The following is a 144,179-nucleotide window of genomic DNA, read 5'->3' on the forward strand; positions in this document are numbered from 1 at the left end:
TGCCCTTCAGTCTTTGAGCTCCTTTCAAACCAAACAAAATATGGGCCCTAACTTGTCTCTCCCAAACAATGCACTCCCATAAGTGCATTGAATAAGAGTAAAAGACCCTAATGCATTTTCAGTTTACAAAGCAACTTTCCCTATATTTAGGTCATTCAATTTATAGGATTCCAAAAATTCAAGATCTGATATCATTCCTTCCTCGCACAATTTTGTTTTTCAAAGAAATTTGTTCTCAAAAATTCTTACCCATGTTACAGAAATAAGCTCCTTAGTTGGGATATTTCCAACCACGTTAATATTTCTTTCTTTTTATACTTGCAAACTAATCCATTTTGTGCATGGTTTTTCTTTTCAAGGGGTCTATCTAGGCTACATGCAACAAAATCAACCATGCTGTTGCCTAATATTCAAAAAATGATCATTCATGCTTATGATAATCTTTTCAGGCACTTAAAATTCAAAATCATGCCTGTAATCCCTCCAAGACTATCAGATCTGATTTTATGATTATCTATTTGGTCTGATTTGATTTAATAATCCTCTGGTATGTGGGTAAGTCATTTGTCCTCAATACACTTCAATATGATTTTTCTTTTCCTTTTTAGGTAGACAATCACATAAGGATAGGGGCAGATCAGGGCCAGAAAATATGAAAAGGCTTATAAAATATTTTGAAATAAATACACAGCATCAGAGGGAGATATGATGCTTAAGAGCAAGGTTGAGGTAAAGCGATAATCAGCCTTTTTTTTTAAAGTAAGTTTTCTTTCTTTACTTTGGTGGCTAGAAGTAACTCAAGGGCTAAGCACCACAGATTTTTTTTTCAAGTGGATAACCTGTATTTCTGAATTCAAGTTTGGACTGTACTGAGGCTTTCAGACAATTTCCACCATGGAAACCATAGCCATTTCTAAGGTCCTACCAAAACGCAGTCCTTTGTTTCCTAATAACTAACTTGACTGGAAATCTAACATATAAAAATATGAAAAGGCAGATTTTTGCATGGAATGGAAAATTGTCTCAAAAATCAAGGAACAATCATATTTTTTTCCTTCTGGTCACCACTGCACCTCAAAATTCTTCATGCTGTGTTGAAGTCTTGGTAGAAAGAGAATCTGAAGATATCAGAGCATACTAGGGCCCTTCCTGGCCAGTCCCTTGAAGCATAATTAATAAAGGAAGCTGGGAAGGGAGGCATCAACTTGAACAAGGAAGTCCTGCTGAGCTACATCACTGAAAGCAGAGGGGTATGCCATACTTAAAGTCTTGACGGATGGAGGGAGAATAGAAGCTCAGAGACTGGAAGAAGAAAGAGTTTGAACACAACTGAGGTAGGAGGTGAACCCAGGTATTCTTGACTCAAAATGTTGAGCTCCTTTTCTGATGTCATAATGTCTTTCTGTATTTTGTGATTAAATTGCATGGTAGAGAGCACATGAAGGTAGTCTAACCCATTCAAGCCAAATTAAAGGGAAATGGCTTTCCAGATAGTCTTAGAAGCCTAAACAATATTCGCCCACCAAATAGACTAACAAACCAAGTGCTGATCAAGAAAGTGAGCATCAAGTGGAGAGAAGAAAAAGAGTAAACAGATTTGGGAACTGAAGATCTAGCTTCAGAAGAGACTACTACAGGGTACCAGTAGACATCCTAAGACATTGGCTTAAATTTTTAGAGACTTACAGAAGCAAGCAAGTGTCTCATGTCCAAATGCCCACTATTATTACTATTTACTCCCTCCCATCCTTCCTGTTATGACCTGAAGAATGAGTTCATAGTTGTCACCACAGGCCCATGGGACATGATTGATGGAAAAACACCAATAGGTACAGTTAAAGGATACAAAAATATTTTGTGGACTAGCCTATGAAATACACTGTCAGATACACTGACAGATGACCGACCATATAGCATGTTCCCAGACAGAGGGGTAAGCTCTCCACCTCTACAAATCTCCTGTGTAAGCGCAAGTACAGCACCACACACAGTGTCAACATCTTACCAAGTGCAAGCATCTCACATGGTATTGGTATGGGGAGTGGTGGGGAAAGGGAGATTGTATACCCCCCTGTCAATCCCCCTTCCTCTTTCCATATTCCTCATCTGGAGATTCTTGCTCAGTCTGCCTATTCACCACATATATAGAATTGCTACGAAACCACCCCAGTAGGTCTTTGGGGGAATCCAAACATATAACAGGTCTTAAGAGGTTCAAGTATCAGGCTTGTTTTAGGTCTATTCTTGCAGAGGATATAATGTACATGTATAATCTAAATAGCTGAAGTTGGGGTTTCCAATCCTGGCTGGTCTAGAAATGGTGACTTCTAGGAAATGTTCTGTTCGAAGATATCATTAAGTCTCATCCAATCTTCACTTTGATTGCTTTCAGGCCTTAGCTGATTTCTAATGTCCCCAGCTGATCTAAGTAAGCTGGCAAGTGAAGGCCTAATTACAGCATCTACTTTTGACCATTAGAAAGGATGCAGCAGCTGCCAGAGCTAATAGAGGGACACTAGACCATGGCTCCCACTCTGTTCAGGTTATGAAGAACCTTATTTAATACTTAAAGAAACTCTGCAGGCTGCTAATGAAGAAAATACATAAAGAAAACACTATTGTAAATTCAAATGAATTTATTGAGCTAAAAAGCATTCCCGTACATACTGATAAATATTGCATGTACAAGAATATTTATTAAATCTATAGTAATCCTTAGAGTATATATGTATTTCTGGGGTCTGTGGCTAAAGTTTAGGAATCATAATTAGGAGTAAAGGGAAGCGTGGAAGGCTCAGTCTGTTAAGCGTCTGACTCTTGATTTCGGTTCAGGTCATGATCTCAGGATTGTGAAATCAAGCCCCACATCCGGCTCCATACTGGGTGTAGACACTGCTTAAGATTCTTTCTCTCTCCCTCTCTCTGCCCCTTACTCCCTCAGCCCCCCACCCCAGCTCAGGGACTCTATTTTGGGGAAAAAAAAATAAGAGTATGAAGATCCAGGTTCTAGTCCCTGAACCAACACTACTAGCAGAGAAGTAAGTTTACATCTCTGGAGTGACTTATCTTTCTTCATCTAAAAATAAAATAAGGGAGTTAAGACTACATTAATGTTTATCCAACTTTTTTCCTGAAGTTTCTCACCTGCCTCACCTGGGGTGCTTATTGAAAAGCAGAACTTTCTGGATGCAACCCAAATTTGAGTTTGAAACCTCTGGGGAAGAGAATCAGAATACCTCACCTGTAGCAAGTTTCCCCAGTGATACTGAAGCATAGAAACATTTGAGAACCACTTGTTCCAGAAAGTTTGAGATCCCTTCTATCTTGGACTTCTTATGAAAACAAGAACAGAGCAACAAATCTCCCATTACAACTGACTCTACAAACAAGGTAAATTCAACAGAATGAGTAGATCACCTTCATCATACTTTGTACCAGGCAACTGAATTATAAAACAGAGAAAAAAATGACATCGGTGAAGGGGCTCAACACTTGCCCAGAAGGCTGGCACTGAAATCCTGCCTCAGTTATGTTCCAACTTTCTTCTTTCCTCAAGCCCTGAGCTCCCATTTCTCCACCTGTCAAGTGTGTATGATGATAACAATGCTTGTATCTTAAGCAGGATTACAAATGTTTCTATAAAGAGATTGGAGGTAAGGCAATCTGGTAGATTCAGGGTGGGGGAGTGGGAAAGGGGATTGATCTGGAAACTTCATTTGCCTGGCAAGATCCATCTAAAGTGGCTTTAGCAAAAATGGGGGGTGGAAACAGATGGAGACTACTACTGCTACTCATATGATTATTATGAGGATTAATAAGAAAATATGGATTTTATATAGCAGAGTGCCTGACATATTAAAAAAAAATCAATGCACAACTATTCTCATTATTAAGTTGAATAATATGATATTGCTGCTATTCTATTCTTTTTGACTTTCAAAAATGGCAATTCCATTCAGTTCGACGTGATGTAATTTAATATTGAAATCCCAGTATGACACAATCAGTCCATTTCTCCCAAATTATTCAGATCCTTTTTAGCAAGAAAAAGTGAGAGCGGTATTACTGACAATATAATGATTTTTTTCTTTCATACTGATTTTTTTCTTTTAATGAAAATTCAAAAGGCTTCACCTCAAGTCACACTACAATCATTTTTCTGAGTAATGATATGATAAAAAGTGAGGCAGCAGGTGGGAGTTTTGATAGAAAACACCCAGGAGGAAGTCAGATGAGGGATTTTTATGCCTTGTTCTAACTATTATTATAACAGGCTGTCCTTCTTGTAGAGCACACCCTGTTTCAGTGACTTTAATTATGACCCAAAACTCTCCTGATCAGATGTTAATGTGGCTCATAGACTCCATTCGGTGCTTAAAAAGTCACAGAATCTCTGCCTGTTGGTAATGGATAGCTCTGTATTTCCTTCCCTTAGAGGCCATCTTATAAACAAGAACTAGTCATATGGGGCGTAAAAATAATTAATGGACTTAACTGAGCTATTAATACTATGTTACTAACCAGATGAGATATCAATCTATTTTAATTTGCTAATTTTACATTCATGTTTTATCTAATAGCTAAAATGATGAATAAATCATTTTGATCCTCATATGTTTATATTTTACATTTTTAAATTTTGCGAGTGTGTATGTCTTGATTGAAATTTATTTTCTATAAGTTCTCATAGAATACCTGGAAAGCTTTCTAAATGGGATAATATAAAGATAAGATTTTTCCAAATGATAACCACTGACATCAAATGTCTCACCCAGCAAAAATAACATGTACCACTACCTGAGTCCACGTACTTGGGATATCACATAAGAATATGAGAACCACAGCAAAGAAGTAGAAGGCTAAATATTGTATTCGAGCCCTAGAATCCCAAAGAATTCAGGTTTGGCCAAGTGCATCCACAACAATTACCACGGGTTGATAATGACCCACTAATTCAAGCATTCTATCTCTCAGGTGACACAGGAAAGCACTGAAGTATCATTTTAAAAGGAGATTTGGTGAGGGTTTCCTTGTCTTTCATAACCATTTTGTTGGTTTTATTTAATTGAAAGATGAGAAGAGAGATTTTTTTTTTTACCTGAATTTTTCTGTACTTCTATCCCTAACTTGATCCGGGGGTCAGACCTGGGGAACCCCTATGAGATTCTATTTCTAGGTCTCAGTGAATAATGTTAAGTCAGGTAAGAATGTTGAGCTTAGAACTAGGAAAATGGACTTGAGACCATGATTGGAGCTCTTCAATTTCCTTTGATCTGATTCAGTTTAACATATCTAAGCAACATGATATGGTCAAAGATAGAGAACAGGAACAAAAAACACTAAATTCAACCACATGCGTTTGGGTTGTTTGGGGGTTTTGTTGTTTCAGTTCTACTGACATATTACTGACAAAATCTTAAGGTGTTTAAACTGCAACGTCGTGATTTGATATAGGTATACATTGCAAAAGAATTCCCACCACCGGGTTAATTAACACATCCATCACCAAACACATTTACCTTTTTTTACCAGAACACTTAAGTTTTACTCTCTTAGCAAACTTCAGTTATTCAATACAGATTCATCAACTATAGTCACCATGTTATGCATTAGATCCTCAGACTTTAGTTGTAAAGGTAAGTTTGTAGTCGCTCACCTGCCTCTCCTCAAATTGGTACATGGCAGCTTTAAGCAGCACAGGAACTTTCGAGGCTTGCCTTGCACAGCTGCAAACATACTGCAAAATTGGCCTTCCTGCCGATTTTTAAAGTTTATATAGAGGCCTTACTTAGGTTCAGTCATATAGCTGTCCAGAGACCCTCAACGCCACATCACTGTCTCAAAGCCCTGTCCTCTGAGCAGCCCCTGGGCCTGAGGAAGACAAGCCAAACTCACTTCCTCGGAACAGAGGAAGGGGAGGGGCTCCTAATTTCTGCTCTGGGGTCAATGGGCGGTGCTCGACCTCTCCAAGACCTCTCGGTCCACACTCCACTGGCCCTGACCTGCTTTTACCATCTCATGCCCGGCCCCCTCCCGCAGCTAACCCTGGGTGGCCAGCAAGGGGTTTTACTAGCATGGAGGTGGCTCCTTTGGCCACTATCTGGCTGCCCTGTAGGCAGATGCAAGAGAAAACACAGGTTAAAACAATGATCCCCAAAATCAGTGACAATGTTTTCCACTAGGAGTTCTCCAAAATAAAATGGCCTTGGACATTATTGCCACCTTGCAAGGAAGCAACCTGTGCTATTAGCCAAACACATGTTGTGTATTTATACTTGATGAATCTGCTGATGTTTCATCTTTACTAAGAGCATTAATTCGTTAAATGTTTCACCTGTGTCCTCAAGTGATTTAAGTGTTTAGTGGAATCCATCATTGAATCCACTGGTTCTGAAATTGTCTTTGTTGGAAGGCTTTTGATTACTGATTCAATCTTTCTGTAGGTAATTGGTCTGTTCCAGTTTTCTATGTCTTCATGATTTCATCTTGTTGAATTGTGTGTTTCTAGGAATTTGTTCATCTCTTTTAGGCTATCTAATTGATTGATTTATAATTGTTCCTAGTAGTTTCTTATGATGCTTAGTATTTCTGTTATCAGTTCTAATGACTCCTCATTCATTTCTGATTTTATGTGAGTCTTCTTTGTTTTTTAGTCTAGCCAAAGGTTTGTCGATTTTGTTGATCTTTTTGAAAAAGCAGCTTTTAGGGGGCGCCTGGGTGGCTCGGTGGGTTAAGGTCTAACTCTTAATTTCTGCTCAGGTCATGATCTCAGGGTCCTGAAGTTGAGCCAGGACCTGCTTAAGATACTCTTTTTCCCTCTCCCTGTGCCCTAGCCTCTTCCTGTGCACACTCATGCATGTGTGCTCTCTCTTTCTCAAGACAAAACAAAAAACTCTTAGTTTTACCAATTCCTTTTCTATTGTCCTTTTATTCTCTATGACATTTATTTCCACTCTGATCCTTATTATTTCCATTTTCCAGTGGACTTAGTTTACTCTTTTTCTAGCTCCTTGATGTAGAAACTTGGGTTGGTTATTTGAGACTATTTTTCCTTGTAAAGTGTGCATTCAGACAGCTTTTTGGGCAAGATTGGAAAATGGGCATTTTTGTCTGTTCTCCCTGTCCATACTGAGCTTTGGGGTATCTATAGTGAGTAGCCAAGTGCCCATTAAGAACTGCTTCATTTGCTGTAGTTTTGTGGGTCTTGAGCATGCATGCTACATTGGTTTTCAGAGTAGAGTATTTTGGGTGCCCATCCCTCAGGTGGCAATCTGAAAGTTAGGGCACTAGATGTAAGGTCCAAATCCTTCAATTCGCTCCCTGGGAAGTATCTGGGAATTAGGTGTTCCCTCCTGACTACATGGTGCTGTTCTGGGGGTGAGGTTTATGGTGAGAGTGTTCTCAGCCTTCCCCTATACATGTTGATGGTGTGGGTATTTTCTCATTTGTCAGATGTATAAGAATCACTCATCTAGTTTCTGGATTTCTATCAGAGGTAACTGTTGCATGAGTAGCTGTACATTCAGTGCATCCATGAAAAGAAGGAAGTTCAGGGGCCTCTGGGTCACCTTCTGGGCCCCTCCCCACACACCCATTTGTTTTCATGACATCTTTGGCTGCTTGCATGCAACAATAGAAGAATTGAATAAAGTAGCTGCACCAGAGAATGTATGGCACACAAAGCTGAAAATACTTATTGTCTGACCCTTTACAGGGAAAGCATACTGATCTCTGAACTACAATAATTCATGAAGAAAGGAAGAATATCATAATGAAAGCAGGAAATTATGAATAATAATAATACATGAGAAGACAAAGAGAAGACCGTCTGCTCTAAGCAAAATAGAGTTGGGGGAAAGGGGTGTGTCAGGTTGAAAGTCCAGATTATAATTACAGTCTCTTGATTATCAAAGAATATTCACTTTTTTCCCATAGGTGGGGAGGGGGGGAAGCCATTAGAAGGGTCTTTTACTAGTATTATGAAGGTGTTATTTTAACTTAGTAGCTGGATATGAGATGAACTAAAAACTGGAAATCTCCAGGAAAATTACCTTCAGGATGCATCATAGAGAAAAATAGAAATTAACCAATCAGGTAAAACCTAGGATTCCCTGATACCCCATTCCAGTTCAGAGATTGCTGCTTCTCCATAAAAGTGAACCATTTAGATTTTCTTAGTCCAAGCATTTTTCCTTTCATGCCTTGTTTTTTCTGTTTTTTTCCTTCTTGACTTATTGAGCATAGCTCTGCCAGTTGGGATCAATTCTTAAAGCTTGAGAAGGAGACATCTGTTGCTAACACTGGATTCACTGCTCAGCAAGCAGCCTGTAAGTTAATAACGGGACCCTATCACTGAATAATAACTGTTACTTTCCTCCTAATGTCCCTGAAGCATTATTAAATGTGGCACTTACAGCCCCTTATATGCAATTTACCTCTGTAAAAGGTCATCTGCAAGTACAGTACTTAAAAATATGCCATGAGGAGCTGTGAGATTACGTGTTGAACCATTCATTTCCCATCACAAGACCTACATCAAACAAATCCCATTTTTAAATTAAGTCACTTTCTCTTAAAAATGACAGTAGAATCTTCTTTGGCACATACAGCAGAAAAAATCCTGTCTCTTTGTTTTCTGAATGTTTGGAAAATTGCCTGGGTTAAGGAGGAATGCCACCAAATTAAATGTTGAAGCAGGTGAGGTTTGCCTTCAGTGAGTCCCACTGCTCTTTTCTAGGACCTGAAAGATACCAAGGGACACCATGCTTCCCTCAGGCTATCCAGAACCCCCATCCCTAATCACACTCTAGCTTTCTGCTCTCAACAGTATCTTATCCTCTGGACCTTACCCAATTCTTGCTCCTCCCCAAAATCAACATATTGAGGAAGTTGCAGGTTAAGACAATGGATTAAAAACATACATCTTAATATTATAACCTCTGTATTAGTCATGTTGGGCTGTTATAACAAATACCATAGGCTATGATGAGTATCATTGACTATGTGAAACCACAGAGTAGTTTCAGAGTAGAAAGTTATTTCTCACAGTTCTGGAGACTGGGAAGTCCAAGATCAAGGTTCTGGCAGATTCTGTTCTCAGTGATGATTTTCTTTCTGGCTGAAGTCAGCAAACTTCTCACTATATCCTCACAAGATGGAGAGAAAGGAAGACTCTGGTCTTTCTTCTTTGAGTAAGGATACTAATTCCATCATAAGGCACCACCTTAATGTACTCCTCTAAACCCAGATATTTCCCAAGGCCTCATCTTCAAATACCATCATAATGAGAATTAGAGCTTCAACATATTAATTTAATGACACTAGCATTTGGCCCATAACATTCTGTCCTTGGCCCTGAAATTCATGTCCTCTCATGCAAAATGCATTAATTCCATCCCAACAGCCCAACTTCTTACTTAACGCCAATTCTAAAGTCTAAGTCTCCTCTAATTAAACTAGATACAAGTGAGACTCAAGGTACAATTCACTCTGAGACCTCCACCTGTGAACCTGTGAAACCATACACGTTATGTACATCCCAAATACAATGTTGGGAAAGGTGAAAGATAGACATTATCACTTTAAAAGTGAAAAATTTGGAAGGCAGAAGGGGATGATGGGTACCAAGTAAATCTGAAATCTATCAAGAAAAATATCATTAGCTCTTAAGGGCTGCAAATATTCCTGTTTGGTTCAATGATCTGCCTTTCAGACCCAATGGGGTCATAGCCCCACATCTATGGCACTGCTGAGTGGGAATTGCACCCCCAAGGCTCCAGAAGACCTCTGCCTATTTTGTTGAAACCAAGGCAATTGCCTCCCATTTTGAAACCAAGGAGGCATTTCTGATGATCTCTGAAATGCTTTTGGGGTCATTCTTCCTCCCTACTCCCTATCTTGAAGAATTGGCATGTTCATGGCCAAACAGCTCTAGGCTCTGGTCCTATACAATCTCTTAAGTCTGACAGCCTTTCCTCATTTTGTCCCATCCCCATCCCTTTCAGTCCAAACCAGCAGTGTTTCTGCTATGATGGCTGATTAGATCCATGGTTCATACCACAATAACCTTAGGAGGTTTTAACCACAATAACCTTAAACGGTTTTTCAGTCACTGTTACACCTTTAGTGTTCTCTCCAGATCAAGTTTCTCAAGTGTTACAATATGGAGAAGCTGAGAAGTTTTTAAATCTTTAATTTCTGATTTTTTTTCATTTAACAAGTCCTTCTTCAATTCATTTCTTTCTTCTTGAATTTCACTGTGCAGTCAGGAGGAACCAAGGCATTCCTTCAACCCTTTGCTTAGATCTCAAGAACCAATTTCATCATTCATTTTATGTTCCACAAAGCACTACAATACAGTTCAGCCAAGCTATTGGCCACTTTATGACACGAATCTCTTTCATTTTCCAATAACAGGTTCTTTACCTCTGAGTCTTCAGCAGAATTACCTTTCATGTTTATAGTTCTAGCATGCACCTCAAGTTCCTCCAGCCTCTACCCATTACTCAGTTCTAAAGCTGCATCTACATATTTAGGTCTTTGTTACAGCAACACCCCACTTCTCAGTACCAAAGTCAATTTGTGCTGCTGTAATAAAATATCGTAGACTGAGTGGCTTAAGCAGAAAGAATAAATTCATTTCTCATATTTCTGGAGGCTGAGAAGGCCAAGATCAAGGTTAGGGCAGACTTGGTTCCAGATGAGAATCCTCCTAGTTTTCTGTTGTCCACACATAGCAAAGAAAGTCCAGAATTTACAGCTTAGAATCCCCTTCCCTGCTGCCTTGTCTGCAGTCTTGATACTTTTGTGTGGGAACTTTTAGTTTATCCTCATCTTTTTCATTAGTGAAATCTACTTTTTTTCCATGACAGTTTTGGGTTTTATCTGTTCACTTTCATGCCTTTTGTTCTATGACTTAGATTCTGCACTTTGTGCTTATTGCTCATACACTATAGCAGCATGATAATGGGGTGGGCAGACAGCATGGATTGTGGAAGATAGAGTGAGAAAGAGAAAGAAGGTAAAGATCTAATTGTGTATGTGTGTTTAGTTCTGTGTGAAAAGACCAAAGAGGGTTCTGAGCAAAGGCGATAATTCTTTGTCAGCATTTCAAGAGATACCACTTAAAAGCCAGAATAACATTTTTGTGGTTAGATATAATCTATATAACCTGACCCTCATCCTCATTCTTCTTAACTCCATGAAGAATGTATCAAGGTAGCATTTTCTTCCCACCCTAGATTCACCCAGCAGCCCTGGCCATCCTAGTTTCCTCACACACTCCAGACATGCTCTTCTTCAGGACCTTTGCTCGTGCTGCTTTCTCTACTTTGAATGCCTTTCTCCTAGTAGCTCACCCCATCACCTCCTTCTGCTCAACCATCTCCTCAGTGATAACCACTCAACTTAAAATTGCAACTCCCCATCACTTTCCTCCCTATCTGTCTTGCCTCTATTCTTGTCCTCTGTACTTACCATGATTTGATAGGTTAAATGTTTTATTTGTGTACTCTCTGTCTTCCCACTAGAATGTGAATTTCACAAGACAAGGGCTCTTTGCTGATTGTTCACTCCCTGTACCTAGACCATTTCCTGGCCCATAGTAGATGTTCAATATTTACCAAATAAAATGAAATAAATGAATACAGTTTAGGAAACGTTGAGTTAGACAAGGTTAACCAGATGTTTTAGCTGCAGGAGAAAGAGCTTTTAGTATTCTAATGTTTATTTTCATTTACCAAGAATAGAATCTAGCATGCATAGTTTCCCAAACTTATGTGGACATATAACCTTTTTTTCATGGAATAAGTTACAGGGAATTGTGCTTAAATGGAAATGAAGTGGGAAGAGCAGGTTTTGATGAGAAAGAAAATGGAAAGGACACCAAAATCCAATGTGTCTTAGGTGAAGTGGGAGAGAGCAATTTCACTCACTCATTCATTCATTCATTCATTCATTCAGAAAATATCTATCAAGTGTATATGATGGGCCACAAACTCTTCCAGCCATATGACAAGGCAGAGACCAAAAAGAATGGAGGCCCCAGGTCTCATCCTCTACTGACGTCTCTGGTTTCGCTGACAACTTTTAATCCTATAAAATGCAGAGAAAAAATAATGTTCCAAGCCTGTGTCACTGTTGTTTTAAGACTTTTCTTTCTGATTAGAAAGATACTGAAATATAATTAACCCCTTGTTGAAGAAGCCACATGCAAATTTACGAAGCAACATAAACTGTGGATTTCCCACCTGCTCTGATTTCATCCCTTCGAGACCTACACTATAATCAATATCCTGCCAGCCAGAAGGTATGACTGAGGAATCCCAGATGACTACCACCAACAGAATTGAACTCTTTTATCATATCCTCCTTTGTAGCAAGGGAGATGATCATAATGCAGAAGAAAGGGGTCTGGCTAGAATACTAATTGGCAAGAGATTGCTTTATCATCTCCAGGAGCCAATAAAAATAAATAAATAAAGAAAGAATTTTATCTTTAAAATGCTCCTGTCTTCCTGATAAACAGAACAGGACATCAACATACTGTTCGATGAGTTATTGTGGGTAAAATCTCACTCTGAAAATTACTTGTCATGGCAACAAGCAAGCGTCACCCTAAAGCCAGCAGCCTGAAGCAGATAGATTGTTTCAATTATCTAATTTTCACAATGAATGAACCCTGCTTATAGGAAATCCATAGGTGGCTGGCAGTGGTAAATGGTGGCTGTGACATGTTGGAAGCTGGTAGATTTACATTTGCTCTCAAAATACAGAACAGGATTGTAATTTTCTGTAAATATTCACAGAAGTAAAAGAGGAAGAATAAGAGGAAGAGTAGGAGGACCTTATAAAACTTTGTCTTAGCTCTGGGATATGGCTGTTCTTTCCAAATTGTCCTCTCATCTGTCTAGTTGGATGATATTGCACATAGGTGTGGGCCCTTCTGAGGCCTCACTGTCTAACTGCACCTCCCTCTCCCCACTCCCCTCACAGTGCTTTGGAGGTATTGTGCATAGAGCCAGCAGATGTCCCCCAGAACTCCTTGGCCTCAGTGGAAAGTGCTATCACACAAAGTAAATTTCTCATCAAATGTATGGTAAAATTGTGTATATAGCTCTCTGCTAAATCCAATTCAGTTACCCTACATTTGAATTACCCTTCCTCTCTTTGTCTTTTCCCAAAATTTTCAGGCCAGTTGTCCAGAGCATTTCTAGGGGAGCCAAAAAGATAGTATTAATTCCCTGCCTCACCCAGATAAAATGTCCTTGGTTTTGATAAAACCAGGAAGGTGGGCCTTGTGATTCGTGCATTTCCATCCTTCAATTCTCCCCTCAGAAGTGTGTGCCTCACCATCATGGTCCTTCTTCACTCCTTCCCACCTCTACTATGGCTCCAGTTTTATCTCCCCCATTCCCACTCCAGTTCCCATCCCCTACTCTCACCAACCCCTACATATTGTTTGTGATTTTTCTAGGAAGGAATATAGCAAAAAATTTTCATTTCCTGCACTGTTTTTTTTTCTCCTAATAATAAAATCTCCCTTTCTATGCAAACTGAAGAACGAAGAAGAAGAGAAGGAAGAGAAGGAGAGAAGGAGGAGGAGAGGAAAGGAGAAAGAGGCAGATAATTTTATTTTATTATAATCTCTTTTGGTGGTGCTGACATTCATTGAGTTGAGTTGTTTTCTGAGTAATGCTTGCTGAATCCCTAAAAGGAACAGGGACTTAGGCATTCAGTTGCTTCAGTTCTATATACTTTTTGGCAAAGTTCAGTTTACAAAGCAAAACTCAGAATTGATTTTCTTTTTAATAAAAGAAAACAAGAAAGGTTTTCTAAAGTCTGCTGGGTGGTATATACTGCATGCATCTTCAGAAAAATCTAGAGCCATATTTTTCCCTGAAAGACTCTGGTGACAGGTAAGAGAAGTTATAATCATCAGTGTTTTAAGTTCTGGCCTTGGGAGAATTTCTGATCACTCTTCTCTTTTCAATCTTTGTTCAAAGAACATCTGTCTTCAGTTCAATCGTTTAGACCCTAATGACCAAATCAGTAAATGTGTATTTTGTAAATTGGCAAAAGGGAAGGCAGAAAGAAACTCAACCTTTCACTAACATTTTGTTTGCAGTGATAGAAAATGCCATCAGATGAATTTGAGCCAGAGAACTCTTTCTAACAGGAGCGTAACATTTATTGATAAGAAGTTGAGGATTAAAAAGAAAAAGAAAGAAAGAAGTTGAGGGTTATTTTGTTTAAAAAAAAAAAATGTATCAAGGTAGCATTTTTCAATGTTCTGTACCATTGCCCTTTGGCTCATAATGATGCATTAAGGTGATGATGAATTCTTTGCGACAGAATCAGCATATTTAGCCTTGTAAGTATTAAACACACTGCTGTGCTTGCACAATACTTCAGAATGTATGTAATTGGGCTCTTCTAGAGGGTCAGCTTTAGTTAGAGAATGGAAAATTAAAGGTAAATCAATTTAAGTTTTCATAAAATTTAGAATCAGGACTACAGGTTCTAGAATCAGGCCTAGATTCTCCCATTCTAATGTGGAATTTTTTGTTTTGTTTTGTTTTCTCAACACATGCAAGCAATTTCCAACACCAGCTGGGTGTCCTATAATTCAGCTCAATTCTGACACTATCTACCCAGGGATAGCAGCATATTCCACAGCTAAGGGTTCAGTGCCATAAGACTGCCTTCCATTTCTGATGCCAACCACAGACCCAGGTTGTTATCTGTGTTTCTGGCCAATTGGCTATAAATCAGAGGTTCCCACCACTCTTTCCTTGAGTTCAATTACTTTGCTAGAGTAGCACACAGAACTCAGAGAAATATTGTATTTATTCACTAAATTATCAATTTATTACAAAGGATATTTTAAAAGACATATGAATCAACAGCCAGATGAAGAGATACAGACAGAGGACAAAGTCCGGAGCAAAAGAGCTTCTGTCCTCTTGGAGTATGGGGTCTTGCATGGTGGCACTGAAAACATTCCATTTCCCCAATGTGGAAGCTCTCCAAGCCCACTCTTTTGGGATTTTATGGAGGTTTCATTACATAAGCATGAGTGATTAAATCATTGGCAATTGGTGATTGATTCAACCTCCAGCCCTTCTCCCAGGAAATTGGGGAGTGGAACTGAAATTCTACCCCTCTATTCTTGGTTGGTTCCCTTCGCAACCAGCACCCTTCCTTAAGTGCCTTCCAAAAGTCACCTCATTAACACCTCATTAACATTAACACCTCACCTCCTTGGAAAGGAGCCAGTGGTGAATAACAACACACCCATTTTACCTTTATCATTTTAAAGCTATTTCAGGAAGTGAAGATAAGAAACTAAATATTAACAAAAGATGCTCCCATTCCTTTTATAATTCCAAGGTTTTGGGGACAGTGAGCCAGGAACCATGGATGAAACCAAATTTACATGATATATATTTTGGTCATCTTAATGACCCAATATGTGTTTATTATAAGTCACAATATCATAATGACTTTGTGGAAAAGCGATTTCTTATGATTGCTAGTACCAGCAGTGGTAAGAGGAATGTTAGATAAATATACAGTTGGTACATCCATCATGCTTCTATTATACTTTTATCCCAAAGTTTATCCTTTATATTCTTAAGTTTCATGATGTTGGGGAATCCCCAAACCTGACTTCTTATAAATTGCAACAACCATAATATTTTCAATAATATTTAATTTCCAAATATTTCTACTTGGACTTCCTACTTGTATATACCAAGAGAAGAAGTTGAGTGAGGTGCAGCTTGACTCTCAAGTAAGAATTATATTTTTAATTATATATTAAGAATTATAGCTATTCCTCAGAGAAGTCTATTGGAACACTACAACTTTATAAAGATTTTGAAGAGTTTCATTTAAACAGGCTTTGAGTGAGGGCTCAAATCACCAGGTAAGGGCAGTCAGATATCCGATTTTGAACACGCAGTATGAGGTCAGATTCCAAGGGTTCAGCTTGGATCAAGACAGGACGCAGCTGCCCAACAGGGACGGTCCAGGCAACATGCCTACCAAGACCAGCTCAGAGGAAGCAACCACATAAGGACACACAATAAGGCTGTGCCCACTGATCCAAGGGCTGAAACCAAACACCCCATGAAGTGGTTTTAAAAATGAGGGTAGATATACTTGACAGATGGCATGAGAAGACAGCTTTTTATTCATTCAATAAATATTTATAGCACCTCTTATGTGTCAGGCACTCTGTTAGGTGCTAAGGATATAGTGAGGAATAAAGCAGATATGGTTCCTGCCTAACTGAGTTTATAAACCAGTGGGAAGGCAGACTTTTTTTAATCATCACATATGTAAAATATACACTAAAAAAGTAGCCATAGTCTTAAGTGCTGTGAAGGGAAAATACAAGAAACAGTATGAGGATATATTTTTATTTTGGATTCTGGGAAGACTATGTGAGGAAGCAACTTTTAACTGAGAAATGGAGGATTGGTAGATGTCAGGCAGACAAAAGAAGGGAGAAAGAGAGTTAACGTAGAGGTAAGAACGCATGTGCAGGGGCTGTGATGATGGAAGAGCTCACTGGATCCAGGGATGTAATAGAAGTCCAGAGCACAGAAAGGAGGGGAGAGCAAGGTGTCAAGAGGCCAGACACCTTCAGGGCATTGAAAACCATGGTAGGATTTGGGATTTTATGCCAAAGGAAATGGAAAGCCATTGTAAGATTGTTAAGTTTGTAAGATTGTTAAAACCGGCACTTGTTTAAAAAGCTCATCGTGGCTTCCTAAATTGTAGCAGGGACAAAGTAGAAGCTAAGAGAGTAGTCAGGAGGTTTCTACAGTGTCAGATGAGAGCTGATGGTGGCTTGGGCTGAGGTTGGTCAGCCGGGATAGAGAGAAACTAAAGGGAATTTTTCAACTGCACTCTGCTCTAGCAGAGAAAGAGAGTGCACCCAACCACCACTTTCAATCCCCACTGGGGCATCCATCCCAATTGCTATCACCCAGTTCCATTCGATGGAGAAAAGACCTCAAGACCACCTCAACAGTTACCTGGATTAGTAATCCCCAAAAAGCTTTTCATATCCAAGATTCACTTGAAAACTATTTTGTTCGATAGAAAGACTGCTTAAGGTGAGCAAAAGTATGCCATTGCATGCTAATTCTTTTGCATCTGTTTGGCAGGAGATGTCTGAAATACTAGAGCCAAACAGGCTAGAACTGACCTAACCACAGGAAAAGCAATGTTGCTTAGTTGAAAATCTGCAAGAAACTCGTCATTTATTATTAATGTCACCATGGCACAGAAGGCTTTGATATGGATGCTGGAGATACCTGCCTGCTTTCAACCAGGCGCAACAACCTCACACTCTCTTTTCCCCTGCCCCAGAGCATTTAATTCGCGGGGAAGAAGCTTTCTCAGTGGTTTGCCCTCCAGACCATTGGCACAAAAGTAGAAGTTTTGAGTGCAGAAATCAAACCATTTCAAAGGGGATGTGGGATTTGCTCTCAATACAATTTGGAAAACCACAGATTTAGTAGAAATAGGGCCGGAAAAAGAAATGAGGGCTTCTGAACAGGACTGCCTGCCGGACACAGCCCACGTCATTTAAATGTGACACCCAGGCTTATCACCTGGCTCTAAAGTTCCCAACTCTTCCCCTCACCTCTAGGTACCCCAAGGCAGAAAACACTTAGGAAGGACCTTGATTCCTGTGCCCACTTCTTGGACAGACATAAAAGGATGTACAATTGGCTCACATGAAGTATCTCAGCTGAATGCTGTGAACTCCCAGAGGCACAATGGGAAAGCAGATACATGGCACCCTCTCATCTTGCCAGCCATTCCTGCCAGTAACTTGGTTTAATACGCTCCCCTTCCCAGACTGCTAAGTTTTCCCCTCAGCCACAGGGAATATTGATTCCTATAAATCAGAGAGAAGATGAGCTCCTTTCATCAATTCCTTATATTGGCTCTGTAGCCTTCATTCATAATTGATTCAACAAATGTTTGAATGCCAGACACTGAGCATCTTGGACAACTTGCTTGACCTCTCTGAGTGCCAGAGGTGTCACTTGTACACTGGGGATCATAAGCCCATTGCAAGGTGACCTTGACAATGAAATGAGATCATAATTGTAAAGTACCAAGCACAATGTCTGGCAATCAGTAGCTGCTCCGTTTCCCTTTCTCTGGCCTTACATCTGCCCTTGTCACTTTTTCAGCAAGGTCTTTCTTGTGAAACTTGTGCCCGCTCAGAGAGCAAAGTAGCTGCTGCATGGTCCTAAGAGTAGCCAGGAGGAAGTTCTACCATGAATATTCTAGAGCTATCTCTGTGCTCACAGGACAATAAATAAGAAACCCTTGTAGTTCTTTGTAGTCCCAGGACATGTACCTGTATTGGCCTGGTATCCTCTCTCTGTGATCGTGAGATGCATTTGCTTCCCTTTCTCTCTGCTGATGCTGTGGATTTCCAATGTGTGGCCTTTGAGAAGTCAGGCGAATCTTGTTCGCACTCTGTGGGCCCCCAAATTGGGCATTTTCTATGCTCTTAGAGGGAAGAGCTTCTTTGACTGACCTCTGGATTTCCTATGAAGGCACAAAGCTCTGCTTTGCTGCAGCAGAGGGTCTGAAAGGTCTCAGGAACATCTTGTTATTTGAAAAGGTACCATAAAATACCAAGCAAGGCTGACCACACAGCAATTGAGAAAAATAAAATATTCATCAGAGGACATTACTGGGAAGAAAACAGCATAGTTAATTTCACGAAAACTCCATTGTAATAGAGGAGCAAAATTAATCACGCGATAGCATTACGACTTCTGAGCCTCAAAGCCAACATAAAATAATTGAAGAAAAAAATGAAAATAAAACAAATCTATGGCATCTGTGTAGAGTGCGTGATTAGAAGTTGATGGAAAAATAATAAGGTTCAAGGAAAGCGAATGCTGGCTGGAGTCCTCTCATTTACTCAGGAAAGCAAAACTTTCATTTTGGTAATGTTAATGCTAATGGTTATATCTTGTTTGCATATATTTGGTGAGCATTGGTGAAGTAGCAAGAAGTGAAACCTAAGAGCACAAGGCTGACAAAATAAGAATGGGGTTGGTTTTGCCAGCCTCAACTGCAACATTTTGCGTGCTCCATAGTGTACATTTTCCCACATAAAGTGCCTAACTAGTCCATTTTTTAAAATTCTGTCTCACTGCAGGGATCATTGAGAAAATTCCTCCCTGTGAGGGTCTGCATTCCAGGTAGTGGAGCTTAAAAGAGAGTGGCTAAACTAAAGGAGCAGCTAGCACTACTGAGCACCTATTCTCTGCTATGACAGGTAGCTGAAATATATATATATATCCTGCTTTGAGTCACCTCTCTGAATAAAATCGAGGACCAGCAATATAGGCAGACGAAGAGACTGCCAAGGGGTCAGGAACCATGGATTCTAATTCTACATCTGTGAAAATTGCCGCATTATTAGGCAAGTCACGTACTTGGTGCCTCATCTTCCCCATCTACTAAATGGGAGTAAAAATCTTTGCTGTGCCTACCTCAGATGGTTTCTGAGAGGACCAGAGAAGATAATAAAGGTTATAAAACAAATGGCACAAATGCCTAGAGTTTTTAGTTTTGTTTAGTTTTGCTTGGCTTTTGGAATCCTCTGAACTTAGAATACTGATTGAAGGAATAATGAATTCTCTAAACATGTCAAGACATGGCCTAAGCCAATTGCTACAGGTTTTTGCAGAGGGTAGGGGATTGAATTTCTCCTCTTTTATGATTGATGTGACCTCGCAGAGTTCCTCATTATTCACACCTTGCTCTAATTATGGAGATCCTGAAATGAAGGAAAGGTTAAGCAAGTGATTTTGTTATTCTCCTGCCCCAGGAATCTTGGAGTGTCTCCAGATGTTTAAAGATATTGGATTTGTGGAGTAAACCTACCATTTATTTCTCAAGCCGAAGCAACACCCAAGCAGTCTCACATCTTTATATTTCAGAAATTGATAGTAGCCAAACTATCTTGCTTCTGCATTTTCCCTTTTCAGTGACATCCATGTCCACTTTCACCTCTCATTTCAAGCACTCTCTAGAAGTACATCTGTGTACTTCTACAGGTCCTTGTCAAATACAGGTGTGACACACAGGCCTTAAATAATCTGACGTCACTGAGTAATGCAGAGTAGATGACATAGATGACATCGTTCCCACCTTTTCATAGACCCTGAGCATTTTGGATTCCCAATGAACCTTCCTAATTACCCAATTTGACACAGTGCATGAGTAGGTGAAGAAAACTTGGTCCAAGGAGGCTCAAAACTTGCCTAATATCTGGACCTGGAAAGTGTTTCACTTACAATGGCTCTCTTTTCCTCTCCAGATTCTTCCCCTGGGTAATGAGCATAGCAAGGGGAGGTGCCTCACTGTGGGTTACCGAGAGAAGTGATAGAAGATCCTGGAAAACCCAATGGTAGAAATCCAGAGACATGAAATCCACTGGGTATGAAGGAGTCTGTCCATGTTCCCCAAACAGATTCTATGAGAAACAGAAAATGAGATGTTATATGACCATAATGACAAAGTTATATACTTAAGCTAACATAACTGAAAGCATAAAGTATGAGGCATGTGATCTAGAACCCAGGGAATCAGAGAGTATTAGGTAAATAAGCCACAGTGTATCAAGAGGCCCCAAGAAAGATGTTATTTAAATACAGAACCAAAATAGAGATTTAGGCATTATTCCTTATTTAATTTCCATTATATAACTTAATGTAATGTTTAAAAGCTGAAATTTCTGATAATAGAAGTATTTCAAAAAATGCAAAGAATTTTGTACACACACAAAACTATAAGTAACTCATTTACTTGGTTACAAAATCAAATAATACAGAAAGACATAGGATAAAAAACAAGTCCTATCTGACCTCTCTCTTTTCTCTACCTGAAGTATCCATTTTTGCCTTTCTTAATGGTTTTTTGTTATTCTTAGCAATTTTCATATCACTAATAGGCTCAGGCTGAGACTTTTTGATTCATCAATTAACTAATCATTTTTGTACCTGGCCATATTTTGGGTTTTTATTGTCATCAAGTGAACAACTAAACATTTAGTTACATTAAATTAAGCATGCTTCCTATCTATAGAGCTTCTTATGACTTATGAGACTACTAAAGTATGAAAAGTTCTATAAGTACTATTATCTCTAGGTAGAAGGTAATGGGCATATTTATCTATTTATCTCTGTGCATTAATGTTTTTTCCAAGTATCTTGTGTAGACTTTTTCTTTTTACTCCTCAACTCTAGAAAAAAAAAAACAAAACATGACTAGTAAAGCTTAAACAGGAAGACATCTAGTTAGACACAGTGAAATAAATATACATCTACCAACAAGCAAAACCATGCAATGAGCAAGAAAGAGAGCGAGATAGATGGGGGAGAGGAGGCAAGCCCCATCCTCACTGAAGTTAGAAAATATCCACAACGCATATGTTACCTTTTCATCAAATATGTGAAATACCCAAAACTATGGCATGTACTTTTTATCCTCACCTGACAGAAATTTTTCCATGTGATGTAGCAAGGCCTTGAAGAGCCCAAAGTACAATTGTCTTACTTAGAACAGCAAGGTAAGGGGGTTAAGAGGGCTATTGATGTTCCTCTGAGGGTTAAGAGAACAAAGGAGGAAATCAGAGGCATGCTATCTTCTCAAGGAACGAGGTTCTGATGTGGCTAGATGGGTTTTCTGCTTTTGCAGCTGCTCTTTACAGTCAGATAAAAAAAAGAATTTAAAAATACTTAAAACACTCAGGAGAGAGAGATCAATGAGAACAATGTCTAGGCATGAAAATTATGCAAAATAAATAAGTAGAGATTTATTGCTTTCTCAGATTAGGATCTTTCAGACGGATTGAAGAATTACTCATCATTTAATATAATATAGAATAAAGTAATAGAAAGCCAATGTAGGTCCATGCATGGTATAGCAGATTATATTATTGCTGACAAATATCTATTCTTCCCCATCCTCCACCCATGTAGTGTACTGTCCCTTTTCATTAATGCAAAATTTGACCACATGACTTTCTTTGCTCAGTGCAATGTTAGCAAAATTGTCATAATCTGGGGTTCCAGTGATTATGCCACTGGAATAATAATAATAATACAGATTGGGTATGTTCTCTCTAGGCTCTGCCATTGCTATTAGAAAAGTAACAGGTAACTGTATCATCCATCATGTATCCCCAGAAGTAAAAACAAAATGGGTGCTTAATGACTAAGAAGATAAGCCACAGACTAGGAGAAAATATTTGCAAAACACTTCTCTGATACAAGGTTTGTATTCAAACTACAGAAAGAACTCTTAATGCTCAATAATAAGTAAATAAACAACCCAATTTTAAAATAAGCTAAAATTTGAACAAATACCTCAGGAAGATACACAGATGGCAAATAAGCACATAAAAAGACTCTCAACGTCATTTGTCATTAGGATATTGAAAATTAAAATGCAATACCTCCATACACTTATTAGAATCACTAAAACGCAAAAAAAAAAAATTGAAATGTTGGCAAAGATGCGGAGTACTAGGAGCTCTCATTAATTGCTGGAGGGGATGTAAACTGCTAAAGTCACTTTGGAAGCAAGTATGGCACTTTCTTACAAAGATAATTATAGTCTTGCCATATAATTTTGCAGTTGTGCTCCTAGTTGATTACCCAAATGAGTTGAAAACATGTCTACAGAAAAACCTAAACAAAAAAGTTTATAGCAGTTTTATTCATAACCACGCAAAACTGGAAACAGCCAAGATATCTTTCAACAGGTGAATATATAAACAAACTGGTACATCATATGGTGAAATACTATTCAATGATAAAAATAAACAAACTGTCCAACTACAAAGACATGGAGGGGACCTAACCGCATATTGCTAGGGGAAAGAGGCCAGTCAGAAAAGGCTACATACTATATGATTCCAATTATATGATATTCTAGAAAAGGAAAAATTAATATAAGGACAGTAAAGTGTTCAATTGTTGCTAGGTGTTTGAAAAAGGGAGCAAAGGATGAATCAGTGAAACGCAGAGCATTTTTAGGGTGGTGAAACTGTTCTGTATAATACTGTAATGACAGCACATGACATTATGCATTTATCAAAATCCATAAAACTCTATAACACAATAAATGAACCTTAATTAATGAAAATTTTAACAATTCACTTAGGAGGGTGGGGATTCCAAGAAACAGTGCAGACTGTGACAAGAGAACCTAATTGCATTAAAAATACATGAAACAAACCTACTGAAAAGGTTTAGGGCAAAATGTGTTCACCAAAGTACACCTGGAAATGAGTAGAGTCTGTGAGACTAAAGACAAAAGGAACTGTACATAAACACTATAGTGATTAAAATTGTGTCCCATGAGGTATGGGTTATTAAATCTGAAGTGCTGTGCACATCCACTGGAAATGAACATCAAAGAGATAGTGGACAATGGGAACCAGGTTTCTTACTTTCGTAGTGGGGGGTCACCTCCCAGCCAGGGTAACTAGCTAGCCTAACCCATGTGGTAATGGAGTAGAGCTAGAAACCTCAGTAAAAACTCAGGTTTCACTTAAGATATATGTATATATATTTATACATATATGAATAAATACTGGTTAGTATATACACATGTATTTTTGCTCTAACAGATAAAAGGAACTACAAGAAATGGCACCACAGTAGAAATAAACACACTTAATACCCAGATCTTGGTTTCTAATATCATTTTCCAAGAAGGGACTGGGGTGTACTGGAGAAATGGCAGATTCGAGGACTAAGACAGGAAATATATAAGGTAAACCTGGAGCATCTTACAACCCAGAAGGTAAGGAAGTGGTCAAAGGAAAAAAAAAAAAAAGAACACGCAAGCACACTGATGGGGATATATCAAAGGGGACAACAATCAAGTGAAAGAGCTCCCAACAGGCAAAGTTGGAACAATTCAAGCAATAGTGAAAATGCCACTTTGTTTCTGTGAGTTCCTTCCCCCAAATCAATAACCTCAAACTAATCATAAAAAAAAAAACAGAAAGATTCCAGGAGAAGTGCATCCTATAATATACCTGACCAGAACTCCTTAAAATTGTCAAGGTCACTGAAGATAAGGGCAGTTAAGAAACTGTCACAGCCACAAGCCTAGAGACAGGACAACGAAAAGTAACATGGTATCCCAGATAGGACTCTGGAAGAGATAGTGGATCCTGGGTGAAAATTAAGGAAACATGGATAAACTATGGATTTCAGTTAATAACAATGTACCAGTATTATTTCATTAATTGTAACAAAGGTACTATACTAATATAGGATATTAGAAATGGGAGGAATTGTGTAAGGAGTGCTGTATGGGTCCTCAGACCTATCTCTGTAAATCTAAATCACTCTAAAAAATAAAGCCTATTGATAGAAAAACTTAAAAACATGCTACAGATCTGACCCTGAATCTAATGAGGAACCAGCTCCAGCCAGACCCACTGCAGGAGGCAGAGCTTCCACTCAGGCTAAATGACCCGACTCACAGATGGAAAGGAAATTCTGGAAATTATTGGAATTTCTAAAATAGAGGACATGCAACCTCAACTTTGCTACATATTGCCAAATTGCTCCCCAAAATGGTCCTGCTACTTAAATTCCCACCAAATGCATGATTTTTTTTATCTGCTCCCTTTATTGCTACCACTTGGCAACACAAATGGTTTAATTTCTGCTAATGTAACCAGTGAAGTGTTTTACTTCCCTGAACTTGTATGTGGCTGATTTCTAATAAAGATGGACGACATCTTTTATCAATAAAGACTTCAGTCAGCATTCCAGCAGATAAGGATTAAACATATATATATTTATATATATATATTTTTTACATATAAAGGATTAAATACATATATATATTATATATATATACATTATATATATATATATATGACTCCAATAATACTATCATAAAGTTAACAATACAGCTTTCCTAGGCTATTGGAATGTAGATACTGATGAAAAATTTTGTAAACCAAAGGGTTTAGGTAAAACAAAGAAGCAATCACTGTTAATTTATATGGAATTTTTTGACTGTTCTCAAACCCCAAAAATAATCTCTTAGGTTTTTCTGATACCTTAAGGACACATCTTACTAATGGATGCACAAAATAAATCAAGATAAGCACAGATGCTCACGCAGTTCAAAACTCTGGCAGCTTGATGCTGAGATCCCGTAGTTCCCAGGAAAGGAGCTGGGCAGGGCCACTCTCACTGCTTCTGGTGTACACTATCCCCACAGCAGCTCACTGCAAAACAAATATTTTTTTTTTATTGGTGTTCAATTTACTAACATACAGAATAACCCCCAGTGCCCGTCACCCATTCACTCCCACCCCCCGCCCTCCTCCCCTTCCAACACCCGCAAAACAAATATTGACGGCTACTTTTGCTCCTCACCTTTTTTGTAAAAGTAAAGATGTTTTCTGGATTTCTTTCGATTAGCAAAAACAGGTACTAATGTAGGTCTTTGGTAAACGCAAAGCAGTTTAATGCAAACTTTTGAAGAGTGGGAATACCTATAATTTCTTTGTAACATCTTAATAACTAATCCAAATTCAATGTCCCCTTATTATTTAAAATATCTTTTAAAAGTTAATTTTCTTGCATCAGGATCCAAACAAGGTCTGTACATTTAGATTATAGGTATCATAAATCTCTCTTAATATATAATAATTTTCCCTCCCCCTTGTGCTATTTATTTTTTGAAAAAGCTAAGTTTTTTGTCTTAAAGAATAGCTGGATTTGGCTGATTAAATTCTTGTGATATCATTTAACATGGTCTACATTTCCCATTCCTCTGATCTAGAGGCCAGGTCAGATATGGGTTTTTTCTTTCATCAATAGTTTACAGTGTTTCTGTCCACTTCCTATTGCCTTGCACCAAAAGAAAAGTAATGACCTGTTTGCCCCTCTTTTAGTGACGCAAAGATTTAATTAGTGCATTCGGGTCATGACTGCTTGATCCATCTGTTATAAAGTTTCCCCTATAATGTTTCTTACCTAATGGTTTTAGCAACTATTGATGACCTTCGTCTAGATCCATTATGGTTTGTAAATGTGGTTTTCTGTTTCTATCATTTCTTCTCATCTTTTTACGTATGATTCTTTAAAAAAAATAGAACAAAACAAAAACTTCACTTTGCTAATTACTTTCCTGCTCTGAAATACAATTCATGTGAGAAAGGCAACTGACTTTCTCCTTTGGAATACAAACTAAGAATCTGGGAGACATTGCAACTTTCCTCTGCCTGTGGATGAGGGAAGCTGACTCAGGAAGTATAGCATGGGGATTTCTTCAGCATGCAATTTCTTTTCCAATGTAATTAGTTGAGCACTGAATGCCTCATGCCAACCACCCTCATATTCACCATCTGAGTCATCCTACTGAGAGCCTTTGCCAGGGCTTAATCTGGAGAATACCAAGGCACTATCTGTGCCAAGAAGGCTGTGTAGAAACCAGTGTAGTAGGAAGAGGACAGTGACATTGCAGTCTCCATTGGTATTACTGGTCAGGTTTGATTGTCTTCGAGGCAGCTTTATGATATAAGAGACTAGAAGCAACATGTGTTAGCCCACCTGGCACCTTTTCACTTAGCATGATTTCTTTCTCTAGCACTCTTAGGGTACATGTCAGAATGGATAAAATAGACATGCAACAATCTTTAAAAATCATGCCAAAGCTTATATTGCTACCTTCTTTATCCTTAAGATACTTGCTTCTGTACAATAGCAAGAATAAGACCACTACAGAAATCTTTCCAAGTCTAGAAAAGGCGTAACAAATTTCCTCCACCACCTTTAATAGTAACTGTTTTTTGTCAGTCCCTTGCTATATACTATTACTATGCCAAGTGCTTTAAAATGCATCATTTAATTTTGACTCTACAAACGCTGAAAGAGTGTTTTATAAATAAGTACAATGCCAATGATTGTTCAGAGTATTAAGTGGTAAAACTGATACTATAACCTAGATCAGCACTTTCTGAGGTCTGCATTCATTCTTTAATCCCACACCACCATAAATAGTTATTGAATACCTTTGATGGCCAAGGTACTGTCCAAGGTTCTGAATAAACATAGCAATATGATGGCCCCTACCCTCTACAACTTTGCTACTTGTTCCCCAAATGTGGTCTGAGGTCTAGCAGCAAAGACATCACCTGGAAACTTGTTAGCTATGAAGTATCTAGGATTTCATCCCAAACTTACTGAATCAGAATCTGTATTTTAAGAAATCTAGGTGTTTCGTACATACATTAACATTTTTGAGATACGTAATGAAGAACTTTCAATCTAATGGTGAAAATACCACACAAACACTTAAAAATAAAACTAACCACACCAATAAGCCATAGATAAGTGGACTTTGAGTGCTGCAAGAAGTCAGCACTATGGGAATAATAGAAAGTGGGTAGCACAGATCCTGGGAAGACTGTTTGGAGGAGGTAGAGCTCAAACTGAGTCATGCAGAATTCTTTGACTCGTAACATGGAGAGATTATTCTGACTAGAAAGACTCTGACAAGGAAGCCATCAAGGTGAAGACATTCATAGAATGTATGGGAACCAGTTGACTGCTCACAATGGCCTCTCACCAGACTCTCCAGGAAAGGGCACAGGTTCTGGTTTCATCTGCTCACCTCGGATCTTCCCACAACCTAGTACTTTGTTCATATTCAATAAATATTTGTTGAATGAAAGGCACTTCTTAAACCGTACACTTCTTACCAAAATATTTTATATGTTTTTAACTTTCCTAATAGTTATTGACATTTTCCTAATGAGTATGCTGTGGATGTTGTTACCTTGAAGAGAGATGTTCAGCCATTGCTGTCCAGAACCTTGCTTGAAAAAAGTGGATTAATCTCTTTAAGTGCTATGCAGAGATCAGGAAACTACATAACTATCTTATTTCATGGATGGATATATTATAGCCAGTATTTAGGGATATTTCCTTAGAATAGGGCCATAAATTGGAACTACTTAATGAAAGATATATAAACATTTTAAAGCTTCAGATCACACTGCCAAATTGACTTTCAAAAATTATATTCCCTTCAGCACTACTCTAATCTGGAAGAACTGCTTAGGAAAAAGAAGGTATAAAGAAGTGGGTTAACAATTTGATGAATAACAGATAATTGCTTCTGTGTTGAGTTATAATCATTTTCCAGGAAATTTAAGAGCTACTTTACATATTATATGTTTAATTCTCAGCACAGTCTTTCAAAGATGTATTATTACTGCCATCTCACAGATAAGGAAACGAAGGCTGAGAAGTACTTAATAGTTGTCCCCAAAGTAACAAAGCTATTAAATGTTGAAGTCATTATTTGAAACCAGATCTCTAAGTCCCCAAGATCTATACTCATCCACTATCCCAAAATTTCTGTTCTGGCCATCTATTGTTGCAAACAAGATACCCCCAAATCCAATGGCTCAAAAGAGCCATTATTTCATTATATCTCCCAATTTTGTGGCTAGGCAATTATTTTAATCCACATAGCATTAGCTGGGGTAATTCATGTGGAGGTAAAGCATCCATGTCCAAGGTAGCTCATTCACACAATTGCAAGTTAATGCTAGCTGTTGTCATCTAGGGAAGTTCATCTAGGGCCATCCTTTAAGGGCCTTACTTCTTTTGTACATGGGCCTCTGCACTGGGATGATTGTGTTTTCTCACAGCATGAAAACTGGGTTTCAAGATAAGTATGCCAAGAGACAGGAAATAGCAGCTTATAATCTCTTTTGACCTGGGCCCTAGAACTGAAACAGAATCATTTCTACTATTTTTAATTATTCAGAGCAGTCACAAAGCCCACCCAGATTTAAAAGGAAGATATATACATATAGACCCCTATACAAATGTCAGTCATCTTTAATTTATCACATTCTCCAAAATAGAATGCCAAAATTGCATACATTAAAGTTATCTATTATATATAATTATTCCAGAATAGTCACAGATGCTAATACCTCAAAGATAAATGTTGTTTCCTATTATAAGCCCTTCCACTACATTCTATTTTCTGTAACCATGTACATGAATTATTTTGAGATGAAATAAGGACACTTTTTTTCAGATTTTGCCATAAAGTTTCTGTTTATGTCAGAAACAAGAAGTGGTCAGAGAGAATGCTGAATCATGGAATGTGTGCTTTGCGCTTTTAGTTTTCTCTCTCCTTTGCTATATGACCTGACTGGCTAAGTCACCAGCAGGAAGTTGCAATTTGAGAAGTGACAACTCTCTAGATGCAAGACGTAGTTTTCAGGTTGCTAGCAGTTAGACAAAAGCTGCTGTTTCTTCAATAAAGCACTACAAAGTAGTGTGCTTCATCCGTAACTGCTGAAGAGAGTCCCAGTTTTCCCAATTTACAGGATGAAACTGGCCTGGCTCCATCAGTGTCTTTAAGTCTGGTTAGAATTCAAATGAGGTTCCCATTTTGCAAATCCATGCAGACTTCATTCTAAGCCAACACAGGTGTATCTGGCTTGCTGGCAACTATAAGCATTCTTGACATATTTCCACTCCATTAAGAATTTCCCTTCCACCCACATCTGTGTTGCGACCCCGACTTGTAGTTGGCTGAGTGCACTGGTTTCAGGAATCAACCAAAGGAGCACATAATCCAGTTTCCTAGTTTAAGCAACTATGGATATTCAATATAACTCTCATTTTTTATCCATCTAATTTAATGCCCACTCTCCTCATCTAAATAAATCTCCCTTGGAGATTCTCCCAGAAATCCAGGCTCTTCATCCTGCCCCCTGCCTAGCTAAGTCTTAGAGTTCCAGCCATGAGGCCAACTCGGAAGAGCAGCCAAAGAGTAGATGGATGAGAAGTTATAGAATTGGCCTTTACAGTGCAATAGGAATTTGCTTTACAAACTGATCTCTGTACAAATGGCAAACTCATACAGGATGAGTATGTGATGGGTTTGCCTGACTAGCCTGTCACACTCTAGATCCAGCTCTACAACTTAACCATTATCTACTGCTCCCAAAATCACACAGAAAAGGAAATATCCTAAATCATATATGCCCTTTTGAAAATATATTCATAGAAGGACTGCTAGCCCCTGTGAGAGCATGTAAATGATGTGGAGAAGTGAGCGCCATGTTCTTGTTGCCAGGAAGTTGCCAGAAGCTACAAATGTGGATGTGCATTAGGATTGCTGGGGGTAATGCTAAGAACATCATGGTGAGTTGACAAGCCAGAGATCAGCCTTTGTTGCTGAGGTTTTGAGAGAGTCTAGTTATTCCAGATTCTAACCCCTTCTGACCTTCTAACATCCACTCCACTCTGGAACACTAAATAAGGTGGAAAAACATCCTTTAGTTCCTTCGACTCTGTGCACAGTATACTAAAACTTGGGAAAAAGCTAATGAAGTTCTCTCTTCATCATGAAATTGTGAAGGTGTGTACACTGCACACAGGAATGTGACATAGAGCATCCTAATGATGTTCCTTTGAGCTACTTCACATTTTCTGAAAGATGGCTTCTGTGGAGAGCAGAAATTGCTTTATATGTAATTCAGAGAAGAATAAAGAACTAATTCAGGCTTTGTTTTATTTAGCTACAAAATTAAAGCACTGAAACTCTTCACTTAAAGGATTTCAGGTAACATTATATCTGAAAATATACAGAGATATCTTTATCACACTGAATGCTCAAAAAGTAATAATATATTTTTTACAATATATAATCATAATACAGTTTTTTAAAAGATTTTATTTATTTATTTGATAGAGAGTGAAAGTGCACAAGTGAGGGGAGGAGCAGAGGAAGAAGCAGGCTCCTTGCTGAGCGGGGAGCCTGCTATGTGACTTGATCCCAGGACTCTAGGATCGTGACTTAAAGGCAAACACTTAACTGACTAAGCCATCTAAGCATCTCATAACATAACTTTTTTGTGATGGAAATGTGAAAAATTAATGAAATATGAAAACAAATATATTTGTTTGTATATTTATAATTGGTAAATCTGATTTAAAAGTAGGGTGGTGTAATGAAATGAGCACAAATCCACATATCTTTGACTTAGAAATTCTATTTTTTTTACAATATATCTTTTCCTAATCCAAGTTTTCAGAAGAAAAGCCCAAGGCAAAATATACACATAATGTTTTAACAGGGGTACAATCCCAAGGGAGCTAGAATATGGAATAAAGGAAATGAAATGAGCAAGGAGGGAAAACAAATACAGAGTGGTATATTATGAATTTGGCCACAGCACCGCCTTACCAGAGAGCACACCTGGTTGCTCAATCTCACCACACATCTTCTGAGAGGACATATGAAAACACTGTATCTGGCAACAATCCATTAGGTGGACAAAGGGAGAATAATTATCCATGAACTCCATAATGTCCCCTATTTGGCACTGATAAAGGCTCCCCTTTTGATCTGTAAGAATGCAGTTAGTGACAAGCTAACTGGGAGGTCACCCAGCAGCTTCCAGGTAAAAACTACAGCCAAGCAAATCTGATGACGAACATAAATCTATTCTAGCACAATTGTAAGGAAATACTTGCACATGATCTTAACAGACATTATGGTAGCATTATTTTTTTATCAAGAAAACTAAAGAGATTGAATAGCCATTATTTGGGAAATTACTAAATATATTATAGTATACCTGTATCACAGATTGATTAAAAAGAATGAACTATATCTACTTATTGAGAAAATGCAGGGCTTATTAAATGAAAAAAAAAGAAGTCACAGAATTATATGCCTATCACAATCCACTTGAACACAAAAAAGAAAATCTCTAAATACATTTATATCCATATATAGATGACATAAATAGGAAAATGGTTTCTAGGATACATGTCAAAATGTTAATGTCTACAGCTGAAGAGTATAGAAGACCCTCTAAAGTCTAATTTCACATTTATTCTAATTATTTGTGCACAGTTTGGATTTCTTAATAAAAAAAGTTAAGGGCAGAATAAAAGGGAAAGAGGGAGGAGAGAAGTGTGGAGGAGGGCAGAACAAAAGTTTGGGATCCAGATTTCACTACATCTGAATTCTGGTAGGGTGACCGACTGTCTCAAGCCATGCCGTGTGTTTCCTTCCCAGCTTAAATCCTAATACTTATTGAGGTGATTTTTGAAAGCTTTTGCTCTTGAAAAGTTTGGATTCTATGTTTTAGTATTATAATGACATTCATGTTTGAGAGAAATCTAATAATAAGATGAAACAGTTTGAATGACTTTTGTTGAAAGACCAAAAAATGGCCCCAAAAATCATCACGAAAAGAAGGTTCTGTAGAGTATATAAGTGAAACCAAGAAAGAGTGGCTAGATACATCAAACCACCTCAGTTGCATGTGGTCTCACATAGAGAGACTAGAAAAGGACAAGACAAGCAAAAGAGCAGAACAAGTTAATGACTGCTGAGAGGGTTGAAGAGTTTGCTGAAACAATCTAGGTAAAATACATTCTACAAATGCATCCTAAGTGACAGCAGTGAAAAAGCCTACAACTGTCCTCAGTCTAATAGGCAGTGTAAGGCAATAAGAGCTCCCTTGAATAGTGAGAGACTGGCCTCATTTTTTTACAATGCCTTTTAACTAGACCAAAAAACAAAAAAAAAAAAAAAAAAAGAGGAAATAAATCTTTGTAACCGGTAAACAAAAGATCTTATTTTTGAAGTAGGTCAGACTAAATGTGATCATTTAAGTCAATAAGAAATAGCAATGCCAGCATATTCCAAGTTGTCTCATGTGTCTTCTAGGTCATTAACTTTATCAAGGGTCATTGACTTTTAAAGCAGAGATAAACCTTGAATACTATTGTGCAAACTACTTATTTTTAAAGTGAAAAATACACACAGAGTGGTGGAATGCTATATCACTCACCAGGGTCCATCAAAAGATGAGTGTGAGCCTGACTCTAACCTGATGACCTTTGTTACCTTAAGGAAGTTGCTCACCTTCTCCAGGTCTCTGTCTCCTCCTCTGTATAGTGAACCCTTCAAAATATGATCCATCTCTGAACTCCTTGACATATTGATAATGTCGTGGATTATTTCTCTTAGAGAAGTAGAACATTTTTTGAGCCACAAACAAATAATCACACCCTTCTACTTTATATATGGGCTAACTGATGCCTAGGAGCATTGAACCACTTATCTAAACTCTGGTAAGCAAGAATTCGCATGAAGAGGTCTGAGAAATTACATTTAGTTTATTTTTTTTAATGTTACACTCATTTTTTGAAACTAAAATGTAGGGGGAAAATATTACAAAAAAAATAACTGGAAATCTTATCACCTAGAAAAAATACAATAGAAATTTGGTTGAAAATGATCTCAAGGGAAATCCCACGTGGCTCAGTGGTTTAACACCTGCCATCAGCCCTGGGCATGATCCTAGAGTCTTGGGATCGAGTCCAACGTCTGGCTCCCTGCATGGAGCCTGCTTGTGTCTCTGCCTGTGTCTCTGCCTCTCTCTCTCTGTCTCTCATGAGTAAATAGATAAAATATATATAAAAAAAATGAAATGATCTCTAAATAAAACTCTCTCTTTCACTCTACAACACCCCTTCTCTACCATTGGACAACATAGGTGTCAAGCAAAACTTTAGTTACAATTTGCTTTTTGCCAAATATATTATTAATACTCAGAGTTTAAACACTGCTGAGATATGTAAATAAATAAATCATCCTGGAGGAGAAATTTCAAAGCTCAACAATTTTTGTTAATATCGAAAGATACAGAAACATTGGATTGGTCCACTCTGGTCAGCAAAACCACTATAAAGAAATCCCTGCAGGAACAGAGAAAAACAAGACCAGTGGGTGCTCCCAGGCACCAGGGATTGGGCTATCAACTGGTGGACACTGGAACCCACCAAATCTGGCTTACTCCCCAAGTGGCTGTGGGGGCCCAGGTTGAGGAGGTATCCAGAGCTGAGTCAGTAGGCATAGTCCTCCTTCACTCACCGGAGGCTCACTTGTTCTTCCTTGAAGGAACCTGCTCTGGGGCTAGGAGCAGTAACCAAAACCAGAGATTTAGTCTTAGTCACATAAGACTGAAAGGAATTATGATTATTTCAGTTGTGGATCTGACAATGTCAACCATCTAGAAAAAAAGCTAAAGCTACAACCGTCAAGTCTTTGGCTTGGTAACTGAAGGCTCTATCCAAAGGAATCAGTTTTTAGTGTAGTGGTATTTGTAGGCATCTCTAATCTCAAGGGAACATGGCTCTGAGCCAGAAGTAATCTGAACTGACCCTGTGGGTGAGAAAAAGCACCCTGATAACTTGCTGAGGCCAACATGAGAGAAGGAACCTTAGCAAGAGGAAAAGGCCTCCTGATTAGAGGCCTACTAGAGACTGGGGCCTTTTAATTAATTGAGAATTTTTAAGAAAATATGATATCTTATTTTGAACCACAAACCCATAAAATGAGTCATATTGTTTTGTGTGTGTGTGTGTGTGGGGGGATACTTTTAAATAAATGGTACCATATTATACTTGTCATTGGACAACCAACTGTTTCATTCAATGCTATATTATGGCTGTTGTTCTGTTATTTAATGTACACTGACATCCTTATTAATAGCTACATACTATTCTAAAACATATGTGGTACCTCCAGTTTAATTGTTTATTTATGGACATTGAACTTGAAACTTATTTTTTACAATATTGCATGCATTAGATCATTATTAAACATTTATCTTTTGACATTTAGTTCATTATTTTCTTACAACCACTCCCTAGAAGTAGAATTATTGTTTCAAAAAGGATGATTCAAGTTTTCTCTTTCTGTTGCCTTCTAACAAATAGCCCTTGAGAAATATTGTACTAATTTGTACTCTACTAACAGTGCATGAGAATGTCCATTTCTCTGTATTCTATTTACATGTTGTGCTATCAATCTTTTTTATATGCAAATCTAACACATGGTGGAGGGGAGCTGTTGTTATTTTTACAGAATATTGAACATATTTTCTATATTTATTGGTCATTTTTATTTATCCTGTTGTGAATTACCTATTTATGTCTGTTTTATATTTTTTCTAGAAGGATTGCAATTTTTTTCTTGATGCCTTACAAGGGTTGTGGGTTCCTAAATACTTTGTAGAAATTCATCCTGATTCATGTTACAAATACTTACCCCACTTTTTCATTCTTCAAACTTTATTTCATGATATTTTTTCCATACAAAAGTTTATTATCTAAGTAGTCAAATCTATCATCTTTGTCTTCTGTGGTTTATACTTTAAAAGCCCTTCTTCAGCCTCAAAATAACCAAAGTATCCATATTTTCATCTAGTGTTTATATGGTGTAATTTTTACATTTAAGTTATTGATTCATCCAGATCTATTTTGGGGCCTCAGCTTTTTTTAATGCCTGGCCACTTATTTCAACATAAATTATTGAATAATTAGTTGTTGAATAATCCATTTTTTCTCCACTCACTTAAAACACTGTTCTCAAATATTCTTGGAACCATTTCTAGATTCTGAGTTTTGTTTCACTTATCAGTTTATTACTTTTTCATTCGACATGGTTTGGTTACCAATAGTATAAATATGATTTAATGTGATGAAACCTTTAGAAATATTCAAAAGATTTTATCAAATCCTATGAGACTCAGGGATATGAAAGTGGAATACTATTGACATAAATTGATGTAGAGAACACTCAACTGAAATCACAGGTCCAAATGACCATATAACAAAGCAATTCAGAGATAGAGAATTTCTTAGTGAATTGGCTGAGGAAGGTAGGGGGCACAGAATCTTAATATGTTTGAGTGAAAATAAATGCACCTGGCATAAACTCATCCATAGGACGAGACAAATATAGATCTTCCCTGGAACTTACTTCTGATCCCATTTATTTCCTTCAGTCTTCATAGACAATCTATGTCTCTGCCTTATAAAACAGAGTTCCTAGAGCTTATAAGTACTCAGACCTCAATATTTTAGGGCACTCAAACCCACATGTTCAGCATTAAATAAGAAACATCAGGAACGCCTGGGCGGCTCAGCAGTTGAGGGTCGGCCTTCAGAGCAGGGCGTGGTCCTGGAGTTCAGGGATCGAGTCCCACATCAAGCTCTCTGCATGGAGCCTGCTTCTCCCTTCTACCTCTACCTGTGTCTCTGCCTCTCCCTCTCTGTGTCTCTCATGATAAATAAATAAAATCTTAAAAAAAAATAAAAGAAACATCAGTTGTAAAAGTTATCAAGTGTCCCAGGTGTGGAAACCCATGTGAAGGAGATTTCTGGAAATAAATGGAAGTAATTTAAGCCTTGAGCAAAGAGTAGGAAAGAGGTCCTAGAAAGATGATCTCAACCTTGAAAAGATGAGAGAACAGACATATATCAGTGCCTAAGTTCCTAAGTTATGAATATGAGCAAGAAAAAAGTAATAAGCCAGAGGAGGTGTATCTGCAAGTAGAATGGGGCTGTGTGTAAGGTGGGGCTGCTCTGTGGGTGGGGCTGCACCGAGGGTGGTGCAGGGAAGAATCTCGACCATAATTTTGATCCTAATTAGTCTTCCAAATAAAATGGGATAATAAACTCTGAATCCAACAGGTGATCATGAGGTCCAATGTGAAGCTTCAAAATCAAAACAGATCAGAGGTACTCTGTTCACAGGATAATTGCTGCCAGGGGCAATCCATAACACGTTGAGAAGAATTTTTAATTCATAATTTCATTAAAAACAAACAAATGTTACTGATTTTAACATTGCAAGCTTTCACCTTTTGAAAAGTTTCAATCCTTTTTTATTTTATAGTTAGCTGTTCTCAATTGGATAAGACATTTCCCAGTTAAACACTCAGATCAACATATTAGAGAACAGAGTATATTCTAGTGATCTGAGTTACAAATGTGTTGCACTGTGCTTGGGTAGAGAAAAAAAATCCTCAAGTTTCTAGGAGAAATTTTGGGGTCATTCATTCATTAATCAAAAAAATATGCATTGATAACACAGAAAGTGTCAGGTACTATTCTAGGAACTGAAGATAGACTAGTGACCAAGATAGATAAAGCCTTGCTTTTGCAGAGCTTATAGGTAGTGAAAAGTATGACAATAAAATCAATTAATTAAATATCAGATACTAAAAAATTCTACAAAGAAATGTGTTAAGGTAGTGTATGTCAAGCAGATCTCCAAGAGGAGATGGAACTTGAACTGAGAACACAGGGAAGTGAGGGAGCATGACCTTCCAAGGTCTAGAACAGGAGCATTCCAGGTAGGAAGCAAGGCGGTGAAGGGTTGGAGAGAATGCCCTAGACAGAGGTAGGGGTCAAGGTGGTAAGGATAGCAGGGCCAGAACAGGCAGGGCCTGTTAGGATAATTAGGGGTTGGATTTATTTATTTATTTATTTATTTATTTATTTATTTATTTATTTATTTAATGAGAAGTCACTGGAATGTCTGAGCAGGCAAATCAAAGGATCTGGATTTACATCTTTAATTGATCACTTTGGCTGGGGAGTTAAGAAATGATTCTAGAAGAACAGTAGCTGAGATTATTTCTTGCAATGACTTTAGGAGATAATGGCAGTTTGAATTAGATTGATAGAAGTCAAGTTTCAGACAAGTGGACAGACTGAGAAAACCAATTCAACAGACATGCTGATGAATTAGATTTCCAGGTCATTAAGGTCTGGATTCTGGTATGGATTTTAGGTGATTCCTTAATCTAACTGGGCCATAATTGGATCTTTCATTTTTAGTCTGTAGAATAAAAAGTATACATTAATTTACTTTATACTAATTTGCAAAATTTAATATATGCTTTGGCAAGAATGTTTTCACTCAGTTTTTCAGGATCCAGCAAGTTCTTTTTTTTTTTTTTTAAATTCCTTTTTTTTTTTTTTTTTAATTTTTATTTATTTATGATAGTCACACAGAGAGAGAGAGGCAGAGACACAGGCAGAGGGAGAAGCAGGCTCCATGCACCGGGAGCCTGATGTGGGATTCGATCCCGGGTCTCCAGGATCTCCAGGATCGCGCCCTGGGCCAAAGGCAGGCGCCAAACCGCTGCGCCACCCAGGGATCCCAGGATCCAGCAAGTTCTTTTCTTTCAAGTATACATTATTTTTTCTGAAATGCTCAAATAATCTTTTCAGATAATTGTTTTCAAAAATAATTCTCATTCCATGTGTATTGGCCAGTATACACACAAATCCTCAGTTTAAAAATGGATAAAATATCAAGAGCCCTCTTTTGAAGCAATATTTGCCATGTATATAGATGTAATTTCAATAACCAAATCATCTGCTATTATCACTAATATAAAAAATATTTAAAAATATGTAAAATCCATGCCTCTGTCAGGATGTCTACAGAGAATGCCAGGAACATCGGGCAAGACAACTGAATAGGGAGAGGTCAATTTTTGAATTTTTAGTTCCATCATAAAGCTTTCCTACTTACACACACACACACACACTCTCCAGTGATAAATTCTATGAACAATTGCTATAAACTAATGGACTTTATCAGATACACTGTGACATTATGGAGTATGACACCCATTTGCAAATACAGATTTTACATTATTTTATTGACTTTAGTGAAAATTATGGCATATCTAAAGGGAAAATAGGCCATTTTCCTATTTCCAAAGACATCAAGCATTGAAATTAGCAGTGTGTGATTTATCTTTGGGCCCTACATTTCACACCAATGAGGAAGATCCATTATTATCATTGTATGGAAGCTCCTACACGAGGCAATAAAGTACATCAATTCATTGAGAAAGCACATTCTCAAGGCAGCTGTTGCTTATTTGTGTTTCCTGCCTTAAATGAGCCAGGGGACAAGGAAAAGCACAAAAGCACAAAAAGTCACTGAGAGCCAAGTCAGAGTAAACTTAATTGTACTTCAACCTCGTGATACCCAAAATGCAATATTCTCTGAAGATGGAAATTCTTGACTAACCTCATGTTTAAAAAAAAAAATTACCCTAATAAATTTATGCTATCATAAAATCATCTGAGCTCAGCTAAAATGGTTTTATGGATGTAGTTAGAGGGCATTATTTTAAAGTTATGCTGGAGGCAAAATGACAGTGGCGAAGGCCACGCATACAAGAAATTATGTCCTGATCTCTTCACGCTGATACTGGTTCTAGTATCTTTATTTTCTTAATGATCACATTCAGATACTAAATCCATTTTCAATTATTTCATTAAGAAAAGAACAAAATCCCATTTCATGTATATTTTTTCCTTTGAGTGCTTTACCCCCCAAATGGCAATAATATTGTAAAATATTTATTCCATTAGTTTTAGGTAATTGAAATGCCAAGAGCTAAGCACTTAATCTCTGCCGGCAGGGAGAGCTGCCTGCTGTCACTTTTTATTAAGTCTTTTTCTGCTGCTTTTTGCATAGTCAATAGCAGTGTCTGAACGGAAGAAAAGATATAGAGTAACATTTAAACAGCAGTCTATGATAAGGTAATGTTTACATTCAGGATAATATGAAAATGTCCACTCTAGAGTGGCAAAGATTTTTCTCTAGGTTAACTAATTAGAATGTTTATTAGCTGCATTCGTTATTCTGACAAGCTCAGGAATTTCTAAACATTATTAACTTCTTAAGGACCATATTCCCTAAAGAGCTTGTGTCTGCTGAAATCTGGACAGGTGGATTTCAGATGAATTTGATATTTATCTTCCCATGCCTGCAATAGTACAAAAACAGAATACAGAGCATTCGTCCTGAGTACCTTCAGGGCATGCAGAGTGCCTTCAGTAACTTCCCTTATCATTTTTATGGCACCCTTCACAACTCTAGCTGGTTAACGTACAGCCTTCCCAGCTGGACTCGGATCAGTGACTTATCGTAGTAAATGGACAGCAAACAAATCTGTCTTTAGTAGCACTAGCTAGAGCGGGAAGGGTGTATTTCTGTCACAAGGAGTGGTGAGCGCACAAGCAGAGCTTACAACCTTCCTATTACCTGAGACACCACGTGGCAAGAGGAGAACCCCTAGGTAATCTGGATCCTAAGTCATTAAAAACATAAGGATCCCATACCTCTGATTTGAACCGTGTTTAGCGTCTGTTTTCTGCCACAGATGAGTGTTTATTATTCTCAATAGCATCATATCCTGAGCCTTAAACGTACGACCATACTAAATTTCAAAGTCTCTCACCAATGCTCCATGGGGAAAAGTACTGGACTTTAGAGTCAAAATTATCTGAGTTGAAGACCTGTCTTACTTTTATATTAGCTGTGTGACCTGAGTCAGATTACTTGACCTCTCTGGGATTCAACCTTCTCATCCATAAAGTAAGGACAATATCTGTCCCACACAGTTATCATTGCCAATATTGAGAGAAATGGGAGGCAGTGTAGACAAGTGGTTCGATGATGGATTCAGAAATCAAACATTAGTCTTATCTTTGATGCTACTATTTACTGTTTGGTCTTGTACAAGGTATATGAACTACCTAAACCTTTATTTTCTCATGTGTAACATACACATAGTCGCAGTATTCACTCTGTCACCTGAGACACTAAGGCAACTTTTCAGTGATTCCTATGATCTGGGAACTAGGGATAGAGCAAAAAGTCAAAAAGATAATAATGTCTGCCCTCATTAAGCTTACGCTCTCGTGGGGGAGGACCAATGACAAACAAAATAAATGGAAAAAAACCTTTTACAGTATTACTTGAGAAAGCAATAAGTTCCATAGAGAAAAATAAAACAGAAAAGGAGAAATTAAATGCAGAGTTTAGCTCATTGCCTGTTACTTCATAAGCACCAAATATATGTTGTTACTTCTCAGTCTCTAGTAAACACCTCCCAAAATGTTATCATCTATTCTTTTTCATTCCTAATATCTGAGTTCCCCTAAGTTTCCTGTCTTTCAAGAAGTTGAAGCAAAAAAAAAAAAAAATACACAACAGAGAGTGAGTCTTTTGGGGGCTTTCTGGCAATCAGCTATATTCATGGGTTACTTATAAACATAAGAACAAGGAATGGTTTTTCATTTCAATTTGTGATGAGGATTAACACAAATGCCTTGTTGAGATGATATCCATGTGAGAGTGAGTAGCTGTAGAAGAAGAAGGTATAAACAAATCAACACCATAAGCCTCATTAGTTGTTTCCTATTTTGAGAGTAGGATGACAAAAGAAGTTAACTGTAAAAGAATATCTCATCCAAGCCTAAAAAGTAAGTCTTTTTAGAAACTGGTGGGCTGTGAGCTCTCTGGGTCTATATGACAAGTATGGCATGTGTCCATTAGAGACTGTGTGGAGGGGTGCAGAGAAGAACTGACAGATGAAGGAAGTTTGTGGGGAGCTACCATAAAAGACAGGTAGCTTCTGGAATTGAAAGAACAGCTTTCATTTAAATAAAACAAAACAAAAAAAAAAAAACTTTAGGAAATCTGTAAGAGAAAGGCTTCCTCAGGACCAAGAAAACAAAGGTCAGGGCAAGCATTGCCTTTATCCTGTGGAGAACCCTGCACTGTGAGGCCCAGCTGTGGGACACTCATGGATGGCACCCTTGGCCCAGGTCTTGGCATCTGCACAGAGGAATTCGGCTACAGCTCCACAGTAGAGGATTAATGGAGCAGAGTCAGAAACATACCAGGCATTCATCAGAAACCATAAATAACTGGGGAAGATATTTTGGGGGGGAAAGCTGTGTTTTGAGAAATGAAACTGACTTGGGATTAGAGGATAAACCTACCACGAGTACTTTTGTAAGTAGTAGTTGGTGTACTTTTTTTCCAAAATCAATCTCGGTATCTTATAGCTAAGCCTTATTTAAAACAAAAACAAAACTCCTTAAAAATTATGGAGGTCTTTCTGTGTGGCAATGACTTATGAAGATGTCAGCTGGATTCAGATAAAATAAAATTCTCTGCTGTTGTCTTCTACAAATCATGACTAACTTCACTTGTTTTTAAAGGACAATCCCTCTCCCTCAACACGCTTGAGTCTTTATTTCATGAGATACGTGAAGACAAGTGTTACGTTCTCCTATGTACAAATGGAAAATAGGACTGCCAACTCATTGCTGATGGGTTAAGTCAGTGTTGGTGGTGAGAGTACAGCTTCCCCTCTCCTGCTCCTAAGTAGTGGCAGCTGTATTATCATACTTTCCCACTCTCTCTTCAACCCTTCACCCATTCTTCGCTCCCCCAGATGAGAAGTGATTAGTGAATTTGGGGAAAATGGCAAAACATGAACAGCTGAAGCTCTTTCTGTCCTTGGTATAAGAAGCATTTCTCTCTGCTCTAGGGTGGAGGAAGGCCTGTCTGATCCATAGTTCAGGTAAAAAATTTGCCTAATTCTAGGGTTTGGTTTTAGAAGTCCATTTGACTTATATACCAACCTTTCCTCGCCCTCTCTTTCTTCCTTGGGAGCCTGCTTACTCATACAGAGCATGTGCTTACTCACAATTACTCTCCTCCAGGTAATAAATCAGAAGGCCTTTTCTGGTCTTGAAGCGGGAGATGAGTTCTAACTCTGGCTTCTGGGACATTGATAGGGAGTCTGGAAAATGAACAAAAAGGACCAAAGACAAGATTCTAAAATTATGTAGGAAAACAAAGGCCCTTGAAGAGTCCAAACTATTTTGAAGGAGATGAACAAATTTGAAGAACTCATACAACTTGATTTCAATATTTACTATAAAGCTACAGTAGTCACAAGAGTAAGGTGTTGGCATAAGGATGGATATATAGATCAATATAACAGAATAGCACGCCCAGAAGTAGACCTACGCATATATTGATTTTGACGAAAGTACAAAGTAAATCAATAAGGAAAAAATAGTCTTTTTAACAAATGGCGCTAGAATAACTGAACATCCAAAAGCAAGTAAGAAAAGAAAAGAAGAGAAAAAAGAAAAATTTAGGAGAAAATACAGATGTTTTTGTTACCTTGGTTTAGACAAAATGTTATTAGGCCACATAAAGCATCAACTATACATACAAGGATTCTTGAAGATGGCGGAAGAGTAGGGTCCCCAAATCACCTGTCTCCACCAAACTACCTAGAAAACCTTCAAATTATCCTTAAAATCTATGAATTCGGCCTGAGATTTAAAGAGAGACCAGCTGGAATGCTACAGTGAGAAGAGTTCGCGCATCTATCAAGGTAGGAAGACGGGGAAAAAGAAATAAAGGAACAAAGGCCTCCAAGGGGGAGGGGCCCCGCGAGGAGCCGGGCTGAGGCCGGGGCGAGTGTCCCCAGGACAGGAGAGCCCCGTCCCGGAGGAGCAGGAGCTGCACCGACCTTCCCGGGCGGAAGGGGCTCCAGGGAGGTGGAGCAGGACCCAGGAGGGCGGAGATGCCCTCGGGCTCCCGGGGACACTAACAGACACCTGCGCCCCGGGAGAGTGCGCCGAGCTCCCTAAGGGCTGCAGCGCGCACGGCGGGACCCGGCGGGACCCGGAGCAGCTGAAGGGGCTCGGGCGGCGGCTCCGCGGAGGGGGCTGCGCGGCCCCGGGAGCAGCTCGGAGGGGCTCGGGCAGAGGAAGAGGCTCCGTGCGGAGGGGGCTGCGCGGTTCCAGGAGCAGCTCGGAGGGCTCGGGCGGCGGCTCCGCGGAGGGGGCTGCGGCCCGGGAGCGCGAATCCACCAGCGCAGGCTCCGGAGCACAGGGCGCCGGGACACAGCCCAGGATCCCGCCTCCCCCGGGACAGGCAGAGGCCGGGAGGGCCCAGGACAGCGAGGACGCTCCTGCCCCAGCTGAGCAGATCAGCGGCCCCGCCCCGGAGCCTCCAGGCCCTGCAGACGGAGAGCTCCGGAGTTCCTGCCGGAGCTGAATCCAGGTTTCCAGAGCTGCCCCGCCACTGGGGCTGTTCCTCCTGCGGCCTCACGGGGTAAACAACCCCCACTGAGCCCTGCACCAGGCAGGGGCACAGCAGCTCCCCCAACTGCTAACACCTGAAAATCAGCACAACAGGCCCCTCCCCCAGAACACCAGCTAGACGGACAACTTCCAGGAGAAGCCAAGGACTTAAAAAACACAGAATCGGAAGATACTCCCCGGTGGTTCTTTTTTTTTGTTTGTTTGTTTTTGTTTTTGTTTTTGTTTTGTTTTGCTTTTTGATTTGTTTCCTTCCCCCACCCCCTTTTTTTTCTCCTTTCTTTTTCTTTCTCTTTTTCTTCCTTTTTTTTTTTTCGTTTTTTTTTTTTTCTTTTTCTTCCCTTTTTTTTTTCTCTTTCTCTTTTCTTTCCTTCTTTCTCTCCTCTCTTTTTCTCTTTTTCCCAATACAACTTGCTTTTGGCCACTCTGCACTGAGCAAAATGACTAGAAGGAAAACCTCACCTCAAAAGAAAGAATCAGAAACAGTCCTCTCTCCCACAGAGTTACAAAATCTGGATTACAATTCAATGTCAGAAAGCCAATTCAGAAGCACTATTATACAGCTACTGGTGGCTCTAGAAAAAAGTATAAAGGACTCAAGAGACTTCATGACTGCAGAATTTAGAGCTAATCAGGCAGAAATTAAAAATCAATTGAATGAGATGCAATCCAAACTAGAAGTCCTAACGACGAGGGTTAACGAGGTGGAAGAACGAGTGAGTGACCTAGAAGACAAGTTGATAGCAAAGAGGGAAACTGAGGAAAAAAGAGACAAACAATTAAAAGACCATGAAGATAGATTAAGGGAAATAAACGACAGCCTGAGGAAGAAAAACCTACGTTTAATTGGGGTTCCCGAGGGCGCCGAAAGGGACAGAGGGCCAGAATATGTATTTGAACAAATTCTAGCTGAAAACTTTCCTAATCTGGGAAGGGAAACAGGCATTCAGATCCAGGAAATAGAGAGATCCCCCCCTAAAATCAATAAAAACCGTTCAACACCTCGACATTTAATTGTGAAGCTTGCAAATTCCAAAGATAAAGAGAAGATCCTTAAAGCAGCAAGAGACAAGAAATCCCTGACTTTTATGGGGAGGAGTATTAGGGTAACAGCAGACCTCTCCACAGAGACCTGGCAGGCCAGAAAGGGCTGGCAGGATATATTCAAGGTCCTAAATGAGAAGAACATGCAACCAAGAATACTTTATCCAGCAAGGCTCTCATTCAAAATGGAAGGAGAGATAAAGAGCTTCCAAGACAGGCAGCAACTAAAAGAATATGTGACCTCCAAACCAGCTCTGCAAGAAATTTTAAGGGGGCCTCTTAAAATTCCCCTTTAAGAAGAAGTTCAGTGGAACAGTCCACAAAAACAAAGACTGAATAGATACCATGATGACACTAAACTCATATCTCTCAATAGTAACTCTGAATGTGAACGGGCTTAATGACCCCATCAAAAGGCGCAGGGTTTCAGACTGGATAAAAAAGCAGGACCCATCTATTTGCTGTCTACAAGAGACTCATTTTAGACAGAAGGACACCTACAGCCTGAAAATAAAAGGTTGGAGAACCATTTACCATTCGAATGGTCCTCAAAAGAAAGCAGGGGTAGCCATCCTTATATCAGATAAACTAAAATTTACCCCAAAGACTGTAGTGAGAGATGAAGAGGGACACTATATCATACTTAAAGGATCTATTCAACAAGAGGACTTAACAATCCTCAATATATATGCTCCGAATGTGGGAGCTGCCAAATATATAAATCAATTATTAACCAAAGTGAAGAAATACTTAGATAATAATACACTTATACTTGGTGACTTCAATCTAGCTCTTTCTATACTCGATAGGTCTTCTAAGCAAAACATCTCCAAAGAAACGAGAGCTTTAAATGATACACTGGACCAGATAGATTTCACAGATATCTACAGAACTTTACATCCAAACTCAACTGAATACACATTCTTCTCAAGCGCACATGGAACTTTCTCCAGAATAGACCACATATTGGGTCACAAATCAGGTCTGAACCGATACCAAAAGATTGGGATTGTCCCCTGCATATTCTCGGACCATAATGCCTTGAAATTAGAACTAAATCACAACAAGAAGTTTGGAAGGACCTCAAACACATGGAGGTTAAGGACCATCCTGCTAAAAGATAAAAGGGTCAACCAGGAAATTAAGGAAGAATTAAAAAGATTCATGGAAACTAATGAGAATGAAGATACAACCGTTCAAAATCTTTGGGATGCAGCAAAAGCAGTCCTAAGGGGGAAATACATCGCAATACAAGCATCCATTCAAAAACTGGAAAGAACTCAAATACAAAAGCTAACCTTACACATAAAGGAGCTAGAGAAAAAACAGCAAATAGATCCTACACCCAAGAGAAGAAGGGAGTTAATAAAGATTCGAGCAGAACTCAACGAAATCGAGACCAGAAGAACTGTGGAACAGATCAACAGAACCAGGAGTTGGTTCTTTGAAAGAATTAATAAGATAGATAAACCATTAGCCAGCCTTATTAAAAAGAAGAGAGAGAAGACTCAAATTAATAAAATCATGAATGAGAAAGGAGAGATCACTACCAACACCAAGGAAATACAAACGATTTTAAAAACATATTATGAACAGCTATACGCCAATAAATTAGGCAATCTAGAAGAAATGGACGCATTCCTGGAAAGCCACAAACTACCAAAACTGGAACAGGAAGAAATAGAAAACCTGAACAGGCCAATAACCAGGGAGGAAATTGAAGCAGTCATCAAAAACCTCCCAAGACACAAGAGTCCAGGGCCAGATGGCTTCCCAGGAGAATTTTATCAAACGTTTAAAGAAGAAATCATACCTATTCTCCTAAAGCTGTTTGGAAAGATAGAAAGAGATGGAGTACTTCCAAATTCGTTCTATGAAGCCAGCATCACCTTAATTCCAAAGCCAGACAAAGACCCCGCCAAAAAGGAGAATTACAGACCAATATCCCTGATGAACATGGATGCAAAAATTCTCAACAAGATACTGGCCAATAGGATCCAACAGTTCATTAAGAAAATTATTCACCATGACCAAGTAGGATTTATCCCTGGGACACAAGGCTGGTTCAACACCCGTAAAACAATCAATGTGATTCATCATATCAGCAAGAGAAAAACCAAGAACCATATGATCCTCTCATTGGATGCAGAGAAAGCATTTGACAAAATACAGCATCCATTCCTGATCAAAACTCTTCAGAGTGTAGGGATAGAGGGAACATTCCTCGACATCTTAAAAGCTATCTATGAAAAGCCCACAGCAAATATCATTCTCAATGGGGAAGCACTGGGAGCCTTTCCCCTAAGATCAGGAACAAGACAGGGATGTCCACTCTCACCACTGCTATTCAACATAGTACTGGAAGTCCTAGCCTCAGCAATCAGACAACAAAAAGACATTAAAGGCATTCAAATTGGCAAAGAAGAAGTCAAACTCTCCCTCTTCGCCGATGACATGATACTCTATATAGAAAACCCAAAAGTCTCCACCCCAAGATTGCTAGAACTCATACAGCAATTCGGTAGCGTGGCAGGATACAAAATCAATGCCCAGAAGTCAGTGGCATTTCTATACACTAACAATGAGACTGAAGAAAGAGAAATTAAGGAGTCAATCCCATTTACAATTGCACCCAAAAGCATAAGATACCTAGGAATAAACCTCACCAAAGATGTAAAGGATCTATACCCTCAAAACTATAGAACACTTCTGAAAGAAATTGAGGAAGACACAAAGAGATGGAAAAATATTCCATGCTCATGGATTGGCAGAATTAATATTGTAAAAATGTCAATGTTACCCAGGGCAATATACACGTTTAATGCAATCCCTATCAAAATACCATGGACTTTCTTCAGAGAGTTAGAACAAATTATTTTAAGATTTGTGTGGAATCAGAAAAGACCCCGAATAGCCAGGGGAATTTTAAAAAAGAAAACCATATCTGGGGGCATCACAATGCCAGATTTCAGGTTGTACTACAAAGCTGTGGTGATCAAGACAGTGTGGTACTGGCGCAAAAACAGACACATAGATCAGTGGAACAGAATAGAGAATCCAGAAGTGGACCCTGAACTTTATGGGCAACTAATATTCGATAAAGGAGGAAAGACTATCCATTGGAAGAAAGACAGTCTCTTCAATAAATGGTGCTGGGAAAATTGGACATCCACATGCAGAAGAATGAAACTAGACCACTCTCTTTCACCATACACAAAGATAAACTCAAAATGGATGAAAGATCTAAATGTGAGACAAGATTCCATCAAAATCCTAGAGAAGAACACAGGCAACACCCTTTTTGAACTCGGCCATAGTAACTTCTTGCAAGATACATCCACGAAGGCAAAAGAAACAAAAGCAAAAATGAACTATTGGGACTTCATCAAGATAAGAAGCTTTTGCACAGCAAAGGATACAGTCAACAAAACTCAAAGACAACCTACAGAATGGGAGAAGATATTTGCAAATGACATATCAGATAAAGGGCTAGTTTCCAAGATCTATAAAGAACTTCTTAAACTCAACACCAAAGAAACAAACAATCCAATCATGAAATGGGCAAAAGACATGAACAGAAATCTCACAGAGGAAGACATAGACATGGCCAACATGCATATGAGAAAATGCTCTGCATCACTTGCCATCAGGGAAATACAAATCAAAACTACAATGAGATACCACCTCACACCAGTGAGAATGGGGAAAATTAACAAGGCAGGAAACCACAAATGTTGGAGAGGATGCGGAGAAAAGGGAACCCTCTTACACTGTTGGTGGGAATGTGAACTGGTGCAGCCACTCTGGAAAACTGTGTGGAGGTTCCTCAAACAGTTAAAAATATACCTGCCCTACGACCCAGCAATTGCACTGTTGGGGATTTACCCCAAAGATACAGATGCAATGAAACGCCGGGACACCTGCACCCCGATGTTTCTAGCAGCAATGGCCACGATAGCCAAACTGTGGAAGGAGCCTCGGTGTCCAACGAAAGATGAATGGATAAAGAAGATGTGGTTTATGTATACAATGGAATATTACTCAGCTATTAGAAATGACAAATACCCACCATTTGCTTCAACGTGGATGGAACTGGAGGGTATTATGCTGAGTGAAGTAAGTCAGTCGGAGAAGGACAAACATTATATGTTCTCATTCATTTGGGGAATATAAATAATAGTGAAAGGGAATATAAGGGAAGGGAGAAGAAATGTGTGGGAAATATCAGAAAGGGAGACAGAACGTAAAGACTGCTAACTCTGGGAAACGAACTGGGGTGGTAGAAGGGGAGGAGGGCGGGGGGTGGGAGTGAATGGGTGACGGGCACTGGGTGTTATTCTGTATGTTAGTAAATTGAACACCAATAAAATATAAAAAAAAATAATAAAAAAAAAAAAAAAACTATACATACAAAAATACATTCACTACAATTTAAAATGCCTGCTATTCAAATAAGTATTAAGAAAATGGAAAAAAACATTAAATAAACAAGCTATAGACTTGGAGAAAGTATATGCAAAATACATGTGTGCAAAAGAACTTGCATCCGAGATACATAATGAACTCTCAAAATTCAATAATAAGAGAACAAATAATCCAAAAAAAAATAAGCAAATGATTTCAACAGAGATACAGATGACAAATAAGCACATGAAAAGATGCTTAATATTTGTAAACATTAGAGAAATGTACCTTCCTCTCAATTTTGTGGTAAATCTAAAATTACTCCAAAAAATTATCTTAAACTGGAAAGAATACCTCGGGGCAAAGAAAAAGAACTTCAGTTATTGACTATACCACCATGGTAAATTTCTAAACTGAATAAGGTGAGAGAGGACACAGTAAGGAGGTGGATTTCCTCCCTTGAATATGATAGCATCATATTACCCATATTAAGCTCCTGCTTGAAGATTTTTCTCCCACTTGAGTTTAATTAACAGGTGGTAGATTCCAGAAAACTGGCATAAATTGAGTGGCTTCCAGATAAAGCTAAAATCTAGATTTTCTTCATCAATAGGATGGTCGTATAATTTATTTTCCAGACAGTGATGTGAAAGTAAAAGTGCCCATTACTTTGGCAAATGAGGACTGCCAGGGAAATTGGAATGTATGGTCGTCCTACTCAGCAACCATTGAGTGTCTGCCATGGACTCAGCACCGAGGACTGTGTTCTAGAACAAAGCTTTGCCTGCAACCACTGCCATTAAGCTCCATTTCTAAATACAGTGAGGATGAGACCAGTGCTAATAATCATCAGTGTCTTCGTAGCTTGGAGCCTTTTAAAGAAGTGAGGTTCATTACAGATTTGGCATTGGCCTAATTCAGCTTCTGAGCTCCTGAAGAGATCATAATCATTCTAGTAAAATCTGCTGAAAGAACCTCGATACCACCCAAAAGACTATCTTTGGCTAAAAGTGAACAAAATAAGAAATGGGGGAGAACTTTGATTTCATTAAAGCTTTAATTCACAAGGGTAAGCAAATTTGATTTCTGACTTTAATTCTTTTGCACTTGAACTTGCAAAGCAATTTAATTTTTAGACTAATTTCTCCCCAGGAATTTGATAGTGGGAGAGTGTTTATACTCAATTTGGGGCATTTCTATGTTCTTGACATTTTATTATTAGGAATATCTTAATGTTGTCATTTAATTTTATAGTATCATCTCTGGTGGGCCATATTGGAAAATATGGCTAGATATAATTTGGAATGGGAAATAGAACTGGGAATCAATGAATATTCAGCCTTGAGTACTGAGTGGCCTCAGAGTTCTTTTAATTAATATACTCTCTGCCTCCTTTTACAGCCTTCTAGGGACATAGTCTGCACTGCTCACCAGAGATCCCAGGAAGATACCCAAAAGAATAGTGGTTAGGAAGAGCAGAATGACTCTGAAGCTAAAAGCAGACTTTCTTTTAGACAACCACCATCTCCCTGGGTAGTGTGTCCACACCCTAGTCTTTTTCTTCCACGGGAAAAACAAAGAAACAAAAAAATGTTAGCGTCACATCCCTGGTTTTTCTCCACCCCCTTCCTCACTCTTATTCAGGAGAGGCAGATCGTGTCACCTAAAAGGAGTTTTTAATCTGTGGATTTCAACCAGGAGGAACTACCGCACACTCCTGCACATGCACGATGTGGACTCTTTCTTCCACCCAGACAGTGGGAGGCAGTGAGCTGAGGGAGTCCGCTTGCTCTTGGATTCCCACTACCCTCAGCTAAGCTGTCCGCAGATAAGAAGTTAGCAAACATGTTTTGTTCCTCCATCTGCTCTCTCTTTTGTCTTATTTCTCAGTGGGTTCAGAAACCTCGTGGAGGAAGAGAGGAGTTATTTAACACACTCTTCTAGAACACCCAAAACACAGCTCATACCAAGCACCTAGCAGAATAACTAGATGCTCAGTCAATATTTGTTAAATGAATGATGAGAGCTGAGATGTACAAATCACATCAAAGAAACATTGGTTCCCAAGGCAGAGCTTGACTTGGGATATTCTTGACTAAAGATATTGACATATGTAAAGAAATGTGTCAATCATATAGGGGTGGAGTTTAATTCACCAAAGAATGTCATTTTTTAAAAAACCCACACACACAGAAAGATTGACAGGAAACTTCTTACCTAAGCTCTCTCAGGAGAGAGGGAGTCAGTCAGCCTGTAGGATTTGACAAACGATTGTGGTGTGCAAGAGAAGCCCTCAAGCAATCTGTTTCTTACTTTTTTTTTTTTTACTAATATGAGATTAATATTTGTTTTAGAATTATAGGAAAACCCAGATAATAAAAACAAAAAACCAAGAGACTGAAATCTGAAAATCCATAGAGAACTATTACTAATATTTTAGTATATATCTTTATACTTTTTATTTTACAGGTAATACATACAATTATATATAGAATTTGTACCACAATAGTATCATAAATTCTATATTTGTCCTTTCACAACAAATATTGTGACAATCTTCCTATAATATCAATGGACGTGTTGTCATATTTTTAAATGAATGTAAATATTACATGATTTAGATGTAAAATAATATATTTCATCGATCATCTATTTTTGATGTATAATTGTTTCTAGTTTTTTTCTATTAAAGCAAAAGCACAAAGAACACACTTATGCATACTCTTTATGCATACATATCTGTGTGCCTGATAAGCTTTGCCCAGGATGGATTGTTACCATGTGCCAATAAAGTTCTAGAATGTTCTCAATAATAGAATCTATGTTCCAGTATTTATTGAGCATATTTGGGTGCATTGTCTCATTTGACCTTCATAAAACCCTCATAAGATGGTTTCTTGGTTTTGCATGAGAGGATGCAATTGGGGTTAGTTAACTGGTCACCTCACAAGTAAGGGGAAGAACTAAAGTTGGAACTGATCTTTTTTAAAAGCAGGACACAACCACATAGTAGAATTCTATTTTGGCTTCAGGACATGTTAAACATTTTCTCAGGTAATCTGTTAAATTTTCAATACTACTAAAAGTGAGATTTGCTTTCCAATTTATTATCTAGCTAATGATTGTTGTTATTTAGTAAAACAATTATTTTAAAAAACAATTATTGAAATCTTTTGAACTCTTATTTCTTCCAACACCTGGTTTCAGTGAATTGTATTAGTTTTTCATTAAGATCTCATTATATTTCCCATAAGTAAGTAATGACTTCATCCTTTCCAATTTTCATATTTCTTTTATTTGCTGTTATTTTCATTTCTATTTGCATAAACGAGCATTTCCAAAACTATGCTAAATAGAAAGAATGGCATTAGGTATTGTCTTACTTCACCCAACTTCATCTAATCCAGTGCGTCTTTGGTAAACTGGGAACTAGTCTTTGCTGGAGATCAGCCCCCCAACTCCACTCGTGTTCAAGATGGATTATTTATTCCTAAAGTCCAAGATTTTGTTTTTTTAAATCATAATGTTAAATTTTTTCAAATGCATATATGACAAATATGAAAATGTTTTCTCCCTTAACCTACCAATATCATAAATTACATTAATAGATTTCTTAATCTTGTACACATACTCCCTTTACTAGAATAAATTCTACTTAGTCATGGTGAATTATTCATTGAATATACTGCTGGATTTGTATTTCTAATATATTATTTAAGATATTTGCTTTATGTATAAAAGAGAATTCAAGTTTTTTATTTGTTTTTTATTCTGTGCCATCTCTTTCAAAATCTGCCTATTAGGCTTACACTATCCATGTAAAAATAAATAAAATTACTGTAAGGTTTTTTTTTTTTTGTCTTGTGTTCTGTAAAGTTTAAATAATATCAGTATTATTTATCTCTTGAAGGACCAGAAAATAGTGGTTAAACCATTCAGGCTGACATCTTTCCTGGGGCTTGTTCTTCACACAATCTCTTGATTTAGAGTTACTGATATCAATCAATACCTTTTATCTTTTTATGTGCCAATTTGGTAATGTGTCACAAAATTATATATTTTAATGAGATTCTGAAGTTTAATAGACTAGAATCTTACAAAGCATTTCTGTATAATTGGTTTAATTTGCTTAAATAAAACAAGTATATTATAAGTTGCTAAGTTTGCATATTTTTTCATCTAATTAGATTATGTGATCTTTTTGTCTATACTATTGTTTTTCACAAAACAAGCTCTTGAAATTTAATATAAAGTATACTCTGTTTTTTTTTTATTTTTTTTAAGTTTAGGGTATCCTTTTTAAATTTTATTTATTTATAGTGGGGAGGAACAGAGGGGGAGGGAGAGGGACAAGCAGACTCCATGCTAAGCACAGAGCTTGATGTGGGGCTCAATCCCAGAACCTGAAATCAGGACCTGAACCAAAGCCAAGAGTTGGATGCTCAACCCACTGAGCCACCCAGGCACCCCTACTCTGTTTTCTAACTTATAAAATTGTCTTTTATTCTTTATCAAGTTGTTCTTATTCCTTTGTATTTGTTTTGCTATTCTTTTCCATTTATCTTGACTAGTTCATTTATTTTCTTTCCTCTTAAAGAATTTTGCTTTTTAAAGAATGGGCATAAATGCTATAGTCTTGAATTGTTGCATGCTTTCAAATGAATGACAACTTGGCTAAGGATAGAATTTGGGGGGGGGGGCATAATCTTTTCTGTGGAATTGCTGTAATCATTGCTTCATTTTCTTCTAGCATCTAACATTACAAAGAAATCTGAAGGCCATCCAGATTTTCCTTTTCCTTTTTAAATACCTGTTTTAATTGTTGGTTAGTTGATTGTTATTATTGTTTTAATGCATGATATATTTAGAATTTTTTCTTGATTCTTGAAATTTGACATTTTCATTTTTAATTATGTTTCCCTTGTACCCATGAATCCTTTCCACATAAAGTTCATCCATCATTATCTACCAAGTTGGTTATTATTTTTCCACCCACTTCTAGTGTGGAGACAAAAGCTGCCTTCTGAACCCATGAAGGGCTGGAAGTTAGATCATAAACACTGGTGAGGTCCTCTGAATAAATGTCATTCTGTAGATACCCTGGCTCATCAGCCAGCCAGTCAGGATCACATGTTAAGGACAAATTTGCCAAAACAATTCTAATAGTATAACAATTAATTATATCCATGCATCAGTCCTAAAAAACTGAAATAAGAAAGGAAACAAGAGGAAGCCAATTGTGAGATAATTCTAGACTCTACAGTTGATCTTTACCCAAGATTATGAGTACCAGAGAGGCACTGACACCTTTTTTGTTTCCTATACTCATGTTCATATCATCATCAGGGAAGGGGACTGGTTTTAGGGAAACAACTGCATGATTTCTTGTCTTCTAGCTGAATTTCAATTTCATTCATGGCACTTAACGTTTATTTTCCTCCTTTACAATGGTGGGGGAAATCAGAGGATAGAGGCTTTATGTGTGCATGCATGTGTGTGCCAGTTAATGGAGAAAGAAAGCATTTTCCATAGAAGAAAGAAAAAGAGTACCCCTTGAATAATAGGAAATAAATACATTTTTTTTCTAAACATCTAGTCACCCATGCCTTAATCACAGAAAAGAATTAGAGGCAACAGGATTCAGGAACTTGAGAAGAGAAACAGCATGGAAGCATTTTTGTGGGTGCAGGGTGAGTGGAGTGGGGGGATTGGCAATCTGATCTGATCATAACCAAATGAACCATATTTGGTGAGGAGAAATAAGAAAAAACAGTTAAGTCTGATAGCATCAACATTTTTTAGGGATTAGGCATGCAATACCAAAAGTACAGAAATGGGGATTGGTGGCACCATGCAGATAAGTTAAGGAGTTAATTAACATTCACCTTGCTCCTACTAAGAATTGATTTAAATATTCCAATGTATAAATACGCATTACTTTACCCTGTTTAATGACAACCTCCATTAATACCACTTGTTTCCAGGAAAGGGATTCTGTATAACTTCACATAATTTAGGTGTGGAATAAAGGGGATCAGTGATTCTCCAAAATTATTTTGTATTGCTGCATAACGTCTGAGAAACAGGAAAAGCTCTACCTGGAGTAAAAAACTACGATAAGGATCTGGAGATTGAAAAATGAGACTAATCTTGGATGAGTCATTACCTGTGTAGGCTGGTATATTTCACACATACTGATACTTCACATGATAGCTCATTGAAACTCCATATCAATCCCATGAGTGCATACCATTATCTCAATAATATAGAGGTAGAAAGTGGGACTCAGGGAAATTATATATAGCCACAGAATAAATAGCAGAGATCTTATCAAAATATGTTGAAATAAGCAAAGAGATCATAATCTTAGACTCAATGGATTAATTGCCAGAATTATTGGGATTCAAATTATAAAAACAGACTGTATGACTCACAAATCTATTTCTAGATTAAATGTTGGCAATATATTCCTTCAATAACTTTTTTAAAAATCTTTAAAAATCAAAACATCACTATATTCTATAATCCCAACAAAGATTACACACACACACACACACACACACACACACACATTTATGTATACACACATACACACACATTCCTATTTTATATGCATTTAATTTGCTTAAAGTTACAACACATGGAGGCATCTGGGTGGCTCAGTCAGCTGAGCATCTAACTCTTGGTTTTGGCTCAGGTTCTGATCTCAAAGTACTGGGATCCACCTCCCCATCGGGCTCTGGCTCAGCTCAGGGTCTGCTTGAGATTTGCTCTCTCCCTCTCCCTTTGTCCCTCCTCCTGCTCATGTGCTCTCTCCCTCTCTCTGAAATAAACAAATTTTTAAAAAGTAAAGTTACAACACATGATTAAAAGTTTTATAAAGAAATGGACTGAGGCTTTCCGATGCTCACTACCAACTGAGCTCACATATCCAATGGGCAGGCTTCATGCACAGTTTGTGCTTTGTCATCTGAGACTACCACCATCTGAAGTTACTGGAGATCAAATGAAACTAATAGAGTCCAACAACCACGTGATGAAACCAGGAAGTGAATCCTGCGGCCTGTTGTGCCTTCAGATGACTGCAGTCCCAGCAAACATGCTGAAAGCAACAGTGTGAGACCCTGAGCTAGGACCATACAGCCAAGCCTCTCCCAGACCTAACCACATGTGCTAAAGAATATTTTGTTATTGCTTAAGCTGTCTAGTTTTGAGGAAATTTGTTCTGCAGCAATAGATGTCTAGCAATATCGCTTGAAAACTGGGCATTGCAGATAATACACTGTAACAGCTCTGGATTTGGCCATGTTCTTCTGAAAATTACTGAATTTCTATTGTTAGGAAGTTATTTTGCCTAGAATGTTACTGCAAACCTCATCTTCTCCCACAATATTCAGCTGTTTATATCTATTTCCTGTTCTTATGTCCTCCCACTGCTGCTTTTTGAGCCTGAATCCCATGGGTACCCCCCTTGCCTATGAAATTTGACAGTCAGCCAAGGATTTGAATAGAAATAGAGTTCACCCTTCTGTAGTTACCTTGTTTCTAAGGATTCCCTGCATTTCTAGCTGCACTGTCAGCCTTTGGCTCTGTATTCTGACCCTTTAATATTTCTGCCTCTCAAGCTGTGCATGGTTGGGAAACGTAGTCAATTAAGAAAAGCATGGAACTCACGGATCTGGCTTCACGTAGGTTTATCCTTCAGGAGTAGATTTATCTCTACTTTCCGCCTGCTTCTCTGCCATGCTTCCTGGAAGTCTCCCCCCAAGGCATGTTTAGTTAACTGCCAGCCACAGATTTGGGCATTTTATGTTCTAAAACTGGGTCTCATTTCTTCAGCATTCTTGTGCTGCCAGGATTTCTTCTTAAAATTTTCAGTTTTATTCCTTTCGCATTTAAGTATATTTAACCTATGAGGCTGTGGAGGAAACCCACCACCGTTTTCCACAGCCAGAGCCACAGCAGATTATGGGCTGTGCTCTTGGTCAATAAAGTCATGAACTCACAATTCTCAGCCTTCCCTATCCTTTCTGTCACACAAGTTTTGTTTTCTTCATTTTTTAAGACCAAATTCTGCTTTAGCTATCTTTGCTTTGGATGACTCTCAGCATTCCCTTTTTATTTTATTCAGTTAAATCATTGTTAACCTTCCAGGTTTGCACAAATGCTTTGATATTCCATTATTAACAGATGTAATCCCAAAAGCCTGATTTTAAACACTTCCTTTTTTATTTTGAATGTGGCACCTTTAGACATTGCAAGAGATTCTACACTGAGTGATTGGAGATATCTCAGGAAGACATCCATCAGGAATTTTCTCTGCAAAATGGGAAGACATACATTGAAACCCTTCAATAATTAAGAGCAGAGATCAGATGAATAATAATTTTGATACAGATGTAATATCTATAAGAATTTATGCTGCTGAATTTATGCCACTGGGCTTAGCATTAAAGTATCTATTTGTATTAGTTATCTATTGCTGCTTAGCAAATTATCACAAAGTGAGCAACTTAAATCAGCACCTGTTTACTCACTTGTACTTCTACAGGTCACAAATCCTGCATGGCATGACTGGGGTTCTCTGTTCAACATATCATAAGGCTGAAATCATGTCGTGGGCCAGGCTAGGCCCTCATCTTAAGGTTCTGAAGAAAAATTGCTTCCAAGCTCAATCAGACAATTGGCAGAATTCAATTGCAGCTGTAGGACTGTGTTCCCTATCTCCTTGCTGGCTATCAGCCAGAGGACTTTCTCACATCCTTGATACCTCCCATATCCCTTCTTCTTAAAGATGATCCCTCCATCTTTAAGCCAGCAACAACACATCAAAGGCACCTTGGGCCTCGAATCTTTCTGATCTCTATACCACCAACCACAAAAAAATTTGGCTGATTTTAGATCAGATCCACCTGGATAATCTCCCTACCTGAAAGTCAACCATGCCATGCAACATGTCATAATCACAGTAGTGATAGCTCATTATATATACAGGTTCTAGAGATTAAATCATGGAATCTGGATTGTTAATCGATTAATAATCAAATCCTATTATTAATCAATTAGATAATATAATATTATATAGTTCTAGCCATATATACATATATGACTATTATATATGTGTATGTAATGTATATATACATATATGTATATGTGTGTATAAATATATATAGATAGATATAGAAAGAGAGGGAGAGGAAGAGAGAGAGAGAGATACTTGCCTGTATTTTAATACCTATAGGAATGGCATAGTATTCGGTGGGTACTCATACATTGCATTTTGGGAACTGGAGGATTAATTTGCATTCCACACTGTGGAAAGAAGCAACCAATTTACACATGGAAAGTGATTCATATGCCATGTTCACTGCAGCTTCATTTATAATAATGAAAAAAGTGTTTAACAACAAGAGAGTGCAAAGTAAATTATAGCACATCCACAAGATACAGTCATGTATTTATTCTTTCAGCCTTTCAACCAATATTTATTGTTTCTCTGCCAGGTGCCAGGTACTGTTAGGTGCTAGGGATACAACAATGATGCAAAGGAGAGTTGGGTCCTATTTTTGTGGAATTTATATACCAACTGAGAAGGAGAGACATTAATCAAATAATCACAGAAACTCATGTAAAATTGCAACCTCTGAAGGGTACAGCCATTTAAAATGATGGTTTTAATTTAAAAATTGTCAAAAAAGGAGAGACCTGCTTATGATCTAATGTTAAGATAAATAAGCAGAATATGTAATTGTATGCATGGAAAGATACTAATAATAAAACATAAACTTTGCAAGGAGAAAAGACTGGAAGGAAAAAACCGAATGTTAATATCATTTGTCTTCTTTATATTTATACGTAGCCCCCAAATTATATCATTTGCACATATTACTTTTATAAATAGAAAAACTAAACTCTATTACAAAAATAAAATCATTTCATTCGATCTACCCCTGTAATCAGATGCTTAAGTTTTACATGGTTTGGGCCAGATTTTCACATCTTCTTTGTTTGAATTTTGTGGTTTAGGCTGAACTAATTGAAAACATAAAAATAAATGTGAAACTACCCAGTTATCACTTGGCAAATTCCCACTCTTTACATAGACTTGCAGATGTTGCTCAATATTCCAAGCGCCTTTGAAAATTTTTTCAGCAATGATTAGGCCCGTAATATATCAGCATCACTGCTCCTCTGCTTCTTCCCCCACCCCCACCTCCTTGGCCAAGACCAGCATCTTCCCTTCCTATCATAAGATCATTGCTTATGGAAGACTCTCTGCGTTAGATCTTCACATATATTGCCTCAAATCTCTACCACCACACAGCAGGCACTGATATCTTCAGGTGACAGGTGAGGGATTAGAGTATCAGTCTTACTTAACAGATAGTAAACACCAAGGGAAGGATTTGAACCCAGAACCATGTGACTCCCAGGATCATGCTCTTTTCAGTACTTTGATAGGCAGAATTCGAAGCCGGCCCCCAAGATCGCCACCATTCCCAATGTACCTGCCTTCCATAATCCCCTGCCCTTGAGTATGATGAGCGACCTGTGAATATGATGGACTATTACTTCAGTGATTACATTACATTATAAAACAAAGGAATTCGGCAGCTGTAAATAAGCTTTGATTCTGAGTGAGTCACACGAGGGATTATCTTGGGTGGACCTGATCCACCAGGTGAGCCTTCCTGGAAGTTGATCCTGAACCTAAAATGAGATTACTGCTCTAGCCAACACCTTGATTCAAGCTTGGTGAGACTCCGAGCAGAGGACCCAGCTTACCCATGCCCAAACTCCTGACACACAGAGACTGAGATAATAAATTTGTGTTGTTTTAAGCTGCTAAATCTGTATGTTACTTAGCAATAGAAAACTATTACAACTGTCTTACTTTCCTTCCCACATCTGGTCTGACCTCTTTATTTGGGTAAGTAGGGATACAGGTTTCTAAACAGATTGAGGGCCTGGGATTTGGTGCTGGTATGCTGTGGGGAATAAACATCTTCCTGCATGAAGGGCCACTTGGAAGCTTCAGATTCAACTGATACAGCCATGAACAGCAAGAACTAAATCCCCAGCAGGACTCTGTAAGCAAAGACAAAACAACGGAGTGTAAAGGTTCAACTGGAGTATTCTAGAGACATTCCACAAAGTAATAAGGAGCAGACCTTTGTTGGTGGCCTAATGGGCAAAAGGGAATTGATTAAAACATCAAACTAAGGGGATGCCTGGGTGGCTCAGTTGGTTAAGACTGACTCCTGATTTCAAGTCAGGTGATGCTCTCAGGGTCATAGGATCGAGCTTCGTGTTGGGCTCCACGCTTAGCATGGAATCTGCTTATCCCTCTCCCTCTGCTCCTCCCCCGGCCTATACTCTCTCTCTCTCTCTCTCTCTCTCTCTTTGTTTCTCTGTCTCTCTCTCAAATAAATAAATAAATAAAATATTAAAAAAAAAAAAACCATCAAGCTAAGAATTTCTCTTCCCAACCTTCCTTGCCTTCCTTTGTACCATTTTTTCTTAAAAGATTTATTTATTTATTTTAGACAGAGGGAAAAAGAGAGAAAGAGAGCACGCATGCGACTAGGGGGAGGGACAGAGGGAGAGAATCTTCAAGCAGACTCTCTGCTAATCTTAAGAGTGGAGTCCTTTATGGGGCTTGATCTTACAACTTATGAGATCATGACCTGAGCAGAAACCAAGAGTCAGGCACTCAATCCACTGAGCTGCCAAGGTGCCTATCTTTCGTACCATTTTTAACGTCCCTAATCTGAGGTATCCAAGTATGAGCCAGAAGGAAGGACATCTAGTCCCTCCATCCCAGGATGAGCATGGACTCCTGTGAGGTCAAGTTGGCTTCAAACATAAATGCCAGCTTCCAATGTTGGGGACTTCTTCCAACTTTAGTTCCAAGCATTGGACATGGTGAGAAAGAGAATGAGAGAATTATGGTGGCAATTTCCCAAAAGAACCATAAAGGCTAATTCTTTACTTATGGAGGTTGATGTCATGGAGATACTGAATATAAACTCATGTGAAATACATTTTGATGTCAGTGAGAGTTTTAATCAAGATGGCTGTGACTAGTGATGTTCCAAACCATTCTGTTAGGGTGATGATTCCCCACATTTCTGGAGATTTCGGGAAAGCCAAAAATGTCTAATGATTCCAAAATATCTTGCACCCCACTGGCCAACACCTAAAAATCATTTGCTGAGCTCTAACTCTTTGGTTTATTAGTCTGTGTTTGTTAAAATATAGGCACTCCTGGAGGGGATTCCTCAGTTTAAACTTTCATCAATCGACACCCAGAAGCAAACTTCACACCCTCTCTTGTGAATCATGTGATCAAAAAAGGGATAAGAAATGAGAAAATGCTAGGGTGCTGAAGAGTAAACACAGGACAGCAAATGGATACAGACTGGATATTCATGGTACTGGACTCTCAAGGTAAATATTCCCTTTATTAGAAGCATCTGGGGACCTGAGCAGTTTATGTCCTTACAAATATGTCTATTCTGCTGCAGAAGAAAGTCTTTCTTTTAGTCCCATTGAAATATAGCGATCCTGTTTTAATAGGAATTTTCATTTGCCTTATCTCTCGGCGGTTCAAAACTTACATTACTAACTTCACCCACACAATAGGAGGCATAAACCCTAGTCCCAGTGATGTATAGGAGATGAAATTGGTGAGGAATATCATCAAATGAATATCATCAAATGAATGAAGAGAGCCTCAATAAAGCAGAACTCACGACTTAGCAACTAGGGGGGGGGGGGATTTACATGTGTTTGCACCAAGCCACAGACATGCAAGAAGTGACCAGAGGATGAGTAGGCACCTTGTTCAAAGCACAGACACAAGTGAGACTCCAGGCAGGTCAGGGGAGCCATTCCCCAGAACACAGCATGGGCCGGGGGCCTCGGCTTCACTGAGGCATGGGTATGGGGTGCCCTGACTGTGGTACTGGGCCCTCCCCAGGGCCAGCCACTCGTGGCTTACAAAGTAGGCTTAGAAAGCAAGTGGCCTCAGGAATCTGCCATCATAAGGAACACAGCTGTAATTGCCCACCCTTCTCCCTCCTTCTCAGGATCCATTCACTACTCCCCTTGACCCTGAAATCCCAAACAATCCAGGCCATCCTCTCTTGTGAACAGTATAAATTGATTTCTCCAAGGGAGAATAAAATATCAGACATACTCTTGTTTACCCTGGGCTGGAGAGGAGGAAATAATGGGTGAGCTAGAGTAATTCTACCTAAAAACAGACCAGGAAAATCTCTGGCACCTCTTTCTGGAAAAGACACAGAATCACAAATTTAATCTCTGACAGGAATTATCCTGTGCTGGAATTTTACCAGATTCCACACAATGAGTATCAGCTCCGAAACGGGTAAAAACAGACCTTGCAGGATACCTAGGCATTAGGCATGCATTCCCTCCATCACAGGAATTGCACATGCCACGCACTGCGCTAGCTGCGACACACCTGAAGATAAATAGGAGCTGTCTATATAGGGAAGGGAATCAACCACCAGCAAATGCCACACTACCACACTGTGTGAATGAAGGTACTCCTACAGACACAAGTACAGTGTCTGGGTAACAAGGGATACAAAGTAGCAAATAGTCCCCCTTTTTCCCCAGGGCTCTGGGACCCCAATTTAAACCTCCAGGGTTGCATGTACTAGAATGCAAACCTTTCTCAGAGGCAGCTAAAGACCAGGCCTCACATGCCTCCTACTATGTGGCTTAGCTCCCAGTCCTCTCAGCAGCTAAATGAATATTTTTGATTGATTGGTTGATTGATGTTAAGTCCTTATCAGCGAAGTTGTTAACTCAGACTACTGAAATGTGCACATTTGAGTTAAATATACACAGACATCATATCTTCAAATACACACCGTAACATCAGCATTGAGTCATAACAGAGAGGAAGAAAAGATACATTTCAATGGAGCCTTGGCAGGAGCTAAGAAAGCAGTTCAGGGGGAGAGATAAGAGGGCTGTCATGTTCTCAATGGCAGCAACTTCAAAAGAGAAGGCTTTTACATTTATGGGGATTTGATTATTCAGAGAGATAAGATAAAGACTGGTAGGGGAAATCAAAGAGAAATAAAACTGGAAATAGCTTGAGAAATCAGGTTATTTGGGAAAAGGAGGAGATCATTTAGCCAGTTGTTTTGCTATCTCAAAACCAAGATTTCCAAGTTGGCGTAATCTGCCTCCTTCATAACAAAGATGAAGAATTTCAAAACCAAAGGTACTGAACTTCCCCTATTTGGAAAAAAATAATCTAAAGCATTGATCCAAGTTATGGAAGAATAATTTTACAAATACAGGATTTGTTTGGGGAGAAGCTTATGAAATGATGGAAGACGTATTATAGGCCAGACTTTATCATTTAAAACAGTAATATAAATTCTCTGATCCTTTAAGGTTAAATAAGTTGACACTGCATTTTCCTTTTGGGAATTCCAATCCTGATATCTGAACAATAACGAGCAAACCTAAAATTAAAGTCAAAACAAATAACAAGATGCTAGGCAGAGATTTTTCCTTCTTTTTCACTGACTGAGCAATAGTGCAGTCCTTCGGATTATGGACATCACAGCCACAGCCACACACACACACATTCAAATATCCACAAAGTAAACAGAGGAAGGGTCTTGGTCATTGGGTCTATAAACCGCTTTAGCCAAAGTGTTTATATGAAGAGAGAAAGAGATCAAGAGTGAGAGAGAGCAGAGGACCTCATAACTGGAATAATGGTGATTATTTTGGGATTCCCTGGCTGGCATGAGACTCGGGTTATAGTTGTTTACAGGCAGACCCTACATCACAGGCTGATTGAAGCTGACAGCTGCCCCAGCTACTGAGGATAGTCCTACCTACTTGGAGAAACTGTCCTCCCTTGCCTAGTTGGGAAAATAAACCTTAGAATAACTGAGGCCATTCCTCATCTCATTTTCCCAGCACACATCTAGTTCATGGCTGACCTAATCTATAAATGTGAGTCACCCAGCCTCTAACTCAGGGAAAGAAAGTGGGGAAGCCAAAGGATTAGGCAGGTCCCATTCATCACCCAGAAAATAAACAGGGCCCCACTCCCGGAGTGGTGAGGAGATAGTGGCTGTGCTATAACGAAGCACCCCAGCAGTGGTTGTCGAGCAGGACCCAGCCAATAAAAGCTTGACCTTGAGGAGAAGAGAGAAGACAGACGACCAAGCCAGAGAGATGACTCTTGTTCTCTGTAAAATGAGAAGTGGCTATATAATTCTTTATATTTTTCTAGTTTTGCACTTTATAAGGCACATTACCAAATGGGTCATATTTGACCCTCACGGCCTTTTTAGTGGGAAAGAGACTGTCTCCAGAACCCAGACAACTTCAAAAGCTGGTATCCAACTCTGTCATTTTATCTTTGCACAACATTCGTGCATTCACCTTTGTTCCTGAACTAGTTCTGTCTGCAATAAGGCCAGTCTCTAGTAAAGTTGCAAACAGACTGGTTGCTTAACGCAACTCGTAGTGCTAAGGGGAAATTTTTTTAAGAAAAAGGAAAATACTACAGTAACAATCACCAAGCATTTAAAGTGTGACTTTATTTTTTTTATAGATTTCATTTATTTATTTGACACAGAGAGAGACAGCATGAGGAGGGAAAGCAGCAGAGGGAGAGGGAGCAACAGGTTCCCTGCTGAGCCCCACGTGGGGCTCTATCCCAGGACCCTGAGATCATGACCTAAGCCGAAGGCAGATGCTTAATCAACTAAGCCACCCAGGTGCCCCTGAAAGTGTGACTTTAAGGTGTTGAAACTGATAATATTTTTCAACTTCTATCGCCTACTAGCACACTGCTTTCACATACTCTGCCTATCCTAAGAATGCTTCACAGTTGCCAATATTTCTGGAGCCTTTTTATCGAACCAGATATCCAGCATTAGGTCAAGGGCCTTGCAAGAAAATCAAGTTTCCCTCTTTAGAGTCACATTTTGTTTTGAACTGAAGGCTTCATTACTAATTACTCAGACTGTTCTCTCAAGTTATTGACAAAAGCCTGTAGCAATGTGAGTTTGGCTGCTTCAAGAAATCTTATCCCTTGGAAAGGAAAGATTTGTCACCCCTGAGGAGAGTCAGAAGAACATGATGTTGACTCCATAGGCAATTCCAAAAGAGAAACTCCCTGACAGTCCCCATAACTAGAAGTGCCCCGAGCAGAAGATGATGCCTTATTCCTGTTTGTATCTATAGAGCCTTGGCACAGTGGCCATCTCCCAGATGTCTTCATGGACATGCAAGCAGTGCAGTCCCAAGGGGTCCCATGAGGGACCCTGAATCTGGTATAATGCTCTGCTACACTATCTTGAAATTCTTAACAGTTTAACCAAGGAGTCTGCATTTTCATTTTGAAGTAGGCCCCACCCAAAAGAGAACCATAATTATCATCCTGTAACTCCTTGTTAAACTGCATTGAACCATTGCAGGTCTGGAATCTGCTTATAGGATGAAAAACAAGACAGAGAAGAAAGAGAAAAAAAATTGTGCTGGAATGCTATTCCCAGTATTTACTGATTTTCTGGTTGAGGTTAAGTGAAGTAAAACTCCAAAAGTATATACATATACTGTATTGTCTACCTTGTAATGTTTTGAGGATTCTAATAATGTCTATAAAGCAAATGGTACAAACTAGTCACTCTAAGTTGGGTATTTTTGTTATCATTAATTTTATGGACCTGGATAGGGCTGGGAATATTAAGTATATATACAAAGAAGAAATAGAAACAGAGAAACGCCTTATAATACTCCATAATAAACAATAAAGGAAGTAAGTTAGCCACAATTTTTATAGCCTCCAAACTCAGTATTCTGAAACACAGCACTTCAATAAAAATATAAAGTCTGTGTACTTACTTATAACACCATTGTAGTGTTCAAAGTGGATCAGACACCTAAATGTGCTTTAAACCTGAAAAGCACTGAATATAAATATGTCACAGTATCTTAGTTAAATCATATTTTAATTACATTTGTATCATCTTCTCTAATTAATGTATACTTTAAAAGTCTGTATGTCAAAAAAAACCTTATGCTGTAATTATTATTTTTTGTATACAGTTATAGTTTATGATCATGTCTCCAAAATGTTGACTATCCAACCCTATTCTACAGGGAAAAAGTCTTACAGTATCTGCAATAAAAGTAGTAGAAATCATTTTCTTAGGCTAGAATTTCTCTATAAGACTAACACCATTTTGTTGGGTGATTACTTTGAGAAGCCACTTGGGGTGCAAGGTAAAAAGAACCCTCTGTCCATTATATGCCACCTTCCTGGCAAAAGGCCATGCTTGAGCAACAATTAGGAGCGATAGTTCTGCTAACTCTCCAGGTTGGTTTTGCTGGATGGTGTAGATATTGGTAAGCTGAGCATGCCAGGTACATTCTGATACAAGGCAGGTAATGTCTCAAACTCCCAGGGAAGGGAGGAAAGAGGCTGGGAAGAGGGCCTCATGGGAAGACAGAGGGGTCCAACAAGCAATTTTATCAAGTAGGATGTAATAACAATCTTCTTCCCCACCTTATAACTGAAACTTCAGTAAAATATTTATAGCTCACTAGTTTTCAATTTAAACTTTTGCGGGGAAGTGCAGCAAAGATGTGTGAGAAGCACAGCTGAGGCCGTGCATGAGACGTCCAGTGTGTCCAGGATGCTGATATCTGGAAACTAAGAATGGCTGGTGCATTTAATGCTGGTTTTTATAAAAAGATAATCAGATGTGGATATAAGAGCTCTCATATTTATAATAATGATAATGATTATTATGATGTCTTCAATTTCTCTTTTTCTATGGCATTTCTATATAAAAATCTTTCTCTTTGGGGCACCTGGGTGGCTCAATGGTTGAGTGTCTGCCTTCAGCTCAGATCGTGATCCCAGGGTCCTGGGACAGAGTTCCCGCATCAGGCTCCCCTGCAGCCTATGTCTCTGCCTCTATCTGTGTGTCTCTCACAAATAAATAAACAAAATCTTAAAAAAAAAAAAAAACTTTCTCTTTAACTGTCATAAAGGAAGACAGAGAAGTGAGAGAATCAAAAAAATAAATACGATCATTGACCACAGTATTGTCAGTTAGTCCCTAGCAATCAATGATGTCCATCCCCTTCTGTTCACCCTACGTCACAATCACTGGAAGACTAAAGTCTACATTTTCTAGACCCCCTTAGATCTAAGAATGTGGATAAAATAGAGGCTCTGAGGGGAAGATAAACTCATGTGAGCTTTAAAAGGCAAGCAGAGGTGGAAGTCTTCTTCAGAGGCCACTGGACTCCGAACTCCAGGATGCACGTTTTATCACCTGCTTGTGTCATAGGATTGGCAGCTTTGGCTGCACTAGAAGCAGGAGTTTCTGACTTCCCTATCACAGCTGTTACAGTGGCCCCAGACTGTTGTTTTTGCAGCCATTTGAATAATTTTATAAGCACCTAATTTCCTATATTAAATCTTGTCTTGCCTGAAGTACCTAGCTATCAGAGATTTCTGTTTCCCACACTGAATCCAGAATAGTATCATGACATATGCGATGAACCACAGTCATAAATCTCTAGATTTAAACAGGCAATAGTTTAGTTTGTAATCAGCATGATCTCTCTCCAAACTATTTTGTAAAATAAAGAGGATAGCAGGTTTCTTCTTGCTATCTTAATTTATTCAATTCTATTAATATTTAGAAAACACCCACTAGGCGATAGGACTACTTATTCAATTTATGAAAAACTTTACCACTACGGGGTATGGAATTGCACATTTGAAAACACTCAATCACCATCAATAAAACAGAGCAGCAGCCATTAAGAAAGTGAAATTGAATAGAACTTCTCAGAAAGCAAATTAATTGAGCTTTGTGCTGCGCCCTAAAGGTCAGCGTGTGGACAACTTAACCAGGGAATTTGGGTCAATTTCTTTACCCACCTCCAGCAGGGCATACTCAACATATGTTTAACATTCCCTTTTTCACATCATTTATCTGTTTTGAAATTCCCACTCTACCACCAGGCACCTATCTACATTTCTTTTTTTTTTTTTTTTTTTTTGACTTTACTTATTTATTCATGAGAGACACAGAGAGAGAGAGAGAGGCAGAGACACAGGCAGAGAGAGAAGCAGTCTCCATGCAGGGAGCCTGATGTGGGACTCGATCCCGGGACCATGGGATCATGCCCTGAGTTGAAGGCAGACGCTCAATCGCTGAACCACCCAGACGTCCCACCTGTCTACATTTCTAACATCCGTAAGAGGCCAAAGGAAATCTTACCTCCTCCGGGGAGATTTCCCTCACCCACTTGATTTTTCCTTCCCTTTTTTTTTCTAATTCTCGTACCTATCCCATATCCCATTTTTTCTGATACAGCACATTTATTTCTATGACATTTTGCTGGATAGAGAAACACATTGTATGTCCCTGAAATCTATCCAGATGATAAACTGATAAACTCAAGAAGTTAAGGGCTGGATTTTCTTTCTTTTTCTTTTTCTTTTTTTTTTTTTTTTTTTTTTTTTGGTTTGGGGTTTTTTGTTTGTTTGCTAGTTTGCTTTGTCATTGCTTGATCTTTAGCACCTAGCACAGTGCTTGGTATGTGGTAGGCTTCCAATAAATATTTGCTAAAAAAAAAAAAATAATAAATTGTGTTATCAATAGATATTAGCCCACCAAAAATCTGTGCACCCCTGTCCATAATTCAGAGTTGTTCATGGGACACCTCTTGCATCCTGCAGTGGCCACAAGTCTATTTCTTACCAGTAGAATATAAGCAGAAGTGAACTATGTCCTTGCTGAGCTGGAGTAGTAGAAACAAATCCCTTCCCCTTCTGATAGTTTGAGACAAAAAAAGTCCAAGGCCCTAGGTTGTAAGGGAGCCACAGGACAAAAGAAGCCTAGGTCCTCAAAATACCGTTCAGGGGAAGATAAAAAAAAGACTGTTTTTCCATTTGGAAAACATACTGAAAACTTACTTAAGTGAGAAATTAAAATTTATTTTATTACCCCTACAAAGATCTATACATGACTATTTGTAGAAATTCTATTCATACAAGCTAAAAACTAGAAAAAACCCAAATGTTTATTAACTAGCAAATGGATAAATACACATGTCTAATGGGCTATTATTATTCAGCAATGCAAAGGAGTGTCATATGCAACAACATGATGAATCTCAAAAAGCATCATGTTAGGTAGAAGAAGGTAGACACAAAAAAGTATATATACCAAATGAATCTATGAGCACATTAATTAGTGTAATATTAGTTTTAATAATATTAATATAGCATTCTGGAAAAGGCAAAACCATAGGAACAGAAGTCAAAGCAGTGGCTTTCAGGCTCTGGGGGTGAAGAGGATTCACTTTAAAGGATCACAAGGGAAAAAAAGAAAAAAAATAAAGGGTCACAAGGAAAATTTTGGGGGTGATGGAAATGTTCTGTATCTTACTTGTAGTGGTGAGTACATAGCTATAAACATTTGTCAACCCTCACTGAACCACATGCTTAAAAGGGGTGAATTTCACTATCTATGTTATTTCTCAATAAACCCAATTTTTTTAAAAATCTACTGTATTAAAGACACAATTTTGGAGTTTATTTGATATACAGTCAAATATGTTAGTGCCATCCTAGCTAATACACGGATGAAAGAAGAATGAAGTCAGACGCCATACCAGAGGCTACTTCTGCACGCTCCAGGAAGCCCTGCATGTTGCTGAGCTCATAATAAGTGCTCAGGAAAAACATGTTGAAGTAAATTTAATTTCCCTCCCACAATTTTTACATTCTGTGGTTTGCCTAAAATCATTTATATATTCATTCATCCATTGCCTCCTTCCACTGCACACCATAAAACAAAAGCTGCCAGGCCCCGAAATCTGCAAACACATTTTTCAAATACTTTCCATGCAAGCAATCAGGCATTGGCCTGTTTTATTCATAAGACGATTTTTCTTTCTAGCTGCTGGAGCCACTTAAACATTTAATATCCATAAAACTGCTTTAATTTTTTAAGAACACAAATGGGGATTCCATTGCACTGAATATGGAATTATTTGGTGTCATAGCAACAAGCCTCATTGTGCCATTCAGAATTCGCTCACTAAGGGTAGTTCTCAAACAAACAGTCTGACCTTTTTGGTCATCCTTCTTACTCACAGATTTAGAATTCTACGCTTCTAACACTCACCGCTCTACCACCTTGAAATTATCTTTTTCTACCTTGAGAGGAGTTAATACTCCTAGCATTTTATTAAATCTGTTCCCCGAAGTTAACCAAAACAAATGAAATTGCCCTGGGAAAAAAAAAGAATTGAAGAAGCAGATTCTCTATTTAGTATGATTTTCTAGAAAGTATTGCCCCCAAAATATGCAGATAAAATATTAAAGGAATTTAAAGAAGAGATGGTGAGGACTTTAGAATCAGTCAGATGTGCACTGGAATTGCAACTCGTATGCTTGCTAGTTCTAGGAGATGGGCACGCAATTTAAGCTCTCTGAGCCTCAGTGTCTTTATCCATAAAAATTAAGGGGGGGGGCACCTGGGTGATGTAGTCAGTTGAGCTTTGGACTCTTGATTTTGGCTCAGGCCCTGATCTCAGGGTCATGAGATTGCCGGAGCCCCACATCCGACCCCGCCCTTAGCACTAAGTCTGCTTCAGACTCTCCCTCCCTCTGCCCTTCCCCCCATGCTCGCTCCCTGCATCTCTCTCTCTCTTGCTCTCTGAAATTAATAAATAGATCTTTAAAGAAAATGGTCTGGGAAACCAAGTGACAGCAAGGGGTTATTGATTAAGCTTTTACATTGACAAATAAGAAGAGGCAGAAAAATTTAAGGAAGTGAATTTTTTTGAGGGAAGAATACCGAAGTGCAAAAAACATTAGGCCACTCTCGCATCTCAGAGTTAGAATGGTCTAGAAGCAAAACCATTTCCGAATTTGAAGCAATTTGTTGTGATTTAAAGAGAAGTGAACGAAAGTAGAGGCATAAGCCCCATGTGGTCAGGAACACTATTCTTTTTACAGTGTTAACCCCAGCCTGGCATATGGTAGGTGATCAAAGTCACTGAATGTTGAATGAAAACCCAGATTCTGGGCTCAAGCTCTTCATAACAGTTGTTACTGCCCCGGTGGGACTTGGTTTTCTTGTATGTAAAGAGATTATCTGAAATGGTACTTCTGGCTCTGAAATACAATAGTTTATAGCTCCTAAAAGTGAACAGGGCCTTCAGGGGTCGTCTGGTTAATACTGCTCCTGCTGTCTCTGTTTCCACCCCTGACAGAAGGGCACTTAAACCTCCATGATGGATTGTTGCCCATCCTTTCAATGGAATAGATATAAATGACATTGGGTGATATTTCTGTGTCTCCTCTTACATACCATTAATAATTCCCTACGTTATAAAAAATGTGCAGTGCCTACTAACTAAAATGTCAAAATTGACATGCTGAGATTACAGTTACTCTAAGAACAGAGTCAAATACTTTGGAAAGAACATTTGTATTCTGAGGTCGGCTGCAGTCTTAGAGATGCTGCGCAGTGCCTTGACATTATCAGAGGCATGTGGAAGTAAAATCTGTCTCTCAAGACATATTTTTACTCTGGTCAGACAATTAATGAGAGAGGCTATTAAAGCGAATCTAAGGTTGTTAGCATTTGAAAAGGAGCTCCCTGAAAAATGGGCTGAGAAAGAAGACATTAAAATAGACGAACCAAATTTGGTGATGGCGCACTTCCCCACTTTGGATGGATGATGGACGGATAATGTGAACAGATGATGTATGAATCAGTAATGTAGACAAATGGCAGGGAGAGAAAGCTGTCCTCTGTAGCACAGTGACATTCCCAGGGACTTGGCCTGACACGCCAGAGTACAATTGCTTTGTAGACAAGTTAAGTACTCAGTCATTCATAGGACCCGAGAAATGTAACCTGTAATTTTTAAAGAAGCGTTTAATACTAATTAAACAAAAGGTGCCCTCCTCACCTTTCCTGATGACAAAATCCTTTTCCTAAATCCTTATGACAAAAGTTTTAATGGAAAGTTAAGTTAAAATAACTAAGATTTGGCACTTGAATGATATTACAATAGCATGGTTTAAGAGGGTGGTGTGGGGGCCAGAGGACAGGGAATAGGACAGACAGAACAAGATAGGTACAGGCTAGGATGGACCCTGCTAGGTAACAAACTGCAGAACCACATGTGAAAACTTTTTTTTTTTTTTCTTACAAACACCTGTTTCAGGACTGAGGGCTCTTCCGGGGCATCTGGATCTCTATGCAGCAATTTTGTGATCCAGGATTTGCAGATCTGATGACTCTGTCATCTCAAATTAAGGATTTCTCAGTCCTCAGGGCAGAAAAAGAGGTTGTAGAGAACTAGCCATTGCTCAGCACCACACAGAACAACTTTGGAGAGACCAAGACACCCTGACCCCCAAGCCATTTAATTGAGAAGCTTGTCCCCTCCCTGGATTCAGCTCCATAAATACACAGGATCCTGTGGCCCTAACTCCTCCTGCAATGCTGACAATTAGATCAGCCTATATGAAGATTTTATATGTGGGCACTGGAACTGTAATTGAAGGGAGAAGATGCAGTCCATTCATGGAGCTTACCATGAGGATAAAGAGGGAAGGGGCAACTGATATTGGGGACCAGTATAAGAGGTATGAATTATTATACTGATTCTTAGAATAGTTGTGATCCTGGAAAAATCCAGACTTCTATTTATCTGGAGTGCAACCCCGTAGAGTGGAACTGCTACCCTGACATCTGCTCCTTCCCTTACAGCCGGGCCTTACATCTGATACTCTCAATCCTTATTTCGGGCTCCAGTGCCAATGTGGCCCTTATGGGAAGGATACCTGAAGACCGAAAATCCACAGTGCAGAGCTCAGCAGCTAGGCAAAGCCAACATTGGAGTTTACCTGGTAAACAGTTAGTGCAGAGCTAGCACATAATGCTATCAAAATGATAGCTCATGTGTAAAGTTCTCATTTTACATGAACTAACCCTTAATCCTCTTAATAATATAGGATGTGAAACCAGCAGCCAAACTCACTATCCTATTGTTCCAGAACATCCAGTCCCCTGGCAAGTGTCCTAACTCATCTCACACTGTGGTCTCACTTGTCCCCCTGCATAGACTCCCAGTGACTGCACAGCTCTTCCTGAGCCCCATCTCTGTGACTGGGGTGCCTTTCCCTTGCAGAAAAAGCTCCTTAATGTTGATCATTTGTTTAATTTTCATTTTTAAAAAACCCTATAGCCTCATTTCTGTGTTGGGGATCCCTAAGGCCACCCCCAGTTTCAGTGATTTACTAGAATTTCTCACAGTTCTCAGAATAAAGTCATACTTGTGATTCTGATTTACTACAGTGAAAGGATACAAAGCCAAACCAGCAAAGGGAAAGGTACATGGGGTGAAATCCAGAGGAAACCAGATACAAGCTTCCAAGAGTCTTCTACTTGTGGAGTCAGACAGGACAACTCAATTCTTCCAGCATGGAATTACAATACATGTTAAATACTGTCTACCAGGGAAATCATTAGAGCCTCAGTGTCAGGGGCTTTGACTAGGGGCTGGTCACACAGGTACCCTCTGTATCGTATGTATCAGAATCAAGTCTCTCAGAAGGAAAACAAATGTTCAGCATAAATAACATTGGTTGTACAAATGGTTGAGGCACAGTGAGCCACTCTGATCAGTTCTGGAAATGGTGGGACCCAACCCAGATGAAACTCAAGTTCTCAGATGCCAGCCAAGGGCCAACCCTGCAAGCAGACTTTTCTAAGGATGCCAACCAAACTTGCTATGCACTATCTTTTCTACACACTTTCTTATATGCAAGACACTATACTAAAGAATGAGTTACAGATATTTATTTTTTAAGTATTTACTATGTGCCAGCCTCAGTTCAAAAGGCTGGCTATGCAGAAAAAGTGGGAAAAGGCAGACAGAAGTTTCATATCTAGCGGGGGAAATAGACTTCAAGGAAGCTAATAAATACATAACTAAGAGTGTCTCATCAGCTAGATGAGAATGCTCTCAAGAAAACTAAAGCAGGGTAAGGAAATGGGGATGACAGAAAAGGCACTCCATAGGAAGTAGTCAGGAAAGGCACATTGACAGAGTCCTGAGTGAATAAAAGGGGTAACTCACGTGACTCTTGGGGTAAGAGCTTCCCAGACAGGAGGAAGGGAGTTCTAAGAGTCCTTGAGATGGGGATGTGCTTGGCATGTGTGGAAGAGTGGCAGAGAGACCAAGATGGCTGGAGAGTGGCATGAACGAATGAAACTAAAGAGATAGAATAATATCCAAAGTCCTTACTTTGGTCAATAAGCCCCTCTATTATGTGTCTCTGTGTAAGTGTGACTGGATGCCAGTGGAATGTTGGGGGGGGGGCGCAACATGGTCCAGTTTATGTTTTGAAAAAACAGTTAGTCCATGGGGCACCTGGGTGGCCCAATTGGTTGGGTGTCTGAGTCTTGATCTCAGATCAGGTCTTCATCTCAAGGCTGTGAGTCAAGCCCCATGTTGGAGACACCTATAAAAAAATGAGTTAGTCCTGATTCCTCCCTACAGGGCCTCTGATCTACTAGGTGAAACAGTCATGCCATTAGTGACAGCAATATAGTAGTTTACATGCTAAACAGATGCATCAAAAGGAACAAAGTTGAAGGATTGATGCTATCTGATTTCAAGACTTATTATAAAGCATGAGAAATAAAAACAGTGTGGTATTGGCATAAAGATGTACAAATGGCTCAATGGAACAAAATAATCTGGAATTAAACCCACACTAATATGAACAACTGATATTTGACAACTATCATACTGAGTTTTGACAATGGCAATTTAGCAAATGGTGCTGAAACAACTGGATATTGATCTGCAAACAAAAATTTACACTGGTCCCCACCTCACATCATACACAAAAATTAACTTGAAATTTTTTGTAGACCTTAATGTAAAACTTAAAACCACAACATTTTTAAAAGAAAAGATTGAAGAAAGTATTTGTGGCCTTGGATTCGGCAAAGATTTCTTTGATTCATAACCAAAATCATGATCCATAAAAGAACAAATTGATAAATTTGACTTCATCTGAACTTCTCTCTTCAAAAGACCATTAAGACAATGGAAAGACAAGCTATGAGTAGGAGCAAATATTCGCAAAGTAAACAAAAATATTTATGATAAAGAAATAGTGTTTAGAATATATAAAGAACTCTCAAAAGTCATTAATAAGAAAGTAAACAATTTTTTTTAAATTAGTCAAAAGCTTTGAATAGAGCTGTCACTAAAAAAGATATACAGATGGCAAATAAACACATGAATAGGTGTTTAACATTATAATCACAATGGGATACCACTACACACCTATCATAATGACTAAAATTTAAAGCAAATAATTATTCTCAGCTTTAGCAAGGATATGGAGGAAAAGGAAGTCTCTTTCACTACGAGGGGGGATATAGAATATCACTTTGGAAAACAGTTTGGCAGTTCCTCAAAAAGTTAAACATATACCTACCATATGATTCAACCATTCTACCTTTAGGAATTTACACAAAAGACATGAAAGTATATATTCATAAAAAAGACTTTCATATATTTTATATATTCATAAAAGCTTTACTTGGAAGAATCCCAACTGGAATCAGGCCAAATGTCAATCAGTAAGCAAATGGAAAACAAGTAATGGCATGCCCCATCCAATGGAATACTACTCCACAATAAAAAAGAATAAACTATTGATACAGGAAAGAACATGACTGATTGTCAAAATGCTGAATAAAATAAGCCAGAAAAAGAGAGAGAACACACTGTATAATTTCATTTGCATAAAACTCTAGAAAATACAAACTAATCTGTAGTGACAGAAAAGTAAACAAGTCATTGCTTGTGGGGAGGGGCCAGGAAGAGGTAGGTGGGAGATGTTATAAAAGGGAATGAGGAAAATTTTGGAAACAATAGACATGTTCATTATTTGATCCTGGTGATGGTTACATAGGTATATATGTATGGCAAATTAAGCAAATTTTATGTTTCAAATTTGTGCAACTTGTTGTATGGCAATTATATCTCAATAAAGTTGTTGAGAAGGAGAAGGTAAAGAAAGAGGGGATGGCTAGTGTACCTAGTACAAGAAGAGACAATACAGAGCCCTAAAAGGATATTGACCTGTTAGTTTCCTGATTCCTGACTCTGAACTCAGCATTATGCAACTACCATTGCCATTGTTCACCTGTATAGATGCCTTCATGTTACCAGCTTCTGAAACACATCCTCATTACCTGCTCCAAACTTTGGAAACTAATTTGAATGTTCAGATACCAATCTTTCTAAATGTAGCTCCACCAGCTGGCCACAGAGTCCCTTCCCAACTACTAGTAAGAAAGTGTAGTTTAATTATGCATGAGATTGCACATGAAAAAAATATTTAATAGCAATTGTCACTAGGGAAATGCAAATTTGAACAAGAGATACCACCACACATTATCAGAATGGCAAAAATCCCAAAAACTGGTGATACCAATTGCTGGCAAGGAGGAAGGGCAACAGGATCTCTCTTTCATTGCTGGTGGATATGCAAAATGGTACAGCCAATTTGGAAGATAGATTTTTTAGTTTCTAACAAAGCTAAACATAGTCTTACCATACGATCCAACATTTGTACCACTTGGTATTTACCCAACTGATTTGAAAACTTAGATCCACACAAAAAACAGCATACAAATGTTTATAGCAGCTTTATTCATAATTTTCCCAAACTGGAAGCAACCAAGATGTCCATGAGTAGGTGAATGGATAAACAAACTATGGTACATTCATACAAAAGAATGCTATTCAGCAATAAGAAAGAATGAGCTATGAAGCCACGCAAATACATGGACGAATCTTAAATACATACTGCTAAGTGAAAGCAGCCAGTTTGAAAGCCTACATATTGTATGATGCTATTTATAAGACATTCTACAAAAGGCAAAACTATCGAGATGATAAGCAGATCAGCAGTTGCCAGGGACTTAGGGTCAGTGAGGAGGATGCTGTTGAATAGTGAAGCACACGGCATTTTTTAGGATGGCCAGACTATTTTGTATGATATCGTAATTGGGGATACATGACAATGCATTTATCAAAACTCATAGAACTTTAAGGCACAGAGTGAACTTTAATATATGCAAGTTAAAAAATAATAATTTAGGGTACCAATGGATATATGGATAGGGTGAGATGTGGCCAAGAAAAAAAAAACCTAATTGTATTACAAATGGATGAAAAAATTACACTGAAGGAGGTGGACGAAAAGGTGCTGACCTAAGTAACTTTGGAAATGATGGAGTGTATAAGACTAAAGGTAAAAGGAACTACATGAAGCAATGTACTCTCGTTGATAAATGTATTCCCACAGAGGTACAAGATGAGCACCGAGTAATGGAAAGAATTGATAAATCATTAGATTGTACACCTGAAACTAATATATACTCTATGTTAATTATCCTGGAATTTTAAAAAATATATTTTTAAGATTAACAATTCTGAATGTACTATATTTTGTATGCTGGAATTGAACAATTAAGGAAATGAATGGAGGGTGGTATCTCGCTGTTGGAGTGGGAGATTACAGAAAAGCCAAGAGAGAAGGCTAGAGTGACCCATGTGGCAATAGATTAGCAGGAGACATGAGTGCAAATTCATATTCAGATTAATACACATAAAGATGGTTACATACAAAATATTTACAGATATGCGTATATAAACAGGTTAGTATACACTCATATGCCATTGCTCTGTCAGTGAGCTGACCTGGAAGCAACACAACCTGGTAGCAATGGGCACACCCAACATCCAGATCTTGGTTCCTAGGATGAGTGTCCAATAAAAGTATGTGGACTTCCTGGGTAAATAGCTGATTCTAGGTCTGGGCCAGAAAATATAGAAGATGAGCCTAGGAGCATCTTATAGTGCCAGAAAGTAAGTAAATACTAACAAAAGAAATCCACAATGATGAAAGTTTGTCAAAATAGCACAAAAGCCAGCAGAAAGAACAATAAAATAAAGTAGTATTCAGTTGTAGCCAAAAATAGGAAATAAATATCCAGATAGCCAAAGGAGATAAACACCGGATTAAATAAACTAATAAATGTAGAGAACAGACAAATCTCCCATGTAAACTAATTCCAAATAATTTATATACATAATTTGCTCAAAAGAAGATGGAATGTAAGCCCCACTCTTGAGGTATGGGAGTTTTTTCTTTAATAGTGGTGACTTCCTTTCAAAGAATACAGTACAGAAAGGAAGGTGAAAATAGAGTAACTCTACAGTGAAGCCTGGCAAACACTATTTGCTCCACGTGATCAAGGTCAACATTGACAGTAATAAGTCATGTTGATAACACGTACCCTTGATATGAGGTGATGAGAATGGCATCTTACCTCTGTGGTCTGTCTCCCAAAGACCCAAAATCCCAATCTAATAATGAGAAAAATATCAGAAAAATCCCTGTTGAGGGACATTCTACGAAATATCTGACTAGTACTCTCCAAAACTTTTAAGCTCCCCCAAACAAGGAAATTCTGAGAAAATGTCACAGCCAAGAAGAGCCTAAGGAGATAGGAGAGCTATCTCCTTATGAGAGCTTACGTAAATAAGGTGTTCTGGGTGGGATCCTGGAACAAACATTAGGTAAAAGTAGGGCAATTTGAAGAAATGCAGGCCTTATGATAAGGTATCAATATTCCTTCATTAATTATGACAAACATACTAAGTAAAGTGATAACAACAGAGGAAACTGAGCACAGGGCATATGCAAACTCTTTGCACTAGCTCCTCAATTTTTCTGGAATTCTCAAGCTACATAAAAAATATACTCTAGCAAATCATGTGACCCTGGAGTCAGATAGGGTTGGATCAAATGTCACATCTATGAGACCTTAGGCAAAATACTTAACATCTGAGCACCTCAGCTTCCACAACGTTGTGGAATGTATGAATGTAAGCACGTTCTCTCTATAAGTGTCTCCATGTAGCTGATGCCCCCATATATGCCCGTTCCCTTCCTTTTCTGCGCAAGTTAACAATTACAAAGAGCCTGTCAGGGAATTTGAAGGCCATATCCATCTGGCCCCCTTCCAGTTAGCTTCTGGCCTCTCTCCAGAACTCAGACAGGATGGGTGTCTCCTTTACATGAGGAAGCCTAACAATAGTGAAGCAAAGAACATCAGAAATGCATTTACTGGATTCTCCTGGGCTGGGTCCTACACTTTGGGTGAAAGATTCCATACAAGTAGGTCCACGTTCCCCCGACCCCTCTAGAAAACAGTCAGGTGTTTCATAAGAAAAGAGACTCTGCCCTTTCCTTGATGCATCTTTGAGGCATCCAACACCCTTGGTCCCCACTCTGGCCTCTGGAATTCCTGGCCATGCATGTCCCATCCAGCATGGTCCATGATGACCTAAAAGTCTGTATCTAAAAGCCCAGTATGTAATGAGTTTATTCTAACGTCTCAGATAACTCAAGACATAGCATGATGAAGGCCAAAGTTGGCCCATCTTTTCATCTTGCTTTTTTTCTTTTTGTCCTTTTCTTCCCTTTATCACCCCTCCAATATTTAGCCACAGTTAGCATCCAAGGAGAACCCAATATGGAATTTTCACTTGAAAGCACTGTGACAAGGAGAGACAATGAAATAAAGTAGATGGAGTGAAGGTTTCTTTGATTTGTCTTACTATTTGTATTTAACAAATTCTAATACAATGTCTACTACATACATTATAGATACTAATTCATTTTCATTAGGACCTTATAAATAATGTTAATTTATAACAATTTATAATTTATAATAATTTGTGTTAATTTAATGTAAAAAAAGTTAATTCAATGATCTTCACTATTATTATTTGTATTCTACAGGTGAGGAAACGGAAACACAGAAAGTTTCCATAACTTCCTCGGGGTCAAAGAGCTAAGCAGTGGCAGAGCAGAGCTAGTGGTTCAAACCCCAGCAATCTATCCCCCTGGTCCGGAGGCTGTGTGACAACAGAGGCACACACTTCACACAGTTTTTATTTTATTGGATTTTATTCACACAGAAGCCCTTTAGGGTTATTATTTACACACACACACACACACACACGCACGCACACATCCCTAATAGAAAGACTGAGTTCAATGTTTGCCTAGGAAGGAACAGGATAGACAGAGAGACAGAGCTGCAGGGATACTGGATGCCTCAAAGATGAATCAAGGAAAGGGCAGTCTCCTAAACATTGTCTTCCCACCCAGCCCTTGGCGATGTCACTTCCCCCACCCCCACCCCTCACCAAGCCACACTGCCCTGTAGCAGGAGGCCGCTTGTGTCTCCCTGTTCTTTTCAAGTACAGGAAACAGGACATAAACACCCTGTTGTCCCTGGACAAAATCCAGACCTTTTCTGCACTTTTCTGTTTCTTTGAGCCATAACAACACCTTCCAGGCTTCCTGCCAGCTCCCCACAAATTCCCTGTTTAAACAGGCTCCCTGCTTCTACCCACAGGGATGCCTTGGTTTCCACCTCTATGGAAATGACTGGCATTTCTAATCTAACAACCCAACTGGGAAGACCTGTGGTTAAGAAACTGATACCTCTCCTCTATCATTTAACATTGACAAGGATCACTTGACTTGCTTTTTAAAGGTGTTTCTAACTCAAATTTGGCATGTTCCATTTTTCTCAGACATTGGGGGAATTTTAGTAACAAGGAAGTTCCTGCAGATGTTGTTTTCCTTGGTTTGTGGGATTTTACATCCTTACATGCCCTCCTTACTCTGGGCCTCAGCTCCTTGATTTCCCCTCCCATTTCTCCATCGCACTGGGGATTCCTGCTCAAGTATGAGCACCCCTGAGGGGACAACGGTGTGGGTTAGGTTGGAAACAAATCGATTGTCTGACGCAAACAGCAGAATACCAGTGATTCCAGTGCTACTAACAGCCCTGTCTGGCTTTAAAGCAGTTAACTGACTGTTCATTGGGCAAAAGTTTTCTCATCAGGCAAATCAGCATAAGCCAGCCTCACTCTACTTCCTTCTCTCTGAGAATCACAATGCAGTTCTCAACTGGGCAATGCTGCCTCCATGCAGGGCATTTGGAATTGTTAAGCAGGCATTCTGGGGGTTATCACAACCACCAGGGAGCATTACTGACATTTTAGGGGAAAGAGATGTCAAATGGTCTGCATACCTGGGACAGTCCCACATAATGAGAATTTCCCCCACAAACACTGCTAATATCGCATCCCCTAAACATCCCTATTGGAGCACCTAAAGACAGAAAACTTCAAAATGCTTTATAAATTCAAATACGGTAACACTAAATTTTGTTCAATTTTCTATTTCTTTAAAAGCAGTCATGTAACTGGAAAACCTCTCTTTGTGTGTGTTTCTGTTTGTGTGTGAGTGCACTTAGACAAACTAGAAAAAGCACTCACTAAATTGTGCATCTGCAGAGCCAGGCACTAATTCCAATTCTACCACTGACCCACTGTGTGACCTTGAGAAGCACTTCCCCCTCTCTTGGGTCACTCAGAGTCTCCTGATCCCTGGATGAAATGCTTGTTCTGGTTAATTTCTAAGGTACTATGAAGTTCAACATTTCCATGACTCTAAGACCCATGAAAACCTCATTATTCTTTCTATACTTTAATAAGCAAATGTGAGCAGTGTGAGTAGATTAAATAAAGGAGTTCAAGATTGATGGGGGTTACCCTGTGTTTTTGCTATAAAGGTTAAGTCCAGTGGAATGATGGCAGTGATGGAGAGATGTCACCAGGAGGCGGGGAAGGCAGATGGCAAGGTGGCTATGTGCTGCCACTGGTGGTATTTTCAGATAGCTCAGAGGCAGAGCTAAGACCATGCTGGGGCATATCCTCTCAGCTGAGCGAAATATCTGGAGTCTGAGCAGGGATGTGACTGGTTGGGAAGAAAATTTGAATGCAGCCATTAATTTATTCTACAAATATTTATGAACCATACAGTGTAGCAAGTCCTGAACTAGAAGAGTAATAGAAAGAGGAGGCATAGCCCTTGCCATCAAGGTGCTCACAATTTCCAGGAAGGAAACATAAACAATTTTTAAAAACATGACAAATGGGGCACTCGGGTGGCTCAGTGGTTGAGCATCTGCCTTTGGCTCAGGTTGTAATCTCAGGGTCCTGGGATCAAGTCCCACGTTAGGCTCCCTGCAGGAAGCCTGCTTCGCCCTCTGTCTATGTCTCTGCCTCTCTCTGTGTGTCTCTCAAAAGCAAATAAATAAAATCCTTTAAAAATAAAGAAATAAAAATTTTAAAAACATGACAAATGCTGTCAAACACAAAGTTCCATAGAAGAGAGGAGGCCTTACCTTAAGGAAAAAGACTTTCTCAGGCCCTTGATGGACATGGGGGTCACTTGGCAGGGAGGTGGTGTGGGAGCTGGAGAGGAAGGTGGGAGCACACTTTGAGGCAAGTGTGGTAACACTAAGAGAGAGTGAGGCATGTTTTGGAGAGGACCATAAGGTAACAAGCAAAATGATGAAATGACAGTGAATCAAACACAGCAAAATTGGAAACTGGAAAGAGACGGGATTATTTTTAGATTGTCTAACTGCTGAATGAGACAGAACAGCCTATGTTCAGTCTTCTTTTGAAGTGAGATAATAAATATCTAAATTGTTGAGGCCACTTTAGTTGGGTTTTTCTATTGGAGATAAACACATCCTAATCAATAGATAGAGGTAATATCAGACCTAAAAGAAGAAATGGTTAAAAGGAATGTTCTCTGGGAGGTGACACTGGGTAGAGACAGAAGACATGGTGGTTTTTTTTTTTTTATTTGGCCCTCTGCAGTGTTTTTAAATCATGGATATATATTTGATTTTTTATTAAGGGAGGGATGCCTGGGTGGCTCAATTAGTTTGGTGTCCAACTCTTGGTTTTGGCTCAGGTCATGATCTCCCCATTGTGAGATCGAGCCCCAGGTTGGGCTCCAAGCTCAGCGCAGAGTCAGCTTCAGATTCTCACTCCCTCTGCCCCTCCCTCTGCTCTTTCTCTTTCTCTCTCTCACAAATAAATAAAATCTTTTTTTAAAAAAAGCAAATCAGAGACAAATGCTTAAACCTTCTATTTGTTATGTTCAATACATTATTTTTTTAAATCCTGGGTTTTTAAAATTATTTCATTTTAAACTGTTTGCTGATGTTGCGTATTAAAATAAAAGCCAGAATTTTGTCCATAGGATTTCATCACATCTCACATGCTTGCAACTCCCAGCTGAAGGATATTACAGCTGTATGCTCACTCTCTCTCTTCATCTGGTGATAGCAAATGCAGAAAATGTTATTTTTACATAGAGATGGGAAAAAGCTACATGCACTGGGACAGTGATTGTCGATTCTTAACATATGTGAGGATCGACTGAGAACTTGCTAAGGCAAAAAATGCAGGATTTGGAGGCTCAGCCTCAGAGATTCTGTTTCAGGCGTAGGATGCATTTTTAGAAAGTCCCAAAAGGACTCAGATGCAGGTGTCCCATGGACCACACTAACCACCACGTGATTTGACTAACACCGTGCTAAAGGATCAGTGGGGAAAACAGTTGCAATCATATGGCCTGGATTGACCATTTTCTCACCCGCCCCAGCATTCACTCATCTGTGCAAGCAGCAAATGTTTATTGTGCACATACAGGTTGCTCATCACTGAATACACAGAGCTGATTAAGACAGCAGTCTGGCCCTTAGAGACATAACAGCGCAGCTGGAAAGAAAATCCACTAACAGAATTTTTCTTAAGACTCTTTTTTTCCCCAACTTTACTGAGGTATCATTGACAAATAACACCATGAGATATTTGAGGTATACACTGCGATGATTTGACATATGTATACACTGTGAAAGGATTTCTCCCATCCAGTTAATTAAAACACCCGCCACCTCACATATTTATATTTTGGGGAGTGGGGGAGAGAACATTTTATACCTATTCTCTTAGTAAATTTCAATTATACAAAACAGTGTTGTCAACTCTAGTCACCATCCTCAGACTTTCGATATCTTATAGCTGAAGGTCTGTACCACTTTACCAACCCCTCCCTAGTTTGCCCACACCCAAGCACCTGGCAACTACTTTTCTAATCTCTAAAATTCTAAAAGCTTTTCTATGTTTCTAAAATTCTGCTGTTCAGAGCAGAACACCTCAAAAATGACACTTCAGAAGTATTTCTTCTATCACTAGGGAGACTGACATTGAGGTAGACCCATGGAAAAAGCCTGGACCCAGTTTCTGCTACTAGAAAGGATCCTTCCTCTTGAACTATATCCTTTATTTATCCTAAACACACACACACAGACACACACACTCACACTTTTTCTAAGGTCGGTTCTCTTTATATAACTTCTGTATATAAGCATTTTGCCGGGACTCAGATAGTGTCTAAACACAGTCAATGGGCAAGCATTCAAACAAATCCCAGTGTGTTTTGACATTTTAAACAACTCAGAGAATCCAATCAGACAAGATTTGCGGCAACCCTACCAAGATGACCTGTGATAGTGAATGCTACTTTGCATCCTAGCAGTCTTTATATCTTATGTATGGACTGAGCCGGCTGGAAATGTTTCCACCTTAAGCAGGCATCCAGATGTGCTCACATCGTGCCGACAGACAAACAGATATGTTGGCATTATGCAGCAACAGGCTTGCTTTCTTCACAAGCAGAAACCAAGTGTATATTTGGTTCCAGACAGAAGCAAATATGTTTATGCTCCTAGTTACACTTTAAAATTAATTTTCCTTCTAATTCTTCCAACCTAAGTTTCACATTTAAGGATTTATTCATCCCCCGCTCTCCATAAATCAGATGCATGAAGCAATAAACAAAGTTCAGATGATGAAGCATCATTGCTTTAATTAAAACCACCTTTCTCAGTACACGTCAAGGCTGTCCTGGTGGAACTGACAGTTTTTAAAATGTACTTCCCCAATTTAAGAAAGGGCCCTCTTGACTACAAGAAGATTCCTACGGGTTCTTTACAACGTATTAATTTTTTTCAGGCACTAAACATTTTATTGAGTGTCGACTATGCCCAACACTTTGCTCATTTCACTATTCCCATTATCTCATTTGTACTATGAGAGATTTAAAATGTCAACAACCTTACATTGTTATAGGTAACTGTTAAAAATGGTGAAAACTGATAAATGTAAAGCTAATGTGGTATGATCTTTTCATACTGTGCTTTGTGATAGCAGAACCTGTCAAACCAAAACTTCTAGGTCCAACTGCCGTCCCCCAGGTCACAGCATAATTTTCTGAAATAATACCTCATGCATGGACAGTATTGGTGTCATCATGATTCTCCAACACTAATATTATAATGAGGTTTTGTTTTTCAGATTCCAGACAATTCTACTAAGGCACACTTTTATAACTGTTTCATATTGTTGTTCAGATCTCTTGCACATATTCTGGCAAATAAGGATGCAATTTCATCTTTAAAATCAGTTACAAGGTGGGAGGGAGTCTCTTGAGTATGAAAATATTATCATTTAAGAGGTAATTTTTTTCAAAGGAAGGATGAGACTGATGAATCATCACATCAAATTAAGTGAAGTATCTAATCAACCAGACCTCATGCACCAAGTGGATCCTAAAAGTGGTTGATGCGTTGGTCTAGTGAGAAATGATGACTCTTTCTGGGAATGATATTGGAAGAGTAGTAGCGAAAATAACTTTCAAAGTATTTGTCCCTCCAACTCTGTTTGAGGCATCGGCTTAAAGAATCAGATCAGAGGAGGGACAAATCATTTCCCTTGAAGATACTTGAAAATCACCATTTCCTAAATTAATCTCTCTGCAGTAGTAATCCCAAAAAATATTCAGTAATTTCAAAAAGTTCCCTGACCAAGAATAATTGAGGAGTCTATACTGCAGTCCCCTCTTACAAATCCCAGTGAACCTCGAATCACCAGGGTTTAGAAGTCCTAATGTAGACAGCTTTTGAATTTTTCCTAAACTACAGTTCCCCAGTTAGCATGCTAAGTTATGGAGGGAGGATGGTTAAAACCTTGTAAAAGTGTTCTGTTCTCCATCCAGATGCTCTGAACATCTGGATAATGGGCTGAATTATTTGGATGATGTTTAATCCTTGTACAAATAAGTCAGGGCAATGGTAAAAATAAACAGGAAGACCTATAAATGCTATTGTTGGTAAAACATTTTATACATCCTTCTTTGGTAAAAATATTACTGGTTTTTATAAAATTCCTCTAAAAGGAACACAAAATCTTGTTTTCAAATACGAGTATTTCCTATTACTTTTCGTGCACTTCCCCAGATTTTATCCTTTCCTGGCTCTATCACTCTTCTTCTGGGGAACTCTCAGGAAGAGAAAGTTGACAGCCTGGAGAAGGCAGCTGTGTAAATCCTAGTAAAACAAAATGGGAGTAAAACCTCCCAAGAAGCAATTCATCTTTGCTAGAGAAGTTCCATGTTCAATGGAAGGGGACCAGAATAATTGATGTGGAAGCCCAAAGGCCTTTTGGACTGCTTAACATTCTTCATAAGTGTGCTGAGGAAGGTTCTCTAGAGTGTGTAAGCTTTCAAACCCGAATATAGTTTTTAAGATCAAGTAAGAAAGACCATACCTTTCAGCCAAAAAAATGAAAAAATAAAAATTTTATAAATTTCCTCAAGCTAAAATCACTGTTGTCACCAAGCCTACAAATCAAATTCACTCAGTGAAAGCCCCACACTTCCTGCCAGACTGTTCATTCTAGGACCTTAACCAAAGGATACCCGTATGGGAATATTCATGAACTCAGAGACTAGAAAAATCTGTTTTAAGCTCAGAGCTGGGTCCAAGTCACAATGTCTCTAGGCAGTCACTAAAACTCCTGAGGCCTTGATGTCCTGGTCTGTGAGAAGGGTGATAGGGACTTGCCATTAAATGATTATGCACTTATTATACAATAAAAGTGTTCTTAAGTGTCTTGTTTGTAGTAGGCATGTGAGTATAAATTGATACTCTCTATTAGCTGGAGAAAAAAGTGTGGATGGATTCCTACCGCAAGCCATAGTATACCAAGAACATTTGAGTATGCCAGCCTCATGCTTGGCTCTATACTGAATTTTACTTGTTTGAAAACCTTATTATCCCAATTGTGATTATGACTATAATTATAGCCTTTAATTTTCACTTTGTCCCAGAGAATGGAAAAAGAGAGTTGTTTCTCAAAATTTAAGTTAAATGCGTAGATAAATCTCTATAGTAAAATCAAGTGAGGTTCTAAAAACTTGGTGTAAAACATAAAAACTCAGAATACTACACTCCAATGTCATCCCAGGGCCTTCAAGTTCCATTTGAAATGGTTTGACTCATAAGATGTTATAAAAATCATGCAGAGTATTTCCATGTACCCTGCACCCAATTCCTCAATGATAATAACACACATAATTGTAGTCAACCATCAAGACCAGGGACTTGATGTTGGCACAATATTAACTCTAGACCCACTTTATAATCCAAACTGTAAATAATAAAGGATGTATTGTGGGTACGGTAAATGCAATAAAGATGAAATGGAACTCCAACCAACAAACCCATGTCCATGTAATAAAAAAAGTACCCATATGTCAAAAAAAAAAAATAGGACTAGAAGTTTTAAAGTAAGTGATAAGTAGCTTTCATGTTGGAAACAAGAAGTATTATATCTATTTATTTGGCATAAGCAGGGAGAAATTTTAGAGTAGTCCACCTAATTTGTGACATATTTAAGAAAGATAACAAACAACAAGAGATTAATGGAGACTGAACATTGGAAAGTGAAATTATGGATGAGATGATAAAAAAAAAAACTTACTTTCCATGACAGAAACAAATGAATCTAAGGATGAGGGAGATGGAGGAGGATAAGGGATATCAGATCAATATTACAGTCAATAGTTATTAATACAGTGAATAAAGATACATTAGAAGTAATTTTTATGTTGAATAATCTGAGTTAATGTTATCATTTTTAATGTATTGGACCATATTATAAAAATCAAGTTACTTCTGCTAGACAATGCACAATTCTGTATTTTATTATATCAATATGTACCTATATGTATATCTTAAGGTTATGTGTGTATGTACATGTATAATTTTTACCATCTGCCCTTTTTGAGCTACAATTCCCACCCTTTTATATCAAATAAGGGTCCTACTGTTCCATAGTATTATAATGCAGACTTTTCTACTGGGAAATGGGGGAGAAAGAAGAGAAAATTAGACTGTATTATCTCAGAGCTCTCCAGAAGGAAGTGTGCTTATCACCTGGGTCAGGAAAAACAAAATCATTCACTTTGAATTTACACATGTCAATTAATGGTAACCTAGACAGATTCCTCCTATAGAACTCAGTGGGATGTCCTTAGTCAGAAAAGACTATTTGAAAGAGAAAAAAAGGATTAGTTTGGGGATGTTGGGATTTGACTGTGAATAGGGTGATATATCAAAGAACAAGAGTGTCTACTCTCAGAAAAACAAGATGGTTCCCACAGGTCTCATCCATGAAAAAGATAGAAGCTCAAGAGGGAAGAGTGTGGCAAGTATCCCTGACATTGTCCCTGATAATCTGATTATCTTGACATAAAGAACTCTTTGCTGCTTTTTACTGAAAATATTTCTTTGGAAATTGGCTATTATTTTCCCACTTTAAATTCCCTAAAGTTCCTTTTGAAATCCTAACCTATCTAAGCTGTGCTAAAAAACAAAAAGATAAAAAAAAAAAAAGTTTTTTAAGGATAATGTTATAGGTAGAAGTCGTGACCTCCAGTACCAGTGCATGTGTCCTCCTTACTTGAAAATAGGGTGGTTGCAGATGTAATCATGTTAAAATGAGGTCATTACGGTGGGCCCTAATTCAACAGGATAGGTGTCCTGCAAAGAAGAGAATGCCAGGTGAAGAGAAAACACACAGAAAGCTGGCTATGTGAAGACAGAGGCAGAGACTGCAGTGATGTTGCCACAAGCCAAGAAATGCCTGGGGGTGCCAGAAGCTAGAGGAGACAGAAAAGATCTTTTCCTGAAAGCTGTGGCTGGAGCATGGCCCTGCCAAAAGCTTGAGTCTAGACTTCTAGACTCCAGAGACAATAAATTTCTGTTGTTTTTAAGCCACCCAGTTTGTGGCACTTAATATTAAGATAGCTCTAGGAAACTAATTCAGGTAGTCAGGCACAATTGCCATAACTGGCATCAGAGTTGATAATTCTGGGGAAAAACAAGAAGCTTCCTTCAGGATCTTTACTCAGTATTCTTTGGAAAATCATACTTCTTGCTTGATTAAAGAAAACTTTTCTCTCATGTGAGGTAAGACAATGGATTCTTCACAGGTAGTCCTAGATAGGGTAACCATACAATCCCATTTGCCATAGATATTTTTGGTTTATGTCACAATCCAATGTGATTATTAATGGTGCCACCTTTCACTTTCAACAGTATCCCAAGTTGAATAATAAAATTTTTGATCTTCTATTTGTCAGTCTAACATACTAACATTCTAGTAATCTGGTTATCTAATAATCAGAGTTAACAGTGTCCAAGTTTTGTTATCTTCCTTCTACTTCAAAGGAGGAAAAAGTGGAATGGTGACAAAGGAAAACTGAAAATATTGATATTATTGACATTTTTTAAAATTCCACAAAATGTTTGGGGTCCACGTATCTTCAACAAGTCTCCAACATATTCTCTCTCTCCATCCTTCATCTTGTACAAAATGTATGAATATGTGGAATAGTGACCTTGAAACCATGCATGAACTTCCATTATGCACTGAACACATACATATACAGACACATAAATGTATACACTTAGAGGCAATCACTAGTTTCTCTTTTAGGAAAGTGAGCATACCGAACATGAAAAGAGGACATAGAACACATACATAGACTATGAATAGGGCAGCCCAGGTGGCCCAGCAGTTTAGCGCTGCCTTCAGCCCAGGGTGTGATCCTGGAGACCCTGGATCGAGTCCCACATCAGGCTCCCTGCATGGAGCCTGCTTCTCCCTCTGCCTGTGTCTCTGCCTCTCTCTCACTCTCTGTGTCTGTCATGAATAAATAAATAAAATCTTAAAAAAAAAAGACTATAAATATACAAAACGCACACTGAGATAACCACAAAACAGGCACACTGCCAGTTTCCAGAGCCATCTGACGTGTCCCTCTCCAATCGAAATCGACCCCTCTCCTTAGAGGTAATCGAAATCCTAACTTTTATAACAATTATTTCCTGGATTTTATTTATGGTTTTATGACCTCTGTATGCTCTGCATCTCTAAGAAATATAATTTAGTTTTACCTTTACCTCAAAATCTCAATATAGGGAACATCTTACTTTTTTTGCTCGATGCTGTGTCTATGGGATACCTGAATGTTCGTGCATGTAGTTATAGTTCACATATTTTCATAACTTGATAGATTAATCTATCCAATGACTAGAGCTCACTTTGTTCATTGTACTAATAAAGAACATTCTATTACTGGTAGGGACCTCTCTTCCCATTCATAGGTGTTAAGAACAGTCTGCTGCTATTAACATTCTTACACAGATAGCCTTGTGTTCATTTGCAGTTTTTGGAGAGTGAAATTAGTCATAGGGTATGCACATTTTCAACTTTATTAAATAATGTCAATGGTGGTACTAATTAACACTTCCACCAGCAGTGTATGAGAGTTACTCTTGTTCCAAGTGTCACCAACACTTGGTATTAAACTTTTTAGTATTTGCAAATGAGATAGTTGTTTAGTGCCTTGTTTTATAGGCAAAGACAATGCCAATCCCATTTCTTTTAAAGAACTCATTGCCATGCCAATAGCTTTCATAATGCTGCACATTCCATCACCATCATATCCCACCTCAACTCTGGAAAATTCTGATCTTAACTCTATTTAAACCCCTTCGGTTACTGTTGCCATACAATTTTTCTCTTTCCTTTTCTCTCTACCTATCTCTCAATTTTCATGATACACAAAGTGTTTCTGAATTATTTTTGTTGGCTCCAGCTATGCATTTCCTTATGATATGAATTCCTTATGAAATTCTTTCCAGAATTTCCCCTCCACTCACCCAGATGCACCATGCTCCAGGTCCTTGCATCCTTTCTAGGCCCACCCGACAGGCTGAAGCAGCAGAAATTCCAGAACCACCACTTGCTAAGGGAAGAAATGACTCCACAGAAATCAAGGCTCAAAGCAGGTAAATGACTTATTTAAGAGTCATAGAGGGATCCCTGGGTGGCGCAGCGGTTTGGCGCCTGCCTTTGGCCCAGGGCGCGATCCTGGAGACCCAGGATCGAATCCCACATCAGGCTCCCGGTGCATGGAGCCTGCTTCTCCCTCTGCCTGTGTCTCTGCCTCTCTCTCTCTCTCTGTGACTATCATAAATAAATAAAAAATAAAAATAAAAATTTAAAAAAAAAAAAAAAGAGTCATAGAGCTTCAGAACCCAAATAAGATTCCAGATCTTCTAGTTACCAAGCCTGGGTTCTTTCTGCTATGTGACATTGGTGAAAATAATTGAAATCTGTAGATTGGTGCCACCTATGTCCCACCGAATTTCAGAACAATGCTAAAATTATCAGAGCAAGGATGTGTTTCGAGAATTGAAGGGAGATTTTAAATATCACAAGACATCAAGGTCACTTGCTTCCATCATAAGAGTGAACACTGACAGTGGCATTCTCACAGAAGCATTCATCTCAAGCTGCTGCCCTATGCGAGGGCACCGTGTACCCTTCCTCACTGAGACTTCATTTCAAAGGTTCTAGTTGGCATGTCCATGCGCATGTTTAAACTTCAAACTAAAATTTTATTATTTTTTCTTTAGTGACTAATGTAACAGTTGTCATTTTTTATGCCACAAAACTATTCTTTTATTAGACCACAAAATCAAGAGGAAAGAAGAAAAGTAATCATCAGGAAAGAAGTTCCTTAAGTAATGAACTTACAATTAGCACTGTTTCAATTACAAACAAAACAATCAAGTAAAAAGGAAACAATTAAAAGAAAGAAAAGAAACAGAAACCAAATCCTAGAAATAGAAAGAGCACTAGTTTTGGGCACTTGGGTAGCTCAATCAGTTAAGCATCCCACTCTTGATTTTAGCTCATGTCAGGGTCTCAGGGTCCTGGGATCAAGCCCTAGGTTAGGCTCCCCAGGAGTCGGCTTCTCCCTCTGTCCTTCCCCTTTCCCATAAAAAAACAGCCTGTGGGCTGAGGTAAGTCCTTTGATGTCTCTGGGTCTCCTGTCTCCATCAGCTAAATGGAGATGGTGGCTGCATAGCCTAATGCACAGAGTTTTTGTGAGAATCCAGAGATCACGTGTGCAGAAGAGCTCAGTAAAAATGCAAAGCCATGCATGAGTATGATGGTGGACAGATGGAGGGATGTGGATTATATTTTTGTGTGTTTGCAAAAGGATCCAACTCCTGAGTCTTAGATTCCCTGAAAGATTCCATGTGAAACATGAAAAGTCCTCTCTCTGTTCTGATGATGAAGAAAGCACTGCCTTCTATTACTGTTAGAATTCCAAGGCCTTTCTTATGATGAAAAAAATCATTGTAGACTGCATTTGAGTAGCTTTATACTGTTGTATTTCTGCACCAAATAACTCTCAGGCTTTTATTAACTGTTCTACTGAGTCCTATTTATCAGAGAGGCAGGTGTATTACCTGATAATACAATAAGCTCTGGTGGATGTATGAGTTGTTTTATTTTTTTATACCCATAATCAGTTCCCAGAGCATAATAAAACAAATGGCTTATTTCTCTGCCCCCAACCCCCGTTAGTTAGTTCCTAGTCGTGAAGCTATAAATTACCAACCTTCAGAAATAACTGTTGCCATTTAATAAGAAATATAAAATACACTCTCATCTAACTAGGGACATGATAGATAAAAACAAACAAAGTATTCTTTAAATTTGGTGACATGATGAAGGATGGGCGCAAGCATGCATGTGTTTTAAAGCTAGCATGGGCATGACCCAGGAAAATAGTTAAAAGGACCTCATTTAGATGTCATAAAGTGGATATTACACATCATTTTTCTAAAACGCAGTCGCAGGCATCTTATCTTACCTTCTCCTGAGCTTTGCAATTCCCTAAATTGTCAAAGCCAAGAAAAGAAGTACCTTATCATCTGGATATAGAGGCATAAAAGCGGAAATGAGGGCAAACATGTGCCATGTTGAGGATGCAGAGCCCTTGCAGAGCTGCAGATGCAGCCAGACCTCCACCTCTCCGCGGGCTGCCCTCCTGCACTCCTCCTGCTGCCTACACTCCACTCCTCTCCCCGCTCTTCTCTCAGGGCCCTCACACTTTTCACAGGCTGAACTTGCCTTGTTCCCTGCACAACTTCTAGGCATCACAGCCTCTGGTTGTGAATATTCAATATTAAAAATTAAAAATCATTTTAATACATCTTATTTGACAAGTACCACTCATGGTTGAGTCTCTGGTTAAATGCAGAAGTCCAAAATTCTTACCTAAATCCTTAAGTGTCTTACTGTAAAGAGGCAAATGTGGTCGGCATAACTGAGATCTTATGGGAAGTAAAGACTCTCTATTAAGCAAGCAAACAAAGCTAGACATAAGAGAACAAACACATAGTGTATATTCCATTTATGTGAAATTCTAGAACAGGAAAGATTCAATTTTGGTGACAGAAAGCAGATTAGTGATTGCCTGGGGGCTAGGAGTCAGGAATGAGGGAATTGGTTGTTAAGGGGCATGGACAAATTTTTTAGAGTAATGGAAATGTTCTATACCCTTGATTGTGGTAGCTCTGACATAGGTGCGCACATTTGTCAAAACTCATCAAACTGTTCATTTAAAAACAGTGCATGCTCTTATATGTAAATTATACCTCAAGAAATAAAAAAAGACAGAAATGCCCACTGTCAACTCCACCTTAGATCTACTGAATCAGAATCTGCATTTTAACTAAACACCTAGGTGATCTGAATACTCACTGAAGTTTGGGCATCAGAGGACTAGAGAACCGGTGTTCATTTGGGAATCACCTGGGAAGCTTTGAGCGTTAATGATGCCTACTTTCCACCCCCGAGGTTGTGATAGATTTAGCAGAGGGGATAGTCTCACTGTTGAGATTTTCAGAAGCTAACCAGATGAATTCCAAATGTAGCAAAGTGTGAGAGCCACTAACATAGGGCAGTGGTTCTCGTGGGGTCTCCAGACTAGCAACAGGTGTAGCATCCCTTGGGAACCTGTTGAAAATAAAATCACAGGCTTCACCCTATCCATACCTACTGGATAAGAACTTTGGGGGTGAAGCCCAGAAATCTCTTTCCAAAAACCCGTCAGTTCCAATACACACCAAAGTTCAAGAATTCATTGATCTAGACCTAAGGAGATGTTTCTAGAAAACCAACTCCTTGCTCTCCAATTCCTCTCCAAGAATCTGACTCAGCGCCTCCTAGGGTGTCTCTGAAAACTGCCTGCATTTGAAAATCACTGCTGTGGGTCTCATAGAAGAGGCAGATTGCTAAAGATTTTAGAATATGACAGCCCTATTATCACCATGCCTAGATTCTCTCCTAATCACCAGCCCAGTGCTTGTTGGAAGAGAGAGGAGATAGATAAATGGGCAAAATATTATTTTGATATATTAAGCAAGCCTTCTTTAAAATCTCTACTTCCAAGTATACCTGGCTCCCTTCCCTCAATTAAGGCACTCTGAATTAATACTCCAGGAGCTAGACAATACCACAAAGGTGGGGGAAGGAAAGGAGAGTTGGTTCTTTAGAATTTCAAAAGCAAAGTCCTTAACTGTAAATAAAAAGAACTCAGAGCACAAATATTAGATTTCCGAATCAGAGACATGATGAATCAGAGAAGAGCTTAGAATCCCAAACACTTACAGAAAGATTCTCCCAGGAAGGAACAAATAGAGGCAAAAATAAAACAATGGGTGCTTACCAATTACAGGTCCCCAAGAAAGGGAGTTTTATGATCTGTCTTAATCACCATCCCTAAGCAGAGCTAGATGCCTGATAGAAACCCACATAGGTTTGGAAAATCCATAAAAGAGGGGGTATGTGCTCCTTTCTCTGTGTTGGCTTGAGGGAGATAGCCAAGACACCAGAGCATGGTAACTATGTGCTGGGTCTGGGCAGTTGTGACTTATAGACTTTCACTGAGTTTCAAAAAACCCAGGATGATGAGAGACATCAGGTCTCATTCAAGGACAGTTGCCAGACATGAGAGATCTTAAGAGTATGGAAAAAGCAGTAGCAACAACCTATATGAACTGAGAAACTCAAGACCAAATAGGATAATGGACATCTCAGAAAATTCCAGTATGCGAAAATGCCAACAAGGACCCAGTGATCTCCTCTAGACATCAGATGCAAGGACATCTCCAAGTTGATTGACATCTCTGCCACCTGGTAGAACAGGAGCTTATAATATAAATAGTAGCACTACAGAAAAATTCAGAAAATTCTAGAAAACTTCCTCTGAGTTGAGCACCCAAGATTGGTTCCTTTTATATAATGAATGAACTGACTTTATAGACAGTTGGTTTGTGGGGCTGTGAATAGATGATAATGTGCAAAAAGCCAGTAACAAGAAAATTTTGGAAAATAAAATCAAGGAAATGAAGGAAGAGATATCTCCAGGTGGTGGGAAATTGTCAAATGAGTGGCAAGTTAACTAGTGAATACTGAAAGGATTTTGTGAACTCTAATGCAAAATAGAAATATTGACTAGTATCCCAGGTAGAGGGATTACGTAATAATCCAAGTAAGAAAAGTTCTAGGAACTAGCAAGTACACCAGCCCAGAAGAGGGGACTGAAATGCTATTCTTCAGAGCAAAGTTTAAAATGAAATGGTTGCAATATTGAGCAGATTTAAACATGTAATTAATACATGTTGAGCTCCTGTAAGTACTCAGCATATTTATGGCTTTTGTCACCTGGAAGACCCTTACGTGTTATATTTTGCAAATCCAATTGAATTCTACCCAAGTGTATAGAGTAGTGACCAGTGATTCTCATGCCACTTGCCAAAAGGTATATTGTGTCTCTCCTACTGGGTTATACACTCTTAAAGAATAGTGATGTCTTCAATTTCTCTTCTTGCTGTTCTTGCTGCATTGTTTCATTCTTAAATACTGGGATATGGTGCTTAGGTTTTTTTACTTGGTTAAACTGGCAGCGCTGAAATTTTTAAAAAATATTTTATTTATTTATTCATAAGAGACTCACAGAAAGAGGCAGAGACATAGGCAGAGGGAGAAGTAGGCTCCTTGTGGGAATCCCGATGCAGGACTCGATCCCAGGATCCCAGGATCATGCCCTGAGCCAAAGACTGATGCTCAACCACGCCACCCAGATGCCCCTGGAAGTGTTGAAATTTAATAAATACAGAATATTATCTTTCCTGCTAGTAACAGGTATTAAGTTCCTATTCTGGGTCAAGCACTGGGCAAGTTATTTAAGCACAGCCAGCTTTATGAGCATATATTCTTTAATAGGCTCTGAAGCTTCTAGAAGCTTCATATGTTACAGATTCCCCATGTTTGTTCAGTGCATAACCAGTCGTCCAAGGTAGAATCCTGAGAGTTGTCTTCTCCTTCTTCTTCTACCTTACCCTCCACATAATAACATTCATCATCAAATCCCATCGATTCTTTTTCCTAAATATCTCTGCTTTGCATCACTGCCATTTAAGTCTTTGCCATTTCTTGTGTGGACATTTGCAGTGGCCTTCTAGCCAATGAGGCTTTCACTGGCTGCCCCTCCATCAGAGTGGTCTTTCAAATGCTTTTCTAGGCATGTCATTCCATCACTTAAAACATTTCCATCATTCACATGTCTGCTGCAAAATACAATCCAAACTGCTTAACCTGCTAGTCAAGGTCCTTCATGTTCCATAAGCTCAGTGAAAACAAGAGGTCATGACCACCTTATTTACCGACACAGTGCCTGACACACGGTGTTCAATTAACATCTGATAGTGTTGTTATTCCTGCACCTGCCCCAGCCTACTTTCCAGTTTCCCTCCTGCCCTCATTTAAATGTTAGTTTGCATTCCAACCACACACAAGTCATTGCTATCCCCAAAAAGGCCACACTTCAGCATTTGCACACATTTAGTTCGTTCTGCCTAGAATGCTCATCCCTCTAGGAGAAAGCTTGAATTCTGTGAGTTGATCGAAGACAGAATTGTTATCACCTGGCTTCCACGGAGGGTTGGTTTTGCTCTAATACAGTCAGGAAAAATCGATGACTTCCTTCACCGGTTGCCATAGGATGGCTTCTAGATACTTGGCCTTAGAGCTTGCTCTTCAGTTAGATCCCTGTGTGTCTCTCCTCAGCCATCTCAGCAGACCATGTCCCACCAGGGTGGCAAAGAGCACTAGAATCCACCCCCTTTAGGGTAGGAAGACACTCTCTCATATTTGGGTGTGGGCTACGCAACGGTGAGTAGACAGTTTAATTCCCAGGACAAGAGAAAGCAACTGTGCGTAAAGCCCAGTCAGAATCACCCACAAAAAGTAGGGGACAGAGGGTGAGGTTAGAAAAGCAGCTCTTCAGTACTTCACGTCGGGAATTTCAGTAAAAATGTAAGCCACTTTTGGTAATCAAGGTCTTCATGTATAATAAAAATGATAGTGTAATAATAAAAAGTATCATAAGGAAACACATATTCACTCTTCCTCATCTATGTGTGTGTGTATTTTACAGCAATGTATTTCCTAGTTGTTTTCCAAATAAACAGGTGTAATCATCAGGATATGATACTAACATTTACTGTGCACTTACTGTGTACCAGAAGCTTCTCTAAAGACTTTTCATATATCAAATTACTTAGTCCTCTGAACAGTTTTTAAAATTACCTACAATTGTTATATTCATTTAGCAGAACAGTTAAGAAATTTGCCCAAGATCACACAGCTAATAAACGGCAGAGTCAGGAATTTGAACTCAGTCCGTCTGGCCCCAGGACCCGAAACAACATGTTATAGACCACAGATACAGCAGAGGCTGTTCCAATGTTTTGTCATCTTAGTCACATTATCCTAACAGCAACTTAAAACCTGTTTACATCACTCAAGTATCTGGCATGACCTCACTATTATGAATTTCTAATGCATTTACCCATATAACAATCAGGATTTTAATAAAAATTATTTCCGTTCGGTGTAATACGACATATTGTTACCCATGACATGTCACCAACAGAGCATTTTCTTAAATGAATGCTTTTGGCCCAATAGTAAATAGTAGTAGTGATAAAAAAAAAGTATTTTACTTGTGTCTATATTTGAGGAAGGCATTAAAATATTTAAAAACTGACAGGCATGGGCAGTGACCAGACAAAACAAATGCCTATAGTCATCCAGAATGATCATTCTAGAACATGCCAGCCAGATGTCACTTTGAAAGGTTGTATCAACACTCAAGCTTCATGTGCATGTCATTGAAATCCAGCCATATAATCAATACACTGTTCTTTGAGCCCTTTTGAAGGTAAACATAACTTTTTTTTTAGTTTGGCCATAAAGGGAGATGTTTCGGGATTATTGAAAGTTTCTGCAAATAGATGGATAAATGAGCAGAATCACCTGGGCCTAAAATGTAAACACACAAAAAAAATATGTGCCTGTTATCTGCCCAAGCCCTAACAACCACCCTTGAACTAGTCAGCTTATCTGGGAAACAATTTCTTTAACAAATTTTTCTTAAAAATGTAAAAAATTAAAAAAAAACAATAAATGCAGTCACTTCTTTTTGGTTATACCAAAATCATGAAAGATAAAGCACCAAGTTGCAAAAGTTCTGACATGTGTTATTCTCTCCATCCCTCAGCCCCCACCCCCCACCCTATGTGCATCTTTGTCCCAGCCTTACTGGCCTCAACATACCTTCATATGCACTTGTTCATTCATTCATTCAGTTGCCTACTTGCCAACACTTCCTTTTCCAAATTCACTTATCAAAAATTCTGTCCATTTTTTGAGATTCTTTCTAAATCTGAGCTTTTCCTAGAAGATCCTCATGATTAGATGTCAGAAATCCTCTCTCCCTCATCTGAGCCTTGTTTCCCTTTTAGTTACTCATTTCACATTACCTTATAATTATCTGAAAACTGAATGAGAACTAACTCCAGGCAGAATGTAGGCACCAAGACGTCGAACAACATATTATCTATGCCTTCTTGGCACACAGAAAGGCCTTATCCGTTATATTTTAAAAGACTGACTGAATTCTACTGATGTAAATAGAACAGTGACTGTCGATTCTTGTGCAATTTGCAAGACGGTGTGTTCTATCTCAACTACATCATGCATTCTCCCAGAATAGTGACCATGTCTTCAACTTCTCTTCTAGCCCTCATTCCCCACACAGAAACAAGTGCCCAGTTTAGGACTCTATATAAAAGAAGTGAATTACAGCATTAAACTGGCCTTGAACAATAAACAAGAAATCTGTCTCATGACTTTGTCACAAGGGAAAAAAATGCCTTTAGAGATTATGGGTGGTGAGAAACTTTGAAAAACGGACACATTCCTCTGTGATGTTTTCAGTTTCAGACATCACATCTCTACAATGTCGACCATTGCAGGACGTGGCATTGGTGATTTTTTTGAAAACTCTAGAAGTTTCCCACTATCCACCATGAAGGTAAAAAGTGCTATGCGATTTCAGTTTCTTAGGAGCCTGAGTGAAAACAACAAAGTGGGAAACAATCAAAAAATGTAAAATTGGAATACATGCATGGATTCAACATAACTGTAAAGAAGTTTACAAAAAGGATCAGTTCAGGGTAGTTGAAAGCCAACCAAAAAACCAGTGCTAGAACTAATAATACCTCTTACAATTCTGAAACTTTCATTGATTCTAGACTCTGAAAAATTTACTTAGAATAGTACTATAAAAACAATAATATATTAGCTGGTTTCACCTTTCCAGCATTCTTCAGGAAAACAGAGGATATGAACCAAAGAATAAAATACCAATTAAAAAGATTAACCAAGTAAGTTGAGGAAAGGAACCCTCGGCCAGGACTCAGAGGGTCTGTGTTCACATCCTGCTGTTTTCACTCAGTCATATACCTGTGAACAAAGCAGTTAACCTCACTGAGTCTGTCTCTTCATCCCTAAAACAGGAATATAAACAACATTCTACCTTCCTGTCTGCTTTTATGATCAAAATAATTTTTGAGAAATCACACTCCAACTATAAAATCTCACAGAAATGTAAAACATTAGAATTAAAAACTCATAAAAGCAAATAATGAGGACTGCAGCCAAATTATCTAAACCAGAGAAAATGTCCCATTTGTTCTGACAAAGCACTTTCTTCTTTTGAATGTATATGGAAAGCCTTAAATGGTATTAAAAATTAAATCACATTTGGGTGGACAATAAATTACATAATTTAATGAAATGAAATGTAGTTGAAACCAGAGCTGCTCTGGAAAATCATGAACATAGGTGGGTATGTTTAGACATAGAGATGACAGTTTAGAGAAAGAAGCCAAAAGTGGGTGGGGGTACCCTTGGACTCTTTTTACGTCTTTGTAATTAAATAACCCTCAAGTCCCATTTCTTCCATGAAGGCTCTCCAGCTGCCTCTGGTAGCACCACACTGATCTTGCCCCTTTGCAGGAACTGACTCTCTCATTACTATACTCTTCCTTGCTATTGCTCAATTGTACCTCCCTGAAATAACACTACCATCCATTCAAGCCAGCCCGGGCCATGGTTTGTCCTTCTACACGAAGCACCTGACAGATGGCTTGGAACAGAGTCCATGCTCAGTAGATGCTTGCTGATTAATATATCATTTTATAAAGAGCAGTAGCTATTACCTTAACAACCTGACCCTCTATCTCCACAGAGAAGCGATCAAGAGTTTTAAAAAGGCTTGATTTGTGGAAGGATCAAACAAAGAAAACACCTGACTGCATAATCTGCTTCCCCCACATTATCTTTCCTGTGAAAGTCTTTAACAATCAATCAGATATTAATCCATCCTCCATCCTCAGAGCACAACATACCCCGGAGACCCAGAAAAGCGTGGGCTGGTAGCCTGAGAGCCAGGTCCCCACCTCTGTCACCACTGGAAAATGGGAGAAGCTCACCTCTTCCAGAACCCGGAGCTTCACCTATAAAATAAGCCAGTTGGAGCTTATGGTTTCCTGGAACTCCTTGCCTTTCAAAACTCAATAAAAGGTGGAGCATTGAAAGAAATGGCTTACTGGACCCTGCCTGGTGATTCAGTAAATACACTTGCATCATGAGACAACTGATTAAGTAGTAAACGGTGGCAAAAGAAATTTTGCTTCCAACTGTGGTTATTTTTTCTTTCCAAGAACATGACTGTGGTTGGGAATCAGGCAGTCAGAGAAGCACAGGTGACTGCAAAGTTCTCTCATTACAGAAGGAGAAAACAGAGCCCTGGATCCTTGCAAATTGTACTCACATAGAAACAGGCTTCTTAAAAAACAAAAATTACATCAAATTGCTCTTCAAAAAGAAATTCACCTTTATGAACAAATACAGCCTGGGGTATTCTCAGAGTTCAGGCAAGGGCAGAACCGAGGTTACATTTGCAAAATCTCCCAGCAATGCATAAATGAGTTAGCTATAAATGAACACTAGATTTGCTTCAACCCTAGGAGCTTCTATAAAGCATAAAAGCTTTTAACTCCCCGTGAATAATACTTTCCCATAAAAATCTGTCTTCCTGAGCACTATTTCTATAATTTCTATATCTATAATTTGGGTCCCTGTTGTTATTTTAAGATACAGTAAAAAGTGGTTTCAAAGAAATAGCTCTTACGAGCACATCTGCATGCCGAGACAGTTAGCTACCATCGTGTTTTCTCAGCAAAATCTCCTATTATCCATTTATCAATCACAGATTCAACTTACTTCCTGCTTGTCACTCCTGACTCCCTTCTGCTGTCTAATTTCCAGCAATTGTTCAAGGGCCAGATCTGGGAAACATGCTCTGCTTCCTCCAGGCCACACTGATCTCCCCACTTCTCTGGTTCATCCAGACTTAGGCTGAACCAGATAATTTAGCAGTTGACTATAAATGTGGAATTCTATTGCTCTCTAATAATTTTATAAAACTTAAAAGATGTAGCTTCAACTACATTATGATTTGGTACTTTAAAAACGTGACTTTGTATATATTAATCCATGTGGAAGGAAAGGAGAGAAAAGGGACAGGAGAGAGGAAATCATCAAATGCTTGTTGCTTGACTGATTATATTGAAGAATGTCTGGTAGGACATCTGGTAGTACAAGAGTTATGCCCAAAGAAAGAAATTCTTTTGATAAAATAACAGTGGATCCTGGAGAGATAATAATGTGATAGAGATTTTAAAAGTAAGACAGACCTCCAGAGTCAGAATCCATGAATTTGATTTCTGGCTACCCACCTTCCTAATGGAAGCTTTGTGCTTCCATTTCTTCCATCTTTATAAAGTCGGGAAAATAGCTGTACTTACTTCACAGGGTGTTTTGAAAATTAAATAAGCTGACATGTGGAAAGTACTTGGGTAGCATATGCCTATTACATAGTAAACATTCCCTAATGCTATTAGTATTATAATTTTGGCTTAGATTAATAGCAGTTCTCCTAGTGATATGGGCTTCACTTTCAGTTGTTTTTGTTATAGACAGATCAATTAAAGAATAAGAAACAAAAGGAAGGTAAGTTAGGTTTGTAGCTAGAAAGAAAAATGAGCAAGCCAGTAAGTTTTGAAATTAACACAAGAAATGCTTAAAGAATGAGCTGAAGGCATTAGAAAGAGAACCTTGGAAGGTGTGAGGGAACAAAAAGATTGATAAACAGTGTCCAGGGACTGTGTGAAAGGGAAGAGTCTGAGGAAATCATGATAGTTGACCTAGATTAAGCTAAGACAAACCAATTATCTCTTTCAAGCCAAACAGAGCTATGCTCTACCTCTGTATTGATGAACTGTACCAAATTCATTATTCATAACGAGGTTATGTTACAGTAACAAACGTCCTCCCAAATCTCAATGACTTAAAAAACAAAGGTTCATATCTCTTTCATACTACATGTCTACACTGGTCAGCCTCCCAGGACTGAAGAGGACTCTGCTCATCGCAATTACTCAGGAACTCAGGCTATCAGAAGAAGCTCCAATGCCTTCTGATACCACCACCTCAAACAATGCTTCGTTGTGCTCCACAGTCACCTAAAGCCTGCCATACAGAAGCAGCACGTTATCCTCGCTCACATTGCATTGGCCGTTGCAAGTCACATGCTAATTTCAAGGAGTTATATACTCAGGAGGAAAGAAGTAGAAATTTAGATGAGATTTAGAAAAGTCTAGCATTGGTAAAGTACAAACATTGTGCAGATTCGTCACACTCTGAATAGCTGAGTGGCAATATCATAATGTAGTATATAATATATAATACAGTATAATATAATATAATATAATATAATATAATATAATATGCCACTTTTATTGAGCACTAGCATATGCCAGGCACTGATAGCTTGGAGCTCAAGAAATGGTAGCTATATCATGGTCATAGTAGACATCATCATCAGTATTATTCTAATTCTAGGGACCATCCTGCAAAATAATATTATCTCCACACTCTAGATTTGAAAGAAAAAATATCTTGAGACTCAAAGAGATTAAGAAAGTTACTGAAGGGCATATAGACTACATGACATTGATCCCCTTTCTATCTCTCTAGTAGAGCATTCTATCTCCTCTAGAAATCTTTAGCAAGTCCCTAGCTTAACTTTCCAAAGATATTTCCCATCCATCCCCTGTTGCAACTCACAATTTGGCCAAACTACTCTCTTATTCTTCACAATGCCCTTTACGCTCCTGTTCACATTATTTCCTGCACTTGGAAAGACCTCTTCCTCATTTTCATACATCTAAGTTGTATCAATCCTTCAAAATTTGCTCAAAAAATTACTTCTTCCATGAAACTTTTCCCCATCCCCTCCAACAAAATTTTTTCCTGTCTTCTGAATTCTTTAATTCTTGATCGCTGCCTATATCAGCATCGGGTTTACATCTGACCTCTCCCATCTCACTGCAAGCTCCATAAAGGCAGGGTTTGCATCTGCATCTTCCGAATGTGTATGAATCTCACTACACAGACAGGTGTGTAGACTGTGCTATGGAACCTCATTATCATGAAATTACAACAGATCTGGTTCTGACACTTACCCCACTCTCATGGCCAGTCTGGTATGAAATTCATTAGGGGTTATTACTCATACCCATCCTCCCTAGAGCCCCATGAATGTCCCAGGTATGAGGAAAACATTCCGTGAGGTCTTTGGCCTCAGACCTCAGGAGTCACTGATGACATACACATAGTCTCTTAAAGTCCAACTCTTCCCAGAACAGGTGTCTGGGAGTCCTGAGTCTATCCTTATAGAAGGCAGACCAAGAAATCATACTCTTCCTGCCCCTGTCTCCAAGGAGCAACCAAGCTACTATCTCCTTACCAGGCTACTGAGGGGGAGATGACTATAGGGACCACAGGCCATGCCGACCTCCCTTTGTCTTGTTGAAATCACCTCCACTCTGTTGGACTGCTTTGCTCGCTCACCTCCCTCCCACCCCATTGCCAACATAATTCCCTTGCTCCTATTTTCAGAGTACAAAACTCAAAAAACAACACTGCAGGCAACTTCCACTGTCTGCTCTGCAACCAACCTTCTCTAAGGCACAGGAGGTCAAAACACTGTCTATTCCTTTGAATGCAGACAGAAGACTTAAAAATAAATTTCAATAAATTATCCAACTATACAAGCTAATGGAACGAGTGCTGATTTGTACGAAGGAGACGTTCTCCACTTGATTAAAGGCAGGGTGATGGGAAGATAATCCAGGAAATAAAACAGGATGATTCAATTAAATGAACCAGTGTGAAAGCTGTTACTACACTTACTAATGGAGCTGACAAAATTATCATGTGCAGTCCTGTGTGTGCAACAACACTGAGGACTGGCCTGTAGTTGCATAGGAAGCTAAAATGACAGAATCATACTTAATGGGCCCAATTAATAAAAATGAGTTCTGAAGGATTGTTTAAAAATACAACTGAAAGGGGATCCCTGGTGGCTCAGCGGTTTAGCACCTGCCTTGGGCTCAGGGCGTGATGCTGGAGACCCGAGATCGAGTCCCACATCAGGCTCCCTGCGTGGAGCCTGCTTCTCCCTCTGCCTGTGTCTCTGCCTCTCTCTCTCTCTCTCTCTCTCTCTCCCTCTCTCTCTCTCTTTCTCTCTCTCATGAATAAATAAAATCTTAAAAAAAATACAACTGAAATAAATAAATGTTGACAGTTGCTTCAGTTGACCTGTTTTATTTAGAATAAAACCTTTGACATACAGGCTCAAATGTATAATGTATTTGCCATTAGCCCTGCATGTCTGAAGATGTTCCATTTTGATATTTTCTTGGCTTGGAGTATATGGAGTTAAGGAGATATGTGAAACCCCTGGAGTTTTATATAAATTTATATATGTTTCTACAAGTGTTTATATGTGTGTGTGTGTGTGAGAGAGAGAGAGAGAAGAGTCTATGGAAACTGTCAGACTGTCACAGGGGTATATATAAAAGACAATGTCCAACATGCATTTTCCCCATTTTATAGGTAAGTTAGAAAAATAAATCAGAAAATTATCAAGTAACCTTAAAATTGACACATGATTTTAAGGCATTTCATTTAAGAGCCACCTATAATGATGCTGTGCCTTATTTTGCAACCTTTGTCCAAATGAGTATTCCAAATCACTGGAATTATAATATAAAAGGAAAAAAAGTACAGAATTCTAAGTAAGAGCTATAGCAATGTGAGAGATGGTGGCATAAAGAAGCCTTGAGCTCAAATGGATGTGAAGATCTCTGCAAGTCAAGGTCACTTCACTCCTATAAATAAGAGGAAATTCTTCAGAGATATAGGAGAATTCAAAGACCACGGGCTACTAGTAAGCTCACAAGTAAGTATGGTTGATAGAATAATCTCCAGTATCAGGAACAAAAATGAAAGGTTGACGAAATGTTGACACCTTATCACAGAAAGAAACTTGAAAGCTGGTGGTTAGATGGAGCCTATTCCTACTAAAGGAGCCACTTCAACCTCAATGGAAATGGTATAAAGTGGAAGCAGGCCTTAGCCCGTATGGCTCCCACTGCTTGCTTTCAAGGAGGCATGTAACTGCTTGGAGTCCCTGTCTTGGCAATGCCTAGAGCAGTGACCCTGTTTATTTTCTGCTGGGACACATATGATAAAGAATGGTAAAGTGTAAGCTTCTTGAGGACAATCTGAATAATAATATGACTGATTCATTATCTCACGGAATCCTCATAATAACCAAGGAGATGCCACTATTATACCATTTTACAGCTGAGAGTGAAGTGTCAGCCAATCGGCACAAGATCAAGTGCTAGAGATGTAATTTGAACTCAGCAGACTTTTCAGTGATGAAATTCCCTTCTCCTAAGAAACAGCATGAGTTTGGATATACAAATTTAGGAGTGTTCTCAAACTTCAATTCTCTCATGTTCTAGCAATTATTAGTAACCAGCACATGATGACACCAAGGTTGAGCAGATGGAGGCTGGTTGCTCCATGTAATAATGATTTCCAGTATTTGCTTCTAGGGAAGGACTCAGCAGAAATGATGCAACAGGATCTGTTGGTTCTCCATCACCAAGGTGGAGAAGAGGAGAAGGTTCTCCTCTTCTTCCAGAGTCACAGAATATAGCTGCCCACCTAAGTCTGCATTTCCCAGGCTCCCCTGCAGCAGTGGCCACAAGACTAACTTTGTACTGGTGAAATACAAGCAGAGATATAATGTGCCACTTTCAGGCCCGGTCCTTGAAACCCTACATGTAGTCTCCCCCATGCCACCACCTCAGTTGAAAGACCCAAGCTCAAGGAATTAAAGAAGACAAGGCCTTCTGGCCTTGCTACTTTCAGAACTTACCAGATATGCAGAACCTAGAGCCCTATTCCAGAGTCAGAAATTGCATTAACAAGCATTGATCCATTTGCATGTTGAAATTTGAGGAACACTGAACTAGGGAGGGAATCAGAGAAACCAGATGAAAAGTAGTACATGGACTCCTCAGAATTATCTCTGGAATGTAGCTGCCCAGCAGCCTCGCACATCCACCTTGGACCATTTCATGAGAGAAAAACCAACTTCTACTTTTTTTAAGCCACTAAATTATTTCTCTCTGAGAGCAGCCTAGCCTTACCCTGACTAACAAAGGGAAGAAATACCCTACTAGACGAGTTTCTCCTTTGGAAATCAGAGTGAAAATTTTTTGCTTGTTTGTTTGTTTTTAAGCAGTGAAAACCATTGAGAGTATAAGAACAAATGTCAAAGAGATCTCAGTCCTTTATTTCTGATAATGCCTATGAAGGACATCATTACAAGTGTATCTTTTATCATACAACTCAGATGTCAGGCAGAGTTTCTTACCCCTTTTAGGTCTTGTTAAGATTTACTTGAGCCACAATTCTAAGACTTAATGGAAGCCTAGAACTATCTCTTTAGCTTTTGCAAATTCTAGGGATTTCTTTTCCCCATTATTCTTAGCCAACGTGCACCTGCATTACTGCAGACTGCCTTGACTTCACCCCACATCAGTGTAGATGAGAAGCCTAGATCTTCCCCTGATTGTCAATTAAAAAAAAAAAAAAACACCCTTTAGAAACACTATTAAAAATGTGGGACATTACACAAAAATGTCCTATACGACCTTACTCATCTCTCTGGATTCTCCTCATATTTTCTCCCCACTTCCTCCCTTACCTTCCCCTGGTAAATATTTTACTACCCAGACACAACTAGACTAGAGAATATAATGAAGTAGTCAGTACCTATACCCAGAATCATTGTGAGGGCATGGGCTCCAGACGTAGATCGATATAAATATGTTTAGTCAGCAACTTAAGCCCCTCAATAACCATCACCATTGTAATATGAGCTTTCCAAAACACTGAACAATTCAAATTCCACAACAAGACAAAATGCAACCTTTTGTCCATTTACACAACAGTTGCGCTCCTGGAAAAGTCAGTGTCCATTAAAAGCATGCAAGAATACTTCATGTTCATAGCATAATGAAGTTACGTTCCAGGTTCAGATCACCGTAACCAGATTTTTAACCTATGTGAATGACTGGTGGGGCATTTGAAGGACTCATGGGTTGGGGACCAATTTATTGATGAACACCACTGCCCCATGCATTGCAGGATGTCTGACATCCTTGGCTCTGTGCCATTTTCATTGTGAAGTCCAAAAATTATGTCCCAACAAAGTTGTGAAATACTGTTTTGGACAATATCACTGCTGTTGAGAATCATTAATATAAAGTTGTTGGGATGTAAACCAGCAAAGCTAGCCCGTTGTGTGTGTGTGTGTGCATGTGTGTGTGTGTGTTAGGGAAGGAAGAGGATAAATGGAAGGATGTGGAAAACAGCAAAGAGGAACTGTGAATTTCACAATATTTCTGAGGTCTATTTCTAAAAACAAAAAGGTCGAGAATGCTTATAAAAAGCGCAAGGCTTTGACAAACTCGATCCCCTATCAATATCCAGATTTAGTTAGCAAAATACTTTAAAAAATAAAGGAAAGATATTTGCTCCACCAGCCTCTTCAACTGCACCAAAGGGGGAAGTTACCCTTTGACCTCTTCAGCCATTTACTAATGACCTGCAGCATGAGATTGGATGGCTTTTCTCATTAGTGCATGACTACATTGCAAATGTTATTGCCAGCCAGCCGATTATAAAAGCATAAAGAGAAAGTAATTAGCACAATCATTTTACATAGAGTAAATTTTAGTGCAGCCAGTTTGTCAGAGATGCAATTTCATGGGATCACAGCCATGCATTAATGGAGTTATGGGAAACTGTTAATTTGTTATTTGAAATGAAGTCCTTATCTTTGGCCAGTTAGCTCAGTTAGTTAGTGCCTGGTGCTAAGGAGGCCAAGGGCATGGGTTTGCCTCCTGTGCTCTCCAGTTTGACTTTGTGATGTTGCACAACTGCTGACTGGCACTCCCTACCAGCCAATTCATGTGGGAGGCTGTTCATTCCAAGCAGAATAATTTCCAGGGTTCCATGAGCATAGATGACTCAGGAAAATTTGCTGGGAGAATTTAAATTCAAAGTGCATGTATTTAAAAAAATATTAGGGCTCCTTGTGGTAATGGAACTGTTCAGAATCTTGGCTGTGGTGGTAGATAGACCAACCTACTCATGTGATAAAATTCCATAGAACTAAATACACACACATGCATACACACATGCACAAACATACACACAAGAGTACAAATAACACTGGGAGCTCTGAATAAGATTATAGGATTATATAAAAGTCAATACCTTAGTTGTGATATTGTACTAAAGTTTAATGTGTTTGTTTTTTAAAAATGTTACATTAAAAGGAAACTGAATAAAGGGTACAGGGGTCTCTACATTATTTCTTACTGCTGCATGGGACTTTACAATTATACCAATGAAATATTTTTCTTACTCAACCATTAGAAACAATGAATACCTACCATTTGCTTCAACATGGATAGAACTGGAGGGTATTCTGCTGAGTGAAGTAAGTCAATCAGAGAAGGACAAACATTATATGGTCTCATTCATATAGGGAATATAAAAAATAGTGAAAGGGATTATAGGGGAAAGGAGAGAAAATGAGTGGCAAATATCAGAGAGGGTGACAAAACATGAGAGACTCCTAACTCTGGGAAACGAACAAGGGGTAGTGGAAGGGGAGGTGGGCAGGGGGATGGGGTGACTGGGTGATGGGCACTGAGGGGGGCACTTGATGGGATGAGCGGTAGGTGTTATACTATTTGTTGGCAAATCGAACTCCAGTAAAAAAAAATTTTTAAATGCATATGTTTGATGATGGCCAGATAGGATAAGCCTTGTATTCCCAAGATAATTCTTAATTCATCAAGACTTCATAGTTCCCAAATACTACATCTTGGTGCCCTAGGAACACAGTTTCTCTGATTTTAGAACCAGTCATTTGTTCTGTTTCAAAAAAAAATGGAGGCTAGACATTCATATTTGCCATTTTCTAATCCCATCATTTTGATTCATATTAGATATTGTCATAGTCTCATGTATGAATTGATGGAGAAATTCTAGTAGATTTTCATGCAAAGAAACTATCATTTTTTAAGTGTCTTTTAAATATCAGACATCCCAAATTCATAATCATATCAAATTCCCACCTAAATATAGAGCTACTTATCAATGGAATCTTATGAAATAGCCAAACAAAATTTATCTGAGGACCATATTTAGGCTACAGGTTTTTCATCTCTTATAAATAATTACAGATGAGATTTGGGAGCACTTTGGAATAGGTTATAAAAGGACCCTATGGAGTTCCATTCTTAGAGAACTCTCAGAGGAAAACCAACAACCACATGTCTTAGATGGTTTAGATTCTCATCTAAGTCTGTGCCATAAGCTCCTCTTTGAAAAAAGAACACCAATTGTGTTAAGAAAATGCTTCATTCCATCCCTATTTTTCTACCTCTAGAGTGAGTTGAGTAGTGTCCTCCCATTATTCATTTCTTCCCATAATCTCAGAATCTTATCTTTTTTGGAAATATGGTGTTATCAGATGTAAGTACTTAAGATGCATCATACTAGATAGAGTATTCAATGACTGGTGTTCTAAATTCAATGACTGGTGTTCTTATAAGAAGAGGAGATGACATAGAGACACATACAGGAAAGAAGCCCATATAACAACAGAAGCAAAGATTCAAGTGATGTAGCTACAGGCCAAAGAATACCAAAAACTGCCAGAAAGCACAAGAAGCTAGGAGAAAACCATCAGACAGATTTCCTCCTCAGAGACTCCAGAAGGAACCAAAAATGGCAACCCCTTGATTTTGAACTTACAGCCTCTTGAATTGTGAGAAAATAAATTTATGTTTTTTTCTAGCCACCTAGTTTGTAGTAATTTGTTATGGCAGCCCCAGGAAATGAATAAAACCTTCCATCCAAGAAAGTTGAAAGCTTTGAGAAGCTTTGAAATACTTCTCAAATTTATTTAATTAATTTATTAATTTATTTGATCTGGAAACATTTTTCCTTGATTTAACACCTATTAGCCTTTCAAGGAAAATATTCTAAAACTGCTATTTTAGACCATTTCAAATTTCAATGTGTATATAAGTCACTTGAAGATTTTATTAAAATGAAGATTATGATTTAGCAAGTCTGAAGTGGGACCTGAGATTCGGCACTTCGAGCAAGCTCCCAGGTGATGCTGATGCTGCTGACCCTTGAACCAGCTTGGAGTGCAGCTTCATACACTAGGAGGCAGGGAGCTAGAGTGGATAATCTTCCAGCATCTTTTCCAATTCAAAGGACAATGACCTACTGCTCCATGAGGCTTCTTAACTAATAAAATGTTCCAGCAGAAGAAAACAAAACAAACACACAAACAAAAGGACAATGACCTAACCATCTATGGTGGCTTGATTCTTCTTCCTAGCAGTTGACTTAACCTGTATTAAAGAACTTTGTAGTGCCTCTTCCCACAGTGGGTGGAGAAACTTCCCTAATCACTGATCTCAATCGAACTATGCTACTTGCTTTGAGCCATGAAATATCTATGGATGAAGAACATGCCCCATGAATGTTAGCTGATGAAGATCCTATGCCCCTTCAGACAGGGCCCCAGAATTAAGATATGGGGAGAAGAAGTGACTGAGCCAGAAGCCTTGGAATCCAGCCTGGCTTAGCCAAGCCCAGTCTAAATCAGCCAAACCACAGGCCTCCCATAGACTTATGAAAGAGAAATAAATGTTTGCTGCTGAAAGCTACTGAGATTTTTTAGATTGCTGGTTATATAGAAAAACTGAAAAATACACCATCTTGGTCTTCTATTCATCTATCTTTTAAATACGGATGCAAATATTTATCAATAACCTAAAAGGCATTTATTGACTGCCAACCAACTACCCAGTACAAGGAGGGAGAAGATGTGATTCTTATTCAGAGAATTGACAGTCTAGCATAGTGAAAAAGTGGCTTACAACTAAAAGAATAAATTACAATGTAAGATCATAGAAGATTAAGAGTAATAGAAGTTTGGTGTAGCCTAAGTAGGCTGGAGTTATCAGAGAAGACTATGGTTGGGCCTTGGATAGGTAAGGAGAAACAGAAAAGCCATTTTGAGGAGAGGAAGATGTCCCCTGGAGAAAAGGCTCTAATAGAGTAAAATGCTATAAGCTAACAAAGTATTGATTGCAAAATTCAAACCACCTTTTCTGACCATTATGGGAAAGCTCACATACATTATTACACTGTGGAAGGCCATTTGTGACCATTTGGAGGAGAAAGAATATTCTACTTGTACATTATTCACTCCTGGCACAGAAACAGTCGGGGGCACAATGAGGAACCGCCAGTGGCCAGTTTTCAGTAGCCGTGACAAAGCAAAGGCAGTGAAGCCAGTGGCTGCAGGCAGGACTCCATGTGCATTATTTGCCCAGTGGAACTGACAGAGGCTGAGAAATATTGGAGCAGGAAAAAAAGTGTTTTGTACCAAATTACTTTTTATTCCTCTCTTAATAAAAATTTCCTGGTTTGTCTTCAGTTATCATGACTAAATTCATGATTCATAGTTCATAAATATATGCATAGAGCAATTCTTCTGATGATGTGCTGGGAATTAGGGGAAGTTAAGAAGAGGGAAGAGTGAGTCTGCACAATGACTAATATCCAACCCCAGGGGTCTGCTCCCCTGCAGGACTACAACAGTCCATGGTTATACCAGAATTCAGTGGCATCCATTAAAAAAAAAAAAGGTATAATGATTTCAAAGATAGATCCTATAGGGGCTCTTGGGTAGCTCATTTGGGTAAGTACCAACTCTGGGTTTCAGCTCTGATCATGATCTCAGGTTCATGAAATCGGCCCCCGTATCAAGCCCCACACTGGACTCCACACTGAGCTTGGAGTCTGCTTGAGATTCTTTTCTCCTCCCTCCCCCTCTCCCTCCTCTACCCCATTCTTCACATGATCTCTTCTCTAAAATAAATAAATAAAATTTTAGTAACTAAATAAAGATAGATCTTATAAATGTTCTATTCCTACATATTCATTTTACAGGTTGGGAAACTGAGGCCCAAAGAAACGAGATTTGTCAATTCAGTGTGGACCCAGAACAAGAATCTCAGATTCAGGACTGCCTTCCCATTGCTTTCCCATTTGCAGCAAGAGATCCCAGAAAGACATAGACATGTATATTCCTAGAAGTCCAGCCGTGGCAGGGAATCTGAAGTGCCTGCTCCCAGATGTATCTCTACTAAAGTATTTTGCAGGCAGCTCATCCTGGGGAAGAAGGAGCACAGGACACACAGGAGCCCAATCATGGTCAAAGGGAAGGAGAGTGTTTAAGTATAGGTGGGTCGATACTCCTCAGATTGCCCTCTGGCTTTAGATCAACTTCCCCTGGTCTCCACAACTAGACCAGAATCGTCAGAACCTAGAGAAAGAAGGTGGTAACCAATAAGGTCACAGCTAACATTTTTTGAGCACTTTACATGAATTATCTCACCAAAGCCCATTATACAGATAAGGAAACTCAAACTTAATAATGTTACATAATTTGCTTAGGGTCTTGATAAGCCATATGTGGTGAAGACAGAGTTTGAAGCTCAACTTTTGACCCCAGGATTCTTACTCATAACCTCTTCCATATTGCTCTACCACCGCAGCAATTGCTATGTTGCAGGCTAACACTTATTCATGCAAACTTGGCCATAAACTTCCTCCTCCCCACCACCTCACCCAAGAGAATTCTGTAATTGCCAAATCAACTCTTGTCCCATTCTTTCCTCTCAGAATAAAAGATTATCTTATCTTGTAGGATTTGAGAATGAACAAGCTTTGGTTTGATTGAAGGAGGAATAAAGGAAAGTACCAAGTTTTAGGATGAGCCACAAAATAAGGAGTATTAAAGAAAGGAGGAGGGACAGAGAAGGTAAGGGCAGATGGGTCTAGTAATAACAGTGAGTGATGAAGGAGAAGCCCCAGGCAGTATGAAATGCAAGAGAACTAAAGAGTGAGTATAAGAAGTGCTGCAGGGGATTAATGTTCTTCCATAGATAAAAGTGAAAAATGAAGTCCTTTCATATTATGGTATGGTTATTAAAGTGTACTTTGGTAAATGTGACACTATTCTAGACCTAAGTAACTCTTTGAATATGCCACAAATTTGAAACCAAAGTGCACAATTTCAATAGGGTTCACAGGAACACAAAGCATCATCATGCTGACACCTAGGGTGGGGGATAACTTTCGAGGAACACAACAGGCCTCATAGCAAAGGCCATCAATGCTGTAAAGGATAGAAGGGTCCACAGGGGACCCATCTGCAAGTTATAAACCTGCAAGTCCAACATCTAGAGCAAAAAAAAAAGGAGAAAATGGCAGAAAGTAAAAAGCCATAAAAAACACTACACCAAACACAAAGACAATGCCCTCTGGGTACTTCCCGAACTAGCTGGAAGATTTGAGGAATGTATTTGTAGCAGTTCTAACAAAGGCAGAGGCAAAGAAATGCTACTGGTTCTGTCTTCATGATCTTAATGTTTCCCTAGTTTGGGGATACCAGAGAAACCACGGATTTTACCCCCTATCTCCATTGAGAAGTTAGAAAAATAGAAACCAGAAATTGGTCCATACATTTCGACGGTATGCAGCAACTTCAAGGATGTATAGCAAGACAGATCTATCCATTAGAGAAATGGCGATTTCAGTCTGGGCCCTGAAATGGTGAGGGAGGCTCTGAGATGTAGAGTTAGGAGAAGACAGCAAAAACCATGCAGGCTATGAGGCAGCAGCAGGAGGAAAAAGGTCTACAGCGTCTGGGCCTTCAACATTCAGCTTCTCAGTTGCTTAGCAACCCCCTTGCATAGAGATAAGCAGTGAGTCTTTCAGAACTCAGTGAGCTCTTTGTTGTAAGTAACAAAATTGTATCTGACTCCCCAAAGAGTTACTTTGACTTTCAGAGGTGACAATCTCACCACCAGAGGCGGTCAGTCATCATGGTTTTATAGGGTTTGACCACAAGCTGCCCTGGGGGATTCAAAAGGAACAGGAGACTACTCCAATCAATCCCAAAGAGTTCACCACCTAGGCCACACATACTTCTATATGTAAGGTTATTGAAAAGAAATATCTCTACCTCTTTTTTTAAATACATCTACCTCTTAATGTATTTTTAATTAAGTGTTCTAAAAATGCACTGGATTATTTTATTCGTTTGTGTCCATATGCATTTTTTTGTCCATTTTAAGGTAAAGAAACTCAACTTATTTGCTCTTTGAAGAAGCACCTATTAGAAATGAAAAAGTATCGTCAGCTAGCATCCTGAGATTAGAGTGTAACAAATATTGTATGACCCAATCAGGCTATTATCCCCCTAGGTTACTGCTATGCAAAGATGTTCATTATTAATAAAAAAAATGTAATTAATTTAAGTATAAAGTACACAGCATTTGGAAGCAAAATAGCTGACACATCAGCCCCAACATTCCAAGACAAGGAGTTAAGGTAACTTGTAATAGGTTCAACCAAACTCTCCAACCAAGCTCTAGTGACAAGGAGGATTAACAAGGCTCTAGGAATAAAATTACTTTTAGATACAGGGAAGTCTAGAACGGATTCAAGGGATAGGGTCTCTATGGTGAGTTGGTTTCAGAACAGAACAAATAGATGTTACTATAAGAATCCCTAGTACCATGTCTTTGCCTTGGGAATATAACACTAAGGAGTACCACTGATTAGTGCTGGCACCTCTGGAATGATATCATCCAATCTCCACAGCTGCTGAGGCCCTCAGCCGTACACGTGTGGGCAGCAGAAAGTGATGGGCTTCAATTTAGGGTAAGAGGTATATGGGACTGACACTTGGGACAGTGTTTGCTCAAACCATCCCAGAGTTCTAGAAGAAAATCAAGGGAAGGATTCCATCCCAAACTAGAAACCTCAATAACTAATCTGACCTGGTGAATTTTGACTGGTTTTAATATAACCTAAAGAGTAGGGAGGGATATCACCAAGAGGAAGGAATAGGACACTCGAGCCCCTGTCCCCATAAAGAACAACACTTAGTTCCCATGAACAAATATAGCTCTGGGACATCTCAGGAGTCCAGTTAAGAAGCCATAAAAACTGTCATTTGCAATGACATGGAGGGAGCCTGAATGTATTATGCTAAGCAAAGTAAGTCAGTCAGAGAAAGACAAATATCAAATGATTTCACTCATGTGGAATTTAAGAAATTAAACATGAACCTAGGCGAATAAAAAGTGAGGGAGGCAAACAATTAAAAGACTCTCACCCATAGAGAGCAAACAGGGCTGCTCGAAGAGAGGTAGGCAGGGAGATAGATTAAATGGGTGATGGGGATTAAGGAGGGCACTTGTGATGAGCACTAGGTGCTCTATGTAATTGATAAACCACTAAATTCTATTCCTGAAACTAATAATACTCTATATGTTAACTAACTGGAATTTAAATAAAAACTTGGAAAAAAAAAAGCAACTTCAGCAACACAATGGAGAAAAAAAAAAAAAAACCTGAGAATAACTGGACAAAAGGAAGAAAGAAGACTTTTGTTTTGCTTTTGCTTTTTGTTTTGCCTGAATCATCTATCCTTCAGGTTAGCACTGCTCTGAGCACCAGAGAGCAGGAAAAAGAGAGCATGATGAGTGACCAGTTTCTTCAGTCTTTTAGGGCATTGCATATGGGACATACTTCAGTTCCACACCACACAGAGACTAGTATAGCAGAGACATCTGGAGAGAGGTAGGAACAAGGAAGGAGGGCAAAGACTACCAGTATCAGCCACATGGTGAGATCTAGTGTGTTCTCAGTTGTCTGCTTTGCGGATGACATCAGCTTTCACCACTGAGAAAAACAGGAACCAGCACAGTTGCCTTGGACTAAAGGCAAAAGCTTTCTCTGCTGAAGCACCCTCTCCAACCCCATCTCTTTTCCCCTGATAGAGCCGCATCAGCCACAAGGATACAGTACAGTCACCCTACCTAGAAGCCAGCCTGTTTCTCTGGCTACATGTTTACATAATGCCAGACCAGGCCCTGGCCACCAATCTCCATCATAATAGACATTGAAGAAGATACAAATAAATGGAAAGATATACCATATTTATAGATGGAAAGAATATTATTTAAATGTTCATTTTACCTAAAGTGATCTACAGAATCAATGTAATCCCTACTAAAATTCCAATGGCATTTTTCAAAATATATAAAAAACAATTCCAAAATTCATATGAAACCACAAAAGACACCAAACAGCTAAAACAACCTGGAGCCTAAAGAACAAAGGGAGAGACCTCATACTTCCAGATTTCAAATTATATTACAAAACTATAGTATGGTATTGATCTAACAGATCCATAGACCAATGGAACAGAATGGAGAGCCCAGAAATAAACTCATGCACATATAGTCAATTAATTTATGACAAAAGAGACAAGAATATACAATGGGAAAAAGATATTATCTTCCGTAAATGGTGATGGGAAAATTGGATATCTACATGCGAAAGAATGAAATCAGATCCCTATCTTATAAAATACCCCAAATCAACTCAAAATGGATTAAATAAAGACTTCAACATAAGACCTGAAACCACAAAACTTCTAGAAGAAAACATAGGAGAAAAGTTCTTTGACATTGGTCTTCACAGTGGTTTTTTGGCTATAACACCAAAGTCAAAGAAATAAAATATAACTCAAGAAGCAAAACTATAGCTCAGTAGCAAACAAACAAAACAAACAATTAAAATAGGAAAAGGACCTGTGTGGAAATTTTTTCAAAGAAGACATACAAATGGCCAGCAGGTATATGAAAATATGTTCAATATCACTTAACACCAGGATAAAGCAAAACCACAATGAGATAACACTTCATACCTGTTATGATAGCTATTACCAAAGAGCCAAAAGATAAATATTGATAAGGATGTGGAGAAATCAGTCCCTTGTGCACTGCTGGTGGGAATGTAAATTAGTATAGCCATTAAGGAAAACAATATGGAAGTTCCTCAAAAAATTAAAATAGACTGAGATGCATGGGTAGCTCAGTGGTTGAAAATCCGCTTTCAGCTCAGGGCATGATCCCGGGGTCCTGGGATGGAGGGAGCCTGTTTCTCCCTCTGCCTATGTCTTTGCCTCTCTATCTGTATCTCTCATGAATAAATAAATAAAATCTTTTTTAAAAATTAAAGTAGGGGATCCCTGGGTGGCGCAGCGGTTTGGCGCCTGCCTTTGGCCCAGGGCGCGATCCTGGAGACCCGGGATCGAATCCCACGTTGGGCTCCGGGTGCATGGAGCCTGCTTCTCCCTCTGCCTATGTCTCTGCCTCTCTCTCTCTCTCTCTCTGTGACTATCATAAATAAATAAAAATTTAAAAAAAATTTAAGGTAGACCTACCACATGATCCAACAATTTCACTTCTTAGTATATATATATATGCAAAGGGAATAAAAATCACTATCTCAAAGGGATATCTGCACTCTCATATTGATTGCATCATTATTCACAGTAGCTAAGATGTGGAAACAACTTAACATATACATATACACACATATAACTATATATATACAGAGAGAAATATATAAATTTTATATATAAAAATATTAAAAATATTTTAAAATCTTGTTATTTATGACAACATAGGTAAACCCGGAAGGTAAGTGTTAAGTGAAATAAGCTAGACACAGAAAGAGAAATACTACATGATGTTACTTATATGTGGAATGTAAATAAGATTAAAGTCACAGTAACAGAGAGTAGATGGTGGTTACCAGAGGCCTGAGAATGGGAGGAAAAGGGAGATATTGACCAAAGGGCACAAACTTTTAATTATTAGATGAGAAAATTCTGCAAATCTAGCATACAGCATAGTGACTATGGTTAATAATAATGTATACCTGAAATTTGCTAAAAGTAAATCCCAAGGATCCTCAAGCACACACACAAAATGATACCTATAAGAGGTGACGATATGTTAAGTTTAATTGTGGTAATCATTTCACAGTTATACCTATATCAAAACATCACGTGGTATACCTTAAATATATGTAATTTTTGTTTGCCAAAAATACATATTTTTTTTAAATTTTTATTTATTTATGATAGTCACAGAGAGAGAGAGAGAGAGAGGCAGAGACATAGGCAGAGGGAGAAGCAGGCTCCATGCACCGGGAGCCCAACGTGGGATTCGATCCCGGGTCTCCAGGATCGCGCCCTGGGCCAAAGGCAGGCGCCAAACCGCTGCACCACCCAGGGATCCCCCAAAAATACATATTAAAGCACATTAAGAATGGGAGGGTCATGTACCCAGAGTGCGAGAGACAATACATGTCCCTACCTAGAGCATGATGCAGCCCAGTCCCCTTTCCCACATCCACCTACCTAGGGCCATTGTATCTGTATACTGTCCCATTTGGATATTCTGAGATGATATTGAACACATCTGTTTCTTGAGCAATTGTATGTACTTTGTTTTTAATTAAAAGCATGCCTGGAAAACATCAGTTAGTATCAAAGAAGATCCTAGGTGAAGAATCAATGAAAGGCACTCGCCATTTATAGCCAAATGGTGTTAACCATGAACATTGTGAAAGGTAAATACTATTTTTAGAGATACATACTGAAAGATTTATGAGTTAAATGTTAAGATGAGAATCACAGTATGATATGGAGAAAGCAAAACGAGTCGGACAAAACTTTGACTATTAATTGAATCTCAGTGTGATAAGAACATAAGGATTATACTCTTCTTTTGCAAGCATTTAAAAATTTATACAATAAATTTTTTTTATAAAACAACGTGAGTGGGGAAAAAAGAAAAAACAATAGGATTTTCAGTAGTTTCTACATGCTTACCCTCGTGAAAGCGATCGGACAATATGGGAGTTGTTATAGATGGCTAAAATTCTATATTGTCACATATATCATACCTAATTATTTAACATATTAAATTTATTTTATTTCAGATGCTGAGGGGTGAGCTGGCCATACTACTCGCTCATGTCATATTATCAGTAGTTTATGGAAGTTTCCTCACTTGTTTTATTTATGCTTATCCCCTCCCATTTCTCTCCCCCAATTCTACATGAGTAATCATTCTCATTTGTTAATGTATACATCTTTGTAAGTGTTCTTGCAAAATACGCATTTTACATGTATGCATATCTTGTAAATAAACTCAGTCCTAAAAATACCAAACTTGATTATTTTGGATTAGATTATTATTCTTAAAATTATCAATTACTGAAAAAGGTATGTTCCATTTCTATGGATGAAATTATTAAAATGGGAAAACTATATAAGATATATAGCAATTTGGCATAAAAATATATGTCAGTGTCTGAAGTATTATTATAATGTGTTTTTCTTATTAATACTGGTAAAATATCTATTTGGTACTATTTACTTCCAAAGTCTATTAAAAATATACAAAATATGAGATGTTTTTATGAAACTTAGGTCAAATATCTTCCTTACCTCCAAGAAAAACTAAACTAAACTGATAAATGTATGCAATAAAAGTTTTTGCTTCTGCAGTTACCTCTGCTTTGCACGTGGGCAAGTATCAACTGACAACCTGCACATTTGTTGATTGGCCCATAAATTATTAGTTCAGCTGCCAATTACACAATAAACTCTACTTGTGTGGGCACCAACAGCCTGCATGCAATCTCTAATTCCATATGAAAGGTGACATATAAGCAGCAGATGTTCAATAAACATGGGGAGTCAGAGAGCACTATGAGGTAACACAGCCAAGATTGAAGAATATACTAAATCTGGGCCATCACTGAGCGAATATGACAAAAACTTGGTATGCAACAATTCCTATAAATAAAGAGGATGGAGAATAGAATTTATAATACCTGCAGGTTAATGTCTTGGGGCACTTAACTGAACATTTTCAGTAAATTTGTTACTTCCTAAATAAATCATTTTTTACCATGTAAACTTCATCTAGAAATCTTTACTAAGAATTTTAGCATATGACTAATGTATATGACTTGATTTTTGTCTAACTCAGTGAAATTTGTTTCTCTTCCTTTAATTCTTATGAGAAAATTGATTTTATTTTAAGTGTTTTTTAATTACCTGCTTCCTTTCAAAAACCTAAGCATCTTTTAAATTAGGAGACAGGTGCATTATGCAAACTATTGGCATGCAGGCCATCCCCAATTTACAAATCAAGCAAATTCTCAAAGTTTCTTAGTAAGTCAGGTGTGGAGCATTCAGAGCATATTTTTTCCCATGAATATTTGTTACACAAGGTGGTTGGTTGTCTAGATCCAATAAAAATCTTTCTACCCAATTAACACTTATGAAATTGTTTTCCTAGAACAGTTGTTCTCAAAGTGTAGTCCAGTGTAGTCCTATAGACCCTAGGAAACACTAATGAGACACTTCCAAGGGGTTTTCAAGGTCAAAACTATTTTCACAATCACACTAAGACATTTTTGACATTTTCACTGTGTCAACATTTGCTCTGATGGTCCCAAATAAACTACCAATAGTTTAGCCCAAACCAGGGCAATGGCAATGAACTTGTAGTTTTATATCCTTCCCTACCATTCACACATGTTAAAACAACACCAGCTTCATTTGTTCACGAGGAAGCTGTAAACATTATTCATTTTATTAAGTCACAACTCCGAGGGCACATCTTTTTAATATTCTATGTAACGAAATGGGAAGTATGCATTAAGCACTTTTGCTACACACCAAAGTACAACAGTTGTCTCCATGAAAAAAAAAAGCAAAAACAACAACAAGAACAACAAAATACATGTGTAATTGCTCAAATTACAAGCGAACTAGCCACTGTTTTCATGGAGAAAAGAACAACTGGCATATGTGATTATTCAGACCTGGGTATCCAGCAGATATTTTCTCAAAACTGAATGAAGTTACACTTCCAGCAAAATAATTAATGTATTTGGTGCTGATGATTAAATTTAGTTTTCAAATAAAAATTAGAATTCGGAAAACTTGTATCCATCTCTATGAGCTTAACAGCTTCCCAACATTTACAGATCGATAGTTTCAGATACTACATTGCAACTAATCTTTGAGAAATTACCAGTGGTTGAATTTTGATATAATATCAAAGAACATCCACAACAATCTAAAAAACCTGTGAAAACACTTCTTTTCCAACTACATATCTGTGTGAGGCCAGATTTTCTGCATTTGATTCAATCAAATCAACCTACTTCACTAGATTGAACGCAGAAACAGATGTAAGAATACAGCTGTCTTCTATAAAGCCAAATATTAAAGATTTTCATTAAAGTAAAATAATACCATTCCTTGCACTATATTTTTTGTTTTATAGTTATTTTATATTTAAAATTTTTATTTTAAAAATAGCACACCCTAACTCATTATTTTAATAAATTAATAAATATGTCATTTTTCCATTTTGGTTTCTAACAGTAAATTTTGTGCAGCCTACATAAAACAAAAACTCTTCAATTTCCTTAATAACTTTTAAAAGTGTAATGATTCCTGAAAATGAAACTTTTCTGAACTGCTATCCCAGAGAAACAATATTAAGCATCATCTGGGAATAAAAAGAGCTTCTCCTACTCTGTACCAGAAATGTTTACCCTCCCATCCAACACACCTATTCTAGGAACCTTTTTCATCAATCCTAGGCAAATTCAACTCACTGGGGAGGGGGGGGTGCAGCATAGGGGCATAAATGGGGATGGTTTCTACAGAAGGAAGAGCTTCCCAAAAGTGCTTGTATAAATAAATTAAAGGCTAGTGCTACAATAGGGACATCAAATTTCCCTGGATCATCAAAGAGATCCAGGAATCAACATCAGGGCTTAACTTCTGGACAACTTCTCCCAAATATTCTGAATGGGAAAGATTTTCCCTTTTCATTTATAGGTAGGTGTATTCCTAACATCCAGTAGTGCCAGCACAGAGAAGCAACCTGACATAGATTTGTTAGATGACAGAGGGATGGATGGATAGACTGATGGGTAAATGGGTGGGTTGGTAGGTGTATGAATGGTTGGTTGGGTGGATAGATAGATGGGCAGATAAATAAATGGATGGAAATCCTCCTTAGAAGAAATAGAAGCCAAGAAATAGAGAAAGTTTCAGCAACTTGAGAACAATCACAATACCTAGCATCACTAGTATGATCGATTTAATATTTACACATTAAAAAGGCAATTAAACTTACAAAGAAGTGTTTAAATACTAGACTAAATATAAGAATATGCTTATATACATAGACTATTTTTAATGATTATCAATAAACACAGTACTTAAATGCTGGGGACCAGGGAGAAAAGAAATGAATGAAACAAACTGGAATAAATCAGAGATTTCCCGGTAGTATTGAGATTTTGAGCTAGGTATCGACCCTAGAGGTGAGTTAGCAGTGAGGAACTGATACAGCACTCCAAACTCATGATTCTAGCTGTCTTGAATAGGGCGATCATAAAGAGAAGTAGGAGGTTTAAGACCACAAAGAAAGAATCTTACTTATATTGCCTCCAAAGAAAACTAAGTTCCCAGTATGGCTTTCCTGTTAGTCCACTTTCAAAGATATCCATAATTATAAAACGCTAGATTCATCTGCTCCTTTATTTTCTTCAATGTCCAACATAGGAATGGCGATATAGCTTACTGAGAAAAGCAGGTGTTTTTAGAGAACATTTGGTTTTTCATAGCATTTCATCCATGAGCATATCTGATCTGGGGGAGTTCAGTTTGAGTCAAATTGGTATGCATGTACTGAACACCTGCTGTATATTAGGAGCCACTCTCAACACTAGAAATACAAGTAATGGTCCCTGCCTTCAAGGAGCTTATAGAGGGCTCAAACATGTACATGAATGACAACACCATATGCCAAGGCATCCTTTCAGGACAGCAGTCCCCCAAAATTTAGCTTCCTATTTATTCTTTATAAATTAATATTCAGCTTTCTTTATCCCTGTTTGATAATCTGAAAAGTCTATTAAAGTCTATTAAAAGTCTATCACAAATCATCTTAATCTAAGACATCCATTTATTGGACAAGAGGCTACTCCAGTACAATGTCATACTGAGGAACTGAGAGCCAATGAGCCTTGAGCATGTCAAGCTTGGAGTGGTTGCTAGAATCAGCAAAACAGGGAGAGAGGGAGGGAGAGAGGGAGGGAGGGCAGAAGGGAGAGAGAGAGAGAGAAGAGCACCTGCACTAGTTCATCACTTTGTCAATGCCCCGGATGTAGGATAAACTGCTTTCCTTCCCCATCCAGCAAACGTGTAAAACAACAGCTCTGCTTACCTCTGAGAGACACCATCTTCTTTGGTTAAGATAGTTCTGGACTGCTAGACCTCCCTGCCTCCTAACCCAGCAAGGGATCTGAGGAGACCTGAAGATTAATCATCCAAACCCAGAGCACCTGACAAAGTCATAACCTTGGCCAGCCAAGTTCTGAGAATCGTGGAGCTCAGCGAGTTTGTCAAGCATGTCTGCTCTGTGTATGAGCTAAAGAAGCAGCGACCATCAAACAAGAAACAGAAACTGAGGAGGGCGGTCTAGCCGGGGAAGCAACTTTGATACTGGCAAAAACAGAGATGCTGCTTGTGGCCAGTGAAAGCAGCTGATAGGATTCAGATAGACTCCAGGAGACAAAAGTCAGTCAAGCAAGCACAATTATTTGTTAAATCACAGGGGTTCGCCAAGACAGCCTGATCCAGCAGTGAACAAACAGACACTGACACGGCCCTCGTGGACTTCAAATGCCAAAAAGTCCAACATAGAAAGTGTAACTACAATACAGGGAAATATGGGGATTGTGATAACCACGAAAACCATGGTTTTCGCCTAGTTTGGAGGATTAAGGAAGACTCCTCTGAGGAAGTGATATTTAGGCAAAACCTAGGTCAAATAGACATTCATTAAGTCATGAAGAACCCTCACAACGTGACCTTGAAAGAGCCTAGTCCCAGACACCTGTCTGAAAGCACAGGCCATAAAGTGGAGCTCCAGTAAGGAAAAGAATCTGCTTAACCATTGCCCTGCTGACAATCTTCATCATAACTGAACTTCTAGACACTTGCCAGAGGTAGATGTCAGCCTAGCAAGTCTGAGGTCTGGGGAGCTTTCTTTTTTTTTTTTTTTTTTAAGATTTTATTTATTTATTCATGAGAGACACAGAGAGAAAGGCAGAGACACAGGCAGAGGGAGAAGCAGGCTCCATGCAGGGAGCCCAACATGGGACTCGATCCCAGGTCTCCAGGATCAGGCCCTGGACTGAAGGCGGCGCTAAACTGCTGAGCCACCAGGGCTGCCCTGGGGAGCTTTCAAGAGAGACCTGGAGGACTTTCATCAGAGAGGCAGGCCCACAGACCCACAAGCCACCAGCCCCAGAAGTGTCGGAATGGATGTGGGTAATCCCACAGGGATTCCGAGCCTGCACATGGGGAAGTAGGGAAGGGAGCGTCTGCTTGAGCTGTAAAGCACCCCCCAAAACAAGAACAGTCTCCCCACAAAACAAGAAGCAGATCAACTCAATAGAGATGTATATGAGGGAAAAAATGCACCTTATGAGAAACTGTGATGATAGGTTTTCTCTTGTTCTTATTTTTCTTAACATAAATAACCTGAGAGTTGGCCACATACACACACACACAGTATCATATTAATTAACATCTAACCTATAGTCAAAACTGATATAAATAAAAAATATAGACTTCAAAGCAATTACAAGTAAAATTCTGCTACTTCATTTCCTGCTCTCCTATTTCATTCTAAAAAATGTATATCCTGGACTTCTTTTTTTTTTATTTTTTTTTCATTTATTTATGATAGTCACACAGAGAGAGAGAGAGAGAGGCAGAGACATAGGCAGAGGGAGAAGCAGGCTCCCTGCACCGAGAGCCTGACATGGGATTCGATCCCGGGTCTCCAGGATCGCGCCCTGGGCCAAAGGCAGGTGCTAAACCGCTGCGCCACCCAGGGATCCCTATCCTGGACTTCTAATGCACAGTATAGCAAACAGAGACAGAAATATTGTTTAACTATCACCAAACTTGCTAAGGGACTAGATCTTAATTATTCCCACCACAAAAAAGAAATTCTAATTGTGTGATTTGATCAAGGTACTGACAATGGCAATCCTATCACAATATGTAAATGTATCGAATCTTAATCTCACCAAATCTTACACAATGTTATGTGTCAAATGTATTTCAAATAAACAAACAAAAGTGTATGTGAGTTTGGGGTAAAGAAAGGTGGTGGCCAGGGAGAGGAGACCTGGTTCCACCTGTGAGATGCCCCTCCTCTGTCCCTGAAGAGCCAGCCTCCATCCCTCGCTATCCAATGCCCTGGAGGCTGACTTTTGATGGACTAACCCAAAGGCCTCTCTTGCCTTCCAGCTTCCTATCCTGTCCACAGGCATTGACAGGATGCTGGGAGCCAGGAAGGTGAGTTCCTGGTGTTCACCCTAGGACCCCTAGGATGTGGCCATAGCACCTGCAGGGCAGCTGTCATCTGGTGCCTGTCCCACCCTGTGACTGGTGCCTCCCTCCCCTTCAGCCCTGGGCTAGTGTCAGCTCCCCACTGTGCTAGCTCAGCATTTTTCACTACCCGTTGCTGGTATCTCTGAGAACTGCCTGCACTTCAGCCACACAATCTTTAAGCTCTCCTCGGTTCCTTTGTTTAATCTTGTCAGAATCCTGACCAGGACACCAGAGGACTATACCACATGTCACAAGATTCTTATTTTTTTATTTTTTTAAGTTTTTCAAAAAAGATTTTATTTATTTATTTATTTATTTATTTATTTATTTATTTATTTATTTATTTATTTGACAGAGAGAAGAGGGAGAGAGCACAAACAGGGGGAGGGGCAGACCGAGAGGGAGAAACAGACTCCCACTAAGCAGGGAGCCCAAAACAGAGCTTGATTCCAGGTCCTGAGCAAAAGGCAGATGCCTAACCGACTGAGCCACCCAGGCACCCTTAACAAGATTCTTGATAGCAAGAGGTGGGCACTGAGGTCAAAGAAGGCCAAGAGAGGAGCAAGGGTATAAATGACAGTAAAAGCAGTTGCCTTTCCACCTCCTGGAGCTGCAGAGACTGCCCAGGGAGCAGAGTGTAGGGTCTCTGGCTAAGGAGCGAAAGAACTGATTCTTTAGAGGGAAAAGAAGTCTGGAGGGGCAGGACCAGCAATAAAGCTACCATTCATGAAGAACATCCACCTGCAGCACTATGTGTAGCATTCTATCTGATTTATGTCACATGGTTCCATAAAAGCCAGATTTTCCAGATAAGGAAAAGACTCATGAAAAACCTAGATGTAATGCAGGTCTCTCTGCCCCAAGAACCCAAGGCCTTAATCTCTCCTGACATGATTGCACCCACAGCTGAGACGCTGAGAAGCTTTGTCTAGTGATGGCCCCAGAATGAAAAGAAATGGGGCCCGATGCCCTATAAACATGTGCCAGCCCGAGGAACCTGCAGCTGGGTTTTAACATTAATCTTATTCAAGTACTTCAGTGTATGGATACTTGGCTTGTCCTCACTGTTTTCTTATACTTTCTTTATTTTCCATCTGTCTTTTTTTCCTGTAACCTTCTTGTTCCCTAAACAACAGCCATGAACACAAAAACCACAACAATGAAAACTTGTTGAAGTTTTCAACAAATTTTGAAATTTGTTTCAAATTTCAAGAACTGCAGGGGAAGAACTGCTTCTACACCTAAGTCAAGGATTCTGGGAACCTGGAGAAATTCCAGAGACCCATGATGGCAGCAAGAGAGGGAGGTACCTGAGGGAACCCGGTACACGTTTCAAACTAGAAAACACAAATGGGAGAAGAACACTGCAATTTTTCCTGCCTTTATTTTAGCAAGATTAACCAAAGAATGTGCAGGGCCCAGCGAAAAATGATAACACAGGGCCTCTTGTTCAAAAATCACTAAGCATGTCAAGATGGCAATAGCAGAGCATTAAACTGCATGTGAGACCCTCTAGAGCATGAGATTCCTTGGGACCACAAGGTCCCAGGACTGTAAAACTGGCCCAATTTCCTATCTTCCCTGAAAAAGAGAAATCAAGTTCTGTTGATCAAACACACACACACAAATTGGCCGATAAGACTGTGCAGAAACCATGACTGGTAGTCCAAAAAAAATCCTATGGAATATAATAATGCTACTGTGTGGGGACCTGGGTGGCTCAGTGGTGGAGCATTTGTCTTTGGCTCAGGGAGTGATCCTGGAGTCCTGGAACCGAGTCCCACATCAGGCTCCTGGCATGGAGCCTGCTTCTCCCTCTACCTATGTCTCCGCCTCTCTCTGTGTCTCTCATGAATAAATACATAAAATATTTTTTAAAATAATGCTATTGTGTTGTATAAATCGGAAATGACAGCCTATATGCTAATTCGAATGCTCAGGACAATCAACCTTGAATCTCAAGCTCTCTGTCAGAGATCACCCACCAGTGCCTTTGCTGGAAACGGTTCTTTTCACTCATTAATCTCAGAGCCGACACAGCTGTTGTTTCCAGGAAACACTGAAGACCCTGATACAGCCACATCCTCAGAAAACAGTCACCGAAATGGACCTCTGTTGTCTAAAAAGTCATTTAACAAAAGAAAACGATGTTAATCAACAATTTCTAGCGCTTAGAACCTGCCTCAAGTTTGTCCAAACGTTGATAAATTGCTATTAATTTTGCACAATAAAGGCCAAGCTATCATTTGTTTCTATCTGCTTATAAAAAATGAGTTTAATCTCTAAATATTAATGAAAAGTGTTCATTTATAACCAAATAACTCTGCGGCTTTCTAGATAGTACCATCACTAACATAAATTTATCACAAGGGTGGCAGCAAAGTCAAATCACAGACCAATCGAAATCATCACTAATTGGAAAATCAAATCTGGCTAAATATCAAGTTTGGGCCAGAGCCCACTCGTTTTCCCCAGTGCGGTCTGCAGGGCTGAAGGAAGGCGGGTAGACCTGTTACTCTGCAGACAGTCAGATTAAATCATTTATCCTCAAACCTCTCACTCCTGTAATAAGCATTTGTTGTTTTTGTTCTCTTCTCTTTCCCAGTAACAGTACCCCAGCTTTCCTTGGGGGGCCTCACTCTCCCTAACCGTGTGTAATCCTGGTGGTGCTATAAAACCAGGTGCCTCCTGACCTCCAGACGAAGCTTGAGCAGTTGACTGAACTTGGATGATTGAGACGAACTCTCCTAGGGCTTTGAACTGTGATAGAAAGAAAAGATATCTTTTGAATCTCATTCATCCCCGGCAGTGGGGCTCTGCAGAGACAACTTGTTTCTCCCTCTGGGTCTCCAAATCTACCTCAATCCCTGCCATTTTAAACCCTTTTCTCCAGCTTTCCTATCTTTTCTATGAGTTATCCAATATCCTGGCAGTAAATTACTTTTCTGTTAAAGTTGGCCAGAGTATCTGATGCTCTGCAACTAGAAAAACACTTAACAACATGACTTGCTCTCCGTTGTGATTGAAGGATGTTTTAGCTCCCAAAGGCATATGAGATCAACAGAAGACAAGCTCACAAAGTTCAGCATCTCAGAAGAAGTTGAAAGCGTTTACAAATATGACGGAAGAAATGGCAAAGCAGCACACCGAAGTGTTCAGTGTAGCATGACCAATGTCTATGGGTATATATCAGAATGTCTACTAAGGAATACCCAGAGAATTAGATTTTAAGGCAATTGTCAGGCAGGATGTGAGATTAAAGGCTGAAAAGCTCTCAATTTAACAAGATGAAAGGAATGATCTACCCAGATCAAATGCACTTGACAATTGCCACAAATCACTTGCAATTAGCATTATAGGATCACCCAGACATAAAGCAAAACAGATTTTTACATTGCAGGCCTATGTCATTAAATTACCAGTGCCCTACCAATCAGTTTGGCTGTGACACATCTGGTTAGGTTAAGCGAGGCACCATGGTTTTTATCCACAATAGGTGTCCTAGGAGATGAAATGTGTGACTTACGCAGAAAAAAAGCCTACAGGCAAATTCCGTGGCTGCACTTTAGCATTTCTATTCTCTGTTCAAGTTTGAGTGGTTCAAAAACATCTAAATTCAAAATCTATTTCCCCCTCTCTGGGAATATTAATATAATCTCTGTGAACACCGATGACTATTTGAAATCTACCTTTAAAAAAGAACTTCAACCTATATTTTCTTTAATGTAAAGAAAAATAACTAGGTATATTGACTATGGTTTTACAAGAGGATATAAAAATATCAATTTGGAGTAATGATATCTTGTCTACTCCCTGTCTATTCGAATGGACCGGGCCAAAATCCTGCCTGCCTGTATTCTGACAAGGACTTCTTTTCTTGGATACTGCCACCAGTATCCCAAGAGATGGGGGGCCCCAGTTTTGGCCTTAAATGATTCTGATATTTGCAACTTCCATTGCTTCCCCCCGATGGTATGGTTCCAGTGGAGTCAAAGCTGAGCCAAAAAGTTGGGAGAGTGAGAATACTTTTTGTTGAAACACAAGGAGACTGGAGTATAGGGGACCTGACCAGTCCACGGCGAATCAGCCCGCAGCCAGTACAGTAGCTACTGCTGCTGCCAATCGAGTATGACCAGTTCTCTGCCACCTGGGCCCAGGGCCTCCTGGCGCTTCCTGGCCCCTTGTACTGGGGGAGACTATATAGTCCTGGCCAGTGAACTGTAAGAAGGGGCATGTGTCACCTCCAGGCTAAACATTAAATGGCCAGTGAAATGCCCTCTGGAGCTTTTTCTTCCCATGTGGTGGACAGAAACTACGTATAATGGCTGTCCTGGAGTGAGAAGACGTGGAGTAGAGCACCCAAGCTGAACGTCAATGCTGATGGAGCACTAACGAGAGATCAAATTTTGCAGTAAAACGCCTCTAGGATTCGGTAGGTTACTGTAGCATAATTTTGCCTAATTGCATCATCACCAATGCTTTCTTTAAGCAGTCCTTTCAAACAGTAAAACCCAGCTCTTGATTTTGTCTAATAGCTATCAATGAGGTCATAGGACATGACATAAACAAACCTCTTGGTGACTAATTGAGCTTTGAACAGACCCTACTGTTAGAATGTTGGCAGATTCCATCGGCTCCATGCTCGATTCCACAAGTACTTTGGAAGCATTACTGTGTGTCTACGTGCAGAAAAGTGCATTGAATTCTATGAAGAACAGAGACTCAGTGTAGGAGTCTTATTGGCAAAAGTCACAGCTTATGGCAAGGAAAAAAAAGGGGCTTGAGAACTTCCACTGAAATGGGCCACCAGCAGGTAATTTTTGACATGTGAAGCAAACTTTCTACCTGAGTGCAAAGGTTGTGTAGGCAGTATCACAGCAGGCTTGTGTTCCCTTCTCTGCCAAGCCTGCCCTGCTGGTCCATACGCACTTGTCTCCTGTTTGTTGACCCTGAGCATTACCTCTGCTTATTGTCAGACATAAGATGCTAAGCTCATTAAGGGGTTTGGATATACATAAGAACTTTGCCAAAAGCTTATTCCTGTGAGTTGAACTGGGCTGGTTGTAATGACGTGCATTATAAACTCCAAACTTTTACTAAAATCTGGTACACATGTGCATGCACACATACACAATTGATTATTAACAAAATTGGGGATTAGGTTCCTTTGATGTTGTGATTTATAGTAAGAAAAATATATATGGTCTTCATCCCCATTTGGGACATAGAGCTTCTGAAAGCCTTGGAATTTCTGAAGTGAGGAGAGCAACACGGAGGTCTTTTGTTATATTAATGAGGTGCCTTTTGGACCACACCTAAGGATGGGGGCTGGTTGCCGGGAAACCGAACTATGTGAGTCCAAACTAGCCCCCACCTCTTAGAGAAGACAGGGGCTAGTGGTTGAGCCCAGTGTTAAATCAATAATTTAATCAACCATTTCTATGTAATGAAGACTCCATAAAAACTCAAAAGGATACAATTAGGAGACCTGCCAGGTCGGTGAACACAGGAAGATTTGAGAAGAATGGCACACCTTCCTCATGACTTGCCCTGTGCATCTCTTCCATCTGGCTGCTCCTGAGTTATAGCCTTTAATCTAGTAAGTAAAGTGTTTTCCTGAGTTCTGTGAGCTGTTCTAGAAAATTAATTGAACTCAAAGAGGGGATCATAAGAACATCTGACTTATAGCCAGCCGGTCAGAAGAACAGGAGCAACCTAGACTGACATCTGAAGGGAGGTGAGGTAAGTCTTACAGGACTGAGCCCTCAAACTGTCAGACCTGATGCCATCTCTGGGTAAATAGTGTTAGAATGGAATTGAATTCTGGGACACCCAGCTGGTGTCCAATAATTGCTTGCTGGTGTGGGGAACCCTCCCTCCCCCACATTGAAATTGGCTCCCAGCATCTTTTTAGCTCCATAGTGAGTAGTTAAAACATTGAGGAGGTGAAATTAATGAAGATGCAGAAACTAGAGACGCCTCACACTACGGCTTGAAGGATGGGGAGATGTGAGCTTATGGCATTTACAGACATCACTCTGCTGGCTATGAACACTTTTGGACCATTCTCTCTAGTTTCTCAATATGCCCATATATTTAGTTACTAACTAATAAACAATAAACTAGGTCTTTATTTTAGAGTAAAGCAATTTCTTATTTCTAAGGGGGAAAAGTCTGTAATATGTATATGTCACACCCTATTAAGTGACCTTGGGCAACACTCATAATTCATTTAAGCATCAATTTCCTAGTCTGCTCCATGCAGGACACTGCATCCCCTAACAGTTTTGTTAATTCTCTGATGACTACATGCTATGATCTTCTAGCCATCTATTTTCTTTAAATTTGCCACACACACACACACACACACACACACACACAAACCCTCCCGTTACAATTGTCACGTTATTCATCCCTTTGGCCAAATGAAGAAAGAGAGAATAAAAAACAACCATCACATTTAAATGAAAAGAGTTATCAGTCATTCTTGTATATTGCAGCTGCTTGAGAAGCCATAGGGCAAAGGCATTTATATGGAAGATAAGCTCATTGTGTTGAACAAATTAATGCTGGATTGTGAATTAAATGGCGTGTCTTCGGACATCTAATTAGCTTTGTGCTGCTCAATTAAGTTTTGAAAGGACATGTTGTGTTTCTTGATGGAATACAGAATATACTTCAAGGCTATTGCTGCTCTGGATAATTTCAATTTCAAACCTAGTGAAAATGAGCAAGAAAGAATCAAGGGCTTTGTAAACCACAAACAATTCAGACTTCCCAAACAACTTAAATTCAAACCATAAATAGTAAAATAACACAGTTTATTTTTAACCACATCAGGAAATGTCAACAAGCCAACAAACATGAAATTAGCTATAACTTTCTTTTTCATAATATCATTTACATGGAGAATAAATATCTTAAAAGTAAGGGTGAACAGTACAATCAGAATGCCTTCTAGGCTTTACATAATTTTATTCTACAAGATGACATCATCAACATCACTTATTCTATAGACTGAGGGGGAAAGTGTTGTTACAGGAAGTGCTTAGGCTTTGGAATAAGAGAATGTTAAACTGAACTCGTTTCAAGCTATAATTCTGCTACTTTCCCTTCAAAGATTACTTAACCTCTCTGTCTGGATTTTCTCACCTGTAAAATGGGGTTATAATTCTTATCATTAGGGTGATTATGAAGACTCTAATAGTCTAAGAAGAGTGTCAGCATCAGTTAAACCCACTGTCTCTTAGTGTCTTTTCCCTTGCCATATTGGCTGTGAACTGACCCACAATCATGTGCAGGCTTTCTGTGAAATACCAGGACCCTCCAGTGATTGGACATAAATATGTCCGCTGCTCCAGACAAATTGTCACCTGGGGCTATGCTATAGGAAAAGCAAAGGTTTCAGATGGAATTCTGTTACTCATGTGAATATAGTAAGTAAATACAAAATCAATCTCACTTTCTGTTTCTGTAAAATTGGGGATGTCCCTGCTTCTATCGTAGAGCAATCTGTCAAGTCCCCAGAATGGAGAGTGGAAATCCCAGTCAGACTCAACAGTGCTCCGAAAGCAGGATCTGCTAATCTTGTCAGATCAGGTGACAATGCCCAGGAGGGGAGGAAAGCGCAAGACCAAGACCAAGACCAATCCAGACCTAGAACCAAACCTTGCATGGTGCCTAAAGGGTTAAAACATACATATTTGCAATGCCCCCACCACAGCAACAACCATCACCATCACCAAGATTTGCAAGACTGTAATGTAAGTGTTTCTTACTAAACTCAAAACCCAGAAATGTGCTCTCCTGTACTTCCTCAAATGCCCACTTTCCTCAGTAAACTTGAACCCACAGAGTATACTTCCCTCAATTTTCTTATCCTCAGACCATCCACTTCTAAGAAATGAAAACTGAACATTTGTCTTGCTCCACATACCACATTTTTGTTTTGTTGTTTCCTTTCCTAACTTGGGAGACCATAACCCCCATGAAACTGTGCTAACACCAGAAAAGAGGGCTGTTTCCTTTCAGACACCCTCCAGGTAGCAATGAGCAAAGACTCTTTTTAGTTCCAGTAGGTGGTCTTTTATTTCAGGGCTCTTTTATTTCAGAGCATAAGTAATGCATTACTGAATTTGCCAGATTCTTATACTTTCTAGCCGATCACATTCCTGGAACACAAATCATTACCCCAGTGAAAAATTTCTTCTAGCGTTCCCCAGGCAAATGAAACTCCCCAGTGCAGGTCAGAAATAGCAATATTTGAAGCTTTTGAAGGGTCCACTTCTGGAAAGTGGATTCCTGACAAGATTGTCAACCAGCCACATACTCAGCACACTGATTATACCAAGTGACCTTAAATATGCAGCAAACAATAACAGCGCTGTGAAGTGTTTCTAATCATACCACATTTACTTACATCAATTTTTTAAATTTACCTTATGCTTAGAAAGGTGGTGTGGCAAGGAACAGGAGATTGCATGTATGCACATAAACTAGTTTGAAGAAAGCAATGAATTTCTTTAAAAAGTAGAAAATTTAACATGCACCAACTGAATTTATTAGTTTCGTTTTCACTTGAGAAAAAGGATCACAGTGGTACATGTAGACAATGGAATATTACTCAGCACTAAAAATAAATGAGCTATCAAACCATGACAAGATACGGAAAAAATGAATATGTATATTACTAAGTGAAAGAAGCCAATCTGAAAAGGCTACATACTGAATGATTCCAATTATACAACATTCTGGAAAATGCAAAACTATGGAGAGAGTAAAAAGGTCAAATGTTACCAGGGATTAGAGGAAGGAAGGATGAGAATGAGTGAGCAGAACACACAAGATTTTTAGGGCAGTGAAAATACTCTGTGTGATACTATAATGGCGGATATATGTCATGATACATTTGTCCAAACCTATAGAATGTACACGACCAAGAATGAACTCTAAGGTCAACAATGGACTTTGCATGGTTACAATGCATCAATGTAGGTTCATCCTTGATTTAAAAAAAAAAATACAATTCTGGTGAATGGCATTGATAAGAAGGGAAGGCTATCCATACGTAAGGGCTGGGAGTATCTGTGTGTCTTCCTCTTAATTTTATTCTAAACCAGGAACTTCTCTAAAAAAATAGTATTTTTTAATGACTAAAGAGCCTACTATGTGCATCAAACCATAGGCTATGTGTTGGGGATGCCAGATAGGGGCCCCCTCCTCAGAACACACAGGCTAGTACTCATGGAATCACAGATAATGTCCTGATCACTGCAAGAGTCATCCTTGTAATATCATTAATGAGTGGTGATCCAGCTGTGATTAAATCCAGTATAAGGACTGGACCTTCCTCTGGAACATATTTCCTCAGGGAAAACCTAATGAACCAACATTAATATGAGGGGTTTTTTTTTCCTTTGTATCCAGGACAGATATAACGTACTACCTTTCCTAGAGAGTATATTTACATTTTTATAACATATTCTTGTCTTTAGATTCAGTCCTCATAGTTTGAATTTCAGAGATGGTAGCAGACCAATCAGAAGGCTATTTCTTGATTGAGGTAGGAAAGAGACCTGTCTGTGCCCTTCCATTTACACACTATGATTGGCTACCTTTCCCATATAAAGGAATGATCCTGCTTCCAAAGGATGAGTAATTGTGAAGAATAAAACACTTTTCATATAAGTCACAAAAATAACCATCTCTGTCCTCACATCATTTCCCTTCCTTTATTCCACTATAATTTAGAAAATGATTTAAAACTTTGGACTTTAGTGAATACTGCAAAATCCGGTCTGCAATTAGTTCTGTATGTTTAAGGTTTCCTTCATCAGAGAAAATCATAATTCTTTAGAAGCAAAGTTAAGTTTTGAAAAAGATATGAATCTGCAAGCTCCCATTTTTAGAGAAATTGATTTATAAGAAAAAAAAAGGACCTTAGTATGATTTCCTAGGTAAAAAAAAAAAACCTAAAATAAACCTTGGGGAAATTGGTACAAGAAGCTGCCATCAAATTCTAGCTCTTAACATTTATGATCAACTTTTACTATTACCGGGTGCCAGGGAATGTGCTGGGTGCTTTCTCACGCATTAGGCCATCAGTCCTAAGAAACTAGTGTTAGTGTAGTCTAAGCTATGACAGCACTGGGACCAAAGTGTGAGAAGATTATGAAACCCAAGTCCATGAAATAATCCTTAAGAAGCTACTTCAGGTCATTCTAGGACTGCAAGTCTTGCTTACCTCCCTCTTTGATAGCATAGTGATTTCTACTTAATGGTACCCCACAAATGCTTACTGAATTGAGCAAATGCCATATAAAAGCCCAAAGCTGCTGCCTCCACAGCTTCTCCAGGCCTTCAGAAGGTTTATTAGAAAGCAGTACGCGCTTTCTCTCAACATCCTGTCTTAGTGATTGATGACATGGGAGATGATTAAAGATTCTCATACTCAGAGTCTTTAATATATTGGTAGTAATCCCTTCAAATAAATCACAAGTAAGTAATAAGTTAAGGGCGCCATTCAAAAATTACAAAGGAAGTCAAAACCTATTTACTGGGACTTGTCAGAATGGGGATTTATTCTTGTTATCAGAAATATAATGCAGATCTTCCTCAACTTAAGATGGGGTTATGTCCCAATAAACCAATTGTGCGTTGAAAATACCATAAGATGAAAATACATTTACTACATCTAACCCCCCCAAACAACAAAGCTTAGCCTCGCATACCTTAAACATGCTCAAAACACTTATATTAGCCCACAGCTGGGCAAAATCATCTAACATGAAGCCTACTTTATAACAGTGTTGGCTATCTCATGTAACTGAGTATTGTTATTGAAAGTCAGCAACAGACCAGTTGTGTGGGTGCAGAGTGGCTGTAAGTGTATTGGTTGTTTGTCCTCATGATCACATGACGGCCTGGGAGCTGCCACTGCCCAGCATAAGGAGAACATCTTACCACACATCACTATCCAAATTCAAAATTCCAAGTACAGTTTCTACTGAATGGGTATCACCATTGTAAAATCAAAAGTCGTAAGTCTAACCATCAAAGGAACGGTCTGTACCAGGTTGTGTTTCAAACTTGCCTCTCGAATGACTCTTCTTTGGTTTTGTTGATAGCTCAGTCTTAATGGACATGACAGCATTTGGCAAGCAAACAGCTAAATCTGTTTGCAGTACATGAATTTCACTCCGTATTATCATATCGGTGTCCATGGTCACATCTGTGAGGCCAAAGAAAGAGAAACAAACAGCTTTGGAGAAAAACCACCAGTGAGCCCTGGATAAGTCTGAGTGAGTCTGGGCATTTTCTTGGTTTGCAGGTCAAATTGAATATCATCTAAAATAAATTATTTGCTTTCATAAAAAAAGACTTTCCACCCAGAACTTTAAGCTGTTTTAATAAAGAATTTTAAAAGTGCCATTTTAGCAATAAATTCTGATACAGGAGAAAGACTCAAAGTTAGAAAATAGAATTTCTGCTCACCCGAAGCAGAAAAGGCAGACAGCTGAGTTACCTTATAAACTTACCAACATCCCTGTCAGGACAACACCTCTGAGAAGATTTCTCTGGCCTAATCTTACAGTAACATTTCATTATTTCTCATTTTTCATTTTAATTTATTTTTTAAACATATATATTTGAGAGCCTACTATGTACCAGGTGCTGGGAATACCACAGTGACCCCAACCAGATGAGGTCTCTCCCATCAGGGAACTAACATATCAGTGGGGAGAGAATCCTAACCAAACACCATAGTCCAGCATGTAAAACTGTTGTAGAGATGCTGTAGGGCAGACCCATGATTGGGGATTTGACCAAGACAAGGAGATCAAGAAGGGACTCTGGTCGTTAACTCTGGAGATGTGGAAATGAAGCATGTAAAGAGCGCTGAAGCAGAAGGAACTAGAGGTACAAGTGTCCATCACTGGAAAGAGCATGGTGACTACCAGGGACAAAAAGGGGACCGATGTGGGGCTAAAACACAACCTGGGAAGGAAAGCATGGTACAAGGTGAGGTGGAGATGGGGAGAAACTAGACCATGCAGGCCTTACTAATCTGCTTAAGAATTTTGTCTTCAATTCAGCAGCAGTGGGAATCCACCAATGGTTATAGGGATGGTGGTATCATGAACAGCCCTGAAATTTTAAAGATGGTTGTAGGTAGGAGAAGAGATTAAAAGGGGGTCAGAGTGGGCAACCTGGGTGGCTCAACGGTTTAGTGCAGCCTTCAGCCCAGGGCCTGATCCTAGAGACTGGAATTGAGTGCCACATCGGGTTCCCTGCATGAAGCCTGCTTCTCCCTCTGACTGTGTCTCTGCCTGCCTCTCTCTCTCTCTCTCAATGTGTCTCTCATGAATAAATAAATAAAATCTTTTTAAAAAGTGGGGGGGGGGGAGAGTGTCCATGAGTAGATCAGTTAGAAGGTTCAGAGCCCAGGCAAAAGATGATGGTAGCTTAGACTAGAAGTAGAAGTAGCAGGAGGTGGGTGGACGTGAGACAGTTTCTCCTGGCCACTTCCATATTGCCCAACCCACACCCTCCATTCCTCCCTTCTAAATAGCTTTACTTCCATCTACATCGATTTTTTTGCCTGCTTAATGCTCCCCACTGCAGGACCAGCTTTTAGTACTATACTTTACAATAAAGGCTCCACGTCTATTTGTGTTATGAATGAGTAGTTCCCACTTTCATTATGCTCTTCCCTGCACCATAAAATTCTTCCAATTCAATTCATCCTACATTGCACCACATAGGCACACACACAGAGGTCACAGAACTGGCCTAGTGGCCCTAAGATCACAACTGGAGATTCCTGAGGGGTGGAGGAGGGTCCCCTATCCCTACCCCCAAGCATTAACCTTAAATATACAAAGCCAGTATGAGAATGAGCAGTCACAAGAAGGTGAAGCCTTGAGGAATGGATTTCATGTCTTTGAACTGAGTTTTCTCTATAACACCTGCTGCTGTGCCATTTGCATCCATCTCATAAACCATGTTGGCTATGATTTCCCCAAGTTGTTAGCACCTTTTCTAGATTCTCAGATGGACATTTAACATTCTACTAGTCCATGTCCCAAACTATAAAATGCTCTTAATACTAGAAGATAACTCATAACATAATAAAGATAATATAAATATAAAACACTTTAAAATGGCCTTTTATCTGTGTTTCCTCCCTTGACATTCACAATAACACCACGAGGTAGGCAAGACCGGGATTTATTCCCTGTTGGTGGCTTAAGGATACAACCAACTCTTTCAGTCAACAGTAAAATGAGCAGTTGCTGGTCTGACTAGTTGGGGAGACTAAACACGGCTTCTCTGAGAGCCTTGGCTAACTCAAACCTGGGTGTCTCAGACTTGGAGTATAAGCCATTTCCCTCACAGACTCTTCCTCTGGAGGACACGTGAATTCCTGTGATACTTAAGAAAATCTCATTTTAGCCATTTCACATAGACAATGATCTGAAATTGGAAATAACACTCACAGCTTATGTTAGGCAAAACCAGTTTCTACTAATATCCAGAAATTATTCCCACGGGATTTTATCATCTGGGTTACCTACCACAAGGGAAATGCCCTCTAGTGCTAATTATAGAAACAAACGGGGATGGTAGAAGGCACACAGCTAGCTTTGACACTTTCTATACTTTCTCTGACTAACCAAATTGAGAAGAGAAACCAAGAATCTTAGAGTTTAAAAGGCCCTTAGCAGATATCCAGTCCACTTCCTTGGCCCTTTGGTCAATAACCCTGTATGTGCATGTGTGTGCATGTGTTCAAAAATGTTACATCTGAGGTCACCCTTTTGGGAGTTCAAAGGTTCATGCCAGCAATGCTGCCACTGCATAAAATAGTTTGGAAATCTTTTCTTTGGGAACAGTCATTAGAGTCAATTTATAAGCTGTAAGAAAAACCAATGATTTTGCCTTTCAAGAAGTCATGATTCTTTTCAACCAGAATGACTTCAGACTGAGGTCCAGATGACAAATGGCATTTGTCAATAAGCAATACACCCTGAAAGGACAAAGATTTGCTGCAACTAAAGACCATCAAGGAAATGTGGCTATAGATGTTGCAGGCCACGTGGATGCTCCCAAAAGAACAACAGTGCCACTCTTCTGGGTACACAGCCTCTAAGGAATCTTTGTTAATGAGATCATGTTCACTTGGATGTAGAATTTCTAGTGTCTGTGCTTCCAGAAAACATCTCCTGCCATGGCATAGTCACATTGTGGACCTCATTTTATTTCTACACCTTTCCAGAGTACTGACCATTGTTGTTATCTTGCCTCTGCTTTCCCAACAATGTCTGCATCAAATAGCACAGTCTTCAAGGTCTGCCCACAGAGACGTTTAAAATAACTGTGGTGACAAGGATGAAATTGCCATCTAACATTTTCCTCTCTGTTTTTGAACACATGGAAAGTGGCCATATCTTGCATACACTGATTTAACTATTAAAACTCAAATATGTGACTCTTTAAATTGTCCACTGGCAATTAGCCCAGTTTATAGGGAGATGGGGAGTGTGAAACTTGTTTTTCTTACCGAGGAAACCATGATTTTAAGTTTTATTTTAAAAATAAGAAACAATAACAAAAATAGACTACATCTTCAGAATTTTTCTGGGAACACACCTCTTCTCAGCTCATTCCATCTCAGCAAAAACATATCTTCGGATCCAGTCATTTTTACCTCTAAAATTTTTCAAAGAAATAAGCAAGAAATGTTCACATTTTATCTAAAAGTATGCTTATCACAGAGATATATAGGAGTGAAAAAAATGAAAACATGCCACTATATAAATCAAGAGGCTGATTAAACAAATTATTGTATAAATGTTGGCATAATATTTTGCCACTGCCAGAAATCATGTTTTTGTAAAGAACTTAATGATAAGAGGAAAGATTCACCCCCACAGGCTCTAAGAAGCAGATGGCCCAAGATCCAAGCATCTTTCCAATTTAGGCAGTCACCCTCCTCCTCAGAACCACTTCTGTCTCAAAATGTACCTGTAGGATTTTAATTTATAGACACGACTGAGTGACAACACAGAGGCTAATGCTGTCAAAAGAATTCAATATAGAATTTTTATCTCATTATTCACATTTCTCAAGGGGATAGGGCATGCCACACCACACAGGGCCACATGAAGAAGGACCAGTTCTGGCCAGGAATCCAAAGGGGCAAGTAGAAAGCATGACCCAGAGCTTTATTGTGTTTTCCACAGGAACAGGTTAGGATTAACTCATTTGAATAATATCAGTGGGATATTATGAGTTATAGAGGTCATCTATAGTTGTCTGGCTCTTGGCCTTGACTGATTAAGGCAGAGGACTCTTACCACCTGGAATGTAACAGTCAGATAGAAGAGGTGGTTCTCAGTGAGGGCTCTAGACTAGCTAGTTGGCAAATGAAAATCATGCTCTTTGGGGTGAGCCCTTTGGCATCTCTAAGAATTGACTAGCCCTGGAAGGGGCAGTCTCTCCCCAGTCAGTGAGGCCTCAAACACCAGATCATCAAGAATAGAGAAAATGAGAAAACGTAGTTAACACAATCTCTGTGAAGAAACAGCTGCCCCCTGGACCACAGGACAAGCATGTACTTATCCTAGGCATGCTTGTCTCTTTCTCTTAAGAAATGGTCAGACAGGGATCCCTGGGTGGTACAGCGGTTTGGCGCCTGCCTTTGGCCCAGGGCGCGATCCTGGAGACTCGGGATCGAATCCCACGTCGGGCTCCCGGTGCATGGAGCCTGCTTCTCCCTCTGCCTGTGTCTCTGCCTCTCTGTCTCTCACTGTGTGCCTATCATAAATAAATAAAAATTAAAAAAAAAAAAAAAAGAAATGGTCAGACTAACCCTTTTGGTCTCCTTCAGGATACTATGTTCCCAGATTTCCAATTTTCATGTAACATACGCAACTCTGACACAATCTATGGCCCCTGCCTTGCTGATTTGCCTCTGAACTAAGGGGGCTCACCATTTAATCATCTTTGCACCCACCATAGCTCCTTGCACTTCATACAATGTGCACCTCTTCAAAGGAGGCAGTTCTGACCACAACCATCCCTACTGACAGCTGGTGGATCATACAAGACCCTGGCATGAGAGTTCTGCAAGAGAGGGTAGGCACCAAGGGAGTAGTATATATACTCTCAAACTGGCAACATTTATTGGACATATATATACGTGGACATATGAATTATTCCATGTTGATGTTCGTGTCTCAGTATGCTTTGTTGCTCCAAACACAGTTAAAAGCCTGTGCTTAAAACAATTTTGGCAATTACCTAGATCAATTTTAAGGAATGAGGCCATGGAAAGAAGTCATGATTATAGGATGGGAAGAAGGGCACAGCAGAGTGTAGTCAGAAGAATGAATGGAATTCACCCCCGGAAGAAGGGAATGGGGATTAAAAAAAAAAAAAAAAACCCTTACAACAGGCATGGCGAAGAGCTCTAGAAATTGTATTTGTCTAACAGATGAGCACTGCAGCCACTCTTTGGGAACGGATGACAAAGGCGAACATTATGTGTGATTAGGCCAACATGGAGCCATTCACATTTGGAGGCTTGTTAGACAATTTCACATTCTTCTGGAGTTCAGCCAACTGATGGGCTGTGACGTGAGATAATCGGTGCCACTGATGTGTGAAGGTCCCATAAGAGATGACAGGCAGATTGTGCAGAAACAGGCATCCCGGGATCCCTGCGTATGAGCAGACAGGATAAATGCATGCACTAACACGATGCCCATTTGCAAAACGACAGCCTGTTTAAGCAAGCTGACAGCAACAACAATTTTTCTGAAGTATTACTCCTAATGATTCGGAAGGGGAAAAAAGGAACCACATTTTCTTTCCGGATGTCAATGATAGGCAACATGTGTTACTGTTTTTTCTGTTTAGGAAAAGTGGAGAGTAAGGGGAAATTGAAATGTATGCATATTTTTAGTGGCTTTCAGGTTTAAGAACATGACAGTTGCAGCAGGTACCGCGGGGAACGTCTATAATTGTTTTCCCGATGCCTTTCCACTGCCCTATATCAAGCCAAGTCCTGACTAAGAAACTCCTATTCATAGTTCCCACTTCCACATCTCTCATTCATTCCTCATCGCACCCCACTCTGGCTTCTC

General features: G+C 39.0%; 2 long non-coding RNA genes across 3 annotated transcripts; both read right to left on the bottom strand.

Moving 5' to 3' along the window:
* Positions 1-15,851: 15,851 nt before the first annotated feature.
* Positions 15,852-42,566, bottom strand: LOC140611895 (uncharacterized). 2 transcript variants are annotated; one of them, XR_012013216.1, is made up of 3 exons: positions 42,470-42,566; positions 25,206-25,315; positions 15,852-20,527 (listed from the first exon to the last, which is right to left on the bottom strand). It is a non-coding gene; the product is annotated as an uncharacterized lncRNA (long non-coding RNA). The 2 variants fall into 2 exon arrangements; XR_012013215.1 differs by lacking the exon at positions 42,470-42,566 and adding an exon at positions 26,070-26,178.
* A 17,655-nt stretch (positions 42,567-60,221) lies between these two features.
* On the bottom strand, positions 60,222-115,383 carry LOC140611892 (uncharacterized). The gene is made up of 2 exons (XR_012013207.1): positions 115,176-115,383; positions 60,222-60,419 (listed from the first exon to the last, which is right to left on the bottom strand). It is a non-coding gene; the product is annotated as an uncharacterized lncRNA (long non-coding RNA).
* Positions 115,384-144,179: the final 28,796 nt, after the last annotated feature.

The sequence above is a fragment of the Canis lupus genome, chromosome 20, assembly GCF_048164855.1.
Source record: "Canis lupus baileyi chromosome 20, mCanLup2.hap1, whole genome shotgun sequence".
NCBI lineage: Eukaryota > Metazoa > Chordata > Mammalia > Carnivora > Canidae > Canis > Canis lupus.